This window comes from Cyprinus carpio, chromosome B14, assembly GCF_018340385.1.
Source record: "Cyprinus carpio isolate SPL01 chromosome B14, ASM1834038v1, whole genome shotgun sequence".
In the NCBI taxonomy this organism is placed as follows: Eukaryota; Metazoa; Chordata; class Actinopteri; order Cypriniformes; family Cyprinidae; genus Cyprinus; species Cyprinus carpio.
In genome coordinates this window covers 4,113,001-4,249,511 of record NC_056610.1, presented here as the reverse complement: position 1 = coordinate 4,249,511, position 136,511 = coordinate 4,113,001, and the positions used below count along the sequence as shown (strand labels likewise).

The 136,511-nt window shown below is 35.5% G+C and overlaps 7 protein-coding genes across 9 annotated transcripts in view; 4 read left to right on the top strand and 3 right to left on the bottom strand.

Moving 5' to 3' along the window:
• LOC109074642 (max dimerization protein 3) overlaps positions 1-5,641 on the top strand; it is a 5,706-nt gene extending 65 nt beyond the window's left edge. Inside the window, exons 1-6 of one of the 2 annotated variants that reach the window (XR_006156394.1) lie at positions 1-165; positions 817-919; positions 1,668-1,697; positions 2,110-2,224; positions 3,641-3,900; positions 4,208-4,349. The exon at positions 1-165 is cut by the window's left edge and continues 65 nt beyond it. Coding sequence is in view for 1 of the 2 variants with exons in the window: in XM_042737780.1 (XP_042593714.1) it covers positions 96-165; positions 817-919; positions 1,668-1,697; positions 2,110-2,224; positions 3,735-3,900; positions 4,208-4,323 (600 nt within the window). In the remaining variant the exon portion in view is untranslated. Of the gene's footprint in view, positions 166-816; positions 920-1,667; positions 1,698-2,109; positions 2,225-3,640; positions 3,901-4,207 lie in introns of both variants that reach the window. The other variant, XM_042737780.1, reaches the window with a different exon arrangement.
• A 299-nt stretch (positions 5,642-5,940) lies between these two features.
• LOC109074643 (PRELI domain-containing protein 1, mitochondrial-like) lies at positions 5,941-9,313 on the bottom strand. The gene is made up of 6 exons (XM_019090652.2): positions 9,173-9,313; positions 8,227-8,348; positions 7,825-8,050; positions 7,142-7,255; positions 6,797-6,875; positions 5,941-6,707 (listed from the first exon to the last, which is right to left on the bottom strand). Exons 2-6 carry the CDS (start codon positions 8,316-8,318, stop codon positions 6,586-6,588), a joined length of 633 nt encoding a protein of 210 aa, XP_018946197.1. The 5' UTR covers positions 8,319-8,348; positions 9,173-9,313; the 3' UTR covers positions 5,941-6,585.
• A 2,101-nt stretch (positions 9,314-11,414) lies between these two features.
• Positions 11,415-18,927, bottom strand: npy7r (neuropeptide Y receptor Y7). Its single transcript, XM_042737778.1, has 2 exons — positions 18,596-18,927; positions 11,415-15,241 (listed from the first exon to the last, which is right to left on the bottom strand). The coding sequence occupies exon 2, from the start codon at positions 15,228-15,230 to the stop codon at positions 14,100-14,102; it is 1,131 nt and encodes a 376-aa protein (XP_042593712.1). The 5' UTR covers positions 15,231-15,241; positions 18,596-18,927; the 3' UTR covers positions 11,415-14,099.
• A 21,857-nt stretch (positions 18,928-40,784) lies between these two features.
• LOC109102525 (nuclear factor 7, ovary-like) lies at positions 40,785-48,164 on the top strand. The gene is made up of 7 exons (XM_019115894.2): positions 40,785-40,908; positions 41,725-42,032; positions 44,070-44,165; positions 44,251-44,484; positions 44,795-44,814; positions 45,115-45,221; positions 46,844-48,164. The coding sequence occupies exons 2-7, from the start codon at positions 41,760-41,762 to the stop codon at positions 47,404-47,406; spliced, it is 1,293 nt and encodes a 430-aa protein (XP_018971439.2). The 5' UTR covers positions 40,785-40,908; positions 41,725-41,759; the 3' UTR covers positions 47,407-48,164.
• A 4,961-nt stretch (positions 48,165-53,125) lies between these two features.
• On the top strand, positions 53,126-99,302 carry LOC109063756 (vascular endothelial growth factor receptor 3-like). Of its 2 annotated transcripts, none has more exons than XM_042737776.1 (30): positions 53,126-53,573; positions 62,349-62,442; positions 64,052-64,326; positions 69,343-69,470; positions 70,786-70,960; positions 72,814-72,956; positions 73,811-73,982; positions 74,083-74,200; positions 74,991-75,166; positions 76,135-76,300; positions 80,111-80,237; positions 80,854-80,962; positions 82,944-83,285; positions 83,963-84,109; positions 87,960-88,091; positions 89,213-89,319; positions 89,648-89,783; positions 90,522-90,626; positions 92,313-92,426; positions 92,764-92,852; positions 92,967-93,084; positions 93,763-93,857; positions 94,165-94,287; positions 95,087-95,198; positions 95,622-95,721; positions 95,842-95,947; positions 96,078-96,190; positions 98,390-98,510; positions 98,602-98,687; positions 98,837-99,302. In XM_042737776.1, the coding sequence occupies exons 1-30, from the start codon at positions 53,516-53,518 to the stop codon at positions 99,060-99,062; spliced, it is 4,113 nt and encodes a 1,370-aa protein (XP_042593710.1). In that variant the 5' UTR covers positions 53,126-53,515; the 3' UTR covers positions 99,063-99,302. The 2 variants fall into 2 exon arrangements, with proteins under 2 accessions (XP_042593710.1, XP_042593709.1); XM_042737775.1 differs by having other exon boundaries at positions 53,127-53,573; positions 92,967-93,083; positions 93,756-93,857.
• Positions 99,303-99,600: 298 nt separating this feature from the next.
• Positions 99,601-123,408, bottom strand: LOC109110065 (endoplasmic reticulum-Golgi intermediate compartment protein 1). The gene is made up of 10 exons (XM_042737777.1): positions 123,253-123,408; positions 116,003-116,064; positions 114,198-114,270; positions 113,390-113,484; positions 110,569-110,693; positions 110,217-110,321; positions 110,071-110,131; positions 103,673-103,773; positions 101,441-101,563; positions 99,601-101,352 (listed from the first exon to the last, which is right to left on the bottom strand). The coding sequence occupies exons 1-10, from the start codon at positions 123,270-123,272 to the stop codon at positions 101,245-101,247; spliced, it is 873 nt and encodes a 290-aa protein (XP_042593711.1). The 5' UTR covers positions 123,273-123,408; the 3' UTR covers positions 99,601-101,244.
• A 3,695-nt stretch (positions 123,409-127,103) lies between these two features.
• On the top strand, positions 127,104-130,171 carry dusp1 (dual specificity phosphatase 1). Its single transcript, XM_019090654.2, has 4 exons — positions 127,104-127,661; positions 127,862-128,010; positions 128,112-128,331; positions 128,959-130,171. The coding sequence occupies exons 1-4, from the start codon at positions 127,292-127,294 to the stop codon at positions 129,300-129,302; spliced, it is 1,083 nt and encodes a 360-aa protein (XP_018946199.2). The 5' UTR covers positions 127,104-127,291; the 3' UTR covers positions 129,303-130,171.
• The last annotated feature ends 6,340 nt before the right edge of the window (positions 130,172-136,511 follow it).

Genomic DNA, 136,511 nt, shown 5'->3' with positions numbered 1-136,511 from the left:
AATGACGTGGCGAGCTGGATCAGCCGAACTCTCCTCTATACTTCAATAGATCAGTTTCGCTCTTGGCGCTTTCGAAATAACATTGTTTGTCAAAAATGGAGATAAATACATGCAACATTCAAGTGCTTCTGCAGGCAGCTGAATACTTGGAGCGAAGGGAAAGAGGTATTAGACGCGTTATTTCTTTCAAATTGTTTGTATTGAAACCGAAGCCGTTTCGGACAGTCTGCTGTTTGTTTGTGTTTTGCACACATTCATTAATGTTTGTACTGTTTATTTCCTCTTGTGGGCACTGAGTGTGTTTTCTTTTATGCAGAGGTTTGTTTGTGTATCTGTAGAGTGGTAAACTTCGCTTTTGTTGTTGATATTATTGTGTTTGGCTCGGTGACCTACATTTCAGTTCTGTGTTGTACACAAAGGCGCGAAATCGTCATAGATTTAAAAATGTAGCAGCGTTGCCCGTTATTTTGCTAGAGTTACAGCGGTTCAACAAAGACGTCACGTAATTACTGGATACATAGTAACAGTGGAAGCATCGATTTCAAAATTTGCCAAATCGTTCGATGGCGCCAAAACCAGAAAACGGTCTCGCGTACAGCTGATTTGATGAGATGCTGACATAGCAGATATTTCCTGTATCTGGTATAGTAGAACCTTAATATTTGGCTGTCTTCTCAGATTTATAATCAGGCAATATGTCTGATGTTTCTGTAGATGTCCAAAATAACTTATTTTTAGCTTGTATAAAAGGATTGTGTATATAAAAGGAAGTAGGCCGGGCTATTAATCACTCATGTTATGTATTATTCATTTCAGAGGCCGAGCACGGTTATGCCTCAGTGCTTCCATTCTACAGTAAAGGAGTTACAGATAAGAGAAAAAAGCAGAAATCAAAGAGTCATTCGCCTGGGAACAGCAGGTGAGTGTAAGGTGTTAATTTTGCTATTGTACAGCTCTGTGCATCTTCTAAAACACTGATTAGCGAGATTCTTGTTATTCAGAAAATATTAAAACTAATATATATATAAAAAAAAACGATCCTCCGCTTTTGATTTTTTTTTTATGCAAATGAATGAAAGGCATCTGCTTCCATTTAGACAACTTGAAGTGTTAGTTTTTCAGATAAAGTCAGTTCGTTCTTGATTCAGTTGTCTGTAACATTCATCAGTTATGGATTGAGTGCATTTTCTCCTATGAAGCAGCTCTGGAGAAAACAGTGATGTCATCATCCAGCTCAGTCCAGGGGCCAGTTACATAGACTGTGTCTTAAGAGCTAGTTTGAGCAACTAGCAGTTGCCAAGGGGTAATCAGTCTTACTTTTCCAACACAAATAAGACCAATCTACCTTTTCATGACTGAATTAAAAAAGTTATGACCAGTCTTGAAGGAAAAAAAATAGATGACTAACTTTTTAAGACTAGTCTGAACAGTTTATGCAACTGGCTCCAGTTCTCATCAGTAGTGTCTGTGCAGTCAAGTCAATAATATTGCTAAATATTAAGTGCTGAATTGATTATATTAAGTACTTTTTACTGTAGGACAGTCTAACTAGATGGCAATGTCTACAAAATGCTTATCCACACAGATCTTATACAAATAAAAAACGAGTGAGAATTTAATATGAACAAATGGTATGGCTAAATAAAGCTATTTGTTCTTCGTTTCAGGTCTGTTCACAATGAGTTGGAGAAACACAGGTAACTAAGTTTTATTTTGCATTCAGCAATATTGCAGTTGTTCTATATATAAGTACAGTTTTTCAGAAATTCAGTCCCATCAGTGTGGGAGTATGATATTGCTTTCTGCAATAAACAGTTGCTGTTGAGAAACTTTAATTTTTAGACAGATTTTGCCAAATTAAAAAAAGCATCAAGCTTTAAAACCCTATGCTCACATACTGTACTCGGGTCTGAAATGCATGCACATTGACAACATAGGGAAAAGTCTGAGTGCTATTGGAACTCTGTTTAGCCAATCAAATTCGAGTACTAGAACTAATGGTTGTATAATTCATTATATTACAAATTTAAGCTGGAGTGAAATGAAGTGTGTCTCTGTGGTTTTGCATGTAGTTAAATGTTATGTTGCTGCTTGTGTTTGTGATTGTAGGAGAGCTCAGTTAAAACATTGTTTGGAGCAGCTGAAGGAGCAGGTTCCTCTGTCCTCGGAATCGGCTAGAAACACAACCCTCAGTCTGCTCAGACAAGCACAGCTGCACATCAAGGTGAGCCAGATTGACCATATTACCAAAATATTAAGAGTGATGATAAAACAGAAGTAAAAAATAAATAAATAAATAAATGGAGATCAGATTATTTGTTGTGTATTAGTCTATAGAATAAAGACAACTATTTCAACTGAGTAATTATGGAAAGGACTGGAAATTATGTAAAAAAAAAAAAATGGCATGCTATCAGAATTTTGTTGCGGTCTAGAATAGGTTGTGAAACACCTGCTGACAAGGCTATGTTTAGTGTTTTAGAGTTAGTATCTGGCAGCAAATGGCATGCACATCTCAGCAACACTCTTAGTGTTTGTTACCCAACAAATGTTTAAACACATTTATTGTGTAATATGTGTATTTTGCTTTTTGCAATTCTATGCTTTTAGGCAAAAAAGGAGACCGCAAATTAATTTCCACAGAGTTTTAAGTAAGTAAATGATGATTATTAGTGAAATAAATGGTAAATATAGTTAATATAATTTAGGGACTTTTTGTGGCCATTCTGGTGGAACATCCCTGAGCAATAAGCCATTGAACGGCTGCTTTATAAAACAAAAAATAGTTCAATTAAACCGTTTTATTCAAGGCCCTTTTCCATTGTTAATGAAAAGTAAAGTTACATCTTTTGATGTTTGATTTCCACTCTGTTACTCCGTGAGTTTGGCAAAAGAAGCATTATTGCCAGATCTGAAAATTTGTGCAGTACCTCCTATGGATTTAAAGCCAATTGTTAATAACAAATGGCAAACAGAATGGGATCTATATACAGTGATACATTTTCTATTCATTTTCTGAACAGTGGGACCAGATTGTTTATACCTGCTGTAGTTTTTAATACTAGGGGAAGATCCTCCAACATGTTCTCTCTGCCGAATCCCTTTATCTTTGAAGCATGTTTTATTAGATTGTACTGGTTTTAAATCATTGATATAGCTCTTTTTTTTTTTTTTTTTTTTTATATTCAGTTAATTCTTTTGGAAAGATTTTTAAGAGTTAAGCCAAATACAGTTTGAGTTTTTAGCAAAAATGAATTCTAAAAAAATGATATAATTCAGCCATAATATTTCTCGCCACAGAAGCTGGAATGGTGTTAAACACAAACAAACTAACTCAGTGCGTTTGCTTCTGTTTCTTAATGACAAGCTTAAACCATATCAAGTATTTATGTAACACATCTCATTTGTGTATGAATGGCTGTTAGATTGAATAAAGTTTATTAAAATCAAAGCAAGTTATTCTATGAATACTGTTGATTTTCCTCATATGCAGTGTTATAATGCCATTTGGTGGATTGCTGTTACAAGTCTGATGTCCAGCTTTTAAAAGCATACATTGCAACAGGACATTTACTGTAAATGGTTTACAAATGTTTTTGTCTGCCAGCAAAGAAAGGAGCTAACCTAATTAATCAATCAGAGAGATGTGAAGCAAGTCGTTCTGATCCTGGTGATGCAGAGAGATTTGATGCACAGCAGAAGGTTTAAAGGTGGATCTTCATGTGCGCTTGCAGAAGCTGCAGGAACAGGACGAGCGTGCAGAGCTGCTGAAGGATCGTCTGCGCTGGGAGCAGAGAGAACTGCGCACACGGCTGGAGAAACTGCAGGGCGGTTCAGAGAGGATGCGTAACGACAGCCTTGGCTCAGCTGTGTCCTCGGAGAGATCCGACTCTGAGAGAGGTGATCATCAGACGGCCGAGATGTTCATATTCCTAAATAACGTTCGAGTTACTGTGAGATTAATATGAGCTTCAAATATTTCTATTCTATTATTATTATTATTATTATGATCAGTATCTAACTTGGTTAAAACAATTTATTTAAAAAAAACACTTTTTAAATGAAAGCTTTACTGAAAGCTTTTCTTTTTTTGTTTTTTAAGATTATTCTGACTATTATATGCCAGGCTTTTTTGTTCACAAGCCTTATGTAATGGGTGGTAGAGTAATCTCATGAGTTGTTGATCATATTTGCTTGAAAATTGCAGAGGATGTTGAGATCGATGTGGAGAGCATGGTGTGGACTCTGGAGTCAGATGGTCTGGGCTCATCACATGCTGGGGTGGACCACAGCTACTCTACCTCTAATCACACCTGGTTATGACCGTCCCAGATCTACAAACATCACAGAACGGTATGAAGTGGATGGGGGACTCTGAAAACGTTTGATGGGCTTTACCATCGTCATCACAGAACAGCCCTATGTTGCTGCCACTCCGAAACCATCAGCTGCAAACAACTAAGCATGACTGGAATTTATTTTGTGTAGTGTATTCTTTACACTAACGGCATTATGGTGCTCTAGTATGCTATACACTCGTGAGATTCAAGTGTAACAATTTTGGTTTTGCTTTATTTCCACAGAATGAATGTTTTTTTTTCTGGATTAGTTATGGTCACATTGTACCCGTTAGCTGTCTTCTATCCAGCTAATGAGCTTAACTTTAGGGTCAGCCTGCAGTACACATGGCTTGCACTTAAATGTTTAATATCCAGCTTATTTAATTCTGTTTTAAAAGTTGAGTTTTGATACATTGCACAAAGCATACGCATGAGCACTTGTGATGTCTCTTTAGGTGTGTTATTTCTTTCAAGTTTGCTAATATGTGAAATTGCAGATTATGTCAATGCATTTTTTTTTTTTTTTTCACTTTTAATATTGCAATTTTTTTCTAATTGGAAAAACTGGGGAGGCTAATTCAAAGGTTGTGGTGCTGCAATTCATAGGGAAAGAATGGTTTCCTTTACAGCCATGCATTTGTTATTTGCTATTGGGTAAAGGTACAGTTGGGTTTGAAATGATTGTTATTGAACTAATATTGCCGTCATTGTGACGTTTTATTTTTATGTATTTTTTACTTTGTTTTGGTCCTGTGCTTTGGTTCACTTCAGAGAATCAAAGTTGGTGCTATTAAAACACCTAACCACAAGCTATTACGTTGAGCCCCAAACAAGAAGCCTGAAAAACAGAACATAGTTAAGTGTTTTTCTTTTAAAAACAAATTGATTTGTACAGTGGATTTTCAGCAGTTTAATCCCTTTCCCCCTAAGATGTGTTAGTCTGCTCATGTGAAAATGTTTTACTTTTTTTTTTTTTTTATTCATCCCTTTAAACTGCAATTCAGTATGTTGGTAGTATTGACAAAATACATGGGCTGTATTTGCAAACTGTTCAGTATCTGCTCATATCAGTCATTTATGCAAACTATTATGAACATGCCTTTGTTTTTAATGTTTGTACAGTAATTGTGTGAATGTGCACAGCAAAATCTACATTGTATATACAGTTCTGAACACCAAATGCCTTATGAACTTATTCGTATGTCATTGGACCAGGAACACCTTTGTATTTATGTCTCCTTGTATTGAAATGTAGCATTTTATTATTTTTTACCAACATAAGCCTTTTGTACAAATAAATATTTTATGTATTTAATTTGACTTGTCACTATGATTTTTTTTATACATTTATTTGCAACTGGGGAGCTTGATTGTAATATATTAGTCTATATATCTTGACTTAACAGCCTAGTATTCAGTCATATCAGTCATAACTAGTGAGAACATGTTGGCCTATTTAAATGCCATGCTTGGTTTCATTTCTCTACAAAATATAAGTGGCATGAAATTTACTTGATCTGCTTAAAATTGTGTTATCTCCTGTTCAATAGTGATCACAGTGCAAATGAAATGAAAAAAAAGCAAAAACAAGAGAACAATGTCAGATATAAAATATTTATTGGTAATTCCTGCTGATCACGGACAATTAAGAGCTACAAAACATTACATAAGCGATCTTACCGTTTCATTAAACGAATGCATTTCTTCTTTCAGACACACAACAATGGACATTTTTTGACAACTTTTACACTTAATTGGACATTGCCGTCCATCCGCTGCAAACCTTTCTGGCATATGCTCTCACGTGCCAAAGATCAGACTCCTCTGCAGAACTCTAGATATCACGCTGGCAATGACTGCTGGAACCGTGGACCCATCAATGCAGATAGAACTTCAATTTGAAGCAACACATTGCTAAACAAAGCAGATTACAGACCTCCGTAAGTGTGAATATGACGATTCAGAGAGGCCATGTTCGAAATACATCAACAAATCGCAAAAATGCAAACATCTCATGTAAAATCAGTGGCAGGTGGAGGATGGTGCTGTATTAAATCAAGTTTACTGGAGAATTTCAGGCGAAGAGCACATTGGCTTCACTAATTGCATTCTGAGAATCCAGACAGGCATGATTTGATCTTCTCAGCTCCTGGTTTAATGCATCTCGCATCCATGGAATGACACGGCCCTTTTCAGAAGTGCTGGAGAGTCCGGACACCGCGTCACCTCCAGGCGTGTGCGCTCATCATACATACTGCTTCTTTTGGGCTTGAGAGGCTAAATCTTTCGCCTTCTCCTTGGCGGCGAGTGCAGTCTCACGTGCCTTCACAGTTGCGGTTTCTGCCAGAGTACGTGTGGGCATTTCACCTGTGCAGTAATGAGATCCAGCTTAGCCGACAAAATGAATTAAACCATTAAACTGCTACTGCATGCTTGAACTCTAGCTGGCATCTTACCTTGCATCTTGGCCAGGACATACTCAAAGCCTTTCATGGTCTTTGTAATGCTGCTCTTAAACCGGGCAAGACCAAATTCCTGAAAATGTAATAGAAAGATGTAAAGTGCTTTGAAAAACACTCCTTGCTGCCAAGTGTTGTGGAAGTTCCAGTGAGGTAATTTAACGGCAGACTAAACAGCAGTTAGCTATAAACACCCTGCACGATCTTCTGCATTGACGCAACGATCCAGGCTGCAGAATGTTATTCAAATGTTTTTAAACAGATCACACACACTACTGTAATAAAGCATTCTTTGAGCTCAACATAACCATGTGTTGTTTAGACGTCCTGTCACCCGCTGACCTGAATCGCTCTAGAGAGGCCGTACAGGTTGGAAGATATCCAGGCCTCTCTCTTGATCTCGGTCCAGCTGTTGTTGTCAGGGTTCACTCTGTACACACAACGCTCTTCAATACTCTACACACAGAAAACACATAGTTAACCTCTTATAGTTCATGTCTAGTCAGGCCAGTTGATAATTAATCACACCCAGTCCAGGAAATCATACAAAATAACTATATTATAGAAGTAAAAATAATCACAACTGTTTTTGAAACAAAAAGCATGTTGAATTGCACTAAAAACGCAATGCATTAAAATGCAAGCACTGTTAATTTGACACATTATTATTAATTTTTAATTAGTGCAATTCAGCGTCATGCTATTTTGCTTCCATGCCATATTCACGTATTTAAGTGCCAGCAGGTGAAATATTATTCATCTCTCATCTGCAATTTTCTGCATGCTGTGCTTTAGTTAAGAAAAGGAGAAATATGTTTAAAAATTAATCCCCTTTAAAGCCCCACTTTACTTAGTAAACTTAGTGCTTACTGTCAGAATACACAACATATTAATGGTCCTAAAAATAGGTTTAATTTGTTTTCTTGACAAATATAAATCCTTATTTTCTATAGATTTTGGGGTGCAATATCGCTCGGACATGTTCTTGTCAGCTCTGTGAGACAGGAGGAGGGATGGCGGCCCACCATCACACGAGCGTGGCTGATGTTCCAGGTGAGAGTGGTCATGGTCCTGCCCTGAGGATCCACTACAGAGTCCTCAATGATGTAAGCCTTCTGTGCCATGTGAGCAGGCAGAAACTTCTCCGCCCAGCGAGGAGCTCTGCTTGTTTTGGTCAGGAGACGTCTGGACATCAGACAGTTCTCCGGAGTGACTTCCCGAAATATGATGTCTTCAGTTAAAACATGATTACTGAGGAATATAAATACAGAAATTATATAAAACCAAATAGACAGTGGTTATAAAACTAAATGTATATAAAAAAAATTAATAGGAAATCTTGTCAAAGAATTAAAAAATAAATACATATGCTGTGGGAGCTGTAGAAAGGTATCTTAAAAGAAGACAAATATACATATTTGTAGTACCTGTAGGGGTTGGGGTATCTCTGCCAGAATGCCAAAAACACTTGGTCCCATGAGCTCTTCAGAAAGCCTGCACAGCTGAAATACTTCACCATTGTTCCCTCTCAACCTGACTGTGCTAAAAACTGTAGCAAAGCACAAAAACAGCACCTAGTTGATAACTAAAGAATACAAGTCAAACTAAATAATATCTTGAAGACAGGCATGAGGAAAGCCTTAATTATGATATAAGGAGTAAGACTTGAATTAAATGAGTACATGCAACTTTAGCTATGGATTGACAGATAAGAGGCATGAGCTGCATACCTACACGAGTCAGCTGACCTGTAATATGCTAGTCGTGTCCCAAATTTTTGTATACTATGATAGCCAAAAAAAAAAAAAAAAAAAAAAAAAAAATTCCTGTCTTCGCAGGCAGCCCATTTGGTTTTCAGACTATAATGTTTAAAAAAAAAAGCTGTTCAGAAACCAGATCCAGATAAGATTTTCACTTTATTGAGACCATAACGTTCAAATCAGCCATCAAGACAACAAGCTTACTATGTGCTGAAACGGTGATGGTAGGCATCTGACTGGATTTTGACGCTATGATGCCCAAAAACGCTGTTTAGGCACACAAACCACTGTTTTGACAAGATCGTGATTAAAAATCCTAGACAGCCATAGAATTAGAAGTTGTAAGTTACGGCTATATATAAAAAATGATTAGATAATTTAATTATTAATATTTTAGAAGCAGTAGTGGTCACAAGTATTACAAATGTAACACTGTATTATAAGCTACGCCTTTCACCTTTACTTCAGCTGAACCTGAACCGTTGGATGAATGTCATGCACATCTGCTGCTCTTGTTGCTAACGTTAGCTCGCGGCTAACGCGTGTCTACTCTCTTTCTGAATGAATGAATGAACGAAAACAATCATAAACATGAATGCGAATGAGGACTTACCAGCGTAACAGACTATGGGCGCCTTGCGGAGTGATTTTTCTCTACTCCTACATTTCGCGACCATCCGTGTGTCTCGTCTACGTGACTGAAAAGAGGAAGGTCATGGTCACTTACGCCACTTCCGGAAGACCATGCGCGTAACTGCACTGTACAGCTGATTTACATGTAGCGTTCCCTAACCATAATATTATTAATATTGTTATTTTTAAATTTAACGTGAATTCTAATCTAAATACATACGTTTTGAAGAGTTTGCATATAAAAAAATCAGATCTGCATAAGGAGGTGATCAGACAACTTGCGTTCTCTGGGGCCAAGTCCCGGTTTTGGTGTCCTGCCAGCAATCTGTCCATGAAAATGTGCCATTTTTTGTAGTTCAAAACAGTCCGCAAATGCACTGCAAAAACGACCATAGTAGCCTGCTGTTGCTTGCCAGAGCACTCGAGTAGTAATTGTTTTTTACCAACAGAGGGAGCTGCGCCGCAGCAGTGAAGACAGTAACCTGGACTAGAGCAGACCGCAGAGCACTTATCAAGAGACACTTCTAGTAGCTTTGTTCTACACACACATCACTATGTCTATACCAGGTGAGTGAAAGTACAATAACAATCAAATAAACAATCACACTTATATGTTTGCTATTTACAACGCTTATTAAACTAGGTTGAAATACAATTGACCAAAAATCACTCTATAATTATCAATAACAAAACAAGGAACCCACAACAATTAAACAAAAACGTTTTAGAATGTATTCTCCCTTTTTCAGTTAATAGAAAATTACAAGTAAGATTTTAATTATGTTTTGATATGTGTATCAACTAACTGTAATCTCTATAATGTGTATGTTTTTTCTTCTTCACAAAAACAAATCATATATATTGTGCAGCTGAACCACTTATTTGATAAGAACTAAAGCTGTTATTTTTCTGTCAGGCATGGAATAAATCTAATCAGTTTCTGCCCTCTGTTGGACAGAAGGTATTTTTTCAAGACTGAAGATGAAGAAATCATCTAAAGAAACTGAAACATAGGTCAAATTGCAAAATATTTTTACAAGCCAAGCAAACAAGTTTTTCTCTCTTTTATGTATTATTTACATAAATGCAATTTTCAAGCAAAATTTCTAATCTAGGAATTTAGGATTTATTGTTTTATGCATAAAATATTTCTTGTCTTACAGCATCCTTTTAGGAAAAGTAAATATAGAGAGCTCAAAACAGACTGAAGAGACATCTTTTAATGAAATGAATGTTTGTTTCAGTAAAAATAGAGAAAAGGTGTTTATATGAGTATTTTCAGACAAAACTTCTTCATTTTAGGTTTTGCAATTTTATATATTTACGACATTATCAGAAACTACTTTGTAGATTGTACCCCCAAAAATGTGCTCTTTATTTTCAGATTGCCTGTTCATTTCCTATGGCAGTCATTTCTGACCATGAAGATGGTAAGTGTGACTATTATTCTTTAAAGATCATTTTGCCTACTCATGCCCAATATTTTTAACTGTGTGTGAAATTCCCTGCATTGTGGGGACCAAATGTCCCTACAAGGATAGTAAAAAGTTTTGCACAATTTGGATAAAATAAACACTTAACAAATTCAAACTTTTCGGCCTAAAATGGTTGATGACCTCCAAAATGGTTATAGGCCTATTTAAGGTGACCAGATTTATGAAATGGAAATGGGGGCATTTAGTAAACCCCTATTTTGCACACATTTGTTCATTGCTGTTTTTAGAACAAACTTGGTCATTTAGTTTCCAATTTGCTCTCCTGGAGAAATAGCTTTTTTAAATAGCCATATTTCCAAAAAACACCCCATCATGTTAAAAATAAATAAATAAGATAAACTCCAGATAAGACAAATGAATGTTATAAACACACTAAGAACCATTGTCTGGTGTCTGTTTTATTCATTTGTGTGCAGATCTTCATCTTATGGCTTATTGAATGTAGAACAAGAGGTTTGTGCCACGGTTTATTATATTCTCTGAGGTTTCTCCTTCTTATGCTCATTGCATGAAAAACACTGAGTTGTGTAGCGGAGATGAATAATGCAGCAGCTGCAATGTGGATATATTGTTTTGTTTTCATAATCACTTCAGCCAAATGTTGGTGTGAAGCAGATCATTTCAAATCTTTTTTGTTATATGTTGTGTTGCCATGGTTTTGTCTTTCACTAAAGATTTTTAGATTTGATAAGGCACCGAACAGAAAAAAAATATGCAGATATAGTTTTATTTTCCTTTCACTCAAATCCTCCACTGCATTTTAGAAAATAAGTTCAAAGACAATTTTTTATTTCATCTCACTGCCACCACAGCATAGATATTAAATATGCCAATAAAATATACAGGAACATGATTCCATAGATTACATTAATTATTTGCATACAAAGTACATTATAACCTTCACATCATATAAATACAATGAGTAGCATAAAGCAATTTATTTACTTGATGTGTCAGCCTTATGCAAATTTACACAAAAACACACGTGCAAGACATTTCCATCTTTGACAAATCACAAAATAGATTTCATCATCAGAAGTCATACAATTTACTTGATTATTTAAACTCACAACAAAACTTTTAATATAACTAAATAACAAAGACATTCATTAGTTAAATGTTGAGATGGACAATTCATTGATCGCATATCAATGCTTGGAGTGTACAAAAACATAGTAGGTTATGTTCGAAATGCGGTTATGCTAGTCTTGCCATTTATGTAATGTATAGTATTGGTGTGTCTCAATCAGCTCCCTATAGTTCAATAGTCTGAGCACTGGTCAGGGCTGTCTCACTCGCGAAATCCTTCTAGTGCACGTGAAATTTTGCATCTTGAAAATTTATCACAAACACCAGGGAGCATCATGCTCACTATGCTCCCTTACTGGAAATGATGTGACATTTCTGAAGCACAAAACATAAAATGCACAAGTAACTCATTAAATATAATGACACTCAATATAAGATTTGAACAGACAAACCTTTTTTTTTGTCTATTTCAGCGTAAACACATATCACTAGACTTGTAGTGAACATATAGTTAACATTTATAATTTATATTCAGCTGAAATGTTTTAAGGTCATATATATATAAAATACATAAAAAAATAATATCAAAATGATATGGGTCCTGCCAGTTGTTCATTAATTCCAGCGTTGACACATTTTACATACGTGTATGGTGACATTGTACGTAGTCATGTCGTTAGAAATGGAAATTGTGTATCGCTGTCCCAATGTGCAGTGAGCCAGGGTCCTTACCAGTGCTCAGATTCAAGTGCACGATATACTGATTTACGAGCTCGGGAGCTATAGAGCTGATTGAGATGCACCCTATGCATATGCATATTATGCAAATTTCCTGTATGCTTGTAAATTAACACCCAGAACTACATCTGCCAAAATGTGCAAAATACAACAGAGCACACTATGTGGATATTGTATCCCACAATGCAATATATGAACATATTTTTAACCATGATCAACATTGGGCCAATTAACTCTGGCACCAGATTTCTACAAAGCAATGGCAATTTCACATTTGCTGTGTACCCTGACGACATAAAAAACAACATATTTCACCAATATTTCACCAGTGCAAGATTCATTTTTGAAGGGCTCTTAAAGCATGAAATGGACTTTATGTAACAGCTCAAAATAGTCACTAGTGAAGGGTATGTAATTGTGTGCGCACTTTGCCAATCAGAGTTGTCATGAGACCATTTCATATGGCCCCTGAGTGATCTGAACTGAACTGAACTGGACGATGACATCACTGAATGAAAGATGAACTGTCTTAAACTGGAAAACTGTTTTCCTGTTATAATACTGTAAAGTAGCTTTGACACACTCTGTATCGTCTAATGCACTATATAAACAAAGGTGACTTGACTTGAGTCACATGATATTTATGGCTCAGGTAATTGACTCAAAAAGTTCTGTGGCCCCATGAGCAACGATGGCAGATTTTAAATCATGTACTTCCAGTAGGTCTTGCACCAGCCATGCAAATGCCATAAAGATATATGGGAAAGCTAATGAATAGCTTTCTCCAGATCCTAGGAGTGATCAGTCACGTGCCGTTTACAGCTTAGATGATTGGCTCTAAAATGTTTCCAGAGCTGAAAAGCCTATCAGCAGCTTCCTGGCTGTCTCCTGACATTATCAATAAGAGTTTTGCACAAGGCTGATGATAAATGGACACCACCAGGTCCACAGGGCTAAAGGCACACCATAAGGAAAATCTGCTTTTCGCTACTCCCATAATGTATGATAATTCATCATTTATGGAGCAATACATTTTATGGGAAAATAAATCATGAAAGAGGTTTGTTTTGTTTAAAACAAAACAATATTTAAATTTGTTAAATAATTTTTAATAAATAATAAAAAATAATAAAGTTTTTTTTTTCTCCACACTTGGGGTAAAAGTCTCTCCAGCATGGGGCAAAAGCAACCAGTAATGAAACAAATACTTTAACTGAAGTAATATATTTTGCATTTCAAATGTTACAATTTGTTTAAAACAATCACTTCAGCTAAGCTTGCACTATTTTCTGTTTGTTTTGACAATTAAAATGTATTTTTGTTTAACAAATATAATGCTAGTTTAATATGTTCAGTTTAAAATATTTTAAAATGGGAAAGACGAGATCCTCATAATAATTTAATATGGTTTTCAGCGGTAACAGTGAATATTATATTTTATTATGTCATGGTTTAATTATAAATATGGCGATTACCCAACCACTTCATGTCATCAAAGGGAAAAGTCAGTCATCTATTTATCATCTTACCCCAATTATTATCTTATTATTTTACCCAAGTACGCCTTTAGCTCCATTGTACCCTACTGTATATACTGTGCATTAGACAGGCTCCTCTAGACAGAGGAAGACCATGTCTTCATATTTAGACAGCAGTTGTGGGCTGACCATCATTGTATCCATTCACAATCATCCCCCTCAAAGATCGAGTCCTGAAGGACCCATCAGGGTAGATGGTGTCTGGCTTGTGTTCACAGCGGAAGAACATGAGAAAGCCATTCCTGTAATTTTGGTTCATCCAGCCGTAGAGCAATGGGTTGACAAAAGTCGAGCACATCGCCACGATGTGAAACAAGGTGTAAATGAGTTTGTATTCTTTGAACTTGAGAATCAAGTCAAGATCGCTAGCCAGCTGAAACATGTGGAAGGGAAGCCAGCAAACAGCGAAGACCACGACCACCAGCGCCAGCATCTTCGTGGTCTTCTTCCGGCGGCCGATGCCATCGCTGCGGTTGGAAGGGCTGATGTGGTTCTTCAGTTTGATCCAGATGCACACGTAAGCATAGCTGATGATCGCCAGAGGGACCACATACTGCAGGAGAAGCATTGATAAACTGTAGATGACGGCGTCCCGATTGGTGCCGTTGGGCCATTTCTCGGAGCAAACCGCGATCCGCAAGTCAATGTATGGGATTTCCTCATAGCGATACTCTCGGAAAATAGCCAGCGGGCCGGCCAGTATGGCGGCGAACGCCCAGGTCAGGCCGATGATGATGAAGCTGGTGCACTTATTGAGGCGCTGGCCAAGGTGGAAGACGATACACCTGTAGCGCTCTAGAGCAATGACCGTTAGGGTGAGAATGGACACGTGGACGCTGAGAGCTTGGCCATAGGGCACCATATGACACATAACTGCTCCAAATTTCCATTCGTCCATCAACGTGTAAATCAGCGTGAAAGGCAAACATACTGTGTCCATCATCAGGTCAGCCAAGGCCAGGTTTGCAATGAAGTAGTTGGTGACCGTGCGCATGTTTCTGTACAGAATGATCATGTAAATCACCAGGATGTTACCCACAAGTCCTAGCAGGATTATGAGTGAATATGCAAAGATGAGAGATATTTGGACACTCAGGTGCTTGGTGATGTCATCCACAAACGCTGGTTTGTAAGTGTTCATGCTGTCGTTTCCCAGGCTGGTCTCTTGACTTCCATCATTGACCGTGTCCTCTGTTCCATTGGCTAGATCTGACTGGCCCATTTTAACCAAGGACATACAACATCAACCTGTCAAACAGACAAGAACATTTTTGCTTCTTACAGTACAAACAGTCGCTGCTGACATGTCAATTTTAAGTCATACATCCGATCATTTGAATGTACATCTTCTATGAAGAATTTTTTTTTTGATTTGTGAATTTAAATTGTAATAAAATCACAATACCACAAGAAACTGCACACAATTTGGGCGAGGCCATGTGAAAATAGCAGTAATATCCATGCCCTAAGTGGAAATAGTGCTAGAAGCTAACTTACTGCAAATAGTGGAAGATAACAACATATTTTTTAGTATATACTTAATAACACATCCAATGTTAAGGCATGTTAGGCATGCTATTTCCACTTTTCTAATATTTTCTATATATGATAGAAAAAGCAAGAAGAATGGGATTGGAATTTCAAACTGTGGAGTCAAAAGCCAAATCAAGTTTCCACAGCACTGTTTCTGTTGCCAAATGGTTTCTATTCTTTTGTAATTTTGTCTGGGTCAACCATGGAGTTAGTCTTAATAGCCTTTTCATTATACCCATTTCCAAGCAAACTGTGTGAAGGTGATGTTTAGTCAGTATATGAATAGTATGCTTTTTGTACCATTATATTTTATGCCATTGTATATTGGTACATATATGCCAGTTGTTATTCATTTCAGTAGTTCACATTTCATTGCACATGTTAAATTATAAATGTACGCCAGAGATCTCATTCTCAGCATGGAAGCTGAATGATGTCTTCTTTTCTTTTTGTATGCTCAGTTGGAGTAGAAGTGAGTGATGCATGCTCTGGATGCGACATGCACACCTGATGAAATATATAGCATACGCATCTACTGAAGGAGGTAAATCATAATCATTACAGCACTGCAAGGCATATAAATGAGCATTAGATAATGACATCATTAAGCTGAGAAATGGGATTGTATTTGAGATGCACACATTTTACACAAACACAGCCATCTTTGTTATTATTTTTTTCTTTTTATCATGTTCAATTAAAGCTATTATTGAAAAACGACTAATATAATATACATTTACTGCTTGGCAATCATCATGATTTTGCTACCAGAATGTTGAACCATATTTAATTACAAAAAGGTTAACGAGGCCCTCTCCTGCTCATAAGAGATGGATAGAGCTTCATTAAAATCCAATTTACAGGCTGCTCAAAGAAAGACAATGCAGAGCTTTATTTCTAAGAACGATTTGAGCTCATGAGCACATTTAGAAGTGCCTATATTGTCATTTAAGCTCATTATATGACACAAACTGTATGGACAGCTTTTTGCTCAAGGGAAAAGGAAAATTGGCAATAAAGACTTTGGCATCTTAGGTCATTTAGAAATTGAAAACAAAAACACTGCTCTAATGCGGTCTTCTCCCAACCAAAGATGGCACCGTTTTTGCAGGAAACTCAATGTTTCAGGGTGCATTGAATTAAAAAAAGCAAACCATTTTGTAACATTGTTTTTAGCTGATGGGTATACTTCTATTGTTCCTTACAAAAAGTATTGCCTCCATTTTTTACTGAGCTATCTACAAGCAGCTAAGAGCTTTGAAGGTGTGTACAAAAGGGTTTTGGCTATAAAAATAAATGTCTTTTTCTGCTTGGCTCAGTTAATATAACCAATTTGGTACCAGGCTTTAACACTTTAAAGTTAATTTAAAAAAGGCAAAACAAAGGCTAAAATATAGCTGAAACAGTTGTGTGGCTATTTTAACAAAAGCATGCGCTGTGAACATGTAATAAGAAAGCAATGTCAATTTTAATTTTGTGTTGACTTCAAGTGACAAAAGAGAACATTGTTAATTTACAGTAGGATGTGCTTTTATTTCTGTTCACGTCCTGCAGATTTTTTGAGTTTGTCCTCCAGAGGCACATGCAAGATGCTATTCATCAAAAGGTCATATCCCTTATGGCCTTTCCTTTCAATGTTCATTAATTTGGACAAGTCATCGACTATCTGCAGAATATGACAGTCCATTCACTTATTTCTAATAGATCAAGACTAGAAATAGGAATGTTGTATTCTCTCTCCAGATGAATCGACTCTTTCCAGAAGGCATTCTGTGTTTCATATTATACTAAGCGTTACGTTAATGAATATCAAGTTGGAAAACTGCATTTTGAGATAGAATCCACTGGAAAAACACTTCAGGCCAGAATTGCCACTTTTTTTTTTTTTTTTTTTTTTTTTTTGTTGTTTGTGTGTGTACGTGTAAAGAGGAATCAGCACAAATAAAAGGCTACTAGGTCTGTTGATTGTCTCCCTAAAACGTCCCCCATGATTCAGCTTTACTGTCATTATCATGTTCTGCTGGGGATGCTCTTCCTCCACACCAAGAGCTCTTGGAAGCCTCATTTATGACGTGCTAACTCATCATGAGGACTGGTCTAGTATATCAGATACTCATCCAGCTGATGTAATCAAATGCTTTATGATTTTTATCTCGGCAACTATAAAAACAACATTGGAGTAACTTTTCGTAATTTAAATAATAAAAAAATACACATAACAGTAACGCGTAAGACTATCCTAGGAATGATACTCTGGGGTTTTGTAAACTCAGTTCATGAGTTGGAGTTTGAATTGAATTGGCCACGTCCCACAGAATGTTGAATTGGGATGACAGGAAGAGAAATTTACTGAAATGCATTGCAAAGAAATTCACTATTGTCTGTTATTTCAAAATACATTAGACATGTATTTCTCTAAACTATAATGTCCAAAGTTAACACAGCTAAAATCAAAACAAATAATTATGTCATGCTGCATTGCAAAAATTGTATATATTTAATATAGGTATATTTTTATTACAATTATATCAATATATTTAATATTACGTTAACAGGCTATTAATATTTCATTAAATACGTAAAAAAACCATAATGTTTCATTAAATATGTAAAATGTATAACATTTAATAAATACAAATGTGAATTTATTTATATATACTGTATACTTATGGCTACATTTTGATCGCCTTGCGGTAAGTCTGGAAAATTAAATGTTTATAAATGTAGATATGGTAATTTCTTACACAAAAGATATATAGGCTAAACTAAGTATGTAGTACCTATTTAGGTGGCATTTCATGCCTGGATATTAATATCATAATATTGCTTGCAATATTTCATATGTCGATGGTAATTCACACTGAAAACTTAATGGAGAATTAAAAAATGCACTTAAAGCTGTTATATGAATTTCTTTGCAATCCATTGCATCTTAATTCTTAAAAGCAAATTCGAATTAATATTCTGATGTGCACAACATTGATACAGACACCTGCCACGTGCGTTATTTAATTAAAAACACACATTTCTTCATCCTATCGAATATTACAGAACGAACAATCCACTCACCTTTTATGTCAGATATCACCCCTATAATAACCGGGATGATTGCGCAGCACGCGCGGTAAAGTTCGCGCATCCCCGCTGCACGCGACAGCTTCACGCTATTGTCCCCTTCAAGATCAGCTTCATCCTCGGAAAGAACGCAGAGGCATAGCGTACTAAATGTATATCCATGTTGGGGGGGAAAGAAATGCACATTTCTTTTTCAAAGCAAACCACCAGCTGTAGGCAAGTGAACTTTAGGTGCATGAATGCATGCAGGCTGTGGGAGGAACTGCTCTAGTGGAGGGATCTGTCTATGCAATGTGACGCTCTTGTATACACTGATCAAATCAAATGAGATGTGATTGTGATGTGTCAGGATATATGCATTAAGACCAGTGGTACACTGTATGACAGTTGAATTGGGATGACATGCATAGCTCTATTTCAGTAATGAATGTCACTCAAAGAGCTTCTAATTAGATACAAAGTGTTATATCATTCTGACTCGTAAATAACTGAAACTGTCAAAGTGACAGCATAGATTGCAGTAAGTGATGGCTGTGATTTCTAGAGTTTGGAGTATCACTAAAGCATACAGTCTTTGTTTCTGAGGAGGAAATCGTGTGTAAATACACTGTTTCATTTATTGGCCGTATTTTACTGCGGTCAAGCCAGCCGCGGTTTGAAAGTACACGGTCAAGCCAGCCGCACTTTTTTTTTGTGTTGTGCGTCTAATCGTGCACTTACTGTTGTGGTGTTGTGTGGGGTCAAAATGGATGTAAAGAAGCTGTCATAACGGCGTTTCCTTTATACTTTTGCTGATATTTTCAATAGTTCACGGGTGACCCAAAAAAAAAAAAATCTGCATAAAACGTAATTTAACCCTAAAAAGAACTTAAAGGGACATCAGAATATTTATTTATTGCTATTTTATGTCATGATATAAATAATACAATTTAATTTTTTTTTTAAATTAATGTTTGTGAATACATTGTTTTTTGTACATTAACATTTGTATTGTACATTTATTAATATACATCATTTATCAATTTATATATATATATATATATATATATATATATATATATATATATATATATGTATATATATATATATATTAACATTGATAAATTATGTATTGTGTGTGTATAGCTTTCAAGTAATAGTGACCTTGACTATTAATGTATTCATTTTCCAGTTAAATGTATTATACAATATTTGTACAATTTGAAGGCAAATCACTCCAAAACTCAATGTGCATTCTCACTCTTTTCTCATAAAAAGCACTTACTCGTAAAAAAGGTTTCCTTAAAAGGTTTGTTCATTTTTCCAATTGATAACTTTTAACAGTGACCCTGAATATTACTGAATTAATTTTCAAGTCATTTTACTGTATAGTTTTGGATAAAATTAATGGCAAAATCACTCCAAAAAAGTGCATTCTAGCAGTTGCAAAATTACCCATTTTCAAACACTCATAAAAATCTTTGCTTTATAGGTTTGCTCGTTCTTTCAGTTGATTCCTGTTCATAGTGATCCTGATTATTACTGTATTAAATTTCAAATATTTTTACTGTATAGTTTTGGAGAAACTTAATGGCAAATTCACTCAAAAAAACAGTGCATTCTAGCAGTTGGACCATTTCCCATTTTCAAACAATCATAAAATTGTTTGCTTTATAGGTTTGCTCGTTCTTTCAGTTGATTCCTATTCACAGTGATCCTGCTTATTACTGTATTAAGTTTCAAATATTTTTGCTGTATAGTTTTGGAGAAAACTAAAGCCAAATTCAACCACAAGCATCTAAGTGCATAAGCACTTTTACACCATGTCCCATATTTAAACATTCATAAAGTTCTTTGCTTTATAGGTTTCCTAGTTCTTTCAGTTGATTCCTGTTCACAGTCACTCTGACCATTACTGTGTTAATTTTCAAATATTTCTACTGTATAGTTTTGGAGAAAATGAATGGCAAATTCACTCCAAAAAACAGTGCATTCTAGCAGTTGGACCATTTCCCATTTTCAAACACTCATAAAAGTCTTTCCTCTATAGGTTTGCTCGTTCTTTCATTTGATTCCTATTTACAGTGATCCTGATTATTAATGTATTATGTTTCAAAAATTTTTACTGTATAGTTTTGGAGAAAACTAAAGCCAAATTCACCCCAAGCATGTAAGTGCATAAGCACTTTTACACCATGTCCCATTTTCAAACACTCATAAAATTCTTTGCTTTTTAGGTTTGCTTGTTCTTTCAGTTGATTCCTGTTCAAAGTCCCTCTGACCATTACTGTATTAAGTTTCAAATATTTCTACTCTATAGTTTTGGGGAAAACTAAAGCCAAATTCAACCGCAAGCATCTAAGTGCATAAGCACTTTTACACCAGGTTCCATTTTCAAACACTAATAAAATTCTTTGCTTTATAGGTTTGCTTGTTCTTTCAGTTGATTCTTATTCACAGTCACTCTGACCATTACTGTGTTAATTTTCAAATATTTTTACTCTATAGTTTTGGAAAAAAATAATGGCAAAATCATGCCAAAATCAAAGTGTATTCTAGCTGTTGCACCATTACCCATTTTCAAACACTCATAAAAATCTTTGCTTTATAGGTTTGCTGGTTCTTTCAGTGGATTCCTATTCACAGTCACTCTGGCCATTACTGTTTTTAGTTTCAAATATTTTTACTGTATAGTTTTGTAGAAAAAACTAAAGCCAAATTCACCCCAAACATCTAAGTGCATAAGCACTGTTACATCATGTCCCATTTTCAAGCACTCATAAAAATCTTTCTTTGCTTTATAGGTTTGCTCGTTCTTTCAGTTGATTCCTATTCACAGTGACTCTGACCATTACTGTGCTCGTTCTTTTAATTTTCAAATATTTAATTTTACTGTATAGTTTTGGAGAAAATTAATGGCAAATTCTCTCCAAAAACTAAAGTGCATTCTAGCAGTTGGACCATTTCCCATTTTCAAAAACTCATAAAATTCTTTGCTTTATAGGTTTGCTCGTTCTTTCAGTTGATTCCTATTCACAGTCACTCTGACCATTACTGAGTTAATTTTCAAATATTTTTACTGTATAGTTTTGGAAACAATTAATGGCAAAATCATGCCAAAATCAACGTGTATTCTAGCTGTTGCACCATTACCCATTTCAAACACTCATAAAAATCTTTGCTTTATAGGTTTGCTGGTTCTTTCAGTGGATTCCTATTCACAGTCACTCTGACCATAACTGAGTTAATTTTCAAATATTTTTACTGTATAGTTTTTTGGAGAAAATTAATGGCAAAGTCATAAGCAAAACTCAAAGTGTATTCTAGCTGTTGCACCATTCACCATTTTCAAAAACTCATAAAAAGTTTTCTTTGCTTTATAGGTTTGCTCATTCTTTCAGTTTGCTTCTTTCAGTTGATTCCTATTCTTAGTGATCCTGACCATTACTGAGTTAATTTTCAAATATTTTTACTGTATAGTTTTGGAGAAAATTAATGGCAAATTCACTCCCAAAACTAAAGTGCATTCTAGCAGTTGGACCATTACCATTTTCAAACACTCATAAAAATCTTTGCTTTATAGGTTTGCTCGTTCTTTTAGTTGATTCCTATTCACAGTCAATCTGACCATTACTGAGTTAATTTTCAAATATTTTACTGTATAGTTTTTGGAAAAAAAATTAATGGCAAATTCATGCCAAAATCAAAGTGTATTCAAGCTGTTGCACCACCATACCCATTTTCAAACACTCATAAAATTCTTTGCTTTATAGGTTTGCTTGTTCTTTCAGTTGATTCCTATTCTTAGTGATCCTGACCATTACTGAGTTAATTTTCAAATATTTTTACTGTATAGTTTTGGAGAAAACTAAAGCCAAATTCACTCCAAAAACTAAAGTGCATTCTAGCAGTTGGACAATTTCCCATTTTCAAAAACTCATAAAAATCTTTGCTTTATAGGTTTGCTCGTTCTTTCAGTGGATTCCTGTTCACAGTCACTCTGACCATTACTGTGTTAATTTTCAAATATTTTTACTGTATAGTTTTGGAAAAAATTAATGGCAAAATCATGCCAAAATCAAATACTCATAAAAATCTTTGCTTCATGCACCCATTTTTGCTCATGGCAAAATCTTTTCTTTCTTTCAGTGGATTCCTATTCACAGTCACTCTGACCATTACTGTATTAAGTTTCAAATATTTTTACTGTATAGTTTTGGAGAAAGCTAAAGACAAATTCACCCCAAGCATATAAGTGCATAAGCACTTTTACACCATATCCCATATTCAAGCACTCATAAAAGTCTTTGCTTTATAGGTTTGCTCATTCTTTCAGTTGATTCCTATTCACAGTCACTCTGACCATTACTGAGTTAATTTTCAAATATTTTTACTCTATAGTTTTGGAAACAATTAATGGCAAAGTCATGCCAAAATCAAAGTGTATTCAAGCTGTTGCACCATTACACATTTTCAAACACTCATAAAAATTTTTGCTTTACAGGTTTGCTCATTCTTTCAGTTGATTCCTATTCACAGTGACTCTGACTATTACTGTGTTAATTTTCAAATATTTCTACTGTATAGTTTTGGAGCCAAAAAACTATCTAAGCCAAATTCACTCCAAAAACTAAAGTGCATTCCTAGCAGTTGGACCATTTCCCATTTTGGAGAAAAAAACTCATCCAAAAAAAAATCTTTGCTCTATATTTTTTCATGGCTCGTTCTTTCAGTGGATTTCTATTCACAGTCACTCTGACCATTACTCTATTAATTCTCAAATAGTTCTACTGTATAGTTTTGGAGAAAATTCACCACAAGCATCTAAGTGCAAAAGCACTTTTACACCATGTCCCATTTTCAAACACTCATAAAATTATTTCCTTTATAGGTTTGCTCGTTCTGTCAGTTGATTCTTGTTCACAGTCACCCTGTGTAATGAAGTGACAGAGACGTGAGACATGCAGATCCATATGTAAGCTTTTTTTCCTTGACATGGTCTAAACACAGACAGGGTCGAAACAGGAGCAAACAGGTATGGTATGGCCAAGACACAAGAATAATCCAAGGGTAAGCAAGGGTCTCCGATCAGCGAACAATATCCAAAAAAAGACTAAACTATGAAAACTATAAACTGAAACAAGACTATGAAAACTATAAACTTAAACAAGACTATGAAAACTAGAAAAAGAGACAAGACTATGAAAACAAGGAACTTAAACAAGACTAAGAAAACAAACACGGAATGGCTTGCTATCGCTAGGGGAGGGATATGTCCAGAACAATACTCGGCAGTGTGTGAGGGAAAGTTCAATGCTTATAAAGCGTGTCTGATGATTGTGCTGTGTGTGTGTGTGTGTGTGTGTGTGTGTGTGTGTGTGTGTGTGTGTGTGTGTGTGTGTGTGTGTGCGTGTGTGATTGGTCTCAGGTGCATGGTGTGATTGTTATCAGGTGAATGTGATTGGTGCAATGGAGCATGGTAAATGTAGTCCAGGGTGTATTGTGTAGTGTGAGAGTCTGTGTTGTGGATGATGACCTCTGGTGCTGAATTAACGGCAGTTCAGTGGCCAGATCATGACACCCTGACTATTACTGTGTTAAGTTTCAAATTTTTTTACTGTATAGTTTTTGTAGAAAATTAATGGCAAATTCACTCCAAAAAACAAAGTGCATTCTAGCACTGGCACAATTTCCCATTTTCAAACACTCATAAAAGTCTTTCCTCTATAGGTTTGCTTATTTTACCATTAAAGTCACTTCAAGCATCCAAGTATATTCTATCCCTTTTACATCAAGCCCCATATTCATGACCCATTCACATTTTTGTAACCATACAAACTGATTATGTTCATAATCCTTTTGAGAAATTGTTATTTGCTTAGTAGTTACTCACCATTACTGTAGTTTTATAGTTCTATGATTTTTATAGACATTTCAGTTTGGTCTTAAACTGGCAGCTGTTGTGATCTGGATTGTGCCTGCAAAGTTATTTTTGTTCCTTTTTTGTTTCTGTTTTGTTTGTTGTTTTGCTTTGCTGTGTATATGTTTACTTTAATCTTAATTCATTGTTTCTCCTCTTCCTCGACTGAGCTGTTACATTGTATAGTATTAAGATTAACTTTAAAAGTAAAAAATTATAAAAGTTTATAAAATCTTTGCTTTTTTTATTGCAGAGAACAACTATGTGGATCTTAAAGAACAATACCACTTTCGGCATGCTGTTGGACCCATGTACATCTGATCAGACTGCACAACAGTGTCATCTGTGGCTTCAGCACCTGTGGACATTTATTGAATCTCTGCTGCACGCTGATCCACTCACATAATAAAATAATGTACTTTTTTTCTTTTGTTTTTGTATTGCTTAAAAATTACATATTTGCTAGTGTATCTACTGTGAAATGTCATAACACGTTACATAACACATATCACTTCACTTTCTTGTAATTTAAAATTCTTAATTAGAAATGGGTTGTGTTGCAATATTCTGATAATTAGTCAATACTGTGTCCGTAAGGTGTCATTGAGTTTTGAAAGGTGCGTATAAAAAAAATTATAGTATTATTACCATTACATTATAGGAGTAAGCTGCAGCTGAGGCTGCGGCAGAATGACACCAAGGAGTTATGCAGATGCATGAGGACCATCTAAACATGAGCATGACCATTTTCTACTATTGACACTCAAATAATAATAATATTAGCACACTATAACAGGCTATAATAATCTTACAGTATTTTAAAAATATAGATATAATGTATATATTTGAGACTAGGGGGTATTTCATTTTTTTAATTTTCTTTTTATTATTTCATAATTACTTTTGAATGACTTTTATAACATTGCTAACACTTGTTTGAAACCTACATACTCTAATTTACAGTACAAAGGTGGAGGTGGAACGATCCAATCTGACAGATAGTCATCTTTCCAGAATAGCGATAGGCTTTCACATGCTGTGAATCACTTTTTTTTTCTGGGAGGGTGCGACCCCTTAGAGCATCGATCAATAGCACTGTTAGCGAAAAGTACTTATTATTTTATGTAAAAGACATTTATTTTAGTTGCGTTGCCGGACCGCTTTTGAATTATGTCAGTTATTTGTAAGAAGTTAGTGAAAAGTATACATATTCTGCACTAAAGGATGAGTAATCCAAGGCACAGGTAATCAGTCATTTAATTAGCCATGCATAGGGTATCATGAAGCAAGATACTGCGTCATAAACTTTTACGAAGGTTATCTGCTGTTTAATCAATATAATTTTTTTTTAAACATGACAACAATCAGTCAACTGTCTGTACATGGCTTAGTCCAGACTTAAAGATTTTTATGAGTGTTTCAAAATTGTGCATGATGTAAGTGTTAAAGTGTTAAAAAAAATTGTAATAGGAATCAATTGACAGAATGAGAAAACCTATGAAGGAACTAATTTTATGAGTGTCTGAAAATGGGACATGGTGTAAAACTTTTTATGCATTTAGATGCTTGGGGTGAATTAGGCTTTAGTTTTCTCCAAAACTATACAGTAAAAATATTTGAAAATTAACACAGTAATGGTCAGAGTGACTGTGAATAGGAACCCACTGAAAAAATGAGCAAACCTATAAAGCAAAGATTTTTATGAGTGTTTGAAAATGGGTAATGGTGCAACAGCTAGAATACAGTTTGATTTTCGCATGATTTTGCCATTAATTTTTTCCAAAACTATACAGTAGAAATATTTGAAACTTAATACAGTAATGGTCAGAATCCACTGAAAGAATGAGCAAACCTATAAAGCAAAGATTTTTTATGAGTGTTTGAAAATGGGTAATGGTGCAACAGCTAGAATGCACTTTGATTTTGGCATGATTTTGCCATTAATTTTTTCCAAAACTATACAGTAAAAATATTTGAAAATTAACACAGTAATGGTCAGAGTGACTGTGAATAGGAATCAACTGAAAGAACAAGCAAACCTATAAAGCAAATGATTTTATTAGTGTTTGAAAATGGGACATGGTGTAAAAGTGCTTATGCACTTACATGCTTGGGGTGAATTTGTCTTTAGTTTTCTCCAAAACTATACAGTAGAAATATTTGAAACTTAATACAGTAATGGTCAGACTGACTGTGAACAGGAATCAACTGAAAGATCTAGCAAACCTACAAAGCAAAGAATTTTATTAGTGTTTGAAAATGGGATATGGTGTAAAAGTGCCTTTGCACTTAGATGCTTGGGGTGAATTTGGCTTTAGTTTTCTCCAAAACTATAGAGTAAAAATATTTGAAACTTAATACAGTAATGGTCAGATTGACTGTGAATAGGAATCAACTGAAAGAACGAGCAAACCTATAAAGCAAATATTTTTTTATTTGAAAATGGGACCTGGTGTAAAAGTGTTTGAAAATGGGTTGAATGGTGCAAAAAACAGTAAAATATGCACTTAGATGCTTGGGATGACTGTGAATAGGAATCAACTGAAGAACTAGCAAACCTATAAAGCAAAAGAATTTTATTTTTTCAAAAAAAAACTATACAGTAAAATATTTGAAACTTAGTACATGTAATGGTCAGATTGACTGTGAACAGGAATCAACTGAAAGAACTAGCAAACCTATAAAGCAAAGAATTTTATTACTGTTTGAAAATGGGACCTGGTGTAAAAGTGTTTATGCACTTAGATGCTTGGTGTGAATTTGGCTTCAGTTTTCTCCAAAACAATACAGTAAAAATATTTGATACTTAATACAGTAATGGTCAGATTGACTGTGAACAGGAATCAACTGAAAGAACTAGAAAACCTATAAAGCAAAGAATTTTACTAGTGTTTGAAAATGGGATATGGTGTAAAAGTGCTTATGCACTTGCTTGGGGTGAATTTGTCTTTAGTTTTCTCCAAAACTATACAGTAAAAATATTTGAAAATTAACTCAGTAATGGTCAGTTTTACTGTTGTTTGGAATCAACTGAAAGAACTAGCAAACCTATAAAGCAAAGAATTTTATTAGTGTTTGAAAATGGGACCTGGTGTAAAAGTGCCTATGCACTTAGATGCTTGGGGTGAATTTGTCTTTAGTTTTCTCCAAAACTATACAGTAAAAATATTTGAAAATTAATACAGTAATAATCAGGATCACTAAGTACAGGAATCTACTGAAAGAACGAGCAAACATATAAAGCAAAGATTTTTATGAGTGTTTGAAAATGGGACATGGTGTAAAAGTGCTTATGCGCTTAGATTCTTGGGGTTGAATTTGGCTTTAGTTTTCTCCAAAACTATATAGTAGAAATATTTGAAAATTAATACATTAATTGTCAGAGTGATTGTGAATAGGAATCCACTGAAAGAACGAGCAAACATATAAAGCAAATATTGGATTTTTATGAGTTGAAAATGGGACATGGTGTAAAAGTGCTTATGCACTTAGATGCTTGGGGTGAATTTGTCTTTAGTTTTCTCCAAAAAATATACAGTAAAAAATATTTGAAACTTAATACAGTAATGGTCAGATTGACTGTGAACAGGAATCAACTGAAAGATCTAGCAAACCTACAAAGCAAATAATTTTATTAGTGTTTGAAAATGGGATATGGTGTAAAAGTGCCTATGCACTTAGATGCTTGGGGTGAATTTGGCTTTAGTTTTTCTCCAAAACTATACAGTAAAAATATTTGAAACTTAATACAGTAATGGTCAGATTGACTGTGAACATCTACCTAAATCAACTGAAAGAACTAGCAAACCTATAAAGGAAAGAATTTCAAATTAGTGTTTGAAAATTAAACACAGTAATGGGATATGGTGTAAAAGTGCTTATGCACTTAGATGCTTGGGGTGAATGCTTTTGAATTTGTCTAGTTTTCTCCAAAACTATACAGTAAAAATATTTGAAAATTAATACAGTAATGGCCAGAGTGACTGTGAACAGGAATCCACTGAAAGATCTAGCAAACCTACAAAGCAAATAATTTTATGAATGTTTGAAAATGGGACATGGTGTAAAAGTGCCTATGCACTTAGATGTTTGGTTTGAATTTGGCTTTAGTTTTCTCCAAAACTATACAGTAGAATTATTTGAAAATTAATACAGTAATGGTCAGAGTGACTGTGAATTGGAATCCACTGAAAGAACAAGCAAACCTATAAAGCAAAGATTTTTATGAGTATTTGAAAATGGGTAATGGTGCAACAGCTAGAATACACTTTGATTTTGGCATGATTTTGCCATTAATTTTTTTCCAAAACTATACAGTAAAAATATTTGAAAATTAACACAGTAATGGTCAGAGTGACTGTGAATAGGAATCAACTGAAAGAACGAGCAAACCTATAAAGCCAAAGAATTTTATTAGTGTTTGAAAATGGGATATGGTGTAAAAGTGCTTATGCACTTAGATGCTTGGGGTTGAATTTGGCTTTAGTTTTCTCCAAAACTATACAGTAGAATTATTTGAAAATTAACACAGTAATGGTCAGAGTGACTGTGAATAGGAATCAACTGAAAGAATGAGCAGACCTATAAAGCAAAGATTTTTATGAGTGTTTGAAAATGGGTAATGGTGCAATTGCTAGAATGCACTTTTTTGGAGTGGTTTTGCCATTAATTTTCTCCAAAATTATACAGTAAAATAACTTGAAAATTAATTCAGTAATATTCAGGGTCACTGTTAAAAGTTATCAATTGGAAAAATGAGCAAACATTTTAAGGAAAGCTTTTTATGAGTAAGTGCTTTTTATGAGAAAAAGAGTGAGAATGCACATTGAGTTTTGGAGTGATTTGCCTTTAAATTGTTCAGAAATTGTGTATTAGATTTGAGTTTTGGAGTAATACAGCAATAGTCAGGATCACTATTAGTTTAAAGGTATACACACACAAACAAACACACATATACGCAATACATAATTTACAATGTGATGATATATATATATATATATATACAAATATTATATATATATATATATATATACAAATGTTATATATTTAATATATATATATATATATATATATATATATATATATATATATATATATATATATATATATAAAACATTGATAAATTCTGGTATATTAATAAATGTACAATACAAATGTTAATGTACAAAAAACAATGTATTCACAAACATTATTTCAATGTTCAAGTCATTTAAAAAAACCTGAAATTGTATTATTTATATCATGACATAAAATAGCAATAAATAAATATTCTGATGTACCTTTAAGTTCTTTTTAAGGTTAAATTACGGTTTATGCAGATTTTTTTTTTTTTTTTTTTTTTTGGGTCACCCGTGAACTATTGAAAATATCAGCAAAAGTATAAAGGAAACGCCGTTATGACAGCTTCTTTACATCCATTTTTTGACCGCTCCCAGCACCCATACCGTAAAGTGCACGATTAGACGCACAAAGCAAAAAAAAAAGAAAGTGCGGCTGGCTTGACCGTGTACTTCAACCGCGGCTGGCTTGACCGCAGTCTTTTTTGTGGGTGGGTGGTTGAGTCAGGTGCTTGCTTCTGCAGGGGTTCTGACCTGCGTATGGAGATCTCAGTCACACCTGAGATACTGCTAAAAAAAAAAAACAAACACTGCACACCAGATGTGATACAGCTGTTACAGTGACGTGCATTTACTGATGTGAAATGACATGGAACAGCCCATAAGGTTTCAATAGCACAAGGAGAATGTGTCATTTATCTTCTCGTTCAAACCCTGAATGCTTCGTACTTTTTCAAATACATGCGAACATGTTGCCTAATCTTTTGCTAATTACCATTGGGCGCAGTGGGCTTTCATTCACATGAAAGAAAGCTGTCACACCAACCAAAAAAAAAGGGAAAAGCAACAGAAAAAAAGAGCACAAGCAAAAGAAAGAAATGTAACAACTAATGACAAAAATTGAGACACCTTGCCCTTATGAAAACTAAGTGACATACAGCCCCAAGTATGGTGACCCATACTCAGAATTCGTGCTCTGACGATTAGAACCATCCAAAGACAACACACACACACACACACACACACACACACACACACACACACACGGAACAGTGGGCAGCCGTTTTATACTGCCGGGTGCCCGGGGAGCAGTTGGGGGTTCAGTGCATCTTGCTCAATGGCACCTCAGTCATGGTACTGCCGGCCCGAGACTCAAATCCACAACCTTAGGGGTAGGAGTCAAACTCTCAACCATTAGGCCCACGACTTCCCCGTTACTACTCTAGTCCTAGAACAAAGTTCAAACTTTCAAATAAATCCGTAATTCAGTGTGCTGTGTTGTTCATCTTACAGCTATAAAAATATGGCAATATTAAAATTTACATTCACACTAATAAAATTCTTTGCTTTATAGGTTTGCTTGTTCTTTCAGTTGATTCTTATTCACAGTCACTCTGACCATTACTGTATTAAGTTTCAAATATATTTACTTTATAGTTTTGGAAAAAATTAATGGCAAAATCATGCCAAAATCAAAGTGTATTCTAGCTGTTGCACCATTACCCATTTTCAAACACTCATAAAAATCTTTGCTTTATACATAGGTTTGCTTATTCTTTCAGTGGATTCCTATTCACAGTCACTCTGGCCATTACTGTATTTAGTTTCAAATATTTTTACTGTATAGTTTTGGAGAAAACTAAAGCCAAATTCACCCCAAACATTTAAGTGCATAAGCACTTCTACATCATGTCCCATTTTCAAGCACTCATAAAATTCTTTGCTTTATAGGTTTGCTCGTTCTTTCAGTTGATTCCTATTCACAGTGACTCTGACTATTACTGTGTTAATTTTCAAATATTTCTACTGTATAGTTTTGGAGAAAATTAATGGCAAATTCTCTCCAAAAACTAAAGTGCATTCTAGCAGTTGGACCATTTCCCATTTTCAAAAACTCATAAAAATCTTTGCTTTATAGGTTTGCTCGTTCTGTCAGTGGATTCCTATTCACAGTCACCCTGACCATTACTGAGTTAATTTTCAAATATTTTTACTGTATAGTTTTTGAAAAAATTAATGGCAAATTCATGCCAAAATCAAAGTGTATTCTAGCTGTTGCACCATTACCCATTTCAAACACTCATAAAATTCTTTGCTTTATAGGTTTGCTCGTTCTTTCAGTTGATTCCTATTCACAGTGACTCTGACTATTACTGTGTTAATTTTTCAAATATTTCTACTGTATAGTTTTGGAGAAAATTAATGGCAAATTCACTCCAAAAACTAAAGTGCATTCTAGCAGTTGGACCATTTCCCATTTTCAAAAACTCATAAAAATCTTTGCTTTATAGGTTTGCTCGTTCTTTCAGTGGATTCCTGTTCACAGTCACTCTGACCATTACTGTGTTAATTTTCAAATATTTTTACTGTATAGTTTTGGAAAAAATTAATGGCAAAATCATGCCAAAATCAAATACTCATAAAAATCTTTGCTTCATAGGTTTGCTCGTTCTTTCAGTGGATTCCTATTCACAGTCACTCTGACCATTACTGTATTAAGTTTCAAATATTTTTACTGTATAGTTTTGGAGAAAGCTAAAGACAAATTCACCCCAAGCATATAAGTGCATAAGCACTTTTACACCATATCCCATATTCAAGCACTCATAAAAGTCTTTGCTTTATAGGTTTGCTCATTCTTTCAGTTGATTCCTATTCACAGTCACTCTGACCATTACTGAGTTAATTTTCAAATATTTTTACTCTATAGTTTTGGAAACAATTAATGGCAAAAGTCAACCCATAAATCAAAGTGTATTCAAGCTGTTGCACCATTACACATTTTCAAACACTCATAAAATTCTTTGCTTTATAGGTTTGCTCATTCTTTCAGTTGATTCCTATTCACAGTGACTCTGACTATTACTGTGTTAATTTTCAAATATTTATACTGTATAGTTTTGGAGAACACTAAATCCAAATTCACTCCAAAAACTAAAGTGCATTCTAGCAGTTGGACCATTTCCCATTTTCAAAAACTCATAAAAATCTTTGCTCTATAGGTTTGCTCGTTCTTTCAGTGGATTCCTATTCACAGTCACTCTGACCATTACTGTATTAATTTTCAAATAGTTCTACTGTATAGTTTTGGAGAAAATTCACCACAAGCATCTAAGCGCAAAAGCACTTTTACACCATGTCCCATTTTCAAACACTCATAAAATTATTTCCTTTATAGGTTTGCTCGTTCTGTCAGTTGATTCTTGTTCACAGTCACCCTGTGTAATGGAGTGACAGAGACGTGAGACGTGCTGATCCATATGCAAGCTTTTTTTCCTTGACATGTTCTAAACACAGACAGGGTCGAAACAGGAGCAAACAGGTATGGTATGGCCAAGACACAAGAATAATCCAAGGGCAAGCAAGGGTCTCCGATCAGCGAACAATATCCAAAAAAAGACTAAACTATGAAAACTATAAACTGAAACAAGACTATGAAAACTATAAACTTAAACAAGACTATGAAAACTAGAAAAAGAGACAAGACTATGAAAACAAGGAACTTAAACAAGACTAAGAAAACAAACACGGAATGGCTTGCTATCGCTAGGGGAAGGATATGTCCAGAACAATACTCGGCAATGTGTGAGGGAAAGTTCAATGCTTATAAAGCGTGTCTGATGATGTGTGTGTGTGTGGTGTGTGTGTGTGTGTGTGTGTGTGTGTGTGTGTGTGTGTGTGTGTGTGTGTGTGTGCGTGTGTGATTGGTCTCAGGTGCATGGTGTGATTGTTATCAGGTGAATGTGATTGGTGCAATGGAGCATGGTAAATGTAGTCCAGGGTGTACTGTGTAGTGTGAGAGTCTGTGTTGTGGATGATGACCTCTGGTGCTGAATTAACGGCAGTTCAGTGGCCGGATCATGACACCCTGACTATTACTGTGTTAAGTTTCAAATTTTTTTACTGTATAGTTTTGTAGAAAATTAATGGCAAATTCACTCCAAAAAACAAAGTGCATTCTAGCACTGGCACCATTTCCCATTTTCAAACACTCATAAAAGTCTTTCCTCTATAGGTTTGCTTTTTTTTACCATTAAAGTCACTTCAAGCATCCAAGTATATTCTATCCCTTTTACATCAAGCCCCATATTCATGACCCATTCACATTTTTGTAACCATACAAACTGATCATGTTCATAATCCTTTTGAGAAATTGTTATTTGCTTAGCAGTTACTCACCATTACTGTAGTTTCTTAGTTCTATGATTTTTATAGACATTTCAGTTTGGTCTTAAACTGGCAGCTGTTGTGTTCTGGATTGTGCCTGCAAAGTTATTTTTGTTCCTTTTTTGTTGCTGTTTTGTTTATTGTTTTGCTTTGCTGTGTATATGTTTACTTTAATCTTAATTCATTGTTTCTCCTCTTCCTCGACTGAGCTGTTACATTGTATAGTATTAAGATTAACTTTAAAAGTAAAAAATTATAAAAGTTTATAAAATCTTAGCTTTTTTATTGCAGAGAACAACTATGTGGATCTTAAAGAACAATACCACTTTCGGCATGCTGTTGGACCCATGTACATCTGATCAGACTGCACAACAGTGTCATCTGTGGCTTCAGCACCTGTGGACATTTATTGAATCTCTGCTGCACACTGATCCACTCACATAATAAAATAATGTACTTTTTTTCTTTTGTTTTTGTATTGCTTAAAAATTACATATTTGCTTGTGTATCTACTGTGAAATGTCATAACACGTTACATAACACATATCACTTCACTTTCTTGTAATTTAAAATTCTTAATTAGAAATGGGTTGTGTTGCAATATTCTGATAATTAGTCAATACTGTGTCCGTAAGGTGTCATTGAGTTTTGAAAGGTGCGTATAAAAAAAAATTATAGTATTATTACCATTACATTATAGGAGTAAGCTGCAGCTGAGGCTGCGGCAGAATGACACCAAGGAGTTATGCAGATGCATGAGGACCATCTAAACATGAGCATGACCATTTTCTACTATTGACACTCAAATAATAATAATATTAGCACACTATAACAGGCTATAATAATCTTACAGTATTTTAAAAATATAGATGTAATGTATATATTTGAGACTAGGGGGTATTTAATTTTTTTAATTTTCTTTTTATTATTTCATAATTACTTTTGAATGACTTTTATAACATTGCTTACACTTGTTTGAAACCTACATACTCTAATTTACAGTACAAAGGTGGAGGTGGAACGATCCAATCTGACAGATAGTCATCTTTCCAGAATAGCGATAGGCTTTCACATGCTGTGAATCACTTTTTTTTTCTGGGAGGGTGCGACCCCTTAGAGCATCGATCAATAGCACTGTTAGCGAAAAGTACTTATTGTTTTATGTAAAAGACATTTCTTTTAGTTGCGTTGCCGGACCGCTTTTGAATTATGTCAGTTATTTGTAAGAAGTTAGTGAAAAGGTATACATATTCTGCACTAAAGGATGAGTAATCCAAGGCACAGGTAATCAGTCATTTAATTAGCCATGCATAGGGTATCATGAAGCAAGATACTGCGTCATAAACTTTTACGAAGGTTATCTGCTGTTTAATCAATATAATTTTTTTTTAAACATGACAACAATCAGTCAACTGTCTGTACATTGCTTAGTCCAGACTTAAAGATTTTTATGAGTGTTTCAAAATTGTGCATGATGTAAGTGTTAAAGTGTTAATAAAAAACTGTAATAGGAATCAATTGACAGAATGAGAAAACCTATGAAGGAACTAATTTTATGAGTGTCTGAAAATGGGACATGGTGTAAAACTGCTTATGCATTTAGATGCTTGGGGTGAATTAGGCTTTAGTTTTCTCCAAAACTATACAGTAAAAATATTTGAAAATTAACACAGTAATGGTCAGAGTGACTGTGAATAGGAACCCACTGAAAAAAACGAGCAAACCTATAAAGCAAAGATTTTTTATGAGTGTTTGAAAAATGGGTAAGGGTGCAACAGCTAGAATACAGTTTGATTTTGGCATGATTTTGCCATTAATTTTTTCCAAAACTATAAAGTAAATATATTTGAAACTTAATACAGTAATGGTCAGAATCCACTGAAAGAATGAGCAAACATATAAAGCAATGATTTTTATGAGTGTTTGAATATGGGTAATGGTGCAACAGCTAGAATACACTTTGATTTTGGCATGATTTGGCATTAATTTTTTCCAAAACTATACAGTAAAATAACTTGAAAATTAGCACAGTAATGGTCAGAGTGCCTGTGAATAGGAATCCACTGAAAGAACAAGCAAACCTATAAAGCAAAGAATTTTATTAGTGTTTGAACATGGGACATGGTGTAAAAGTGTTTATGCACTTAGATGCTTGGGGTGAATTTGTCTTTAGTTTTCTCCAAAACCTATACAGTAGAAATATTTGAAACTTAATACAGTAATGGTCAGACTGACTGTGAACAGGAATCAACTGAAAGATCTAGCAAATCTACAAAGCAAAGAATTTTATTAGTGTTTGAAAATGGGATATGGTGTAAAAGGGCTTATGCACTTAGATGCTTGCGGTTGAATTTGGCTTTAGTTTTCTCCAAAACTATACAGTAAAAATATTTGAAACTTAATACAGTAATGGTCAGATTGACTGTGAACAGGAATCAACTGAAAGAACTAGCAAACCTATAAAGTAAAGAATTTTATAGTGTTTTGAAAATGGGATATGGTGTAAAAGTGCTTATGCACTTAGATGCTTGGGGTGAATTGTCCAAACTATACAGAGTGAATTGAAAATTAATACAGTAATGGTCAGAGTGACTGTGAAAAGGACTGAAATGCTGAAAGAACGAGCAAACCTATAAAGCAATTTGATTTTTATGAGTGTTTGAAAATGGCAAACCTATATGGTGTAAAAGTGCTAGACCTGGTGTAAAAATGCACTTAGACTTTGAATTTGGCTTTAGTTTTCTCCAAAACTATGATTTGGCTTAATACAGTAATTCAGATCACTAAGAACCAACTGAAAGAATAAAACCTATAAAGCAAAGAATTTATATTAGTGTTTGAAATAACTGGTGAAAATTATGCACAGTGAATGGGTCAGAGTGCCTGTGAATAGGAATCAGTAAAAATATTTGAAACTTAATACTGATTGACTGTGAAAGAACAAGCAAACCTATAAAGCAAAGAATTGTATTAGTGTTTGAACATGGGACATGGTGTAAAAGTGTTTATGCACTTAGATGCTTGGGGTGAATTTGTCTTTAGTTTTCTCCAAAACTATACAGTAAAAATATTTTAAACTTAATACAGTAATGGTCAGATTGACTGTGAACAGGAATCAACTGAAAGATCTAGCAAACCTACAAAGCAAAGAATTTTATTAGTGTTTGAAAATGGGATATGGTGTAAAAGTGCCTATGCACTTAGATGGTTGGGGTGAATTTGGCTTTAGTTTTCTCCAAAACTATACAGTAAAAATATTTGAAACTTAATACAGTAATGGTCAGATTGACTGTGAACAGGAATCCACTGAAAGAACTAGCAAACCTATAAAGTAAAGAATTTTATTAGTGTTTGAATATGGGACCTAGTGTAAAAGTGCTTATGCACTTAGATTCTTGCGGTTGAATTTGGTTTTAGTTTTCTCCAAAACTATACAGTAGAAATATTTGAAAATTAATACAGTAATAATCAGGATCACTAAGTACAAGAATCAACTAAAAGAACGTGCAATCCTATAAAGCAAAGATTTTTATGAGTGTTTGAAAATGGGACATGGTGTAAAAGTGCTTATGCGCTTAGATTCTTGGGGTTGAATTTGGCTTTAGTTTTCTCCAAAACTATACAGTAGAAATATATGAAAATTAATACATTAATGGTCAGAGTGACTGTGAATAGGAATCCACTGAAAGAACGAGCAAACATATAAAGCAAAGATTTTTATGAGTGTTTGAAAATGGGACATGGTGTAAAAGTGCTTATGCACTTAGATGCTTGGGTGAATTTGTCTTTAGTTTTCTCCAAAACTATAGAGTAAAAATATTTGAAACTTAATACATTAATGGTCAGATTGACTGTGAACAGGAATCTACTGAAAGATCTAGCAAACCTACAAAGCAAATAATTTTATTAGTGTTTGAAAATGGGATATGGTGTAAAAGTGCCTATGCACTTAGATGCTTGGTGTGAATTTGGCTTTAGTTTTCTCCAAAACTATACAGTAGAAATATTTGAAACTTAATACAGTAATGGTCAGATTGACTGTGAACATAAATAAACTGAAAGAACTAGCAAACCTATAAAGGAAAGAATTTCATTAGTGTTTGAAAATGGGATATGGTGTAAAAGTGCTTATGCACTTAGATGCTTGGGGTGAATTTGTCTTTAGTTTTCTCCAAAATTATAAAGTAAAAATATTTGAAAATTAATACAGTAATGGCCAGAGTGACTGTGAACAGGAATCAACTGAAAGATCGAGCAAACCTACAAAGCAAAGAATTTTATTAGTGTTTGAAAATGGGACATGGTGTAAAAGTGCTTATGCACATAGATGCTTGGGGTTGAATTTGGCTTTAGTTTTCTCCAAAACTATACAGTAGAATTATTTGAAAATTAATACAGTAATGGTCAGAGTGACTGTGAATTGGAATCCACTGAAAGAACAAGCAAACCTATAAAGCAAAGATTTTTATGAGTATTTGAAAATGGGTAATGGTGCAACAGCTAGAATACACTTTGATTTTGGCATGATTTTGCCATTAATTTTTTCCAAAACTATAAAGTAAATATATTTGAAACTTAATACAGTAATGGTCAGATTGACTGTGAATAGGAATCCACTGAAAGAACGAGCAAACCTATAAAGCAAAGAATTTTATTAGTGTTTGAAAATGGGATATGGTGTAAAAGTGCTTATGCACTTACATGCTTGGGGTTGAATTTGGCTTTAGTTTTCTCCAAAACTATACAGTAGAAATATTTGAAAATTAATACAGTTATGGTCTGAGTGACTGTGAATAGGAATCAACTGAAAGAATGAGCAAACCTATAAAGCAAAGATTTTTATGAGTGTTTGAATATGGGTAATGGTGCAATTGCTAGAATGCACTTTTTTGGAGTGATTTTGCCATTAATTTTTCTCCAAAACTATACAGTAAAACAACTTGAAAATTAATTCAGTAATATTCAGGGTCACTGTTAAAAGTTATCAATTGGAAAAATGAGCAAACCTTTTAAGGAAAGCTTTTTATGAGTAAGTGCTTTTTATGAGAAAAGAGTGAGAATGCACATTGAGTTTTGGAGTGATTTGCCTTTAAATTGTACAGAAATTGTATAATAGATTTAACTTGAAAATAAATACAGCAATAGTCAGGATCATTATTAGTTTAAAGGTATACACACACAAACAACACACATATACGCAATACATAATTTATCAATGTTGATATATATATATATATATATATATATATATATATATATATATACATATACATATATATATATATATATATATATATATATATATATATATATATATATATATATATATATATATATATATATATATATATATATATAAATTGATAAATGATGTATATTAATAAATGTACAATACAAATGTTAATGTACAAAAAACAATGTATTCACAAACATTATTTCAATGTTCAAGTCATTTAAAAAAAATGAAATTGTATTATTTATATCATGACATAAAATAGCAATAAATAAATATTCTGATGTCTCTTTAAGTTCTTTTTAGGGTTAAATTACGTTTTATGCAGATTTTTTTTTTTTTTTTTTTTTTTTTGGGTCACCCGTGAACTATTGAAAATGTCAGCAAAAGTATTATGTATATGGAGTTATGGCAGTTTTTTTAGATTCTTTTTGTCCGTTTTGAGAGCTCATAGCGTAAGTGCAGGATTAGACGCACAAAGCAAAAAAAAAAGTGCGGCTGGCTTGACCGTGTACTTTCAAACCGCGGCTGGCTTGACCGCAGTCTTATTTTGTGGGTGGGTGAGTCAGGTGCTTGCTTCTGCAGGGGTTCTGACCTGCGTATGGAGATCTCAGTCACACCTGAGATACTGCTAAAAAAAAAAAACAAACATGCACCCAGATGTGATACAGCTGTTACAGTGACGTGCATTTACTGATGTGAAATGACATGGACAGCCCATAAGGTTTCAATAGCACAAGGAGAATGTTCATTTATCTCTGTTCAAACCTGCATCTACTTTTTCAAATACATGTAACATGTTGCCTAATCTTTTGCTAATTACATTGGCGCAGTGGGCTTTCATTCACATGAAAGAAAGCTGTCACACTTTTTACTTTAGTAAAAAAAAAAAAAAAGGAAAAGAACAGAAAAAAAGAGCAAAGAAAGAAAGAAATGTAACAACTAATGACAAAAATGAGACACCTTGCCCTTATGAAAACTAAGTGACATACAGCCAAGTATGGTGACCCATACTCAGAATTCGTGCTCTGCATTTAACCCATCCAAAGACACACACACACACACACACACACACACACACACACACACACACACACACACACACACACACACGGAACAGTGGGCAGCCGTTTATACTGCGGTGCCCGGGGAGCAGTTGGGGGTTCAGTGCCTTGCTCAAGGGCACCTCAGTCATGGTACTGCCGGCCCGAGACTCAAATCCACAACCTTAGGGTTAGGAGTCAAACTCTCTAACCATTAGGCCACGACTTCCCCGTTACTACTCTAGTCCTTAGAACAAAGTTCAACTTTTCAAATAAAATCGTATTCAGTGTGCTGTGTTGTTCATCTTACAGCTATAAAAATATGGCAATATTAAAATTTTACATTGGGGGACAGAATTCAGAAACATGATTCTAGTTTAGTGTTTTAAAAAAAGATATTTGAAACCAAAAACAACTGCTGGAAAAACAAGCTTTGGTGTACTGGACTTTTGACTTTTATTATTATTGACAGATCTTGTTATAAAAAAACATCCATTTGGTCTCCATCAGTCTGTTCAATGGGAGTTTTGTGAAAATAATGTATATGTTAAGAAAAAAAAAAAAACTCTACATTTCATGTAAGGTACTAGCACCTGGGTATTATCTGTTCCAATTCATGAGAGATATTATAATAAAATATTGTTAATAAGGCTTATTAGTTGAATGCACAAAACATGCAACATTTTCCCAGCAGATGTATATACTTGTCAGTGTCTGTATGTGTTTATCATGCTTTCTGTTTATTTCTTGTTTCTGTTCCATCATGTGTTTAAAAGGAACGCAATGTGCTGAATAAGAGCCATAATAAAAGTAAACCGAAAGCACTTTTCACACACTGAAGAACTCAGTGAGGAATAGAGATTCCCAGAGTCTGGGACTCCACGGAAAACCAAACCAAAACAGAAAGGGTAAGTTATATAGTTTATTTATTAAATATCAGGACGTGTTTAACCTATGCATATTTATTTTCGGTGTTATTCGTGTTGTTGTGTTTAGCAGTGTAGCTAACTCGCAAGCTAATACACCACTGCTGTGGCTTTCTGCTACAAATGTTGACACTTTAAACGTATAAGATAGTGTTATGTTTGTGCATTTGCTTTAATAAAATAGATTTTGATATTATAAAATGAAAAAGTTTACGTTTAGTAGCTATTGTGAAAGGCGGCTAAAAATCTCGATGAATCGTCTAATAAATGCATTGTTTTGTTTCGGAAATAAATTAACTAGTAGGCTACAGAATACAAAAACAACAAGGAATCACAATAATAGCTTTATATTTTTTTCCTAAATACGGCAGTTACTACAGTAAAGCTGCTGACTGTCGTCAAACATTAACCATGGGTTATTGGACTTCGTGTGTGTCATTAATACGATGACTTGCTTTGGTACGATGCTTTATTGCCTTAGTACAATATGGCATTGTACATGAATATGACAGAACCATGGTATGTATGTGTGTATATCAGAATTCACATGCTATTTGGACTTGAACCCATCACTGTACTATTATGCAGATCCCATAAGCAAGAATAAGAAATTTGCTATGGTATTTTGACAAATTATGGTTGTTACCATTGTACATTTGTGCAGAAGGGACCAGCTTCTTAGCTATTTTATATGTAAATTGGTCTTACCTTTAGGGCATTTAAAGTTTGAAGTACTGAGTAGTGAATATGAGAACAGGTGATCACTTTTCATTTTCATCATTACATGAACTGTGCCAGAAGCGGAAGTGAAACAAACAGTAAATCTGCTCCATATGGCGACCAGCAAGAGTAAGATGAGTCTCAGAGAAGATCTGACATGTGCCATCTGCTTTGAGCTCTTCAAAGATCCTGTGATGCTGGGCTGCATGCATCACTTCTGCAGGAGATGCATCGTGTCATACTGGAAGACGGTTAGGGGTCCTGTGTCCTGTCCTCAGTGCAGACAAGAGTTTCCCAACAAATGCTTTCAGACCAACTACTTAGTAGCTGGCCTTGTGGAGAAGGTCAGGGCCAGCTCCACATCTGCATCTGTCAAGTATCTGGAGGTGAGTTGTCTTTCCACAGTCAGGAAAAGGCAAGTCTGTAGCTCAGTATCTTGTTTTGAACCAAGTGTCTTGTGACCAGTGTGACCATCTGTCTTTCAATTTTATCAACTGTTTATTTTGCCCTACATCAGGAGAAGTAAAGAAGAGAACATATGAGTCTGTTTTTCATTAAATGTTTCTTGAAAATGTCCTTCCTCATTTTTGAGGTATATGAGGTATATATATATATATAGTCTGTAAAGCCTCATGATTTTTTGTTTCAAAAATCACAAGCCTTAGTCATAATTTTGTTGCTTTATATCATTTCGTAATAAACCATTTCAGACATTTTATACTGAATGTTTTATACCACCTTAAGCAATAGGGTTTACATACAATATAAACATGAGTTCACCTGTTAGTTGATGTTTATGTTTTACAACACAGCCAGTTATGAGATTTGTGGAATTTGGTTTTCTGTCAGCATACAATCTGGTCCACCGCCCACACAAGTTTATCTTTGTGTCTACATGCCATTAAAAAAGATCTGCAAAGTTACAAATCTCAATGTCCAGTTCAAAAGGAGATATTTTATTTAGCAGAAATCACTTTTCAAAAACTACAACAACGAGTCGTTTGGACTACAACGCATATTTTCCAGGATTTGTGATAACACAAAGACCTGGTTGAGCTGCACTAGAGAAGGCAAAGAGTGTCATCACTATGTCATAGACTAGTTTTCCCAACGCAGACGAACTTAGAGTGGTTACAGTCATCTGGGTTTAAATCGTGCTCAAATTGATTTGATTTTGATGCAATATTTACACTGAAGCTCGCAGCAGGCGGCTGTGGTAAGGAGCGTGACATTTCCCGACCAGGTGCCAAATGTGGAGCCAATCACAACACACACTGGCCCAGCTAACCAATCACAGCACATTTTGTATTTCAGAAGGCGGGCTTTCATTTGATACAGGAACTGTTCGAGCTGTTCATGCCAGACTGAGGAGAGATGTGTTGTAATAATGTAAAATACGTGAACAATAATGTGTTTTTCGAACAACCTAGTATGAGAGCCTGTTCTAGTACATCCCCAGAACAAAATCAAGACTTTGTAAAAGAGCATAATAAGACACCTTTAAATGTACAGAAGTGCCTTTAAATGTACCAACGTGAACCTGCGACCCGAGATTGAGTCCCGTCTCGAGGTCCTTTGCCAATCCCTCTCTCCACCCAATACATTCCTGTCTGCTCTCTACTGTCCTATCTAATAAAAAAAGGCATAAAAAAGTACCCCCACCCAAAAAAGAAAACTTTCAAGTTTACTATATTTAAATATACTTAATTAATTAAGATTTAGATTTACTTTATTGATCCCACAAAGGAAATTGTTATATCATAGCATCTTAAATATAACCTTAAAATTACAGGTCTACTAAAATTCAATTAAAAGAAAACTACTGTTCTGCAAACAAACACTTATCATTAAATATTAAATAAACATGAATGTACAAGAAAACAAAACCTAAAGCGCTTTTTTTATGAAAAGTAAAGTTCAGTTATAGTAGGTTTACCTGCCCACATGTTTCGTTCACTTGATTTTGCTCCAACTTTATAACACATAAACAAGTCTTGGTATCAGCAGTGACCTCATAATATTATACATGAATGATATGATTAAGTACCTCACAATGAATCATAATTGAAGTTGCAACAAACAGACAGGAGAGACCCAGTGTTATTGCACAAGGATCTGAATCTATGGAATCTGTTTCAAATGGTTCACTTCACTTCACTGCACATTACAGTGCCTCTGAGCTGATCACACTAAGAAGTGATTTTAGAGTTTTTGTTTTTCAGATGACCCACTTACTTATTAATTAAACTTTAAACTGTGTTCTTCAGATAAAAATAAATATTCTAGGAAAGCACTTTCAGTCAGTCAGTCAGTAAGCACTTTTCTGTCAGTAAATAGACTGTGCTGACTGAGAGACAATCATGAAACTACTGTTTTTATTTTCTTTAATACTGTGTCTGTGTTTACCAATTGCTCTTTTTTAGAAGCAATTAAAGGACCAACTAGAATCGCAATTCTCCATGAAAGAGGTCTACGTCACTATGATCCGTGAGGACAAAGACAAGATGGAGAAAATAAAAGTGGGTCTACCTTCAAAAGAGAAAGATCACAATGTGACACTTCCAGCAAAACAGAATCACACAACTCTCCCTTTCCTATCCTCAGAAAATGGGATCTGACCTGCAGGGGCGAGTGCACAGCGACTTCCAGGCTCTGCATCACTTCCTGCGGGTGGAGGAGGAAGCCATGTTGGAGCAGTTGAAGAGTGAGCAAGAAGAAATGCTGCAGAGGCTGGAGCGACATCAGGAGGCCCTACAGGTGGCCATCAGAGACGTGGAGCTGAACATCAGCGTGCTACGACAGACTGCCAGCAGCACAGACCAATCTGTTCTTGTAGAGGTGATTACAATGACTGTTTCCATTTGTAATGCTGCTGCTGCATTTCCATTTGTCAAAGAACTAATATTTGGATTATTAATGTCATATTTACACAAGAACCTAGTGTGCTGGTTGTCAGAAAGAGTTATTAGTGAAGTGTAGCTATAGCCAGAGCCTCATATATATTTCACACAACAGCAGAACAGCAGAAAAAAATCAATTCTACAGTGATTTGAGCATGTGCTGTTAGTTTGCTTTTGCTGTGTTCTTGCTAGCTTCTGTAGTTGAGTCAGCAAAATAACCTGTTCTGTTCCATTTCCTTCCTCCACAGCTTCCAGAATTGAACACCAGGTGAGTAGCAATTAAAAAGCTATTTTTATTATTATTATTTACCACCCTGTAGATAGCTGATAATATACATGGTATGACTTTTTAATAGTCTGTACCACTAAAATTTCCCAGTTCTTGGTACCAGTTTCGGCACCATAGTACAAACTACTGGAACTATTTAACTCTTTTATTCAACTATTTGAAAAAAAAAAAAAAAAAAAAACTTAGAGTGTAAGTTATTAATGATAAAAATAAAGTTTTTTTTCTCTACAAAATTTTAATGTCTTTATTATTAAATCCTTGATGCCTCTATGACTACAGATCGCCTCTACAAGAGCTGAATATCAACCTGAATACTTTCAGAAGCAAACACATTGCTCCTCTTCAATACACTATGTGGCGAAAAATGTTTCAACATTTGAGTCCAGGTAATTTGTCAATAACACTTTGCCACTATGCTTTATCCACTAAACACTTTATGTTTAATTACTGGTCACTACATGAATATTTGTATCTGTACTATTTGTTTTTAAAAAGCAAAGCCAATATAACAGGTATTGAAGCAGAGGAATAGCTCAAGGTATTAATTTTCCTCTGTAACAGATGGTGTTATTGCCATAGTGACAGTAAAATAGCCCCCTTAGGGCAACAAAAGATTCAGTGATTTGTCGAATGGTGCAGTGGGCTCATGTTAAACCATGATTTGGATGTCAGTTTTAGCAGTCTTCACAAATTTTTGTTTACATAGAAATGTAGGATTACACCCTTATCAGGAAATGATGAAAAACTGCAGTCGTCTCTTCTACTGATTTCATTGTATTTCACTTATATGTTGCACATCAGGGTTTTAAAACTTACACATAGTATAAAACACGGATGCTGTTACATTTTATACCATCTAGCACATATCTTCATAGCACACATATCTGTATATGCCAGCTCCACTGGTTCATTTCATTAAAGTTGGATATTATTTAGGCTTTTAGTCAATATCTGTTGGCTTTAAAGACAAATCACACAAACTAAAGGTTATTGGCTATTAATAAGGCACAAGCACTTTGATATGTCCCCATATAGTATGATGCTCTAATTTCAGTAAGAAATATGTCTTCGGTTATTCCTTACATAAAACAGATGGAGCTCATCAAGTCTGACATGATAACTAATGACTTGCGGTTCAGTGAAAAAGTGAAGAACCCTTACAGCCTTTGAATGAGTGGTTAGACTGATTTAAAAAACAACAAATCAGTTCAAGACTGATTTGTGAGTTTTTTTGACCATTTTTTTTTTAAAAGATTGGGCTCCTAACACCATAGCTGCATCCAAAATGACACACTATGCACTTAGACACTATGTACGTATGCACTATGTACTCAACCATGTAGTGTATGAATTCTATTATGTTATTTTGTCATTAATAATTGGAGTCTGATAGCCCCTCCCCCTTCGCTACATACAGTGATTAAAGCTGCGACAGTTGAGTGCATTAAAGTGTTCAACATTCCACACTTAACTAAACACACATTTTTTGCTTTTTGAAATTTTTAGTGTGAACACACTACTTGCACTGTTTCTACTACAAAACATCATAGAATAGTGCATAAGTACGTGATTTGTGATGCACCTCATGTCTTAACCAGATGTGATGTGATAAGATTCCAGTGACAAGCAGTTTGCGTGTCTACAGCAGATACGACTCAATGACAAGATAAAATAGACATGAGCTGTTAGGCTGGTTAGGGCAAATACATGGAAAAGATACCTTTTATTTCAGAGTTATTGTTCATAGTTTGGATGACACAGATCATGCTGTATGTTTTGTGTTGCATTCAAGCAGTGAGGGCAACTAAATTGCTTTCATTACTCACCTGAAACATTGTTTTCTTGCACAAGCAGAGGAATGTAGGCAGTCAAGAACCAGTAACAGATCTGAATATAATGGAAAAACCCTTTCATTGATTCAAGCATTTTAAAAAAATTTTTTTACAGTTCTCAAAACCCAAGGTTTTGTAGTCGATGCCATTTATGATAGTGTGTCTTTTATTCCCAGGCCCAGCACCATTGATATTTGATGAAGACACAGCTCATCCTAGTCTACAGATTTCCAGGAACAAAACCCAAGTCATCGAGAGTGACAAAATGACCAGTTACTTGTGTGATGCCAAACGCTTCCTTCAGTGTGTCAACATTCTTGCAACAGAAGGCTTCCAGTCAGGCAGGCATTACTGGGAGGTGGATGTAAGTAACAATCCTAAATGGGACCTGGGTGTTGCTCTGGAATCGGTGAATCGTCAGGTCAGAGTCAAGCTGTGCCCTGAGAATGGGTACTGGACCCTCCGGCTGCGCAATGGCAGCCAGTACTCGGCCGGCACGCAGCCCTGGACGCCACTGACTGTGATGACCCCACCTAGCAGGATTGGGGTTTTCCTGGACTGTGAGGAAAGGAAAGTGTCTTTTTATAATGCAGATAACATGGCGCTGCTATATTCTTTCTCCAGCGGGCCGAGAGGAAAAGCATTCCCCTTTTTTAGCACGTGCCTCAGTGAACGCGGTCAGAAAGCCCAAGCCATCCGCATCCTCCACTTCCCCTTTGAGTGTCCATCAGAGATGTAAAACAAAGCCTGTAGACACTCTAGTAACCTGAACTGTGTTCATGAGTCTGTACTTGCCTGAGGTTTTCGATATTTCACATTTGGCATCACTTTTGATAAATTAAAGCCATGCAGCTCTCAAAATGCTAATCAGTCATAAACGGGTGAATTTATTTTGTTTGTTTTTTGTCAAACAGACAAAAGGTACCACACAAAATTCTTAATTGATTTTTGTACCAGATGTCTGTTGATCGCACAGATCAGATTTTAAAAGGATAACTGATGTTAAATTGAAGACAGTAACAACATTGCCACGTTACCCTCAGCTAAACCTTTATTTTATTTTAAAATCTGTTTTAGAATCAAATTCTAGAGTCTTTATTATATATTTATGCAATGTAAAGTTTCACAAATATGGACAAAAATTTTTAGCCTTTCATCTAGGGGTCTTTTCTCTTTTTTTATTTAATTACAAATACTGAAGAAATGGTAAATAAATACTATATGGTTTAAATCAGTCCAGGTTTTTAATGTGATTCTGAAAAATTACAACAGCACTCTTTGACATGGAAATTGCACAATACTCTTTTCATAATTTCCTTTATAGATATGCAAAGTAATTTTAGATATTACTTGGAAATTAATTTAAATACTTTGTTCTGTTCAGTGGGTTTTCCAGTTGTTTTCACTTTCATCATTAAAAAATTTAGCATGTTTCCAATTCCAATTCAGTAGTCAGTGTTTGTTTTGTCTGTAGTCAATAAATGTGAGCATGCGTTAGTTCGCTCTGTCAATCATTGTGTCAAGGCTCAGTGGCAGGGCAGGAAGATGCTTAGTTTTGATTTATGTGTAGCTCTTCCTTCCTGTCAAATGGACAAAAACAAGCACCCTGTTCTGTTATATAGGCACAGTAAGTTTGATATTTTATTTTTGATGATTGCATATAACTTTCTTAGCATGTAAAAAATGTGTATACCACAATGCAATATCTGCTCAATTACATTTCATATTTAAATTTATAGGATAAACAAAACAGTTCGTTTATAAAGTCTGACTTTCCAGTGGGGGAGAGCTCCTGGGGTGGCATCCCGGATGCAGAAAACAGCAAGGATGGGGCTGCCATTATCTGTCGGAGCAGGCAAGTGCATCAACATCCTCTTTCCTCCTGCCTCCTGCAAGGGGTCACACAAACAGAATAAGAGTCCGAGTGCCCTCAGACTACATTACTGCCGCCTTGGGACTGGGGTTTGGGAGTGTTTTGGCTGCTGGAAATAAGAGTCAATGCTCAGCCCTCCTCCACAGGGCCATCTTGCCTTTAAACACACAGAACAGCCATGATTTAAACAGCCTATTAACATTCCAGCCTCTCGACTTTGTCCAGTGTGTTTGACACAGAGCTGCCGCTTCAGCCTTCGATGCCTTAAGACCTAAAGTTGGACATGTTTGTGCTAATGTTTTCATCTAGATACATGCTGGACATATATGAGTGTATAATAAAGATAGCAAGTTAAATCTTGGAAAAATTTTGCAAGATTTAACATGGAATTTAACATTCTAGTGGCTTAGGCTCAAATACAGCCTCTCACTTCACAACATTACCATGGGTTACTTAAAGTTTAATTTTCATTGGTCCACAAATGGTGTCCCACAATAGTGGAAAAGTGCAAGGAAAGCATTTGGCATTAAAATAATTAGTTTGAACTGAAGCTCTACAGTTCATCTGAATGATTTTCCTAAACACTACATTTGAACACCGAGCTCACAACTATTGTAATGTTTGCAAATGTATGCAAGCCATTCAGTTTGTTGTATCTAGTTCTTGGCAGTGTTGTTAATTCCTGGTGGTGAGTGACATGGTCTCATTTCCTTCTGATGAGTAGGAGAGCGGAGTAATGTGTTTCCTGACCCCAGGATGTGGAAGAAGAAATCATGGCACTTCAAGGTTTAGTCCTTGAGCTGGACTCTAGAGGACACGACAAGAGGAAGTGCTGTGCCTTTCATGCTGCGTACCGGAAAAGGTCAATAATAATAATAATAATAATAATAATAAATGTCAGTACATTTTATAGCTCTCTTTGGTAGGTTAATCTACTACTACTACTAGTATACAATAATAGTGTTGATATTAGTTATTGCACAGCTACTGATGCAGTCATACACACACACACACACACACACATATATATATATATATATATATATATATATATATATATACATATATACATATACATATACATATATATATATACATATACATATATATATATACACTGTATGTTTCTTTGATTACAGTCAGAGGGTCACATACTTTCAAATGACCAATAATAATAAGCAGCAAATTAAGAGTTTATTTAGGCAAAAATTGTAGTTAGTTAATAGTGAGAACTGGTCCCCCCCAAGTGTGACCAGATTTTCATTGGACCTCAAGTGCCAATTCAACACTACCAAACCCATAACCTATATTTTATTTGGTCTGGATCATCATATTACTTCACATTTTGTTCACGGTTTTTAAGCAGTCTATTCATCACATTGGCATTTGTCTAGCTTCTACCAAGTGACAGATGGATTCATGCCAAAATAATGTAGAGTTTGACTGGACACAGACTTTAATGTCAGTGACAGAAAGTTGAAAAGCATGTTGATTTTGCTATCCAACCTCTTCCCTGCTGCCAGTGAGACAATCATAACAGACCTGCCATCTATTTTTGGATTGCTACCCGCCAGCTAACAACCGCTGTTAAAAGCAATGAGTCATAACTACTAATTGCAACCTGTTCCAGTACACACAATCTGCACTCAAAGAGAAATCAAGTCTTATTTATTTGCTATTTAGCATATTTCCCCATGCAAAGCATTTTACAACACGTAAACTGCAAGAACAGTCCCTCTGGAGTGATGCAGAGTTGAGTGTTCTGCTGAAGGGATTACTTGCAATAATGGAATACAATAGTTATAATGTGACTTTTTTCATATATGTATAATTATTAGCATTAAACTTGACTGATAAAGCTAACCCAGACACCCAGTTGTGAGTTATAAATGCTTTCATTTCATTATTATTTTATTTATTTATTTTTTGGCAGTTAAAAAGTTCATTAGCACTTGGCGTAGTGTTTGTACATGTGCCAGGTAACATTATAACTTGAGAATCCCCTGCCCCTTCATAACATTCATTCTAATGAATGTTTCAAGAGCCAAATCAAACATGAAGCATGCCTGGGAAAACACATGCACACTATGGCAAGCCATTTTAACATTTAATCCTTAGAACATACTGGTTCCTATTTTCATGCATCTAGAACTTTTTTTAGATACTAGTATCTGTTCCATTTGGTACTTGTACTATTCATTAGCTGAATACTAGTGCTTCTTCTATAGGTAGTCCCTTTTTAAAAAGTGCTAGTGCTTATTCATTAGATGGGAGTTCTTGTTTTTTTTAGATATATCAATATCTAATGAATAAGCACTAGCACTTGTATACAAAAACTCATTCATTAGATACTAGTACCTATTAAGTAGACACTACTTATCTCAGTAGTGGTGATTACCTATTCTATTGTTAGTAACACATTTTACATTTTGGCCATCTGTCATTCAGATATCAACTATTTAATTTGGACAATTATGTATTCCAATTGTGACAAGTGTATATTTTTATATACTAGTAGTTAATCACTAGGTACTTGTACTTATTTTTAGATATTAGTACCTATTTGATACCTATACCTTAAATAGATACAAGTATTTATTCATTAATTACTAATTATTATTATTATTAGATACTAGTACTTATTCATTAGACACTACTACTTATTAATTAGCTACTAGTTCTAACCTAATAAACACTAGTACACCTTTATTACTAGTGCTTATTCCAAATGTTAGTAGTAAGATTTCTTTTTTTATTATGAAGATTTTTTAATTGAATTCTACCATTCTGACTAGGCATAAATTGAGTAAAAAGCAGTTAAAATAGGAATTGTTACTAGTAACAATTACAAAAAACACTAGTGTTATAAGTTCGGTCACACTTAAGTTTGAGGATCAATTCTGACTATTAACTAATTATTAACTACAACTTTGTCCTCAATAAACTCATAATTTGCTGCTTATAGTTAGTTAAGTATATATTTATATATAATATATAAATATATATTATAGTAGTTAAGTTTATGTATTGGGTAGGATTAAGGGATCTAAAATATGATCATGCAGAATGAGGCATTAATATGTGTTTTATAAGTGCTAATAAACAGCCAATATGCTAATAAAATGAAAAGTAGTAGTATTTAATAAATAAGTACATAGTAAATAGTGAATACTTACTTGTAATATCTTTTAAAAAGATAGTCAGTATTAGAATAATTACTAGTACAAAATTAATAGACAATATCAAAAACAGAATAACTACTACCTATTCGTTTGGAGATATCTTCAACCTTATAAGGAATTAGTGGCAATGTATTTGGAGACATTTTCATTTAAACAGATCATTACATAAACATGAGAACCTTTCAACTGTTCAATCAGAGTTCACATGGTACAATATATTAACATATTGAATGAAACTGATTGTTTGTTACTGGCTTTGTATGTTAGCTTATCTTGCTAATTGGATAGCATAAAAACACAAGGAAAGATATACTATTTATTAGTTTTTTTGTACTTGAACCTTTTGATTATTGGCAGACAAGTAGATGCAGAATCCAGTTCATGCACACCAGCCAGACAACCACAATACCCAGGACATCCACCACATGAGCTTGCATTTTTTGAAGAGTATTTATAATTCCTTAAAAATAAAAAAGTAATGAATATTAATCTACACCTGAGAATGCAATATCTAATAAGAGTCCCTCTCTCCGTAAAATCGGCTTACTTAAAATCTCTTTCAGCTAATATTCAATCTGTCATTAGCATACTGAGCTGAAATGTAAATCTAAAAAGTACTATTACTTATTAAGTTCAGGATATCTTCAGTCTAAAAAGTAGCAAGTACCAATATTTTTCTAGTAATATAAGTTCTAGTAAGCACTAATAACAAATGAAAAAGTACTCATACCAAATGGAATAGATACTAGTATCTGAAAAAAATAAGCGCTTGTAGCATGAAAAAAAATACATTTTAAGAATTAAATGTTAAAAAGGTTTGCCATATGCACACAAAAAAATACTGACTGCATTTCTCACTTTCTGGAATTTTAGTCCATGCTGTAGGTCTGATTGCTGCCCGTCCCTGGTTATGCTTACCACATGCCTGCTGCTTCATTTAGTTATTGATTCAGATGGTGCCTTACATTTCAAAAATGCTGTTCATTTAAAAACGTAATTTAAAACAATCTAGGCAATGCATTATGACACTGTGTAATACTCTCATGGATTATGTTTGAAACCTTGAAGTGGAAATGATCTGAGTATGTTTTTTAAATAGTCAGATGGGATGTGAAGTTCTGTTGGATAATGTCCCATTTATCATGACCTTGACAGCTTTATCATCTGTCTATTCATGGTCTGGATGTCTGACAAAGTACTTAATATAACACCTGGACCTAGGGGCAATTCACATTTGAGATGTTACCTATTCAGATCACTACAAGTATAATCATGAGACCAACCATTTTTATTTAGACACCCTCAATCAACTGGTGTCACAAAAATTCCAGGATTTTAAAACTTAAGTCATTGGCATTTGCTGTCAGAGATATTAAAACAAAACATATGTCCGCTATAGTGGACACAAATGAAGTGCTGGTGCTTGGAAGGATATATGTGCTGTGTGCAAATGTATTGTCAGTTTAAACTTTAAAGCACAGGGGCCAGACTCATTATGTGACACTTCAGACTGGGGGAGTAATATTATCACTGAGGAGGACACGGGCGTTTATGAACGAAAAGCGGCAGATGAGTGAGTCAGAGGAAAAGGAAATGATTGTAAATCCATTCAGAACGTCAGGATTCTCATTTCAACAGGAAAAAGAGCGTTTTATTCCCGTCGTCCTGTGGCAGAGACGCTTCTTTGGGTTTCACCTGAATCTGAGGTGCTTCTGCTCGCTTTATTAAAGTACATCAGAAAACACGCGGGTTTGCTAGAATATCTAAAACCCCGGTGGACTGGAAACCTGGAAATGAAGAGAGATTTTACGTTTTTCTGTCGGATTTGGATTGGGATTCCCTTCTTCTCAGGTGAGAACGCATTTTAGTAAACACTTCGAAATCTGTCGTTATAATAGAACGCGGAAAATTTGAAAGTTTGAGTTTATAAAAAACGCAGGAAAAGTGGAACGGTCACATTATGATTAACGAAGTTGTCAAAACTGAGAGCGCGCGAAACCCGTTTAAAATTTGTCGCGTTCTAATCATTGTAACCTGTCTGACACTTTTCATGCAAGTTCGTCCAAGTGCTTCTTGTCAATGCTGTTAAATATTAGTTCAGTTCTATATTATTCATGCAAAAGTTTTCTTACGTGTATCGGTTCTTTCCTGATTATTGTTCATCATGAACCTTACATTCATTTTGTACAAAACTCTTATTAATGCCAATTAAATCCACAAATACACATTTACACAACAAATTTACAGAAATCATGACGATTCATTCAATCCATTTAATTAAATATGATTTTTTTTTTATGGTAATGACATTTTCGTTGCTTTAGTTCAATCATATTCATTCTTTTTTAATTGACCATAACTAGTAATTAGTTAGGCTATACATAATTCATTACAATTTGAATACATTGCTTCTCGTATTCACAATCATTGCAGTGTCTGCAGTTTTGATTAAAATTTTCTTTGTCAAAAGTGTATGATATATCACTAGAGGGAGCCTGGTCTTTATTCTTGCCTGTTCAATGGATGTTGTTAATTGGTCATGATGAGATCCAGTTCCAATTCCAGTTTAATGCTACACAGACTGCAGTGTTGGTAGAAGACAGCTTTAAAGGAACTTTGAATGAGCCATCAGATATGTTTTTTAAACTGTTATTTTTGAGCAATGATGATTGAGCAATGATTGCTTTCTCTCTTTTGTGCCTTCTTACAGATACAAGATCATGTTTTTATTCTTACTTTAATCTTCATGGCATTTCCTGGTTATCAATATCCTGCATATTATTATTATTATTATTATTTTTTTTTTTTGCTGTGGTATTTCTTATGTACACAGTTTTATTCCAACAGAACACCTCTGAAACCATACCCTCAGTCAGGGGGTAAGATATCATCCAATCATAATAGTGAGCAGTTTGAGGCAACAAAAACTCGCTATTCTCTGCACAGGTCTCAAAACTCTGTGTTTCATGGTAGTGGTAGAAAGAAAGATTCACTTTGCTGTGAATCCCCCAATAAAGAGATCAAGAGCCTTAGTGAGTGCAGGTGTCATGAGATCGGGAAGGGCGGACAACTCATTCCTGTTGGCTGGTTACACATCAAATAGCAGCACCTCGGGTGAAGACTTTGGCAGAAGGATGACATTTCTCTAAATTCTTGGAATCTACAGCTATAAGAGCCCCACTTATAGATGACTGCATTAAAACATTGCACAAATGAAAACCATATGGCAGCTTGGTGACCCTGTGTTTGACTGCTTTGTCATAATAAGTGCTGTGTCTGTGCTAAAGTCCAAACTGCTAAAATCCTTTTAAGCAGCGTAGCTTTCCATGTAACCTGCATTTTATATTTTGTTGACTTAAAGAGCAAAACTGATATAGAGACACGGTCATAATCTGAAAACCACGCACCCCGGTGGGGGGGACAATCCAACACTCTCCATTGACTTTCTATTGCAGGAAGCTGTCTCTTTGTCATTTCTGACTTACAACAAAAAACAGAGCAATGCCTAAAAGCTGCTATGTGACAAGGTGTACAGTAAACAAGCTAAAAAACCACCTTTTTTTAACTGTTGACCCAAAAAAAATTGCGTTTAGGACAAAAAAGTAGAGCGCAACGTGTTATATTACTATGAGAACTGCGCCCACTAATTGGCAACAAGACCAAAAAAAACAAAAAAAAAACAGCATCCCTTTCACTATTATTTATTATTATTAATAATAAAAATAATAATTATGTTTAAGAGCTGCAGAGATTATTTTCTCCTTTTCATTATTTTTTTCATGTTATCACTTCTGTTAAATCACTTACTATACAAGGAGAATTCTTTGATAGACTTTCAGTCTGTTTCTTGGTTTGTGTTTAAAGGGCTTGTCATCAGGTTATATACTGTGTTTTCACTTTAAATTGAGACCCTTCTTGAGGGGCCTCAGTGAAGGAAAATCTGAAGCTTATTGGTTTAAGTGCAGAGTCACCATAATTGGTGTGAGCTCCATAGCCTATGACAATATTTTATGGTGCACTATGAGGTGTAACAAGTATTAGGTTTCTCTGGTCAGTGATATGGCATGGTCTGCCATTGGAGGTCAGTGAGGGTTCATGGGAAAGTGGACTGCCAGTGTTTCCTTGGCCACTTCTGACAGATTCCATATTTGTATGCTTAATCTCATGATACCCATTTCTGTGTCTGCATCATTGCATTAGCAGATTTATAATAGCTGCAATTAGCTAATGACACCGGCTCACATGGAATCTGTGACAACCCTAAAGATCTTGGCTAATTTGATTGTACTTTCAGCTGAGCTGAATACTGATTCAAACCAAGGATCCTACTGTTTTACTTCCCAAGAGATCTAAATGGGGAATATCTTTTCTGAATGACAGTGATGACAGAAAATGTGGCGATGCAGTGGAAAGAGGACAGCGTCCTGTTGGCAGCCTCCACAGGTACAGGAAATACTAGTAAGGGATGAGAAAGCGACATGTAGGAAACCCACCCCAAATCCCAGCCAGGAAATAGGAAGGCCACAAGTAGGCAGATAGAGATGCATGAAAGGACATACAGTTGCATTTTTGGATCTCATCCTCTCCCAACGGGTGACAGCAGAATCAAAGTGTGTCCCTGGCCTTGGCTCTAGAGGACAGAGGAAATGCATCCAGCTTTTTCTCCTTCACTCATGTTTTATTGTGCATGCACATCCCCTCCCGGGGCTTGACCGACGTCCTCCACGGGGAGCAGCGGGATGCTGACTCCTCAGTCCAGGGAGGAGGTCTGTTCTGTGGCCTAGCTGCCCTCCAGTTGTAGGCCGGACATACGGCTATTTCAGACCCTGTGCCTTACTGTCTGACTGGGATGATGTGATCTGACCCCATTGATAATAGACAGACAGACAGACAGACAGATAGATAGATAGGTAGATAGACAGATAGATAGATAGGTAGATAGATAGATAGATAGATAGATAGAACAAATGTAACATTTCATTGTTATGTTTCACTAAAGGAAATTGTGAAATGAAAAGCCAAGCAGGAAAACAGGAAATTTACTGGATAAGACTAAAAATGCATTTGCCTATCAAAGGCTCCATGTTTCCGTCCTCAGAGCAAAAGGGAAAAGACTTTTGCCACATGACTACCTTTGAAGGCTTTATTTCTCAATGTTATATCTCCCATAGTGAATAACAATCCAGCATGCATGCTCCAAAGTGCCAAATTGACTGCTCTTTGCTCCTGAGTGCACGATTTATCTGTTTTCCACAGGCATACTACTTCCCAAAATACCCAGCAGCTCACATTCAACTGTCACTAATGGATACACTAAGGTCTCACTTTACTCAGGAAACAGACTATTCTGCAAACCACATATCTAGGCTATATCTAGGGTACAATTGTGCTTTTCAGTTGACAGCAGTGAGAGACCTATGTAATCTAGCATGCGACTCCACTAGATTTGCTGTGCTCAGATCTACCCAGATTTAACAGCACTATTGACATTTTTTCTTTTGACTTTGTCATTCCAGTTAATCTGAAGCCTGCTATATTACTGTAAAGTTTTCTTTTATTAAAGGACTAAATAATTATGACAGAATATAAATTTTTTGGATGAACTTAAATCTAATTATTGAGTTTAATCACTGCCCAAAGAAAGATGCTCTGGTAGTTCATCTGAAACTCAGTTTCAAGGAATGTGCGAAACTACATATTTTAATTAATCAGTCATTCATATAGGCCTAACCAACTAGTCAGTTTTAAGGAAGTCCTGTGCAATCACAACAGGGGTTCATTAGAAAAACAATAAAATACAACTTTTATTCCTTTTCACATGAAGTATGATTACATGGGCAGATTACTGATTAATAAACTTATTTTTTGCTTGGTTCTTAGTGCAAATGCTATCAAAAACTTTTTATTATAGTGCATGATTTGGAAATTAATATATTTTGATGATCACATAACCAGCTCTATATCTATATGTCTTTTCTGACACACTGTAGTAAACGTGCTCAGTAGCCCACCTGGTACAGCATTGCACTTGCAATATAAAAAACGAAATAGTCACGAGTCACAATACATGATAAAGAGCTTAAAGACTTGCAGGAGAAAGCTAAAATGGCATTGTTGCTTTTTTCTCATGCTTTTTTTTTTTTTTTACATTATTTTTAATTTTACTGCTGGGTTTAGTGTAGGTGGTACATTGTTTTCAAACAGTGCATTAACTCATTAGCCACAATACGTACAACAAAACAACATAATAAATCTTTGCCAGATCCTATATGTTCTATAGATAAACTGAATCTTGCTTTTTGCACCACTCACTGGACATTTCAGTTTGAAAGTCTTACAAAACGTGCAATACGCAACATATAAATATTGCCACTGGCTTGTTCAGCCTGGGTTTCAAATTACCTTGATGAAAAAAACTGCATAACCTGGTTTAATGTGTTTTAGTTGGTTGGCTTAAAATATAACCAGCTTGGTCTAGACAAGCTATACTCTTTTAGCTGGTTTTACACAGTTTTTCAGTAATTAAGCAAATAAGTATTATTTAATAAATACATAAAAAATACATAATCAACATTAATCAATTAGTCATTTGTTTTATGATCAGTTGACTACCTTGCCTTTTCCAGTCATTCCCAGTAGCTCAGGGAATACCACAACTCATACTATGCTCACATCCAACTAGCTCTGAACAGCAGAACTATCACATTCTAAATTCCATGGTCTGAAATTCAATCTTGGTTGACATGACCAGGCCACTGTGAAGAATTTAATGCAGGAATTTATTTTGCCTCCAGTTGTGTATTATACCAAACTAAAAAAAAGAAGAAGAAGAAAAAAAAAACACTTTAAGTAGGTATCTAAACACTGCACACATCCAGTATCTGTTGCAGTGTGCTTTGAATTACAAACAAGTGATACAGTATGTGCCATCATCTGTCTCTGCCTAGGGGTTAACCCCTGCTAACATATTACTCTAGTCATATATCACACTGACAGGTTAACAGTCAGCGCCCCAGACGACTGCTACACACAGCATCCTTGTGAAAGAAATGTATACCCATATGGAAGAGATCTGGCACACAGAACGCCCATCACCATGTTATGCCAATTTAGCATTGAATCATCAGTTTACTCTGGTTGATTTCTAATATCTCTAAGCTCCATGTAAGTCTGCTATTAGATACCTTCCAAGTGTCTCTGATTTGGCTCATTCCTTGGTGCCATCCAGCTGTGTCCACGGGCTGTGTTTTGGCAGAAAATACGCTTGCATGAGTCAAACATCCTTACAAATGTTTTTGCTGTGTGCAGTGGAGAGTTAAACCCAGGTCCACTGAGCACAGTACTGCTAGTTTGGATCTTTTTTTTCGTGTCATCATCACATCTGGGGAGAGTAAATGAGAAACGCTGTGGATGAGGAGTGACCGCTCACACTGTGAGCTGCTTAATGTTTGTCATAAATCTTTTCAAGTCAGCATGTAGGCAACTCAATCTTTCTAGTTCAAAGTGAGTAAACCATGTGGCGATAGATCATATATAAACCACAAGTAAGACAGAACTTGACGTGTTTAGAAAAATGCTTACTTTTTCTGCATCATTTCCCTTTGATTTTGCATCAGTAAGGTTTATTAGGCACATGCTAGCGAATATAATATCGGCCTTGGTCCATATTCATTCAAACAAAAATAAATTCAAATGTATATTTGGCTTTGTGTCAGGAGATCAAGACTTTATTCTGATATTATATTTTCTCTGTCATGCTATAAAGCTATCATGCAGATAGCACAAAAGTAACGAAGGACTTTTGTTTATATCTCTTCCTAATTTTCCTATATGCAGTTTCCATTAGAAGTTTTTTTCTATCCTGGGCTTGTAATGTAAATCTCTCAGTTTGAATTATTCATCAGAAGTCAGTCTCATTTTTTACAAAGACTTTCTTTAGTAAATAATTTAGTTGTTAAATATGCATATCTAAATATATGAATATATATTTCATATATTTTAAATATATATTCGCAGTATGCAGGCGGTGTACGCTCTTCTGTGCCACAAGGATTGGTTTGAAAGACAACAGTGCATCAGCACAGCGCGGCTGACACAGAAGAGCATACGCCATCTGCGTACTGCTCAGAATTGCCAAAATGGCGCTAAGCTGACTTGGAGAGACACAGAGGAGAGTAATTGTTGAATAAAGTCATTATTTTGGTTTTTTTCATGTACAAAAAGTATTCTCGTCGCTTCATAACGTTATGGTTGAATCACTGATGACAGATGGAGTATTCTGACGATGCTTTCCATACTTTTCTGGACCATGACAGTGTTACTTACTTGGCAGTCTATGGGACAGTCTCAAGCCTACCAGTTTTTATCCAAAATATCTTAAATTGTGTTCCAAAGACGAACAAAGCTTTTATGGGTTTGGAATGACATGGGGGTAAGTGAATTATGACAAAATTTTGGGATGGAGTATCCCTTTAATTCATACTGTATCTGCTATTGGATGTGATTTACTTTATTTTTAAGCCTAAATCATTGGCTTAACCACTGCTCAAATTCTTCAAAACAAAAATCACCTTATTAAAGCTCACAAAATGTTAATTTTTTTTCCTTCCTATTGGGTTGGGAATCAGCTAGAATATATTGCACTCAAACTGATAGCTAAGACCAAATCAGATGTAATGCACAAAAGATTTTAGAAAAAAAAAACAATAATAAATGTGAGCCCTTATATTTCACATTATCCATTGACTGGTGATATCCCACAATAAATCTTCAGAGCTGAAAATACTGCTGTAGAAAAGCCACCAGGATGTTCATGTTCAACTGTAAACAGGTTATTGACTCGCCATCAAATATTTACAAAATTCTTTTGTTGGCTTTTGAGGCCGGATGAGTCTAAAACAGATGGATTGTGCACATGAAATCCAGAAATATTCCTTGTGATTGACGTGTGCTTATGGGGTATATGGAGTCACAGGGACAGGCATGAAAAGCATTTTGCTCTGCTAGTCTAAAGAAAAAGAGCAGATGCCACTTGAACTGTGCCTCACTCTCCCTGTCTTTTACTATATGCAAATCTCTGCCATAGCTGTGATAGCTGTGTCGATCCGACTAGACTAGATATGCTAGACTAAATAAAGCAAAGATACCAAGATAATTGTTTAAAGGTTTAAAGGTACTTTAAGAAAATGTCATAGGCAACATTCTATAAATTAGGTTTGGCTATAGATAAGGAGGTTATGATTAATAAAGCTTTTCATGGGATGCTTTAGCTTATTTTCAGAACATCATAAATTATTTGGCTAAAAAGTATATTTGATTCATTATTTAACTCAAAAATTGCCCCCATATATTATATAGACAACATTAAATAATGTGCAAAAACAAATAAAGAAATTAATTAATACACGTCATATATCAATATCTTGTTACAGTATTGTTTTAGAGAAAAGTGGTAATTCAGCCTTTCTAAAACCTTGTCAAAAATTTTAAAATATCCTGCTTACTCAGAAATATATCACATTAGGAAAATAAATTAGAAACAGAAGTTTCAGACTCTATATTCAGTTGCATAAATGGTTGTATTTTTTTCTGACAGAATATTGTGAATTAATTTTCACTGAAATCTCCTTCTGTAAACGTGTCATATAAAGTAACACTTGTTGATGTGATTTGTGTAGTGATTTGGAGGCTCGTTTTAATGCTCAGTGTATCATCATTTGGTGTTTATTAGATCCAGGTGCGTCTCATAACTCCTCTTGGCATGTTCATACGCCCGTGTGCTCTGAGAGCAACAGAAGACATTTAAACCATCAGCACTCCTAGACCAATTAACGTGTGCACAATGACCTTTTGACCTTTCTGTCCCACTGTAAGTGAAACACAAACCAGATTAGGGGCCTTTTAATGTGCTCAAGGAACTTATAGTTAAAAAGTCCTGTAATAAATGATAAAGCACATCTGTTGACGGTTGTCTGGGTAATCTAATGAAACACCTAATGATGGGAAAGTCAGTCCCAGGTAAATGATGATTCAAGGTGCATTTTGTCCAGGGAGGCAATGCATCCTTAAAAATATTCAGATGGGAAAATATGTGACAGTACAAAAACAGTAAAACAAATATTCAAAAACATGAAACCCAGTCATTTCAATAGCAGTCTACACAATTAGGAATTCTGCGTAAAGGTGAAAGACATTTCACCCATTTCAAATTGGTCATGTGAATTCATCGCACTGAGAAAGATTTAGATGTTTGGTAGATTCACCACATTTGTGTGATTTGTGACTATTAGATACTGAAAATGGACCCTCTCTGCCCACAAAATTTTGTAAATTTTTTCTTTAAACTCAGCTGTCACTGAGCTCATGAAGTGTGGAATGAAGTGTAGCATTTATTCCATATGCTTTTAATACAGAAATTGTGTAGACTTTAAATAAAACTGCAATATAATATATATTTGACTAAAAACCCAAAGGAAACCCATTTGACTTGACCTCATGTCAGAGGTCCACCGCTTGGTGAAACCACATCCAAGCATCTGTCTGGTGTGATTATTAGTTCCTGGAACATAAAGGGAATTTGACTGTTTCTTAGATTTTGCTCATGATGATGCTCTTCTCTTCCTGTAGGTCTGGTGACTGGGACTGGGAGTCCACCCACCCTCGACAACACCAAAGACCAGCTCGTGATTAACGCTAACGACACATTGACCATTACATGCAGGTACAATCAAATGATCTATTAATGGGTACTTGACCTTAAAGGCACAATATGTAAGATTTTTTTAATTAAAATATCCCAAAACCACTAGAACAGTGTTATTTATTTTGCTGACTTGTGTACTTACATTATCTGAAATGTTTTAACTAGTGACACGGACCGTGTCTATAGTGTCATTGTGTTTCCTGCCATGACGTCATAACCCCTCGATTTCTGGTTTGTTTTGTAGAAAATATATGGAAACGCTTTAATATGTTGTGTGTTTTAATAGACCGGTGACGACCGCACAGAGTAATGTAGCATTATAACAGACCTTTCAAACGTATCTAGTATGATAAAACAGCGCTGCTTTTTTCCACCAAGTCCTGTCGGATTGCAACGGCTGTGGGGAAGAAGACCACAACCCATGATTCCACACTCACAGCTTCATCAAACTACGTCACCTGGTCTTTGTTTATTTTGAATACGTGCCCTTTAGTAGCGAAAGAGTACATATTTTCCTTTAAATACTAAACTCTTTCTTAAACATTTTACCATTTTCTGTCATAACTTTAAACTATTTTTTTATAATTATTATGCATGCAGCTCATATTAAATATGAAAGATTTTTACTTTTAAAAATTAATTAGTCACACCACAGGGTTTTTTTTTTTCATATACGTTATCTCTGAAAATATTGGTGTTGATTTAAAAAAGTCCATATACACATGTAACACTGACTACCCTACTGCATCTAGGTTAAACTACTTGTTCGTGCCAAATGGGATAAAATGTCTAGTTAAATAAACAATAAAGATGCAGATTTGGTCATTTTTGATTGAATAATCAGATAAGCCTGTGAATTATTACAAAAACAAGGGAAATTTGAAGTTGGAAGTGATTGGATAGTTAAATTTAGAAATAAATATGGTATGAACATGCAGGGAGGCGATCCAACATATTTAGCTCTAATCACTTCAAAATTTCCGGACATTTCTCGCCAAGAATTCCCAGAATAAATTGTTTTTTCAACAGTTCCAAACATATACCTTTGAGAGGAAAGCATTTTTTGGGCCATCATACAATGTGATCGATGAACAGGATAACGCAAACTCATTTTTTTCCATTATCTGATTGAGGAACACATCAGTTTAAATGTCATTGCCTTTTCCTTTGCCAGCTAAAAAAAGACATGCATATTATGTTTCTCAAGTGAAAACCCAAACTTTTTTTAAGGCAAACATTACTATTATTATTTCTCAAACCCTGGAATTGAGGATTTGAACAACCTCTCTCCTCTAACCCTAAGTATTACATTATGGCGTGCAAGCCATCCTTCTCTGTTTGTACTACAAACCTTAATGTCATATTGAGAAAGGTGTGCAGTTACGTTTCTAAATATTTAGACTTATGAAAAATCTGCACAGATTTACACTAAAGGAGGGGCCTAGAAGAGGAGACTCAAACTTTATCTAATCAGAGATAGTCAATCTGGTCTATAAGGTGAACTTTTGGAGTATAAACACCCTCAAGCACTCAAATACCATGTGGTTGTGTATTATGGGGCAATGTTTTTGGTAAAACATTTGGAATGGCACTGACTTTAATGTGATTATCTGACCCATTCCACCAGGGGACAGCGGATTCTGGACTGGAGCTGGCCTGAAGTGTCTCTAAGTAAAGTGGAGTTAACTGATCGCCAGGATCAGCAGTCATCCGTTGACACCCCGGGCCACAGAGCAGTCAGGGTGAAGGAGTGTCAAGGGGAGCCTGGGAAACCTTACTGCAAGACTTTAATACTTACCAACACCCAGGCCAATGACTCAGGATACTACCGCTGCTTCTACCAGGATATCAAAGATATCATCGATGGGACCATGACAGCCAGCATTTTTGTCTTTGTGCGAGGTGAGAACTGTAAACAGACTAACTTCTTACTAGAATTAAAACTGGTTAGTCTTATTAGAATAAATATTGGTTGTATTATTCAGTTTTCGTGAGCTGTGATATATATATACAGGTTGTATCATATAAGTGGTGCGCAGGTGCACATGTGTGACCAAAATAACTTGTGCAACCCAAAAATGTATGTACATCCCTGCAGTGTTAGGTGTAACCATTTACTAAGTAAGTAGTTACTGTAATATCATTACTTTTTCCTTGAAAATTATTAAAATTATTTCTTCTGTAATTTAATTACAGTTATTTCTTATGTAATTGAACTTAATACTGTGTATAGCCTGTAGAACATTTATACACAATCCAATAGTGGATTTAACATAAAAATTTAAAGTCTAACCTTAAAATGTATGCTTTTTATGTACCCTTCTCACTTTAAATACTTTGGTGAGTTAATGAGAATATTGGTAACACTTTAGAGTCCAATTCTCACTATTAATTTGTTATTATTGTTATTAACGTGAATATTACTGGGATATTGGCTGTTTATTATTACTTAAAAAGCACATATTAATGTCTTATTCTGCAAGGCATTATTCTAAATCCTAAATCAATTCTTAAACTTAACAATTACTTTACTAAGTATTAATAAGCAGTAAATAGAAGTAGTCATAGTTAATAATTAGTTAATAATGAGAACTGGACCCTAAATCCAAAGTGTGACCAGGATAATACATGTAGTTACTTAAAAGAATTAAAAGAACCGTTTCATGTCTATACTTGTATCATTAACTTTGTATCAATGCTGATACATTTCTGAATAGGTTACACTTTATTTTGATACTCCACTTTAGATATTCTACTGACTACATGTAACTTTATGCAACTACATGTCAACTAACACTCATTAGACTATTAGTAGACTTACATAAGGTTATGTTTAGGGTTAGTAGAATAAGCTGATATGTCCTTCTAAAGTTACTAGACATAAACATAATGAAATACTGATAAATATAGTGTGATCAAAACATTGTAGTATCACTTCTGTATGCACTGTATGATATAATTAAAGTTATTTATAAAGGGAGGAAATGTTGTGGAAGTGTAAGGACAAATGTAGGTTATTATAAAATCATACTACCTTTTCAGCACATGCATTACACTGAGAACAGCACACTCATTAAAGTAAGGTAAATTATGTACTGTAAGTGATTAATACCAGTAGGAAGCTATGAGGACTCAGATGGTGCTTAAATGTTGTTGTTAGAATGAGGCTGCAGTTAATGTTAAAGTCTGGAACAAATGGATTGCAATTCTTTTTTTGTTCTTATTTGTGTAAATATATACTTAACCTTTGAAAGTAGTTTAATTTAGTTTAATATCAGTGTCTGGTCCATTTTGTGGCATTTTCCTGAGGCAAACCAAATCACAAATCCTATTTTATTTGACTCCCTTCAAAGAATGCTTGGCCACAGGCTATCTTTGTCTAAAGTTTCTATTTTCTTTGGGTAACAGACAAAGACATCATAAACATCTCATTCAAAACATCAGCCCTCTTCAGAAGATCAGAGAAGATTATACATGAACATGCTTAGTACATATTTGGTTTACCCTGAGACGGCAAGGGATTAGTAAAGATAAGAATGTAATAAAGAAATTTACACAATGCTAAATATATCACCATTACAGAGAAAGTACATTCACTGTTACCCTGACAGTGTCTTCCTTATCATTTATAAGGAAGAATATAGCTTTAGTTTAATATACTGGTGTCAAGCTTGATTCCATAAATGGATTGGCCTTATCAGCAAAAATATTTTATTCAACACTCAGTCATGTCACTTGTACGTTTTTTCTGGGTTTTGAGTCCAGGCCTACTAACTTTAAGATACTGCCCATGTTTTTAATCTAAACACTCCAGCAGACAATACTGAAGCCTGTATTATAGAAATAGTTCAACCACATAAGCACGAAAGCAGCAGGTTAAAACTAAAAAAAAAAAAACTAAGGACAAAGGGTAAATGTACTGGAAGAGCATGTGGTTGCTTTGTTTTGGATTAGTTGGGCATCATTAATGCCAAAACAGCATTGGTTGTTCCATGAGTATCATTGAAGAACACCTTATATTTTGGACTGTGCATCACACAAAACTAGTGTATGGCTTCAATAGACAGGCTTTGGCCATTTTGGAGCTTGACAGCCATTGTCACTTGATACTTTTACATGTTATCTTAAAACTATTTATTTAGGCTTGCCATTTTTAATGCTTGTATTATTAAAGTTGTTTTTGATTTAAAGCACTTTGAGAAGTTTCTTTGATATTAACTAACTATTAACTATGACTTTTTCCTCAATAAACTCCTGCTTATTAATAGTTAGTAAGGAAGTTGGTAAGTTTAGGTATGGGGTAGGATTAAAGGGATGTAGAATATGGTACTGCAGTATAAGACATTAATATGTGCTTTATAAGTACTAATAAACTACCAATATACTAGCAATATGCCTGCTAATAAGCAACTAGTTAATAGTGAGAATTGGTCCCCACACTAAAGTGTAACAGTTTCTTTTAAAGGTACATAAATTATTAAAAATATATATATATTGTTGGTAACACTTTATTTTAGGGTCTCTTAACTAGTTGCTTATTAGCATGCATATTACTAGAATATTAGCCATTTATTAGTACTAATTAAGCACATATCAATGCCTTATTCTACATGACCTTATTCTACATCCCTAATCCTACCCAATAACTAAACTTAACAACTACCTTACTAACTATTAATAAGCAGTAAATTAGAAAAAGTCATATTAATAGTGAATAAGTCACTTTTCATGTCACCTTTATTTATATAGTGCTTTTAACAATACAGATTGTGTCAAAGCACTTTACAGTATTAAATAGAAAAATAGTGTGTCAATAACGCAAAATACAATAGTAAACACTCAATTTTCGGTTAAAGGCAGTTCATCATTGAATTCAGTGATGTCATCATCCAGTTTAGTTCAGCTTAAATACTATCTGTGCAATCAAGTCAACGATATCGCTGGATATTAAGTGTCCCCAACCAAGCAAGCCAGAGGTGACAGCAGCAAGGAACCTAAACTCCATCAGTGATAGAATGGAGAAAAAACCTTGGGAGAAACCAGGCTCAGTCGGGGGGCCAGTTCTCCTCTGACCAGATGAAACCAGCAGTTCAGTTCCAGGCTACAGCAAAGACACATTGTGCAGAGGACTCAACTGGTTCCTGTGGTCTTGTCTGTGGGGTGCATCTAGTATATAATAATAATAAGTGTTACCTATTCTAAAGTGTTACCATATTTTTTTCTCTACTAAAGAAAATACCAATAGAGTGCAGGTTTGGAATGATGTATGTTAGTAAATAATGAGAGAATTTATGGTTGAAGTCTTTCTTTAACAATTCACAGGTGGATTGTTTATCTTCGTGACACAATCCAGCTCTGTATTTGTAAGCAATTGGTTTTCGACCAGTTGATCAAAGAGTCAGCTGAGTCACTCACTCGTGTGAAATGCTGGGTGATTTCTCCTGACAAGATGCCGAAACAGTTTCCACAGATCTTACCAGGGGGTTGATCAGAGCCAGCTGAAATCACAGCTATAAATTAGCAGCGAGCGTAAAGCAGAATGGCACTTCGCGGCATGTGGCTTCAGTTAACCGCTTATTGGTCCCGCTGCCGCTCGGAGTTGTCGGCATTATAGCTACATGTCATGCCCTCCAGTGCCTCCCAGTCTCTTCACTCTCAAAAAAGCAATTCACCTCCTGAAGGTGATTTATGGTGACACACCATAACTGTGAGGAGTTTTTCCTATTATGTCTGTACATGCAGACCACCGCGGGGCAGAAACATTAACATCAAGATGCAATCCTTTTGTTTGGACACCGACAGCTTGGAGTGATTGCTTTAAGCTACATGAGGAAAAATCACACTCGTTAGAATAATGGTGGCTTTAGAGATGCAGTCATCACCAGGTGATATACAAAGAAAGGCTTAGAAACGGTGCTGCGACCTCCCGCTGAAAGTGAAAGCCTTTAGAGGTTTGTTTAGCGTCCCACACATATGCATGCGGACCAAGACAAAAGGCTGCTATTAAGTGGTTTAAAGAACGTTCTAGAGACTGTTGATGGAGCGCAGTCATAAAAATTTGCACTCTTAGATATTTCGGATCATCCACAGTCTAAAAACTGTGTATATTCAGTCAAAGAACTTGAGATGGAATGTTAATTCTTGAATATACAGTATTCTGAGTTAAATACTTTAATGCTTTATCAACAAGGTCTGTGATATGCAGTTGATTGGCACTGAAAATCATTTTGAAAAATGTGTGTTCAGTCACACATACAATTGCATTAGGAGGCAAGTGTAATTCAGTTTAATTGAAGTATTACCATCTACTCTATGCAAGTCTGTGAATACAAACGCCTCTAGCTTCACAAACTCAGCTGGTGTCAGAGCACAATTCATAACGCATTGCAGGTGCTAGCTGCATTCTCAGCATTACAGCAAGGGGATCTATAGCAAGCATTAGCATAAACAGTTTCTTTCTACTGTCCTTTTTCTATTTCATGTCAAATGCTATAATGATGGAGCAACAATCTGAAGACAATCTTGCTCAACCAGTTAAAGTCAATATCTTTTCTCTATCACTCTCTATCACCCCTTGAGTATGGAAGTTTTTCACCAGAGCAATGTTGCCTGAGACTGCTTTCTTGCATTTGCATATTTGTGTATGTATGATTCTGTCCTTAAAAGTTGCATGTTAGAAAGTGGAACGCCCTTTCCCCCTGAAAGAATTCAAGTAAATGCATTTGAAAAATAGAAGCTTCAAATTTCTACTTTTAAAACTTGTGGCAAATCTATTGGAAGTTTTTTCTGTTTTATGTAGGTTTAATTTCATTGTATCATCTGAAGGGCCCTAGAAGTTGTACTGTATCTCCTGGGGCAGGTTTTACTTAAGAAAAATATAGACAACTGAACTAATTTTACTTTTCTTCAAACAAACAGACCCACAGCATCCATTCATCAAGAGAAATGAGAACAACATGGAGGCCATCTTCATAACGGATTCTCAAACTCACATTGAAGTGCCATGCCTGGTTTCAGATCCTGACCTGAAAGTCTCTCTCTTCTCGGTAGGTCTTCCGACAGCAGCTCACCTGATCTCTCTGTTTCAGCAAAATTGATTAGGGGACTTGTTTGTTTTTGTATTATTTTAGAGAGTTAACCCAGGATAAGTACAGTTACTGTATATGCAATGTAACTTCAGCCCTTAGCTGACGCAGGTGACATAGCTTTCCAAACCAAAGGAAATTAAAAGTAATTTAAATAAATGTTGTTTTTTTCTCCAGAATTTTAGCAACTTGGTTGTTATCCAGGTAATCATACTTCATGGGCTGGGTTTACTGGGCAAAGTCTGTAGTGTTGAAATGGGGCAGAAAGATACGGGTCTGTTTATACTTTGTTAAAATAAACTTCTTTAGACATCTTTAAATGTGCTGTAACTGATTTCAGCCTTCTGCTAACTTCCACCATTTTGTTAGCATCAACCATACACCCTCTCTGCATATCAGGCAAACCAATGTCAGCATTTGCAGATATGGTTCTTTTTCTGATTGGCTAAAAAGTTCTTATCCTAATCCCTCAACTCTTTCTTTTGTAAACAGAGCCTGAGGCTGTCACATAGAGAGGTGTGATATCTTACAACACTATAATATTTCTATTAAATCAAATTATATTTCAGTATTCCATAATTACAATAATAATAATAATTTCAAATCTTCAGAATTGTTTTCAATGTCAGATTATGACTAGACTTTATCTAATTGCAGCAGAATTTGACAGCCATGATAACCATGAATTTTATTGCATGGACAGGAGCAACTTTGACATTTGGTTCAATGGGGAGTTTTGAGTGACATGAGGTGAATTGTGCCTCATTCAGTCTCCAGATTTCTGCCTCATTTTCCTGCCTTAGACTAAAGTAGTTAGTTAGTTTGTGTAGTTGCATTTGCTCTGCAAAATTTCATGGGCAATATCCAGTCACTTCAATAGGAATCCATGTGATTGCAAGTTTCACATGAGGTTAATTTTTTTTTTAATGCAGTGTTTGCTAATTTTTAAATTGGTCAAGTGAATTCATTGCACTGACCACCAGAAAGCTACTTGGTCAGAAAGTGACTTCTTTGTGAGCTCTCCTTCATACATGAAGACAGTGGATATTTTTTGTGTGCAAAATTTCTCTGTTGTGACCACACCTTTTTTAAAAACCATGCAATTGCTTATTTTTCAAAGATATAAAGAATTATTTTTGGTTCACAATCATCTGCCTAAATATATGGGATTTTGTTCATACTTAAAATTGTAATATTGGTCTGAGATCGTAACATTGGCTTTATTTAAAAACTTTCAGATGATGTTTGTGCTAAATGTTTGTTGTTGTTTGTACAGGTAGAGCAGGCTCCATTGCTTCTAGAAGGCAATGAAATCACCTGGAATAATAAAAGGGGCTGGTTGGTTCCCAGCCACATCTTTAAGAATAGTTCCACTTTTATGGGCTTCTTCTGCACCACCTCAGTCCACAACAACGAGCACAGATCATCTATTTTTATTGTGCAGGCAATGGGTAAGTATTAAATATTCAATAGCATAGCTGCCCTTTATATCAAAACTGTTTATATTTTTTTATATACTGTATATTCCTGTTCTTCAGAATCTTTCTTCAAGAAGCAAAATCTTGCCTGAAGGCTGTGCAGGCTGTTGGTTAATGTTGCCAAGTAGACACATACTGTTTTAAGTAGTTGTAGGTAATAAAGCCTTTATAAAATCTTGCCAGTAGTTAACACAGTAATTTAATAGTTCACATTAATAACGGTTATAGCTATAGGAACAAATAATAGATCAAGATGCTATTGAGTAAACCGAATACTCTGTTTTACAAAATGGTGATATTGCCAAGAAGGATCATTTATGTTTTAGATTTAAACCATTTGGCAGATATAGCAGAAAGACATGAATAACAAACATTCATCCATCAAACAATCAGTGTCAACAATCACGTTCCAGTTTCCATCTTTTGATTTTAAGGATTTTAAGGCTGTGACTGGTTAACAGGAATGTTGTTCCAGAACCAACAGAGGTTTTTGATCTAGAAACATGTTTTCCTTGATTGAACGTCATGTAGATTGCTGTGCAAGTTGTTAAATTAATTGAAGTATAATATGATGATTTAATAAGTGGAATTATCTATTATGTAGACTTTACATTTTATATCACATCGAAAACAGGATTTGTTCAGATAGTTAAGTAGATTTTCTTTCCATACGCTGGTTCTGGAGTTGGCTGTGATCTTCTCCCATCCTGCTGAGGGACCTCTCAGAAATGCTTTATCATTACACTGCTAAATGAGGTCATCGTCCTTCTTTTTTCAATCTAAAGTGCGGGTCATACAAAACACTGGCCAAAATCAATAGCCTTTTTACTCAAGAGGGACAAATGAAAACTTTGCTTCAATTACGTGGTGCTGTAGAGTCAGCAGAACATACTAGCTGACCTCCTGAATAAATATTACATTAGCATATCTAATAAAATGCACCTAATGGCTTTGTTTGCTTCACTTGCTTTATTTGGGCCATTAAAACTTACAAATTACCAGCAACTCACAAAGTAACAGTTGAGTTTATTTAGATTAATGAGGTTATTACTAATCACACTGATCACACACACAGAAAGGACCACAGTAAAGAAGACCTTGCAATATATATTTCACAATATTTCCAGTGTTTGCTAATAAAGACACTTGTAAACAATGTGGCTCAGGTCATTTTTTAAAATTTGTAATCATATTTTGGTAACTTTATTTTAAGGTGTCCTTGTTACAGTGTAATTATACATTTAAGTACTGAGTAATATTAATTAACTACATGTATTTGCTATATGGTTAGGGTTAGGATTAGGGTTTGGCTTAGGGTTATTTGCATGTAATTATGCATAATTTATTAATTACATATAACGTGTAACAATGACACCTTAAAATATTGTAAATATTTAAATAGATGCTATCTTCACATAGAGGATGATAACATCTTGCCAAAAAAATCAGTAACACTTTATTTTAGTGTCCTTGTTACTACACTAATAACAGTAAAGTACAATGCATAATTACAAGCAACTAACCCTAAACCAAACCTTAACACTAACCTTATAGTAAGTACATATTGTTAATTAATATTACTTAGTACATATATGTGTAATTACACTTTAAAAAGGACACCTTAAAACAAAGTCTATCCCAAAAATCACACTTACAGTAAGCAGCTCTGTACAGTGGTACTTTAAAAACTGCCCAGAGCATCTAGCAACCACATAGCAACCTAACACCCTAATATCATGGTGAAGACAGCAATGATACAAACACTTCGTCCATTGCTCCAAGAACTTGAAAATTGCTGACAAGCCCATGTTTGCAACACCGAACAGGACTGAAGTTTTACAAGCTCAAGCTGTTTCCCGAGGACTCGCCCGTGGAGCTCATGCAGGGGGAGGGTCTGGAGCTCAACTGCACGGCGCTGGTCGAGTTCAACACCGGTGTGGAATTCCACTGGGACTACCCAGGCCAAAAGGTAATTACCAGGCCACACTGCATATTACTGTTATCACTATTCTCTTATCACTATACTCAGCTACAAGAAAGAACATGACCTGTCCAATTCAGAATAAATGACCTTTATCTAATTAATTTGCAATGGTATTGGGCTGTGAACAAAAATGCAGCGGCTTTGGTGTGATTGCGTTCTATAGTAATAAATCTCGGCTAACATATGCAAACCACCTTATTCATCATTCTCCCACACTCATGTGCTTATCTGTGGCCACTTATTCAGTACATCTATACAGTTATTATTTCCACTGTCTCAATAGTCCAGGATTTCATTTCTACATCAGCCTTAGTGAGTTTCCTGCATCTCTTGTGTCTCCTGCATCTCTGGAGTCATGCAATTAATGTTCAGGTCACATTTTGCCTATTAAGTATTTTATGCTTAATGAAGCCTAATTTTATTACTGTGTTTTTTTTGTTTGTTTTTTTAAACATAGTGTGTACTTCTTTAGAATTGAAATAATGTATCATGCATTTTTATGCATAAAAAATAAAATGCTTAACTGGCATAAATATTGGCACAATGCAAAAAAAAAAAAAAAAAAATAAAAAAACTCAGTGTTAGCACTTTCTTAGAATTTTACATATAACTTATATTACTTATTTTTCTAATATACTTGTATTTCGCATAGACCTCACTGTGCCAACATAACTCACAATGATATATGACTGTAGTATATTTCCCTTTCAAAATGAAGGAAAAGCTAGTTATGTGGTAGTATGTAGTATTTTAATTGGTAACGTTGCAAATAGCAAGTATACACAACAAGAACACAAAAGTCAAACCACTAATCAGATTTCTTTGCACCGTGTGGACAGGAGAACAAGCTGGCAAGTTTTCAATCTGTGCGTAACATCCTGGACAGAGCCACGGAAGTCTCTAGTATCCTCACAATCAGAAGCGTTAATGTGGATGATAGCGGTTACTACACCTGCTCTGCCATTAGTGTGGAGGGGAAACAAAAACAACATACTGTAGTCTTAGTTCATGGTATGTAAAAATAACTATGCCTGTACTATTATACATATATAGTTAAACACAAACAGCACGTTACTGCTAATGTAACAGCTCTTCTTCCATAATTCCACAGAGAAACCTTTCATCAGCTTGGACTACAGAAATGGATCAGTTATAGAGGCAAAGGAAGGACAAAAAACTGCCCGGCTTCCTGTGAAAGTGTCAGCATACCCCTTACCAGAAACACAATGGTAAAAAGTCAAGCTTTAGCAAACATGCATGAGCAGCTTGTGAATCCTGTGCTTGCCATATAATCTGAGAGTATTTTTATATCAAGTAATCTGTCATCAAAATAAATTACCATGCTCTGCATCAGAAACAGCTTTGCCTGCCCTCAGATAGAGACATTTCAGTCACATGGGGAAGTCGTGGCCTAGTGATTAGAGAGATTGACTCCTAACCCTAAGGTTGTGGGTTCGAGTCTCGGGCTGGCAATACCACAACTGAGGTGCCCTTGAGCAAGGCACTGAACCCCCAACTCTTCCCCGGGCGCCGCAGCATAAATGGCTGCCCACTGCTCCGGGTGTGTGTTCACGGTGTGTGTGTGTTCACTGCTGTGTGTGTGCACTTTGGATGGGTTACATGCAGAGCACAAATTCTGAGTATGGGTCACCATACTTGGCTGTATGTATGTAACGTCACTTTATTTTAGTTGTTAAGTTTAGGTTTTGTGTAGGATTGGGGATGTAGAATATGGTCATGCAGAATATGTGCGTTATACTAATAAACAGCTAAGTTAATAACAGGCATGTTAATAAGCAATTAGTTAATAGTGAGAATTGCTCCTTTGTTATCGACATTTTTCCAATTCAATAAATCATTCATGGGTAAAATCAAGTGCCATTCTATATTTTTCTTCATGCTGAATTTCCTGATTTGGAAACAAAATGTCATGGACACATTTTATCTTAAAAAATAGTCATGAATGTGCATATATTTAATGAGACAGTATTATGTTGAAAATGATCTGTATGTGTGCAGGTATAAGAATGGCAAACTGATCACCAGACGGCCAGAGTTCAGTCGGTTTAGGGTCCAGCAGCATGCTCTGGAGATCAGAGACGTGTGTAAGCAGGATGCTGGAGAATACACACTGATCCTGAAAAACACACGTGCAGCCCTGGAGAAAAGACTAAACTTTACTCTCATAGTCAATGGTAATGCTCTCAATGTGTAATAGATGTTTATATTAAATATCTGCAATCCTGTATTATGTTGAACCATTATTTAAAAATAATGATTTTTAACTTGGTGGTTAAAAATCTGAGCTGGAAACAGAAAGATTGTAGAGGTGCAGTACAAATGCTAGATGGGATAATTTATCAAATAAATGGAAATGAAAAATAATGCATGAAAATCATCTTGTATGTGCAGCTTTGTTCTACTGCACTATCATAAGGATGGCAGGTGAAAGCTAAAAAACATGGACTTAAAGTTTAAGACAGAATCATGGCAGTGGTCCCTTAATAGATACAGTACACTACTGGTCAAAATTTTGGAATTAGGAAGTATAAACATAATTCCATGATTCTGCAGGCTTTAGAAACAAAAAGTCTTGTTGATATAAATACAGTATAAACTGATATTGTGAAATATTACAATTTAAAAGAACTGTTTAGATCTAGTAGTTAGTTGTGAGTTCATGTTAGCTCAGGTCCATTACATAATATTCACGATTACACCTTTTGGTCACACTTTATGTTAAGGTCCAATCGTTATTATTATATTATATCTTTTGCCTCAATAAACTCCTAATAAAACTGCTTTTTATAATATAGTTTTTTTTATTTCATTTTTTTTTTTAGAATATTTGCTTTAGAATATAGTTCAGAACTTTTTAGAATATACTGTATGCTTTTAGAGGTACTAATAAACAGCCAATATGCTAGTAATATGCATGCTAATAAGCAACTAGTTAATAGTGACAATTGGTCCCTACACTAAAGTGTTACCCAAATTTTGATTTTAATAATGTATTAGTAAATTAATAATGTGTAGTAAGTGTTGAAATTAACATTAACTATGATTAATAAATGCTTAATTAATAACTGTTGTAGTTCATGTTAACTAATGTAATTCACTTATGTTAAAAAAGGGAAACTTATTTCTGCCATTGCATGTGCAGTTTCTCCTCAGATTCATGAGAAGGAGGCAGCAACATCTACTAACCCCTACAGGAGGAGCAGTCGACAGACGCTCACCTGCACCGCCATCGGAACCCCTCCTGCCACCATCACCTGGCAGTGGAGACCATGGAGCCCCTGCGGTCTCAACAGCACCCGTAGAACCTTGTAAGAAACCAGAGGATCAATTCAATTCAATTCAATTCAATTCAATTCAATTCAATTCAAGTTTATTTGTATAGCGCTTTTTACGATACAAATCATTGCAAAGCAACTTTACAGAAAATTAAGTTTCTACAATATTTAGTAGTAGCTTATCAGTGGTGACTGTCAGTTTATGTGCATACGGCAGAAATGTTAAGAAAAATCAATAAAAGACGTAAACAAACAAAGACGATTAACACTATTAACAGCAATTATGCAATCAAACTTATAGCAAAATGTGGTATGATGCATCCCGTGGCAAAACAGAGAAACAAATAGAGACATAATTAGCATAGCTGCTGTTCCAGCCTAGTAAAATTAATGTTTAACCCAAGCTAAAGAATAATAATGCACATTTGATCAGATATAACTGCAGTCCAAAATTATGAGATGCATTATTTGAATGCTTGGCCAAAGAGGTGTGTTTTTAATCTAGATTTAAACAGAGAAAGTGTATTTGAACCCCGAACATTATCAGGAAGGCTATTCCAGAGTTTGGGAGTCAAATGTGAAAAAGCTCTACCTCCTTTAGTGGACTTTGCTATCCTAGGTACTATCAAAAGTCCAGCATTTTGTGACCTTAGGGAGCGTGATGGATTGTAGCGTGGTAGAAGACTAGTTAGGTACGCAGGAGCTAAACCATTAAGGGCCTTATACTGTAAGTAAGTAATAATATTTTGTAACTGATACGGAACTTAATAGGTAGCCAGTGCAGAGACTGTAAAATTGGGGTAATATGATCATATTTTCTTGACCTGGTAAGGACTCTAGCCACTGCATTTTGGACTACCTGTAGCTTGTTTATTGAGGATGCAGGACAACCAGCTAGCAGTGCATTACAATAGTCCAGTCTAGAGGTCATGAATGCATGAACTAGCTTTTCTGCATCAGAAACAGGTAACATGTTTCGTAGCTTGGCAGTGTTTCTTAGATGGATCGACTCGTCACATCTGACATGCTTTCTGAATCGTGTTGAAAAACCTCTGCCGGTCAAGAATTAATGTTGTTGGGCTGAGAATTTACATTTGAATTTATGCATTTAGCAGGCTCTTTCACCCAAAGAGATTGTTGCAAGGTTAGGAGGTTCTCCAAACATCTCAAGTCTCTGAAGAGATTGCGCTCCCAGTGTCAGCACTGGATCAATTGGAGTATTAGTTGATCTGGCGAAGCTGTCAAAATCACCATTGAATGTTAAACGCCAGTGCTTGTGGTTCATGTTGAGTTCAAAGCGGATAGTCTTTGTCCCTTTTGGCGATGTGCCCATAGTCTCTTACTGGTCAGAGATGCTCTTTCCCGTGTTTTCAGAAGCTTTGTGTATTTTTTCTGCAGTAAAGGCTGAGCGGGCGGTGCGGTGGCAGATTTTCTTCCTTGTTGACTGGAGATAAGGCAGCTGGGGAAGGTGGGGAGGTTAGGAGGGCGTTTGGGATATTTATAGTATTTGGCTTGGAGAGAGCACAGTGTGAAGGACAGAGCCCTGTCGTCTAAACAACATGAAGCACAGAGACAGAGGCATTTAAGCATCCTCTGGCCCTGAAAGAGGACTGCTTGGATCTTCTCTGTGGTTTGAGTTGCTTCTAGAGTCCAGGTTAGAGGCAATGAGCTACAGGCGGCAGCTGAATCATTCAGACAGGTCCAGAGAGAGCCGGAGGTGAACCACAATTCCCATCTGCTTCCACATCACTTCTACACTCTCACAACTGAGGCCTAGAGTCCCTAATCACACTCGAACCAGCACTCAGAGTGCATTATATATTTATCAGCAGTTATTATTTCTTGTTATCAGGATGTGAGTTCCACTCTAAGGGTGTAGATATTAGCACCATTCCAAAACCAAGTGAGCCGCCTACCTAGACAGTGATATGCATTATATGGGTAATTCACCGCTGCCATGACGGGCTTTTAATACAGGTTGACTATGCAATCTATGCCAAAGGCAGTTTTTTTAATCTGTGCTACATGGCTCGTGCTGACTTTGCGTGAGTGGAAAGTTATCATGCTTGGTGCTAAAGGGTAGGTTCAGGAATTTATGTTTAAATATCCATTCTAATTCTATGAGAATAGCAAAGTCCACACCACAGCTATAACCTTAATGACACAGAGGAACGATATCACTGGAATCACTTGCAGAATGATTTTCAAACATTGAAAGCCAGTCAGAAACTACTCTTTTAAGAGCTTGAACCTTTAAGGCAGAAGATGATAAAACTGCAGTGCGCACTTATAATGAACAGAAAGGTATCATCTGTTGGTGTGAACATAATAATATATCTTTTATCAAGAATATAGTTAGCCATGTAAAAATCTTTAATGAAAAATACAGTCACACTTTATTTTAAGATCCAATTCTTGCTATTAACAAACCATTAACAATGACTTTGGCCTCAAACTCCTAATTTGCTGCTTATTATTAGTTAGTAAGGTAGTAATTAAGTTTAGGTATTGGGTAGGATTAGGGATGTAGAATATTGTGATGTACAGTATGTGCTTTATAAGCACTAATAAACGGCCAGTATGTTAATAATAGGCATGCTAATAAGCAACTAGTTCATAGTGAGAATTGGTCTTATACTAAAGTGTTACCAAAAATACTATCCCATAATGTGTTGCTACAAGGTGAATAAATAAAATCATAAAAGATAGTGAAGAGGTCAGGAGATATTATAAATATACTGTTTTTAAAGATACATTTTTAAGACAGCACTGCAAATATCCCTGGCAGAGAATACAATCCCAGAATGCACTGCAACAAGCTCAGTGAATAAAATTATCCAAGATAGGAAGACAAGTCTAAAGATTTTTTTTTTTTTGTATGTAAACAGGCCATACATTTATTTGATAAAGTTCTAATTTATATACCTTGGATACATATGTTTGACTAATTTCAGTACAGTGCATTCTAGAATTTCCTTCTTTTTAAAGGAGCAGTGTTTTGTAGGATTGCCTTGTTTGTAAAGGACAGATACAATGCTACCATATATCATGTGTACAGTTGAAGAGAGAGGGAAGGTTGGGGTGATTCAAAGGGCTCTGGTCAAATCAGGGGTCCCTTGGAATGTGATTAGATTTAATAACCAAGCCTTGTGTCACAATGCGCTGTATTATGCCTTAAAATGCTTTCTAGGTAGAGAGCTTACTAGATTTTGCAACATACCCAATGTGTTAATTCTTTTAAATGAATCAAAGGCTAATGCTCAATTGTGGCCTTTGTTTGTCGTCCCTTGCTTAGCTCTCATCACACACAGGAAGGCAGATGAATCTAAAAGCTCTTCCTGGTGTGGGAACTGTCAATGTGCGCATCCTGCATCTGATATTCCCGCTCTCCTCTCCCTCTTTCTCTTTCTCTTTCCCACACACTGTCACGATCTGCTGCTACAGTGAAGGAGTTTTTTTTTTAGGTGATGTATTGTGTTTTGATCTGCTCCTACTGTGAAGGAGCGAGGAGACAGGGGAATTGGTGGGGATGGAAAGTACTTTGATCATAGACAAATACATTCAACACTGGTCAAAGACAGACTGCACAAACTGGAACTTAAATGCATGGAGTAATCGACAAGACACACCTGGGAGCAATGAACAATCAAACACACGGGAATACTAGGTCATGGGGAGCACTTGGGGATGTAAAACACAACAAAACAGGACCATAACCCTGACACACATGTTAGAGAGTAATATTCTGAGAGTTTATAAATGCAATGAGACTGATGTTTTGTCCTCAGACATTTTGTTAATATCTGTCCTATGGTATTCATAGTTGTGTTTTCACTTTCACAGGGGTCGAAGGGGTCAACGAGATAAGATTCCCATCTGTCAAAACTGGATAGGTTTGGATCCTGAACACGCTGTCAATCCTATCGAGAGTATTGAAACTTTGACTGAGATGGTGGATGGGAAAGAAAAGGTTCACTTCCTGTTTAAATAATTCTTATTTCCTGAAAATTTCCCATAAATGTCTGAACCAAATTTATGTGCCCGCAACCTGAACCCTGAGTGTTTTATGTGACACCGGATATCCGAAACTTGACATCTAGGTTGAGGGAGGTGGTGGGGTAAATGTGTTACAATTTCCACTTTTCTAAATATTTAAACCCATCTTCCAGTTCTTGCTTCCTGGATGGAGAGGGAATAAACACACATTAACACAGCACACTCTTCCTGTTTTCTGTCACACCTGTGAGGTCATTTCCTGTGTGTGACCCTGGAAATAGGAGTGGCAGGGGAAAGTGGGACTAATACAGTATACAGCTTAAATATTCACCAAAAAGTAAAAATCATAATTTATTTACTCTTACTGTATTTAATTCTGAACATCGTTCTTCTAATGAGCACAAAAAGCGATTGAATCTTGACTGAATGACTTGAAATGGTTTGAAACAACAACACAAGTAAATAATGAAGAGGTTTCATTTTTGGGTGAACTATCACTTTAACAATGGTTTTTATTTTATTTTATTTTATTGCATGTGATCAAAATAAAAACAAGTCAGTCTTTGAAATTGCTTCTGTTGTTTCCACAGACTGTCAGCCGTTTGATTATTCAGAGAGCCAATGTGTCAGCTATGTACAAGTGCTCAGCAGAGAACAAAGTGGGAAGAGATGAACGATTGATTTATTTCTACGTGACCAGTGAGTTTCAGCAACACTTTTGTGTGAAACAAAACTGTATGGATTTTCAATGACATCACAATAGCTCATGCTTAAATCACCATGAAATTAAAATTGACAGTTCAAAACTCTTATTTTAAATGATGTGTTTGTGCATATCTTTTTTTTTTGCCCTACATTTTTTTCTTGTTCAAGGATCCATTTCACTTGGATCTGTTTCACAATAGGGAAAAAAGATGATCACTTCTATTTCATAAAAACTTTAACCCTGAGTATTAATCATACACTGTAAAAAGTTGGCGTAATTTACAGTAAAAATAAAAGAAAAGCAGATGTGGTTGGCAGAACTTTACCGTAAAAAACTATAGAAGCAAAAAAAAAAAAAAAAATTATGACCTGAAATAATGGTAATATACAAAATTACTAGAATCTGTTTAAAATCTGTTACCCTTGTAATATATTGGCAACCACCTTTAAAACAGGTGTTAAAAAGAAAGACATATGAATCAAAGTTCATCCACAAGCTGAGGTAAAAACTAATACAGTCGTGTTCTGAATTATTGACACCCTTTGTAAATATAAACACAGAAGCCTGTGAAAATGAAACTAGGTTGTTAATCTTCTTGTTCTTTTATTCAAAACATTCACAAAACTCCATCATTTTAATAGAATTAAAACAATTGAAAAATAAAATATAAATGCTTTTTCTAATACAAATTGGCCACAATTAATGGCACCCCAATGTAATAGCTCTGAGTCTCTCCTATAATGCCTGCTGAGTTATAGGAGAACACCTGACAAGAGACCAGAGACCATTCCTCCATACAGAATCACCTCTTAAGTTTTTCTATTGGATTCAGGTCAGGGGACTGGAAAAGCCATTGAGGAGTTTAATTTAATTTTTTAAAGATCCATCCATTGCCCACTTTAAGATTTTTAACATTGGCAGTCAGGTTTTATTTATTTATCTGTTACAATCTTCTGTAATTATCTAGTTGGGATCCTTGGAGAGCCTTTGGCCATTCAAACTATCCTCCTTTCCTTGCTTTAAAACAATACAGACACACATTCTCTTCCAAGCACATTTGTAACATTTCCTGATGAGGAAGGCATCTTCCGAATATAGTCTAGTCTAGGTTCAAAGTCCATCTCAGGGACAAAGTCTATGCAGGAAGAGGCAACTGAAAGGGCTTGCAAATCTCTTACTCTCTTAAGCAATTTTAAGGCCAGTAACAGAACCATTTTTAGAGTCCGGACCAACACATGGCAGCCATTCAAGTCTGGAAGAAAGTACTTTATACCTAGAAGTACAGCACTCATCTCCAGGCAATTTATTGTAACATACATTTCGGTAAATGCATTATTTAACGATAAATTCAAGGAAAAACATAGGTTAAGGGAGAAAAAGTTTTCAACTTTAGTTTTCTTCTTCTTTTTTCACATTGTGGTTCCAGGCTTCCATACTTTCACTGGGTATGCAATCTAATTTATCAGAGATGACAAATGAGAAACACCATGCCAGGAGTTCATTCAGAAATAGAGATGTTGCCACACACACACACATACACACTCTCTCTCTCTCTCTCTCTCTCTCTCTCTCTCTCACACACACACACACACATTTACGCACACACACACATACATCAATTTTACACTTTTATGCATTCATTTTATATTAAATTCAATAATACAATGTGGTAATCAAGATCTGGCAGCAAAACTGACTGCTTTTCTTCCACATGAAATCATCCACATGCCAACAAACAAATGAGAATGCTAAACAATAATCACAATACATAGCGCCAAAGCTGTTGTGCATCCACTTAACAGGTTTTTAGTGTAGCATTTTTTAGTTATTTATCATTAAAATTATTTAAAAATGATTAAAAATTGTAATTTTTACAGTGTACAGAAAGAGACTTGAGTATGCTAAGTTGTGTGGTTTATCCAGGAGATGCGTGCCATTATTTTTCTTATTATTCACATCAATTTTTCTATTCAGCTATCCCAGATGGATTTGAGATAGAGATGGAGCCCTCGGAGGATCCGCTTGAGCAGGACCTGGTACAGCTGAAGTGTAATGCAGATAATTATACCTATGAGAACCTGCGATGGTACCGTCTGGACCCGCAGGCTGTTCCTCCAGAGCTGGACTGCAAAAGTCTGCACCAATACGCCGAGTCTCTGGGGGGAAAGCTTTCGTTCCAGACCACCAGCAACAGCTGGGTACTGGAGCTCACCATTACCAACATCCAACTGCAGGACGAGGGAAACTACGTGTGTGAGGTGCAGAACCGGCGCAGTGGAGAGAAACATTGCCACCGCAAGTACATCCCAGTAAAAGGTGAAGGTCAATCAATGATCAATTTAATTTTTTATAAGTCCAGGGACGTTCCTGCTGTCAGCTTGCTGTTTGCTACTTACATACAAAGCTGACTTTAAAGGTTGCATCCCAAAGTGACTTGAATGCTTTGAGTAGTTACTCAAATGTATCACAGATACTTGTACTTGTGTAAATCACAGAGACTATAACTCTTACATACTATTCCAATGGAGTTCGGCATTAGTGTTGCTAAGCTAATTACTGAATATTCTACTAAAAACAAAAATATGACACACAAATACTAAAATAGGTCCAAATAGTTCAATTTTAACAAATGGAACATTGTTTTATAAATACTTATTATTATTGAATGAAATAAGTATATTTAGAATTTATGAAACAAGATATATTTGGGATTCCTAAAAATATACCTGTATATTGTTCCACTAGGTTTTGGAACAGAGGTTGAATCTATATTTTGTAAATTTGACTTTGCATTGTCCACTGTCCAGGCTGTCTGTACATTTTGAAACTGATACACCTCTTTTATTTATGGGGGAACTGTTATTGCCCAATATCAAAAATGTCCAATGTGTGTATAATGTGTCTATATGTCACTGTCACTACAAATGCTTTATCAGTGAAGATCTAACCAAAACTAAAGGCATATTCTCTCTTTTTTTCTATGTCCGTTCCAGCACTGGAGGCACCTCGATACCGTAACAACCCCACCAATCAGACAGTGAATGTGAGTGAGTCGCTGCAAATGGAGTGCGATGTCGAGGGCACACCCTCTCCCCAGCTGTCCTGGTTAAAAGATAACCAACCCCTTCATCAGATATCAGGTTAGTAATCCATGGCTGTCCTTCAGAATACTTATTAGGGGAGTTATATGTGTCTTTAACTACTATGTCCTAACATTTAAATGAATCATTTTAAACAGTGTACTTACTGTGTACATACATGTTTTTACTTAAAAAAAAAATACATGCATGTACATCTGTAATTAATATATGTAATTACATCTATAATTATACTGTTACCCTACTCCATAACCAACCATAAACCTAACCATACCATGAAACCTGTCTCTAACGTTAACTGCCTCCCACCTCAACAGCAGCAAAAGTGTTTTGCAATACAACATGAACAAAATAAACACATTGTACCAAACAATATATATATATAGTTTGCATTAATTTAAATTATATATATATATTTTTTCTGTAATTACACAGTAGTTAAATACATCTAATATAAAGTGGGATCAGGGTGTTTGCTAAAGCAAGCTTATACTATACTATATTATACTATACATAGCAGTGGTCATCCATAGCAATAAAATGAATTCCCTGAGACTTTAAAGTCATTTGTAAAGACCTGAATATCATAGAGATGACTGTGTTTTTAATGTCATTTTTAGGTAATTGGCAGCCACCCAGAAAAAAAAAAAAATTAAACCTGAAAATGGTCACAAACCAGTCCATATTAACTGGTTTAATTAAAGTTTCAAAAATAGAATTTATCACTGAATCACACTAAATAAATACCACACTAAATATATACCAACAAAACTTATTTTATGAGTTAATTCAGGTAGAAATAGGTTTTTAAAGTAACGATTACTGGTTACCACATTTTACAGTGTAGAAAACATTTAGCATTCACCCATAAAACCCTAGTAATCATATAACAACAGGACCCAAAACCACCTGGCAACCACACAGAAAAATCTAGCAACCATCTAGAACATTCTGGCAACTGCCATGTGCCAAAAAAATTACCATACTAAAATACTTCCTGTAATTAAGCAGCCACATAGCAATGCCCTTGCAATCCCCTGGCATCACCCTTGCTACCAACCCAAACATTACAGCTGCATAGCGATGCACTAAACATACAGAATACCCAATCAATTACATATCAATGACCTGGCAACCACCCAGGACACCACTGCAGCAGTGAGTTTAGATAGTGGCAAAATCTCAGAGAAAATATGAAAATCCAGTTTCATTTGAGTAAACTCCTACCGAGGTTCAATAGTAATATTGTGCAGATTGTGAGTTTGAGTAATAGGTGTAGATTTAAGGTATTGCATTATATAGATATACCATTGTCTGCTTTAAATTTACACTATATTCTTCAGTTTGATTTCCTCTCCGTTTCTCGGCATGTTGTTCAGCCCCCTTCAAATTAACACAAATGTGCTATTCTAAAACATTCCCATTACAGATAACATTATATTCACCACATAAATCCCCTCTAGCTGAGCACATTTGAATAGGAACACACTTATTCATGAGCACATACTAACACACGCAAAATTGAATTCTGGTGCTGGAAAAAGCACTCAAGTCATGCTAATGTACTGGAGATCTTTTGGATTGGAAGCTGAATGAAACTCTGGTACTCTGCGGTATAATAGCATAAAAAAAATTATTAAAAAAAAAACCCGCTGGGAATATATATGTGGGTTGCTTGTGGGCTCTAAGTGAATTCACATGCAGTGCAGTTCGCTGATAGGTGTTATGGGGAGGATATTATATCGGGGACAAACTGAGTTCAAGAGCTATTAGCAGAAGGTCACTGTGTGACTGGAATATGAGTTAAACCTTTTTTGCTCAGCTAATTCAATTCATAGCAAAGCCACAGATGTTTTTCTAGATAGATTTTATAGATCCAATACAGATCTGATCAAAATTTCAACACTGTACCTATAGCAAGTATCTGATTATTATGGGTTGGTGGGTTGCATTTTCCTGCTACAAAGTGCAGTAAGTGTGTCATAGAATGGAAAACAGCAAGAATCAAAAATACCATTTCCTATAAAACCTTGATTTAGGCCATACAAGAGATTCCATACATTTCAGTTTTCAAAGCCCTTTTGATGGCACACATCACCCCCAGACACCCATGACAAAAAGTTATCCAAATAATTTTTCCAAATCAAGTTTCCATTAGTTTCAGTGATAAATGAATGCTTAGAACCAGTGTGTTTGTAGAATTATGGCACAGTGGTGATAGAGTTTTATATACTTGAAATGCATAAAATGCTCATAGATCATTCAGTGTTCCTATAACTAATATATACCAATCTTTCTGTACATTTAAAAATGAAGAAACACTTTTATATGTCTCTTTTAAGATAATATATCATCTAATAAAGTAAATAATAAAGACACAATTATTTAGTACTGTGGTATGAACAACATTCTCATGAGCACATTCTTTTGTAAACTAGCTTGCAGCATCTGCAGCCCTAGAACTATTCTGTTTATTAAATTTTTCTAATGTGTTGTTTTCAGTAATATGACAATTTGTTCTTTAGTATTTTTTTAATCACAGTATTACTACATTATAATTTGTACAAATGTAAGATTAAAATCCTTTTTGCAAGCTAAAATAACATGCAAGCATAGTGCACCAGTCTTGTTAACCTCTATGACACGCAATTGTGTAATTTAATACACCACAAATTGCCTGATTACATATCTTTTGACAAGAAAAATTAAAGGGGTCATATGATGATGCTAAAAAAAACATTATTTTGTGTATTTAGTGTAATGCATTGTGTTTACGTGGTTTAAGGTCCAAAAAACACATTATGTTCCACATACCTTACATTGTTGCTCTTCTCCGCCCCGCCTTTCTTAAACGTGTTGATTTTTACAAAGCTCATCGTTCTGAAAAGCACCGTGTGCTCTGATTGGCCAGTTATCCAGTGCATTGTGATTGGCCGAATACTTCAAGTGTTGGATGGAAATGTTACACCCCTTACCATATTTGGAAACACATGGTGTCTCCACGACATCGAGGCGGTGGCAACAATACTACAGCGAGAATTCTTTGCGTGAATATTTGGGTGGTGTTGTGCAAAGCTTCCAACACAGTGACGTAGACATGAAGGGGTGTGTTTAAACGAGGCGTTTTAGGACAGTGTGGACTTTTAAAAAGAATTTCTCTTTGGGTTTGAGACTTTAGTCTTTGCAACTTCACGGGTCATATCTATGCACAAACAGCTTGTAACACACCAAAGACAAAGAAAAATCACATCATGTGACCCCTTTAATTTCAGAGGGTTATACTTCTCTGTCAGTCTAACAGTAAGAGGGAGTGATTTCCTTTGGAAGTCTGTTGACCCTTTAGACACCAGTGTGTGACTGTAATCTGTTTCGTCAAACTATCAGTGAAAATATAAGATGGACTTTGCGTTTAAAAACACATAAGATAAATTTGACTCCACATGAGTTTAAGAATTATAAACTTTTGGTAGCACTCTAAGAATAGGAACCACATATTCATTATTAACTAAGGGTTTTCCCTGAACACATTTCTTTATTAGATTTAGGGATCTAAAATATGGTCATGCAGAATAAGTCATTAAAGTGTGCTCTATAAGTAGTAATAAACAGCCAATATGCTAGTAATATGTGTAAATATTGTGAGAATTGGTCCTTAAATTTTTTTTGTGGCATCAACGCAAAATAAATAAATAAATCCCATTCTTTTTTATTTTCTGAAAGTATTGATAAATAAAGAATATCACAGGCTATGTATCATTATGTATTCCTTTTCTTACAGTTCAGAAAATAGAAAAACATAAGGCAAGAAAGCCATAACAAAAGAGGATGCTGTGACTTAAAACCATGACTGGCTGGCAGATTGTGTGTTTGACAGTTTTGTGGATGTGTTCAGGGATCGTCCTGCAGGACTCCAATCGGACTCTCAGTATTCAGCGAGTGCGAGAGGAAGACGCCGGTCTGTACACCTGCACGGCCTGCAACCAGAGGGGCTGCGTTCAGTCTTCCGCCACTGTGTCAGTCATCGGTGAGAGCCTCTTATTTGCATTAGGTGGCGCTGTAGTATACAGTTTACTCTCCTTACTTCAGGATTGTGCTTTGCCCTTCAATTTACATTATTTAGTGGAACATATACAATAGCTTCAAGTTTATATACAGTACACAGATGAGCACACACCATACACATTAATACACATTTGTTTGTATACCATAGTGAGGGCTTCACACACTGATGTCTGTTCTTAAATATTCTCAAGCTAATTTTAATTACTACACCCTTACTCTACCCTAACTAAAACTACATTTTTTGATTAAACTTATCTAGTGCCTTTATGAAGATGTGTTTGCTGTGAGGACCCCAAACCCTTACCCTAACAGACATAGTTCCTTTCTAACCTTCATTCATCTTGCCTCTACCATCGTATACATAATGAAATGTGTTATATGACAGCTAATAAGTAATATGTGACCCTGGAGCACAAAAGCAGTCTTAAGTCGCTGGGGTATATTTGCAGCACTAGCCAAAAAAACATTGTATGGGGCAAAATTATTGATTTTTTTTTATGCCAAAAATCATTAGGATATTAAGTAAAAATCATGTTCCATAAAATTATTTTGTAAATTTTCTACTGTAAATATATCAAAGCTTTATTTTTGTTTAGTAATATGCATTGCTAAGAATTCATTTGGACAACTTTAAAGGCGATTTTCTCAGTATTTTGATTTTATTGCACCATCAGATTCCAGATTTTCAAATAGTTGTACCTCGGTGAAATATTGTCCAATCCTAATAAACCATACATCAATGGGAAGCTTATATATTCAGCTTTCAGATGATGTATAAATCTCAATTTTGAAAAATTGGCACTTAAGACTGGTTTTGTGGTCCAGGGTCACATATTAGTATTTGTAATATAATATAATTATTTGTTAAATATATAATTTTATAGCCTTGAGAAAAAACAAGCAACAAATTGTCAAACATAAAAATAAAAATCATATTTGTCATGCAATAAAATTTTGATATTTGCAAAACAAACTTATAGAATCTACAACATGTATTAAATTAAAATCATTTTAGAAGATGTGAACTTTCATATTCAGTTATAATGATATTCAGGTATAATGATAACATGTTTTGTCTGCCAGGCTCTGATGACAAGACCAATGTAGAAATAGTGATTCTTATCGGAACGGGAGTCATCGCCATCTTTTTCTGGGTCCTTCTCCTTGTTATCTTCTGCAACGTCAAGCGAGTCAGTACAATGTGTTTCATTTTACATACAATCATAACACTTCAATACATCTCTATTAATGAACATAGTTACACAAGGAACATTATTTAAATCTAACCATGATGTCAGTGAGACTTTTTTTTAGTAACAATATGCACTTACATCAACATGCCTTGCCTTCACTACAACGTAAGAGCAAACCATATCAGCACCTCAGCGCTGAACATGAGTAGCGGAGTCAGCAATTCTGTGAGATGATGTGGAGCACAGCCGCCTCAGGCTCGCTGTTTCTGTATTCTTATAGGCTGCGGTATCATCCATCAGTAATTGCTATGATGTTGTCCTGCAGGTGAACCCAGCAGATATCAAGACGGGCTATCTGTCAATCATCATGGACCCGGGGGAAGTGCCGCTTGAGGAGCAGTGTGAATACCTGCCCTACGACTCCAGCCAGTGGGAGATATCCCGAGACAGACTGCACCTCGGTACTTTCACAGAGAGTGCATTTTAAAAACTCTTGATACAGGCTTTAAATTGGTCCAAATGAAGAACATTCATGGCTTGGATCCCAGAAGTAAAGCATATTTATGGTCTAGACATTTTCTTGACTGTACTCAGGAATCCTTGTGTCATGTGATAAAGGGTGGTTCATGAGGATTTGTATTAAAAAAAAAAATGTAACGTTAAAATATAGAACTGGGCCTGGTCAGGTATTCAAAATAAAACTGAAACAGTGATATCAAATCAGGCTGTTGTTTAAGTAAAGAAGTATATAGTCTGTGTCATTGTGCTCATTTACATGTGTACAGCTGATGTTAACGTTTTCAAAGTGGCTCAGTTCACAGTAAATGCTGCTTCTCACAAAACTCCATCTCTGCAGTGCTGTGAGTTTAACATGGATTTGGGAATGTAAAGTGTGCTAGGTTCCCTTTTTTACATTTACAATTGCATGAAGTTAACAGCATTTTGCCTAAATAAAAGCTCAAGAATTTGAATGTTTGAAAGTGAAGAATTTAAGACATAAATATTTGTATTATAATTTGTAATGTCTGTTGGTTCTTGTGAAGACTGAACCTAAATGTGAGCATGCTTTTTCCATTAGCAGCAAAGTCTTTGTCCTTTGTGTCTCAGTCTTTCAGCATGAGGAATATGTGAAAATCAGTGTACTGTTTTGGGACGCATTCTAATCTTGCATGCTATGTTTTTATTCTTTGTTCATGCAGGGAAGGTCCTTGGGCATGGAGCTTTTGGGAAAGTGATCGAAGCTTCAATCTTTGGGCATGACAAGAAAACCTGTTCAAACACAGTGGCAGTGAAGATGCTGAAAGGTTCAATTTTACAGAAAAACTATCGTTTATACAAAAATGTCCATTCACTTTCATATACCTATATGATATATATATATATAGGTCCTTCTCAAAAAATTAGCATATTGTGAAAAAGTGCATTATTTTCCATAATGTAATGATAAAAATTAAACTTTCATATATTTTTAGATTCATTGCACACCAACTGAAATATTTCAGGTCTTTTATTGTTTTAATACTGATGATTTTGGCATACAACTCATGAAAACCCAAATTCCTATCTCAAAAAATTAGCATATTTCATCCGACCAATAAAAGAAAAGTGTTTTTAATACACAAAAAGTCAACCTTCAAATAATTATGTTCAGTTATGCACTCAATACTTGGTCGGGAATCCTTTTGCAGAAATGACTGCTTCAATGCGGCATGGCATGGAGGCAATCAGCCTGTGGCACTGCTGAGGTGTTATGGAGGCCCAGGATGCTTCGATAGCGGCCTTAAGCTCATCCAGAGTGTTGGGTCTTGCGTCTCTCAACTTTCTCTTCACAATATCCCACAGATTCTCTATGGGGTTCAGGTCAGGAGAGTTGGCAGGGCAATTGAGCACAGTAATACCATGGTCAGTAAACCATTTACCAGTGGTTTTGGCACTGTGAGCAGGTGCCAGGTCGTGCTGAAAAACGAAATCTTCATCTCCATAAAGCTTTTCAGCAGATGGAAGCATGAAGTGCTCCAAAATCTCCTGATAGCTAGCTGCATTGACCCTGCCCTTGATAAAACACAGTGGACCAACACCAGCAGCTGACATGGCACCCCAGACCATCACTGACTGTGGGTACTTGACACTGGACTTCAGGCATTTTGGCATTTCCTTCTCCCCAGTCTTCCTCCAGACTCTGGCACCTTGATTTCCGAATGGCATGCAAAATTTGCTTTCATCAGAAAAAAGTACTTTGGACCACTGAGCAACAGTCCAGTGCTGCTTCTCTGTAGCCCAGGTCAGGCGCTTCTGCCGCTGTTTCTGGTTCAAAAGCACACGCCTGTGCACGGTGGCTCTGGATGTTTTTCTACTCCAGACTCAGTCCACTGCTTCCGCAGGTCCCCCAAGGTCTGGAATCGGTCCTTCTCCACAATCTTCCTCAGGGTCCGGTCACCTCTTCTCGTTGTGCAGCGTTTTTTGCCACACTTTTTCCTTCCCACAGACTTCCCACTGAGGTGCCTTGATACAGCACTCTGGGAACAGCCTATTCGTTTAGAAATTTCTTTCTGTGTCTTACCCTCTCGCTTGAGGGTGTCAATGATGGCCTTCTGGACAGCAGTCAGGTCGGCAGTCTTACCCATGATTGCGGTTTTGAGTAATGAACCAGGCTGGGAGTTTTTTAAAAGCCTCAGTAATCTTTTGCAGGTGTTTAGAGTTAATTAGTTGATTCAGATGATTAGGTTAATAGCTCGTTTAGAGAACCTTTTCATGATATGCTAATTTTTTGAGATAGGAATTTTGGGTTTTCATGAGTTGTATGCCAAAATCATCAGTATTAAAACAATAAAAGACCTGAAATATTTCAGTTGGTGTGCAATGAATCTAAAATATATGAAAGTTTAATTTTTATCATTACATTATGGAAAATAATGAACTTTTTCACAATATGCTAATTTTTTGAGAAGGACCTGTATATATATACTTAACGGCATGTGTGTGTATCACAGAGGGAGCCACAGCCAGTGAACACAAAGCTCTGATGTCAGAACTTAAGATCCTCATTCATATTGGAAACCATCTCAATGTTGTCAACCTTCTTGGAGCATGTACTAAAACCAACGGTATGAACGTACCATTTTAAAATAGATACCTTTTGGTCTTGGATGCTGATTGCTCAATACAGTGATTCAGTTTGATAAAATACTAAATATAGAAATATTACATCCTCAGCTACTGTGTATATCACTGCAGGATGTAAAGTTTACATGTCAGGGACCATCTTCTGGCAGAATGATACCACTTACTTTTTTGTGTTGACTTGGCCAATATGGCAGTATTTTATGGAAAAAAAACATTGTTTGATTGTATCTTTGTAACAATATTGACATAAATCTGTTTGTCTGCAGCATCCTTCTTACTTCTTTCTAAACATCTCTGGTTAACATCTCTGATTGTCAGGTCCTCTCATGGTTATAGTGGAATATTGTAAATATGGAAATCTCTCCAATTTCCTGCGTGCCAAAAGAGAGTTCTTCTTACCGTACAGGGTGAGAGAAATAAATAACATGATGATATAGTACATATATCTACCATCTCACAACAGCACTAAAATCAATAACAACTGCTATGTGTTCTGGTGTAACATGTGCTTGTGTTTGCAGGATCGTTCTCCTAAAACCCAGAGTCAGGTGCGACAAATGATAGAAGCGGGTCAGGTCAGCCAGCATGACCGTCAGCCGTCCACCACTTCCAGCATCAACCCTCCGATGCAGTCTCGTGGTAAGAGCACTCAGAAGACGAAGAGCAGAATGTCTAAAGATTTATTAAGATTATATATTAAATATGTACAGATGTTTACCCGCTGGATAATAAAGCTGCCTTCATGTGCTATCAAAATTACTGTGAATACAACTTCAGGGGACTATGGTAAAGGGGAAAGGATCATTTTGATACCTGAGTTTCTGAGCTGAAAGAAAATAGAAAAGAGTAAACTGTAGTATTTATTCTTTTATCAAAACAACTTCTTAATTAATTTTGGTTATGTTTTTGAATTGGAAATGTGCTGCAATAAACCTTTTGTTTCTAACAACATAGCACTTGAATGGCGAAATAAAGCTTTAAATCAAATGAGCTACTTGTTTGGCAAAATTATTCTGTTTCGAAGCATTCAAAATGCCACAAACTGGTGACACCTGCTGGTGCATAGAGAACTCAGCACAAACATGCATACAATACTGCAAATGTTCTGTTGAAAATTTAATTCATGAAATGTTGTTAACAAATCATCAAATACCAATTAAATATGAAGTGTCTGTATAATAGCATAGCAACATGCTCAGAAGCACTTAAAACACCTTAAGGATTTCATAGCAACACCCAAGCAATCACCCAGTTTTCTGATTGATATTCTTATATGCTTTTTCGGATATTCTCTTTTGTTTTTCTTTACCGTTGCAGTGGATGATCTTTGGAAGACTCCACTCACGATAGAGGATTTGATTTGCTACAGCTTTCAGGTTGCTCGAGGGATGGAGTTTCTGGTGTCTCGTAAGGTACATTTCAAACATGTATTCAAGCTCAACCTCTCTGATGAATCCAAAGTCACATTTAGCAGGTTGTAGATTATTAATAGGTGAACTTTAGATCTCTTCTAGAGCTGTCCATGCTCATCAAACGAAAGTTATGCTGGATACAGATTTTTACAAATGGGGACAAATATCTAGATCCTACGAAAAAATAAAATCTTATAATAAAATTTGTTGATGAGAAAGTTGCAGATATTTTATATATGTTCATCTATCTGTAAAATAAGATATAGATATAGATATAGATATAGTAATCTTGATTTTGTTCTGACAGTGCATTCATCGTGACCTGGCGGCCCGCAACATCCTCCTGTCTGAGAACAACGTGGTGAAGATCTGTGACTTTGGTTTAGCACGGGACATATACAAAGACCCTGACTACGTGCGCAAAGGCAATGTAAGAGAAACCCTTTAAATAAAAGCATGATTCAGAAAGTTCTCTACTGTAGTATTGTAGTATGAATCTCATTAAAACTGCAAAGACAAAGTCCAGGTCACATTTCACTCAAAAATAAAAAAGGACATTTTATTTGATGCAAATTTTTACTCAGTTTTCAATACTGTAATGCAGAAAGCAAAAAAAGTAATTTAAAATAATAATTTTTATTTAAATATAATGAAAGTATTTGTAGTTCAGCATTTAATGTTTAAAAGAACAAACGATAATTTGGGGGAAGTTGCTTAATTGACATGAAAATAACATCCTTAAAAAACAATTTTTTACTAAAAAGGTATTCAAGATGTGTTTGTTTACTTATTGATTTATTTATATTTCATTTTATTTTTATGTAAAATATGACCTGGAGTTGTGAAATGTGACCCCACATGAGATTCAGTATGAATGCATTTCAGTAAAGGCCAGTGGTTAAAAATGACTTGTCTGGCCTTTGCGTCATGATATAAAGATATCAGCAATCCACTGAAAATTGTCAGAAATGTAGAGGCATCATTGAATACGTAATAAATATTATTTGGAAAAATAAAATACCAAAGCAAAAGATGAACATAAAACAATACTAGTAGTATTACTGCATGACACAAACATAATGAAGCAGAAAGGGTAAGTTTATGAGATTACCCTTGAGAGGCATTGATGAATGGTTGACCTACTGCAAATCATATCAGCTCCAGGATCATGATAAGAGTGTATTCTCCCACAGGCACTATTATAGGTGAAATGCTATCTGTCTTTGCAGGCTAGACTGCCGCTGAAGTGGATGGCTCCAGAGAGCATCTTTGATAAGGTTTACACCAGTCAGAGTGATGTATGGTCATTTGGAGTACTGCTCTGGGAGATTTTCTCACTAGGTAAGAGTCTAACCTGATACCTGAGCATTAGCAATTCCTCAAACCCAACCTTGTCTGTTCTTTCCTGCTCATATTTATGGTATAATGATTTTTTTATTGTTTTTGATGGTCATTTATGCTTACCAAGGCTGAATTTATTTGATAAAAAACATATAACTGATTTCTATTTTATACATTTTAAAATATAATTTCATCTTTTGGTGGACCCCCCAAGTGCCCGTGAATTTTCTGCAGATGTTAATTAATTCTTCAGTGTCACCTGATTCTAATAAGCTGATATGCTACTCAAGAAACATTGTTTTTTTTTTTTTTTCTTAAAATAAAGTGTCACCCTACAAATGGATTCTGTTCTGTTCGGTTTAAATAATCTTAAACTTGTATAAAGTCTTTGATCACAGACTTGATTGTATTACGTCCCATTAGGAGCGTCTCCATACCCGGGCATCCAGATCGATGAAGACTTCTGCAAGCGACTGAAAGACGGTACCAGGATGAGGGCACCAGACAACGCGTCCCCTAAAATGTGAGCATTGGCCTGATGACTCTGTCTGTGTGTTTGATCTACTCCAAGCTGCTAGTCAGACTGATGACATCATACAGAGATGAAACTGAGCACTCTGACGTGTGATGTGTGTTCTGCTAGATATGGCATCATGCTGGCCTGCTGGCAGGGCGAACCCAGGGAGAGACCCACATTTCCAGCTCTGGTGGAGATACTTGGAGATCTACTTCAGGAAAACAGTCTACCTGTGAGAAAAAAATCTCTGTACATTCAGAAATAATATCTGAGCATTACACACTATTTCAACTCAGCTGGTTATAGAATGGCTATCGGTGTATATTTTAGTGATTATGTGAAACAGGTTTTTTTTATTTTAGGAAATCCCGTTCAATGTGTCTCAGAGCTCAGAGGATGATGGCTTCTCACAAGCTTCCTCGAGACCACCATCACAAGAGGAGATCAGACTCACCTGCAACACAATGTCTACTCGGTACTTACACATTTTATATCAGTGTTGGGGGTAGGGTTGCCAACCGTTCCATATAATACGGAATCACCCCGTATTTAAGGCATTAAAGAAGCGTTCCGTATGGAAGCTATACAGAACACAGTTTGTCCCGTATTTAATTGACACTTTTCTCACGCTCTCACGCCACACATTCATTTTCTCACACAGTCAAAAGCACCCTCAGTTAAAACTATAATAATAGGATATTGGCGAAAATTTTTTTGGTAAAGGCTCCAGTGCGTATTTGTGTTTGCGCTCTGGAAAATGTCAAGATTCTTTACAACATGTTTTCGTAGCGCTGAGCAATGTAGCCAATCACAGACATATATCTGTTGGTTTCTTGGACATTGCGTTCACTCGCCTCTTCAGATTTTTTCCCTGCACGCTGACTCCTCTCACTGTAACATGATGTAAATAAGAGATTCAATAATTATAAAGTGACACATTTTTAGTGATTTTAAAGGAATGGCTATTTGCGCACATTCTAATCCGTTCAGAATTTGAATAAGTTTTGTTTTTCGCGCTGCTAACGGCCAAAAACAGCGGGTAAAATAAGTATTGAACACATAACTTTTTTTTTCAGTGAATGTCGGTAACAACCCAAGTAATCCATACATATAAAGAAAACAATACAAATAAGTGCAGTTGCAATTATTTATAAAAGAAATGACAAGTAAATCTTGGAATCCTTTGTACATTGCTATTGTTATTGTGGTAAAAGGTTAATAGTTTTGCAGTTGCACTGCAACAGTTATTTTCCATAATTTAATATAAAAACAGGGGAAAGGGGGGTAAGATGAGCCATTTATATATATATATATATATATATATATATATATATACACATACACATGTATATATATATATATATATATATATATATATATATATATATATATATTATATATATATATATATATATATATATATACAGTATATATGTGTGTTTGTGTGTGTGTGTCTGACGTGTGTGTGTTTGTCCCTTATTCTGTCCCTTATTTTTCTATGAAAAACCACGATTGTCCCTTATTGTCATATTGTATGATAGGGAGAATATGGAGCTCATACTCAATGATGATAAAACAGCTGAATTTTATTCACCCAAAAAATAAAAAGATCTTTAAAGCTCTATAGCAGACTCCTTACAGATATTATTACTCTTACAGCATGGTATTATTATTATTACTCTTACAGCATGGTATTACTCATGCATAAAAATACCACGGTACATGCATAATACTGAGCTAACAACAAGTTGTCACTCTATATACCAGTTACCAAAACTGACTCGTCCAAAACTTCAGAAGTGTACGCTGGAGGATTTTTGTGTTCGTGTATTTATAGTGAGTGAGTTTTCTAAAAGTGTACTTTGGATATTTTTTTATTACAGAATATTCCAGAATGTTATAGAAACTTCTAGAATGTTCCCATCCTTGTGAAACCAAATTATCTTTAAAAAAATGTTTTTTCATTATTAACGATAGAAGTTCTAAAATTTACCTGACCTAAATATTTAATAAAATATTGATTATATAGTGCAATAGTACAATAATAATTAGCACCGCAGAATTACAGAAGAACCAGAAAAAAATTTAAGTGAAACTTATTGTTTTAAGTTCAGACCAGTAAGTGTTCTTCTTAAAATAGTACTAACGATATAAAAAAACAGTTATTCCCTTTACTTTATAAAATCAGTAAAGATTTTACAGCAAGACGTGTACATGCCAAGTTTACTTGCCAAGTATAAACTATCAACAACAGAAGTCATATGATAGATTGTGTACAATGTTAAGAATGTTAAGAATTTAAAGGTCTTCATGTACATCAAATATGAATGAGTGTAGGTTTAATAGGGTTAAAGTAATATTAGTACTGTATTCTAGTATGCTGGATTAGGAATTTGAATAAGCTTATAGCCCTTAGTTTGAAAAACATTTTATGTCTATGATAAATGTGTCTTATGAAGGAGAGATGTTCTATTGTCTTTCTAATCAGTCAGACTTAGATTTTTACATGACAGACAATGAAACGAAAAAAAAATCTCATATATTTATATTTAAGAATATCTTGTTCTCTCAAGACCATGATATTATAAACACAGCCACCTAACAGGGTTGTGTAGACTTTCCACTTTTCTTATGCCCCTTTTTTGATTATATATATATGCTTCTCTCTGACTAGATATTACAACTGTGTGCCTTTCGCTGGCTGCATCATGGTCGGACCCTCCAGCACGTGTCATTCACGAGTAAAGACCTTTGAGGAACTTCCTCTGGAAATGACATCACACAAGACACATCATGTACGACTAAGACCTCTAGTATATGTATAGTCTTTGTAAGCTAAAGGATGTTAACATGTATATTGTTTCATGCATTTTTGTGCCCCTATAGGACAGCCAGACAGACAGTGGGATGGTTTTGGCATCAGATGAGCTCGAGAGGTTTGAACACAAGCACAGAGGGGCCACATTGAAAAAGTAGGTGATACTGAAAATTATGCACACCATTTATCATAAAAAAAATTACTAGGGCTATGGCTTACTAGATTTATAATCGATCAGTCTTCATACTCTGGAGTTACATTAAGCATTTTGTCATTGTGTGAACTCTCACATTGGCTCTGTAGTCCATCGGCGGGCCACAGCACAGAACGCCTCATCAGTTCTTCGTCCATGAGCAGCAGCGGCAGCGGCAGCACACTACACCCACCCTTCTTCAGCCAACTCTCAGGCCAAACCTTCTACAACAATGAGTATGGCCAGCTGTCAGAGGAGGAGGGCGTCAGCGACTTCTTCTCCTCGTCGGATCAGGCCATATACCAGAGTGCTTGCCTGGCAACCTCCAACCTGTAACAGCACCGATTGGCCAGTCGTAACCAGGCCCCACCCCTCACAACTAACTGAACTGAAGTCTAGCTTTGTAAAGTTCTCTTAGCAGCCACTGGGTGGCACCATTATGTCAATTTCATACCAAAAAAGTATTTTATCGCCTTACATATATCTTTATATAGAGTAAACTTCTTTTTATTTGTACAAAAAAAAGAGAGAAAAGAACCAGAATGGAGAAAAAAAATAAATAAAATGAATATATCATCTTCTGACTTTTTGTTTGTTTGTTTAAGTGATATCTGATGTTAAATATATTTTTTAATTTACATAAATTTTACAATACTGCATAAAACTATTACATGGTTATACTTTAATAATAATTTGTATTATATCTTTTTTAATCAGGAGAAATTATTATTAAAGACAATAAACTCAATGTACTCATATAATAACCTAATTAAACCATGTTTGTTTTGATTCCTTTTCAACATTATGGTACACCTTTAAAAAAAAAAAAAAAACTAACCTGAATTTTGAAAAGACAAACACAACACATACAAACAACAATGAAACAGCTGTTGCTGTGGTTTATTCTCACCATGGTAAACAAAGACAGAATAGAGTGGTGGAGCCCAGATGATGACGTCCATTTGATTAAGTAGGGCTAAACTATATGTGCTGAAACAAGCATGGAAACTTAATCAAACTCATGGTTTTCTTTGATTAAATGTTTGACAAAAAAAAATAATAACTTTAAAGGTTCTAAAAGATCATGATGTATCAAAGTAATTTGAGCCACAAAGCTGAAAAGTAGGTTGTGGTTCTCATTAAATGTAGTGAAAATACACTTCTGTTGTCATGTCAACTTGTGGCAACGACCCATCACACGTTTGACACGTAGCTTGCTTTCATGTGGAACAGTCCTGTGTAACCAGTGCAACCAGATTTTAGAACATGGTCAAAACACTGACAGGGAATTATTCAGCCTCTTTACAGCAGTGTTGAGAGGGAACACTTGACAAGACGTAAACAACACGTTTCCAGCCTAATCTTCCAAACAATAAAAGGTTAACCATTAAACATTATGGACTGAGGAAATAAAAGTACCCACAAAGGTTAAGGCACAAAGTACCTTTAGAGACACGGAAATAAACAAAAACCATTCCTTCAACAGTCTTTTAGTTAAGAAAGAAGACATTCATGATTTCCATTCAATCAAACAATCAAAATAAAATACAGGTCTTCACCCAGAATGACATCAGAGTGCAAGATAACCAAAATGTAACAGAAAGACAATCTGGAAATACGCATTACTTAATTAAACCCAAATAAGACCAGCATCCACTTCTTTAAAAACATACAGGTTCATCTCATGAAATACGTACAGCTCACAGTCCACCCCCAAATCAAAACAAATATGAAAATCAATCTGATTTTAGAAACATTAAAATTGTTTGGATTGTGACATTGTGATTTCGTCATAATTAAACACATTTAACCCCAAACTCTCATTACCATAATGCATCTGGACATAATTCTCAATGATAATTCCCATTAGTGTAATACAATACTGTAAAAATACAGTAAAATTTAAATCTGCACATATTAAATAAATCACAATGCAAAAACGTTTTTACAATGTCATTTCATTTTGAGGCACAATATGACCCCAAAAATCGAAGAAGACATTCTCTTTGACAGTTTCATGAGGTTAACCCCATCATATCAAGCAGGACTTGGTTAAATCTCAGTTCCTATGAAGGTACATATTGAATCAATTCAGTGACTATTTCTCTTTAAGGGGAATTCTATTAAAACTCTTTCACTATAACCAATCAAAGTGACACTATGCCTTGTATGTAACTTACACTTACACATCTCAGTCATGTGTATTTGAACAAGGAAACCCTGGCGTCCTTCCAATGAGCGAGACAGGTTCTTTCCACATCAGTTCTATGAAAGTTATGAGTGAATTAATATGACAGCGAAGTAAGGAAACCACCTAAATGCCCCAAATGAAATCCCTGTAATTCATTGTATTAAATGTTTAGAGATGAAAACCAGTCTATCCAAATGAGCACACAGAGAATTGAACTGGCACGACAATGTTTTCCAGTTAGTGTGGGACATAAAAACAGGGTGTAATGACTGGTGTGCAAAGGTTTGGCTGGCATAAATAAAAGGCATGGTACGTAGATATGAGTACTCATGACATTTTCCCAATCTGGATTTTCTTCCAGGCTTCAGAGGCCGTGAATATGCAGGAGTCAATGATGCCGGCCACTGTGAACGTCCCGCCGATGATAGCACAAATCTGACAGAGACAGAGTCAATATATATATCATTAGGGAGAGAGAGACAGAGAGAGAAAGGGAAAGCTATACACATAGAGGCTGACTCACAGTAGTGATAAAGCGGTAGAACGGCTGTCTCCTCTCTGTGTATTTCACTGTGATTGGACTCAGGTCATAGCGAAACCATATCGCCGGGATGATGCGTCCCGTATGGCTATATGCCACATACTCCTAGAAAACAACCCAACAAAAAATATTTTGGTCACACTTTAGTTTGGGGACCTATTCAAACTGTGAATAAACTCCTAATTTGCTGCTTATTAATAGTAAAGTAGTTGTTTAGTGTAGGTATGGGATAGGCTTAACTGATCTAAAATATGTCATGCAGAAGAAGACATTAATATGTGCTTTGTAAAAGCGAATATGCTAGTAATATGCATGCCAATAAGAAACTAGTTAATAGCGAGTATTGGCCCCTGAACTTGCTTTTTCCATTCTCATGTGTAATAAGAGCATTGCTTTAACAAGCGCAAGGTTGGGGGTTCGATTCCCCGGGAACACATGATAGGTAAAAATTGATAGCCTGAATGCACTGTAAGTCGCTTTGGATAAAAGCGTCTGCTAAATGCATAAATTTAATTTAATTTAATTTAATATCATTATTAGTAAATAATCATACAGTAATGCTCAACTAATGTTCATTAGTGTACTATACTCCAGTACTGTTTAAACTGAATACATGTGTTCTTCAAGAGGTGGAAATTCATTTTCTTTATAGGGGAACAGATTTTTAACAATGGAATTCCTGGTGAAAAACTACATTACCCATGATTCTGCAGAGAAATCTACACCAATCAGAGACCTGAAATGATCAAACCCACTCCCATGAAGCACTGTAAATTATGTCCCCCTATGCTAGCAAAGTACTTAAATATTTGTCTATTTTGCAATAGACATAAAATATATTGATTTAAGATATTCAGATTTTCTTTTGTAGGCCTATTGTATAAGATTTCAGAAATCAATTTCACAACCTTAAAGGACAAATTATGTATTATAACGTAAAAATGAACTAATTCAATACATTTTAACTTAGCAAGACAGGGTTTTGCTTGTATAACATAAATGCATACAGGTTTGTGTTGTTTTTCCTCATAATACTTATTATAAATAATATATAATTTTATGTGAAATAAAAAAAATACATATTACACAGCATGAATGCATCAGTAGAGATGTGTTTGATTTTGGACAGCATTGACAATTACTCTATAAATAACTATACGCATATGAATATCAAATCAGTTGCTGCTGAACACTTTCAGACTTTCTATCTCGTACCAGGTGTCTACTAGAGTCAGAACAAAGGTTTGACACTACACTCATACTTTGAGTACTTTTTACACCCTCTGAATAAGAACAACCTGACTACATATTAACTCACAGCACATGGCTCTCTGGTCACATGCACACATAATGCCACCAGCTGTCACTGGAAACGTCTTTAGAGGTGATAAATGGTTGATGGTACAATGGACGAGGGCTGTTTCCTATGAGAGTAGCTTACAATGCCGGTGTCTGTTTCTATAAAGTGGGGCAATTCCAACTTTGCAAGGACAGTCTGGGGCTTCTGACACACAGTCTGTAAGTTCATTTTCATATGTAAAGTATTTTGCCACTGATGATTCAAACGCGAGTTTTGAGCAGTGTAGAGTAGTGCTTGTTGTTTGTCGTTTCTCCGATCACAAATGCAGACATGGTTTTATGTTAACGCAGCGGGATATGCAATGCAATGCGTAAAAACACAGTACAAGTCATTATAATCAGTAATTATGTCCCCACTGGATGCAACAAATGCCTAGTTTGTAATGGGTTTTATTGGTTTTGTCTCATTGCGCCGGGACACACAGCATCACAGTGTTAAGGGGCGTAACATTTCCGTCACACGCTTGAGGCATTCAGCCAATCACAACACACTGGATAGCTGGCCAATCAGTGTACACCTCACTTTTTCAGAACGATGAGCTTTGTAAAAATCGACGCGTTTCAGAAAGGCGGGGCATAGAGGAGAAACAATAATGTACAGTATGTGGAAAATAATGTGTTTTTTGAACCTTAAACCACATTAACACATTGCATTACACCAAATACACAAAATAATGCGTGTAACATTTTTAGCAACATCATACGACCCCTTTAATAATAGAGAGACATAATTCGTTCAGCATCTGTGGTAATTACAGGCTGATTTAGGAGCCATCAGCAAAGCGCATTCATATATTTAGACTCGCAACTTCATGCATGCTTCTCAGTAATGTGGCTGTGTGTGTCTCAGATTACCTTGTTTGCCACGGTGTACTGGTAGGAAAATCTCTGCTTCCCTCCCAGGTCCTCATAAACTGTAGGGACGATCTTGAGAATGTAATCGTGAGATGCTAAAGCTGAAGAAAAAGAAACACATCGCTTAATTTCTGTAGAAATAATAAACAGATACAGATAAACAAACAGGATGGTGGCTTATTTCATTTGAGTGACGTAGTTCTTTCTCCTGTTACTATGATCTATTTATGTGCTGTTTTGTAATACAGTCTGTGTGACTTGTGTTCGGTTTAACTTTTTATAAGCACTGAGTCCATAAATGAACAAGCTTAAGCAGTAATATAGCAATAACAGTCCTGCTCATAGTTAGAGGTCTGAAAAAACTTCTACAGTAACTCAAAGTATTACATTTTGGCATGTTACTTCCCCCCCTACTAAGGACATGTATGATACTCAAAAAACATGGCTTGAGGATTCTTAAGACTATTTGGGGCAAAAATTTTATAAATGTTTTGGTACTACAGTTAAGGTCTGTTCACACCAAGGATGATAACTTTAACTATACGGTAATAATTATCATTCTACTTCTATGAGAATAGCAAAGTCCACACTACAGCACAGGGGATCAATATCGTTGGAATCACTTTCAGAACAATTTTTTTTTTCAGCTGATGAATCAAAAACATCGGTAGCCAATTAGAATCCACTCAACCTTAGAGAGATTGAGCATTCAGACTGTCTCTCTAATCCTGCCTTGTCAGATAGAAGATTTATTGCCATTTATAAACAGTCACAAATGTTTGCAGGGGTCCTCTATTTGATATCATTTCGCTTTTTATGTTTTTTTTTTCCCAGCATATTGACTGCACCTCATGACTTTTTTGGTTGCACCACATGACTTTTATTTGGCAGACAAAAGTTTTTCAAATATGACCAAGCAGTGAAGCAGTATTTTTTATAAACAATAATAATACTAGTATAGTAACACTTTACAATAAGGTTTTATTTGTTAACATCAGTTACAAACCCGATTCCAAAAAAGCTGGGACACTGTCCAAATTGTGAGTAAAAAAGGATAATTTACAAATCTCATAAACTTATATTTTATTCACAATAGAATATAGATAACAGCAGAGTCGGAGCAGAACTCCTGTCAGACAACATCTCCAGGACTCTACGCTCCATTTGACTAGTAAGCCAATTCTCAAATAACTGCTATGATGGCTTTTGTTCTACCCGCTTAAATGTTAGAAGTACTTGCGCTGTCCAATCTATTAAGACTGTGTCTGTTCCCCGAATAGTGAGGTCAAAATATAAATTTAATGTAGGATCTAGAAAAAAATCTTGATTAAACCAGAAAAACGTAAAATAAATGAACAAAAACAAATTTTAAAGTTTGGGCTCATAAACATTAGATCACTCACACCCAAAGCAGTTATTGTAAATGAAATGATCACAGATAATAGTTTTGATGTACTCTGCTTGACTGAAACCTGGCTAAAAAAAAAGAACAATAATGGTATAAATGATTGTGATCCAAGAAATTAATGTTATGTATGTGGGGCCATTGAGGTTGGTCGTGGGGGAGGTGTTGCAACAATATATAGTGATATTCTCAGTGTTACCCAGAAAACAGGATACAGGTTTAAATCATTTGAAACACTTATGCTTAATGTTACACTGTCAGATATGCAAAAGAAATCTATTGTATCTCTTTCTCTGGCTACTGTGTATAGACCACCAGGGCCATATACAGAATTCCTAAAAGAATTTGGAGATTTCCTCTCAGACCTGTTGGTTACCGCTGATAAAGCGCTAATTTTCGGAGATTTTAACATTCATATTGATAATACAAATGATACAAAATCATCGTTTTAATCATACGCTAGATTTAATTATATCGCATGGAATCGATCTTACTGACATAGATATCGTACCTCAAAGTGATGATGTTACTGACCATTTCCTTATATCGTGCATTTTGCGTATTGATGATAATAACTATATGGCTTCGCGTTATCGTCCGGGCAGAACTATTGTTCCAGCCACCAAAGACAGATTCGCAAATAACCTGCCTGATTTATCTCAACTGCTCTGTGTACCCATAAATACACATGAACTAGACGAAATGACTGGGAACATGGGCACTATCTTCTCTAATATATTAGAAGCTGTTGCCCCCATCAAATTGAAAAAGGTTAGAGAAAGACGTACTGTGCCATGGTACAACAGTAATACCCACTCTCTCAAGAAAGAAACTCGTAGTCTTGAGCACAAATGGAGAAAAACTAACTTGGAAGTTTTTAGAATTGCGTGGAAAAATAGTATGTCCAGCTATAGACAGGCTCTAAAAACTGCCAGGGCCGAGCATATCCACAAACTCATAGTAAACAACCAAAACAATCCAAGGTTTTTATTTAGCACAGTGGCTAGATTAACAAATAACCAGACGCCACCCGATCTAAATATTCCCTCACAGTTAAATAGTAATGACTTTATGAATTTCTTCACTGATAAAATAGATAACATCAGAAATACAATAACAAATGTAGATTCTACAGCGTCTAATACTTTAGTTTTAACTATCGCCCCCAAAGATAAACTGCAATGCTTTACAACTATAGGACAGGAAGAGCTAAATAAACTTATCACTGCATCTAAACCAACAACAAGATCCTGTACCCACTAAATTACTGAAAGAGTTGTTACCTGTAGCAGAAAAAACGATTCTCAATATTATTAACTCGTCGTTATCTTTAGGTCACGTCCCAAAACCATTCAAGCTGGCGGTTATTAAGCCTCTTATTAAGAAACCACAACTAGATCCTAGTGAACTGGCGAATTACAGACCCATTTCAAATCTTCCATTTATGTCTAAAATTTTAGAAAAAGTTGTGTCTGCTCAATTGTGCTCCTACCTGCAAAAAAAATGATCTCTATGAAGAATTTCAGTCGGGTTTCAGGCCCCATCATAGCACAGAAACTGCACTTGTTAAAATTACAAATGACTTGCTTCTTGCTTCAGATCAAGGCTCCATCTTATTGCTAGTCTTACTTGATCTTAGTGCTGCGTTCGACACCATAGATCACGACATACTCATAGATAGATTACAAAACTATACAGGTATCCAAGGGCAGGCTTTAAGATGGCTTAGATCCTACCTGTCCGATCGCTACCACTTTGTTTATCTAAATGGGGAGTCATCTCATTTATCACCAGTAAAATATGGAGTGCCACAAGGATCTGTCCTAGGTCCTCTGCTATTTTCAATATACATATTGCCCCTTGGTAATATCATTAAAAAATACGGGATTAGTTTCCACTGTTATTCTGATGATACTCAACTATATATCTCGACAAGACCAGGTGAAACTTCAAAATTATCTAAGCTAACAGAGTGTTTTAAAAATGTAAAAGATTGGATGACTAATAATTTTCTCCTATTAAATTCAGATAAGACAGAGATATTACTTATTGGACCAGAAAACATTACACAGAATCTCGTAGATTACAATTTGCAATTAGACGAATGTACTGTTACTTCCTCTACTGTCAAAAATCTGGGTGTTATATTAGACAGTAACTTGTCTTTTGAAAATCATATTTCCCATGTTACAAAAACAGCATTCTTCCATCTTAGAAACATTGCCAAGCTACGAAACGTTACCTGTTCCTGATGCAGAAAAGCTAGTTCATGCATTCATGACCTCCAGGCTGGACTATTGTAATCCACTGCTAGGTGGTTGTCCTGCATCCTCAATAAACAAGCTACAGGTAGTCCAAAATGCAGCGGCTAGAGTCCTTACCAGGTCAAGAAAATATGATCATTTTACCCCAATACTACAGTCTCTGCACTGGCTACCTATTAAGTTTCGTATCAGTTACAAAATATTATTACTTTCTTATAAGGCCCTTAATGGCTTAGCTCCTGCGTACCTAACTAGTCTCCTACCACGCTACAACCCATCACGCTCCCTAAGGTCACAAAACGCTGGACTTTTGATAGTACCTAGGATAGCAAAGTCCACTAAAGGAGGTAGAGCTTTTTCGCATTTGGCTCCCAAACTCTGGAATAGCCTTCCTGATAATGTTCGGGGTTCAGACACACTTCCTCTGTTTAAATCTAGATTAAAAACCAACCTCTTTGTCCAAGCATTCAAATAATGCATCTCATAAATTTTGGACTGCAGTTATATCTGATCAAATGTGCATTATTATTCTTTAGCTTGGGTTAAACTAATTAATTTTACTTGGCTGGAACAGCAGCTACGCTAATTATGTTTCCATTTGTTTCTCTGCTTTGCCACGGGATTTAAATCCCGTGGTAACTAGGATTTACACAAGCTCCAGTCTGGATCCAGAACACCTGAGAAGAGATGATGCCAACCCCTCAGAGGACCTCAGATGATGCTAACCCAGAGACAACATACAGAACTACCACATTTTGCTATAAGTTTGATTGCATAATTGCTGTTAATAGTGTTAATCGTCTGTTTGTTTACGTCTTTTATTGATTTTTCTGAACATTTCTGCCATATGCACATGAACTGACAGTCACCACTGATAAGCTACTACTAAATATTGTAGAAACTTAATTTTCTGTAAAGTTGCTTTGTAATGATTTGTATCGTAAAAAGCGCTATACAAATAAACTTGAACTGAATTGAATTGAATAACATATCAAATGTTGAAAGTGAGACATTTTGAAATGTCATGCCAAATATTGGCTCATTTTGAATTTCATGAGAGCTACATATTCCAAAAAAGTTGGGACAGGTAGCAACTTTCAATGTTAAATGTACATATAAGGAACAGCTGGAGGACCATTTTGCAACTTATTAGGTCAATTGGCAACATGATTGGGTAAAAAAGAACCTCTCAGAGTGGCAGTGTCTCTCAGAAGTCAAGATGGGCAGAGGATCATCAATTCCCCCAATGCTGCGGTGAAAAATAGTGGAGCAATATCAGAAAGGAGTTTCTCAGAGAAAAATTGCAAAGAGTTTGAAGTTATCATAATCTACAGTGCATAATATCATCCAAAGATTCAGAGAATCTGGAACAATCTCTGTGTGTAAGGGTCAAGGCCAGAAAACCATACTGGATGCCTGTGATCTTCGGGTCCTTAGACGGCACTGCATCACATACAGGAATGCTACTGTTATGGAAATCACAACATGGGCTCAGGAATACTTCCAGAAAACATTGTCGGTGAACACAATCCACCGTGCCATTCGCTGTTGCCGGCAAAAAATCTCTAGGTCAAAAAAGAAGCCATATCTAAACATGATCCAGAAGTGGAGGCGTTTTCTTTGGGCCAAGGCTCATTTAAAATGGACTGTGGCAAAGTGGAAAACTGTTCTGTGGTCAGATGAATCAAAATTTGAAGTTTCATTTTGGAAAACTGGGACGCCATGTCATCCGGACCAAAGAGGACCAGGACAACCCAAGTTGTTATCAGCGCTCAGTTCAGAAGCCTGCATCTCTGATGGTATGGGGTTGCATGAGTGCGTGTGGCATGGGCAGCTTACACATCTGGAAAGGCACCATCAATGCTAAAAGGTATATCCAAGTTCTAGAACAACATATGCTCCCATCCAGACGTTTTCTCTTTCAGGGACGACCTTGCGTTTTCCAACATGACAGTGCCAGACCACATACTGCATCAATTACAACATCATGGCTGCGTAGAAGGAGGATCCGGGTACTGAAATGGCCAGCCTGCAGTCCAGATCTTTCACCCATAGAAAACATTTGGTGCATCATAAAGAAGAAGATGCGACAAAGAAGACCTAAAACAGTTGAGCAACTAGAAGCCTGTATTAGACAAGAATGAGACAACATTCCTATTCCTAAACTTGAGCAAATTGTCTCCTCAGTCCCCAGACATTTGCAGACTGTTATAAAAAGAAGAGGGGATGCCACACAGTGGTAAACATGGCCTTGTCCCAACTTTTTTAAGATGTGTTGATGCCATGAAATTTAAAATCAACTTATTTTCCCTTAAAAATGATACATTTTCTCAGTTTAAACATTTGATATGTCATCGATGTTGTATTCTGAATAAAATATTGAAATTTGAAACTTCCACATCATTGCATTCTGTTTTTATTCACAATTTGTACAGTGTCCCAACTTTTTTGGAATTGGGTTTGTACATTACATTAGATAACAAACTAATAACTAAAAATTCTTCTAATGCAATTAATAATATTAGTAAATGTTAATCTCAACCTTTACAATACATTATTAAAACTGTATCTGTTAATATTAAGGCCTAACATGAAATAACAATGAACAGTTGTTATTTTTTTATTTTTATATGAAACACTATTTTATGTATATGTATATGTAGCTATAGAGCTTATAGATGCTATAGAGTAAGCGGCTACAAATGAAGAAAGCTCACAAAAAGACAAACCATTGGACTGAAGTCTGTTGGCTCCACCCAATGCATTAAAAGCCCCCTGGACATGCTGCACCTGCAATTACATGGTATGACAATGAATTCTACTCAATGTTTATTTCACATTTATATTTCTTATTGACTGCATGTGGACTACTGACCTGAAGCTTCTCCCCAAAGGCGAGTTTGTGGATGATGTGGGTCATATCAGGGCTCTGAGGCTGAGCAGTCGCACTGTGTGTTGACACATGAAAGTTTCCTGGAACCTACAGAAAACAGACGAAGTCAACACCATTATCATACAGGCAAAGACATCAGATAGTACAATCTCCTTTCACTTGAGAGAAGGCTTTTCATTTGAAGACAAAAATGTTTTTTCCTTCAGTCAGCATGTGAATCTACAAGGACACTAATGACACTCCTGATAGCTTCCAGCCTTGTGATGAGAGCCACAAGAAACATTCAACTCCCAACAAGCAGAAAAGAATGCAACTGACGTCAAGCATCTCTTACTTTATTAATACTGAACTCCCCTTCAAAGCGGCACCCGTGACCATTGTTCAGAGGCACTTTCATTGAATTCTCTATGTGGCCCACTTCATGTCGCCCCATCTCATCCTGGATGTCCAAACCCACCACTATGTGTAAACAAATATATAGACACAAAAGAAAATAGAAAAATTCAGAAAAATGGTGAGGACACAGAGATTGAAACACTTTCATTTACATTGTATAAAAGTACACTTTTCAAGAACAATAAAAAAAAAACATACATAAATAATCCTTTTCTCAACTGTCCTTTGTTTTTTTGGAGCTGTTTTTTTGTTTTTCTACCTGGCAAAGTAATTTTTTTGGTGAACTATCCCAAATCTTCATACGTATGCAACATGTTCATGAGTTCAGTAGAATCGTTATACACAGCTGTTTATTTGACTTTTCACAGCTAAGGAATAAAAAAACTCAGTAGTGTGACGCAGCAGATCTTTTGACACTGTGGTGTATGCTAAAAGCATGTTGTCACTTTGCCTAATGCTATTTTAAGACTGGCTTCCTAAATGGGCGAGAAAGCAACACTGACTCTTTACCCTTGTGAAGACAGGTATAATTACTATTCATGATCTCAAAAGTACAAAAAAATAAAGGCCAGCCAGAAAATGAAAGGAGGAATGATTCCATTAAACGCTTTCCAGTGTTTGACTATTTCCACTGAGCTAAACTACTGACGTTGCTCTGGTAACTTATTAGTTTGGACAGTTAAAGCCTTAAACCACAACATCTTTTTTTTTCTTCCTTAAACTTCAAACACTATCTCCACTCATTATAGAGCAAATGTGTGAATGGAAACATTTAATTGCCTTTTTAAGCACAATCTGAACACAAAAGTCTTGCAACGTTTTCTTAGGACATGAAGGAAAAAGTATCCTCATTTTCCACACAAGCACACAAGTGTCAAAAGTCACGTTGCTAGTACTTCAAGGGAACAATGTGTATGCCTCTAGTAATAATTAATTTAGCACAGTAAGAGCAACAGCATGGAAAGACCACATGTACTTTTGTTAAAAAAAAAAAAGTTTTGTTAAAATTCCTTTCCAAGGATAACATGATGTGGCATGTTATATGTCATGTATTAATTATCAGTTGTTATGGAACAAATTTTTATGTAAAATGACTACTGATTCATTCGCAACATGTATTATTATTGCTGTTATTATTCTATCCAATTAGACATTTCTTCTGGTCTCTCTGAAAAATAAAGGTGCTTAAAAGGTTCTTCACAGCGATAGAAGAACCATTTTTGGTTCCACAAAGAACCATTCAGTCAAAGGTTCTTTATAGAACCATCTCTTTCTTACCTTTTTATAACCTAAAGAAGCTTCTTTAACCACAAAAAACCTTTTGTGAAACAATAAGGTTCTTTAGATGTTAAAGGACCTTTATGGAACCATTTAGACAAAAAGGTTCTTCTATGGGATCGTAAAGCACCTTTATTTTTGAGAGTATAGATAATGAAATGAGAATGAACTAAAAAGCCTATTGACTTGCACTGAAGTAATAACTCCAGTCCTATTTAGAGGCCAGAATTTCAGAGAGACTTACATCTGACTTCAGAAGGCCAGCATTAACCACCTAGCAACCAACCACAACACCTTAGAAACCTCTCAAGAATACAATACATGCTTATCAATCCCCTAAGAACCACCGTTAGCATCATGGAGGCAACTTTTTTCAAGGGAAATAGCCACCCGCCTTCTTCAGAAAAGGTAAAACTTGACATCGACTGGTACTTCTTATAGTTGTTTGAAAACGGTACATTAAATGAGGTCATTACTGAGATCACAGTGAGGCTTGTCTCCATGACTCATAACAAAATCCGAAAAATTTGGGTTTCAGTCAGAAGTGCCTCATTTAAAAGAAAATGTGTCTTCCATAATAGGCATAACCTCTGGTTTCTCACCAATGAGAAATGCCCAAGATGTTGTTCTGAACATAGTTTGTGCTCTGTGTAATGTGTGTGAAACAGCCAGTTGCAAATGTCTTTGAAAACATTTGAGGATCTGCCCGAAAATGACATCAGAGGTGACCACAATTCCTATGAGGGTACTGAAATTTATAAACACAACCTTTAAGTCATTTTCCAAATGAATTTCAACATGTCTCATCACTGGACCTATTTACATATTGAATGCATCTAAACTACAGAAACAATCTGCATATAATCAATTACCACAGTTTTCACTAAATAAACATAAGGAAGATTTTTTCACCATTTTAACTTAAATGTTTCCTCAATTTATCTCAATAGCAAAGTCATTTCATACACTGCCCAGCCTTAATCTAAATAACTAGTGATCAACTATTGTCATAATATTCAAATGGTGACTCAATAGTTGATCACTAGTTAAATAAGGCATGTGACTGAATCATTTACGCAAACATGACATATCAGGTATTATTTGGCAAATACGTATGCACAGCACAAACTGCATTTCCTCATATGCTTGCTCATGTATGACCAATCATTTTCCTGGTGAGTTTCAAAAGATTGGGTTTGGCTGATGGATAGGTCTATCCTAATCCGTCTGTGAGAAAGCACACACAATATGTCTCAAGCTGAGACTTTCAGTGATGGTAAACTGTGTGGGAGGTCACCATTGTGCATCGTTTCCTATCATAATGTACGTCAGGAGCTCTGCTAAATGAATTAAGATCCCATACTAACAGTAATATCACTGCTAACACTCATAACATGTCAACAAAGGATGGTGTAATACACATGTGGATGGAATAAAACATCATTCAGAACAGTGTTTATGTATTTTATGTTTATACTCACAATCACAGTGTAAGTTTGGCAAACTGATGTTTAAACTCACATCTATCTTCCCCCCACTGTCCTTATCGGGGTCATCCACATACAGTTCGTTTACTCTGTAAACACACACACACACACACACACACACGAAAACGCAAACGCAAACTTTAAATACTGACGAGCATTAGACATCAGTAAAGGTCATCTTCTAAAAATTATGCAAGCCTGACAGTAAAATGACAAAACTGCAGAGAGTGCAATTTTTGTTTCCTCACTTCCCCTGGTGAACACAAACAGGCACCAATGACTACGTCCTGTGTAAAACTGATCTGTCACTAAAGTGTGACTGCATTCATATCTTACATCTTGATTTCTGATTAAAAAAAAAAAAAAAAAAAAAAAAAAAAAAATAAACACCCCAAAATACCATTTTAAACAAAACTGGACATTTTTTAATAATTATAAAAATGTCATATGGTCTAACCATTGCACTAAAATCAATGTACACTAATATAATTTTGGATTCAAAAATATTCTGACCTGTTTTTGAGGTGGTATTTATGATACCATCATCAGATTTTAAACTAGACTTTATTCCTATCATTACGATCTTTGGACTGTTGGACCACTTGGACATTTTTGATTATAAACCAATTAACTGACAATTAATTTTAATTCAGAAATAAAAGACATTCAACATAACATGCTTCTATATTATTGTAAGTCATTGTCGGTGTACGTTGAATTTAATATATTTTTTATTTTATTTCTATTTTTATTTAATACTATGTTGGACTGATGTCGTCATGAGAACAACATTCATACGTACATTTCTGTAGCGATGAATCCCGTCAGTTCTGAGAGAAAGAGGAACAACATGAAGACACAGCAGCATATCGAAACTGAGGGGACAAGAAAAGGTCAAGAAAACATTAGTGAGCTGTGTATAACTAAACTGGAGTTATATTGTGTGAAGATATTTTCAAAGTAACATTTTAAATCAGTGTTTGCTGAAAGTAACTCATTTTCAGAAATGTTCCTTGTTGTTAGCAGTGATTTCATTTCTTTAAATTATGTCTGACTATGCTAAAATGATTACAACATGTCAAGCATATATTAAAAGTCAAAGGGCCATTACATAAGGGTGTTCAACAGGCAAATAAATGTGATCAAAAGTACGTAATCGTTACCAACACGTGACCAAATGAGTCAAACTGAGAGGCTGTCTGCAGAAGCTAGTGCATATTTACATAGAGACAGTCTCTAGTGACAATGTGGTCACGTGACTTTGTGGCTGACATGTCATACTCTGAGTCTGGTTTGTTCCAGTTTACTTAGCTAATGTTTAGCTATAACACAAACAATGAGGCGTGTCGCTATGACACATAGATCACGGATTCAGGTTCAATATGGGTTATATCACTTGTTCCACTTTAATGAAGATAATACCGGGAAAGAATTATTAACACTTTGATGATATTATTATTAAGTGTAAATGATTGCTTATTCTTTTGGTTAACTGTACTGATATATTTATAACTACACTGAAAAGCTCTAAAAAGAGTTGATTAAATCAGATGACGTTATCTTCTTTAAAAACAGGATGGATTAAATCATACAAATGATGCTATCTTCACTGAATACTATTTTTAGCTTATATCTTTTTGTCAACTCAACACAAAGGCAGAAATGTTGATTAAATGAAATAGATGCTGTTATCTTTGTAGATTATTGATTTTTGTTTTGCTCATTGTTTTCATACAGAAAAACTTTAAAAACAGAATGCAGTTATCTTCATATATTTTTGATTTTTTTTCCTGTTGACTATAAGGAACTATTTTGTTAACTATAAGGAAAAACTTTAAAAGTCCATAAAATCGAACGGATGATGTTCCCTTAGTAGACGTTCATTCTGAAAACATCTTAAAGGGACAGCTCACTATTTACTAACTCTCAAACCTGTATGAATTTCTTTCTTCTGCTGAACACAATAGAAGATATTTAATAGTATTTTTTTCAATATCTTTGGTTAACCATTCTTTCAAATCTCTTCTTTAATGTTCAATAGAAGAAATAAACTTATACAGGACAGTTTGGAACAACTGAGTAAATGATGACAATTTTCATTTCTGGGTGAACTATCCCTTTAATACAACCACCCAACTTACAAACCATAGATATTTACCCTGGGTATGTGAGAACTTCATCACAGAACCGGTTTAGAAACAAAATATTTAGGTTGAGTTAGGGTTGGTCTATACAGGTTTCTGCAAACATGATTAAATGTCAAGTAATTCACTCGAGGCCAAAACAACAATGGAAAGAGACACAGGAACGAGTGTAGAATGACATAGTTCTACATGAGTCAAACTGTAACACCTAGCATTACAAACATCCATCCTTCTGAGTCATGAGGGAAAGATGAGCCATACAGAGTTAGCAAACTGGTTTGGAAAAATACAATTGTGGATCAAAGGAGGAATGCTGATGTGAGCACACAAAAAAAGGAAGCACACAAATAAAGCATCAAAGTTGCAAAAAGCTGTAAAAGTCAGTGCATGATGAAGCAAGCTATTGGTTGAGGAGTGGATGAGGGTCTATGAGGGCAAATTAACTATAAACTTTGGCACTCACTGAAAGCTCCAGTATACGTGGGCTGGGTAAGATCTTTGGGCACTTTCCTGTAGACATCAAACCTGGAAGGAAAAGAAAGAGAAGAATAAGGGGGAAAAAAGGTAAATATTGCAAACCCCTGGGAAGAGTTCATGTGAAAGCACATTGTGTTTCCAGGTTAGTTTAAGCCATTACAGAGGAGTTTAGGAATGTGAACTATGGGCCTCTGTCCATGAAACACCGGCCCAGACGCAACAGTCAAGAGTGACCCCCGCTTCTTGAGTTACACCTCTTCCTCTGCATTCCTACTTTACAATCACAACCTTCCACAACAACAAATTTCTTCATTCAACAGTGTGGCTGAGGTCAGAGCAAAGGCTGTCAGTACTGACTAAATACACATCAATCACAGAGACCAAAGGGAAGGCAAACAAAGAACAATTCAAAACTACACACCTTAAAACTATTGCTTAAAAAGAGTCCTTCAGGCTACACTAAATATCAAAATAGTTAGACATCTTTAAAATTAGATACATTTACTTGCTGTTTTGGTTTTCACTGCATTCCTGTCACTTGATTTTTTTCCCCTTTAACTTAAATTTATTGAGGTTTAGCCTGAAACAAGTGAAAAATACCTACAAACTAAACAAGACAAAATAAATACAAAACATCTTATTCATAATATATTTTGCTACTCCAAAGAATGTATATTGTTTTAATTATGTTTGCATATTTTGTTCAGAAAAACAAGACAAAGATGATAGTGAGTCTCACTAAGAAACAATCAAGGTGATATTTCAATTGAACAATACAATATTTTGAATAAATAAAATGAAGTCAATTTTTCAATTGAAGTCGATTGAGATTTGGGCCAGAAATAGTTCTTCTTTTTTTTTCTAAAGTTTTCTAATATATATATATATATATATATATATATATATATATATATATATATATATATATAAGCATTTTTTGTTAGATGTATTTTAAGAATCACACACACACTGTATATATATTGTGACATTATTTTCATGATAATTATGCCCCTTCACCAGAAAATATTTCACACTCCATAATTTTCTGTGCTGAGGACTGATATTTGTTATTGATACGAATACACTGATGATAAAAAAAAAATAACAAAGTTAACTGTATAGTAAAGTTTGAAGACAAACTTTAAATTGCCTTGAAAAAAGCCTAGCTAGAAAGTTTGAAATAGTTTTAAAAGGGTTTTCAGTTTTAACTAATTTGAAGTAGTTTTAATGTTTTGAAGACAATACAATCTATCAGAAAAAAAGATAAATAGACAGATAGATAGATAAGAAATAGTAAACTAGCATGTTGCTAGCATGATTAGCAAGTTACTAGCATGTCACTAGCGTGTTTCCAACATGATTACCATGTCGCTAGCATGTTGCTAGCATGATTAGCAAGTTACAAGCATGTCATTAGCATGTTCCTTTTATGTTGTTAACATGATTAGCAAGTTGCTAGAATGTTGCTATCATGATTAGCGAGTTACTAGCATGTCGTTAGCATGTTGCTAGCATGTGTGTTCACAGTGTGTGTGTTCACTGCTGTGTATGTGCACTTTGGATGGGTTAAATGCAGAGCACGGATTCCGAGTATGGGTCACCATACTTGGCTGCATGTCACTTTCACTTTCATGATTAGTTGCTAGAATGTTGCTAGCATGATTAGCAAGTGACAAGCATGTTGCTAGCATTACTAACAAGTGACTAGCATATCGTTAGCATGATAAGCAAGTTACTAGCATGTCGTTAGCATGTTTCTAGCATTTTGCTCTTATGATTAGCAAGTTACTAGAATTTTGCTAGCATGACTAGCAAGTGACTAGCATGTCGCTAGCAGGTTGTTAGCATGATTAGCAAGTGACTACCACTTTAAAACCAGCTTGAGAGACCAGTCAATGCAGTCAATCAGCTTAGGCTGGTTTTAGCTGTTTTTTCAGTAGGGAGTTGTTAAGCTTTGCTATAGCAATAGACAGCTTAAAGACACTGTAAGTCTTACAAGCCAACTTAACAAATATAACAAAACCTCTTTATAGTCTTGAAGAATACTTTTCTTTTTCTTTTTTAAATTTGAGAGAAATATGACAAGAAAATACAGATTTATGATTTGCTTAAACACATTTTTTGCAGCGTACTTATCATTTGATAAGCTTAATTCTTCAGGTAATATGCAATTTCCCCTGTACCGCACTGAAAAACATCTGCATCTGTCACCAAAAGTACACCATGCTCTTAGAATGCCTTAAAAACTAATGGCCCTTCTTTGAATAAAATACAGTATAGAGAACAATGAAACAATACATGATATTTGCAATTCTATTAAATAAGGAAGACAGCTACTATACAACAAATTCTCAAAACTATTTTTATTTACAGAAAAGAAACGACAATCCTCTGTTCGTTTGAGATGACACCAAGAAAAAAGTAAACTCTCCACGAGTCCATGGGTAATATTACACCCTTTAGGAATGCGTCCAATCCCTGACTTTTTAAGGAGCTCTCAGACTGTGTTAGCTGTGTCAGAGTCTTGTGCCCTTTTTCGGCTTTGAAACCTTCACAACTACATCAGCACACTGGTCCAACCCTTTACGCCGCCTGCCCTCAAAAACACTTACATCTGTGAAAATTTGTTGCAGTGAAATGACCCAAGCTGACGCAATGCTGGAGGGGGGAGTGGGGCTGACTTCCTATTAAACCAAACGCCCTGTGTTTCTCTGCTTTACCCCTCCTCCCACGACAGGAACCATATAGTTCACTGTGTTCTCACAGAAGAGCTCAGAGGATGTAAAAGGTAACCCCATTGTGTGAAACTCAGAAGAAGGACACACTGTTCCTAAACCACTGACATCTCTAGTTGATGTCTTCATACTGTGTAAGACCCGATTTGGTAAGCAAGACTGATGAATATACCAAAGTAGGCCCCAAAGTAGATTTGACATTTTGTGTCTAATGAAATAAATAAATATTATATTATATATATATATATATATATATATATATATATATATATCTATATATATATATATATATATATATACACACACAGTACAGGTCAAAAGTTTGGAAACATTACTATTTTTAATGTTTTTGAAAGAAGTCTCTTCTGCTCATCAAGCCTGCATTTATTAGATCAAAAATACAGAAAAAAACAGTAATATTGTGAAATATTATTACAACTTAAAATAATAGTTTTCTATTTGAATATACTTAAAAAAAAAAAAATTATTCCTGTGATGCAAAGCTGAATTTTCAGCATCATTACTCACAGCCTTCAGTGTCACATGTAACATCCAGTCTATCACATGATCATTTAGAAATAATTCTAATATTCTGATTTATTATGAGTGTTGGAAACAGTTCTGCTGTCTAATATATTTGATGAATAAAAGGTTAAAAAAACTGCATTTATTCAAAATAAAAAAAAATCGAATAATATATATTCTAATAATATATTTTCTTTACTATCACTTTTTATCAATTTAACACATCCTTGCTGAATAGAAGTATTGATTTTATTTAAAAAAAAAAAAAAAAAGAAAAAAAATTACTGACCCCAAATTACTGACCAGTAGTGTATATTGTTATTACAAAATATTTATATTTTAAAAACATAGCTTCTTATATATATATATATATATATATATATTTATACTTTTTATTCATCAAAGTATCCTAAAAAAGTATCACAATGTTCTGAAAAATATTAAGCAGCAGAACTGTTTCCAACTTTGATAATGAATCATTATATTAGAATGATTTCTAAAGGATCATGTGATAATGATCCTAAAAATTCAGCTTTGCACCACAGAAATAAATGATAATTTAAAGTATAATAAATTTAAAAACAATTATTTTAACTAAAATAAAATAAGTAATAATAACAATTTGTAATAAATTGTTTTTTCTGTATTTTTGATCAAATAAATGCAGGCTTGATGAGCAGAAGAAACTTCTTTCAAAAACATTAAAAATAGTAATGTTTCCAAACTTTTGACCTGTACTATATATATATATATATATATATATATATATCATATATATATATATATATATATATATATATATATATATATATAAAGACAATATTCTCTGTACAGCTACAGTGATATACATACACACACATATACATATACATATTACATATATATATACATATACATTATATATATATATACATATACATATATATATATATATATATATATATATATATATATATATATATATATATATAAGGAAAGATGCAACAACACGCAAAAGTGTTTTCAGTACACACAAAAATGTGGATTAGGCAGAACAGACACAATGTTCAACGCGTTGCATAACAGGCGTCACATTTACACGTTCCCCGAGGCTGTTGCAGAGTTCACTGCTTGGATCTGTCAGATATTTATTATTTCCTGAATTACAACAGCAACAAACACCCACAGCTTCTCTGAGAGTCAAAACGTCAGCATACGCCAAAGGGCTCATACGTGCCAATATTAACAGGCACACGACTGTACCACAGCAACAAAGGAACATCTTTATCAAATAATACTGTGCAATTTTTAGTTACTTAAGAACAGAATATTTACACTGTATTCTAAATGGATAGTGTAAATATGTTAACAGTCAAAAATTTGAAAACACATGGCTGAATTTACCATTTCATTGTCTTTAGGCTTCTACTAAAAGCGTTTCGCAGACAAATATACATTGTGCCAACACATAAATAAAAACTAAAATTAGGAAGAATTCCTAAAAGGAAAGTTAAAATTGCAGCAACACATTTCCAGCATACATGTGAACTCTTACAATAAATATAAAATAAACTAAATTTGAATCTAACCCACACATTAAATTGTAATGATGTCCTCCATAATATCAGACACAGTATTATGATTCATTTTGCAATATCACAATCACGTACACAATGTGGTGAGGTTTTTACATTATTTTTGCTCTGTCTATTGTCAAACCAAACATCCATGAACTATTGTTGTTAATTGATTATTATAGATTTTATTGATTAGTTTTTACAGGTGTACAAGCCAGTTGTATAATAGTAAAATCAGTTGACTGGAATGAACTGTGGTATAATGGTGTGTTCCACAGCAGGAGGTTTATGAGTCTATTCTCCGGCAAACAGCTCATTCTCTGTGTGTTTTTAAAGAGGAAGTGATGTCTGCTATATAAAGAGCTAATGGTTTTATTTCAGGCCTCTTTGTCGCTTTCATTGGTTGCATCAGATTAGTCTACAGATGAGCTAAAATGAAGCATGATTGTAAACAAGAAAATAAGTTTGTGTTGACGGCGCCTTAGCACCTAAGTATTATTATGTAATAGCACAACACCCACAGCCCTAAATATGCACATTCTGTGTGTCTGTCACTGTTTTACAACATTAATGCAAGCCAAAGACCAAAATGATGGATGTTAAACATCTAAATAGATGGGGGTGGGAAATGTTTAAATGTTACCCTGACCAAAACAGCCTCAAAACTTTCAGTGCAAACAAAGACAGGAAATATGCTGGCGCCTGCTACCACCAATATTTACAATTAATTTCATTCACAATCTGTCTACAGTCATCTGACACATTAGAGTCTCAAGACAAACAAGATCTTCATACTGATGTACTACTATTTTTATAACTACTTTTGTTACTTTATTTGGGGAACATATAATAATAAATTTCACATCTAATTACACATTAATAACTCAAAATTAGCATCGATACCTTCGTGTCTTTAAGTTGGATTACATTACAGCTTCTGGCAAAAACACTATTAAACTAGTAAATTAGCTTACACTTCAAATTTAACACACACCCATTCAAAGGTTTGGAGTCAGTAAGGATTTTTTTGTATACAAATGAAAACTTTTATTCTGCAAGGATGCGTGTAATCGATAAAAAGTTACATTAACTTAAAATGTCACAAAACATTTCTGTTTTAAATAAATGCTGTTCTTTTGAACTTTCAATTCATCAAAGAAACCTGAAAAATGCATCACGACTGATTATAGCAACACATATAATAATAAGAAGTGTTTTTTGAGCAGCAAATCAGCATGTTAGAATGATTTTTGAAGGATCGTGTGACACTGAAGACTGGGGTAATGATGCTGAAAATTCAGTTATCACAGCAATAAATTACAGTTTAAACATAAAATAGATCTTTTTTTTTTTACTGTTTTTGAGCATAAGAAATTATTTTTTAAAAATGTACACACCACAAACTTTTGAATGGTACAAAATTTCCAGAAATCAGTCTTCAACAAAGTAATCAATCATTGTTTGTCTTGATTTGTCCTCCATAATCTGCTATGCAAGCCACATAGCACAACACAAACTTTTTGTCATGGATAACAATTACATTAAAAATACAAGTACATTGTGTGTATTCCGATCTACAAACATGTTTTATTGATTCAGTGTGGATTATACCAGACAATGCCTAATGTGGCTCTGCAAATGTACAACCATATTAAAGTTACACAGCCACCAATCTATTCAGTTACAGATTCAATGTGAATATGTTCTTTCATAGAAAATTCTTTGGTTTCCAGATAGCAGCAGAACTCATGATGTGATATATGAATGTAATTTTTACATGTTGTGGGTCGTGTTTTGTATTTGCATAACCATGCAGTGTAACCAGTATGAGCAGGAATTTAGCATGCTTAAAAAAACCACAAAGCAACCATTCAAACAAGTGGATGACTATGCAACAGCAATATTAAATGTTATGTATTATGCACAACTGACCTAATTCTTGCTTAGAACACAACTTTTTATGTGTATTTCAGGATGCTACTAAAAATAATCTAATTTTAAACAAATTTTCATCTGCAGCTAAATGAAATGCTCCATGCAGTGTTGCCAAGAGCTGTTGACAGCATCCTGCTCAGTTTTTCATTAATATTGATCAAGAACGGAATGTTACAGAACATTCTGACAAAAAAAATAAAATAAATAAATAAATAAATAAATAAATTGGTTGTAAGTGTTTTCACAAAAGAAGCTGGGCACTCTGTTGTAGTTTAAGGGAATTGCTGGCTGTCTTAAAACCTAGTGAGGTTTAGTGCATGACAGACGCGTTCCGAACGTTCAATAATAATAATAATAATAATAAATACTAGGTAGGTAGCTCACTAGGTTTTGAAACACTTCCATTGTGTCTATGGTGGACGTGTTTGATTCATCCACTAAAGAAAAAAAAGCCCACGACCAACTTGCTTCAAACTTCTACTCACCTCCGCACATCGAAAGTCATTGTGTCTGCACGAATAAACTCAAGTCAAAAGTGTTTAAAAATAAACGACACAAGTAAGGGGATACTCCAAATTCTTCCTTCAATCCTGCCGGCTGTTCAGACCGGATGTGACATGCGCTTAGGACGCTTTGCACAATCCTATTGGTCGGAGGGGAGCGAGCAGCGTGATTCTCTTTCCGGTTGCGGCATGCAAACTTGTTGCCTATGGTGGGTGATTCAGTTAAACTTTTGCTTCCGTTTATGTGGTCCAACAATCTAAAACTATTTCTGCTATTTCTTCTATCTGGTTCTATCGTGTTCTTCCAGTATCTGTGTCAGTGTAATCTGAGAATAAAGCCGTGTCGTAATGAGAACGTATTGGAATTCTGCTTAACTTGTCTGAAAACTGATATTTATTTAATAATAATAGGCTTAGATAATTAGAAGGTTTAAATTGTCATGTCTACATAAAACCAGTTATTTTTGCAGTTGATGTCAAAAGTGTATGAACTTACAGCCTTCTTCTGTTTCAACATACTGTCTGAGCTGAAACGCAAGTTTCATACAATATAACAGTGAGTCTAGACACATGGGTGAATCAACAGCAATGGCTCAATAAGAAGAAATTGCATATTTCAGAATGGGAACAGAGTCCTGACCACAATCAGTATCAGGTAATGCAGGGTTAGGGTTATCCCAAAATTACACACGGAAATGTTTCATTATTCGTTATTGGAAATAAACTCCAGTGTTCCAGTGATACTGCACTGTATCTTACCCAGACTTCAATCACATATAGGGTCCTTCACAGAGTTTTCACATAATGAATAATTTTTCTTTGTATTTACTAGAGCTGTATTTTATAAATATGTTATAGAAATTGTACATACAAAGTGTATGTATGAAATACAAAAAATACAAAATGAAATACAATGAAAAAATAAACACACATATGATATATTACAAGATCCATAGATATAACAGTTACTAATTAAATCTTACAGTTTTTATACAGTATATATTGTACATATTTACCCAACTACAGTATGTAGTAGTTGCAGCTGAATGATGTGGTGCATCATGCAGTGTTTCACTATGTCATTTCTGGGTGCATTCTAGAAATTTCGGTTGTCAGATATTAATACAGCATCTGCAAAAATTGCTATAAATGATTTATGGAAAAGAGGCAAAAGTACATTCAGAGTATTTTCCCAGGCCTAACAACTGTTGCCCAGAGGGACCTCTGTCGGTAAATGGTCTGTGATGACATTGGTATATTCTGTTTGCTACACCAAGGAAATGCCTCATTTGTCACACTATTTCACTTCCCTTTCTAACAATCTAAAGTGTGAGTAATCCCTGAAAGATTTGTTTTAAATTATTTTACATACCTCACGTTCCTGTTCTTAAGATTTGATTCACAGAGTTTAAAGTGCTTTATTTGTATTTTTGATGAACTGAGTGTCATTCTTTTTTGTGTGTCTAGCAGGCTAATTGTCACACTTGTGTTGGAGTAAGGAGAACGCAGGAGAGTTACCATCAACAGTCTTTAATAATCCAAAATAGCAGGGAACATAGGACAGGCAGGAGACACAAAATGACGTTTACCACTGGATGCTAGACACTGGAAAACACTGGGCTTAAGTAACTGGAACTAAATGAGGATAATCAAAGAAACGCAGCTAAATAAACTAAACACAATCAACACGGGGAGAAACTGGGTCAGGGGGAGCACATGGGGAGCAAAACACAACAACACAGGGCTGGCACTAATATTAAATGTTAATGTAATTTTTTTTAATGTACTTTTATGATTTTCAGATTTTAGATATAAATAATAATTGTTTATGTAAAGCATATATCAGAGAACATTTTCAAAGTTAAATGTTAGTATGAACAATGCTGTGCCATTCTCATGTATGCAAACTAGTTTGTAAAACTGCTACTTGCTTTTTCTGTATGACAACCCCAGAAATGATTTGGACAGAAATCCTCCACAAGTTCTGACTCAAGTTCAGAAATGCAGTGCTGACGTCATGACCTACATATGTCATTTTTGCTTCTAGTAAAGTATTGTGGCTGACACATTGAAATAAAATATTATCAAATTAAAGTTTTAGAAGTGAATATGACATGATAAAATATATAGGATTAGAGGGCATCAGTGGTCATTTTATTTCCCTGCTATGAGAAGTTTAGTAATTGTAAGACCAGAAAAGAAAAACCTTATGTAATCTACAAGTACTGTTGTTGTTGTTTTTTCATTATTATTATCATGTAACATAGCAGTGATTAACAAATTATTACACTTTTAATTAAAGCATTCACTGATATAGCTACAAGCAATTGATTTGCATATTTTTGATTAAAAATGTCTAAACCGACCCACTGAACAAACACAGCACCCCAATTCCATAGCAACACATTTTTCCTCACTGCTGTGAAAAATGTGGTATGGTAGTAGGTTAACCAGCCAAACAAAACATCTAATTACAGGATTTTTTATTTTTATTTTTTGACAATTACTTGTAATGGATGTACCTTGTAAAATATTCGAACTCTGACAAACTAGTTACCAAATACACTGACTTTTTGATTGAAACACGTTGATTATCTTGAAAATATAGGTCTCCTACACCATGGCCTCATATAGGCCTACCTGAGCTTGGTTTGTGTTTCAAGCTGATGGAAATTTACTAGACCTCAAGTTTCTATACAGTGATTAACTTTTATGGTTTCCCTTTGCTCTCGTGGCATTGCACACTATGTACTCCTGTACAATAAAAACAAAGTATAAACTTTTATGAGTACAATGATAGGTTCACTAATTATCTTGTTATTTATCTGATGAGAAATGTTTTTACAAAATCACATAAAACAATAATATCATGGAAATATTATATCTTAAACATTGTTTCATTTTTGACAGTTATTATTGTATTGTTATTGAATTTCATACATGATGAAGCGTTAGGCTACTAACCTCACATAAATAAATAAATAATTGAGATTTTCAATCAATATCTTGATTGTTTCCCTAAAGTCAACAACGAAATGAAATAAAGAGATTAGAACGTTACTTTAGTCTCATGCGTCTCAGATTTTTCTTCTGAGAAAAACTCCCCACTAATCTGAGATCTCAATATGATCTCACACATTTTGAGTAAATTCTGTTTGTCGAATACTGGTAAAGTGGGACATTTAAGCTTATTCTTTATTATGCAAGCATATTCTTCCTCTGTATTTTAAAATTCCATACTTTTAAACTTACATATGTCTAGCATATATCCTAACCATTTGGAACATATTTTAAAACAAGTTTATGTAGACCCTTGCATAAAATAGCCTACCCTGTTTGGAACTGACATGAGAGGGAAATACTAAATGTGTTAATCTGCCAAGACATTGGCCAATGCTGATAATCTCAAAAACGCCAAACATCGACCTGACTGACAAAATACTTACATTTCACTTCCATATAACCATGTATGTGACAAATAAAAATCTTGAATCTTGAAAATGGGTCTGAGATCAAAGATCATCCTCTGAGGAAACTATTTTGTCACTCAAAGCCCCTGAACCATCATCCCAACAAGTACAACAACAGTAGTCAACACCATCAATACTAACACGCAAATTTAGTGACACCACTCGGAAACTGGACTAGATTACCAGCCTCTTGGTCTAGAGGTCGACTGGCTTTAACAGGATCTGATAATGTGGGCTTGACTAGCCAAGCTCAATCACACTGACGTACGTGCGAATTCACGCGGGCCACGGGCCAAGAAAGGCGGAGCATTTGACGTCATGCTTCTCAGTGCAAGCAGGGAGGTCTATATAAGCGCCGCTTAGCGCCTTTCCGATCAGAACAAGAACGACAAGAAACTAAGTAGCGAGTTTTACTTGAAAACAAAAGATTTAAAATTTCAGCGCGCTCAACGGACTATTATTGGGTAAGACTCTCGAACAAAGGACTTTAGAGAGAACTTTTCAAGCTCGCCGCCTCGTCTCGTGTCGTTTATCTCGCTACATTGTCTACTATGGTCATCATGGAAGTGCCCACCATCGACTCGGCCTCGCTTCGTGATCTGTTGGAGGGAGATGATCCGGACTGTCTGGTTCTGGACTGTCGCTCGTTTTTCTCCTTCAGCTCGTCCCATATATCGGGCTCCAGTAATGTGCGTTTCAGTACTATTGTACGCCGGAGGGCCAGAGGGGGGCTGGGGCTGGAGCACATTGTACCCAACGAGGACACCAGAAACAGGCTTCTGTCCGGGGAATACCAGAGTGTTGTGTTCTTGGATGACCGCAGTCTGGAAATGGGAGAAGTGAAGAAAGACGGGACTTTAATGCTCGCCGTGAACGCTCTGTGTCGCAATCCATTTGGAGCAAGTGTATTCCTTCTTAAAGGTACGAATTATTCTTGAACTATAATTTGGGCTATTTTATTGTAATACCATTCCAAGTATAAGGTGTAACTCGTGTAGCTACTGTGAATGGTTGTGTATTTAAAATTGCGACCAAATGTTTTCTTCAGCTGTTGTCAACTGCTAGACACTTGTAAATTCCACTTTTGTTAAAAATAATGGTTTCTATTTGACTGTTTTTAGGTGGATTCGAGACATTTTCCTCTGAGTTTCCTGAAATGTGTACAAAACCAGTTCCCCCACAAGGCTTGAGTTTACCTCTGAGCTCTAGCTGCCATTCAGACCCTGCGGATTCCTCCTGTAACTCATGTACAACCCCTTTGTATGATCAGGTAAATACATTATTCTTTTAATAAGCAACTGTGCTGTAAATAAGAGTGATTTTGACTCACTGCAAGTGAACTTGTCCACTAATTTTCTGTTTTTTCTTTAGGGTGGCCCTGTTGAAATCTTGCCATTCCTGTATTTAGGCAGTGCTTATCATGCCTCCAGAAAAGACATGCTGGACATGTTGGGAATCACAGCCCTTATTAACGTCTCTTCCAACTGCCCCAACCACTTTGAAGACCACTATCAGTACAAGAGTATTCCTGTTGAGGACAACCACAAAGCCAACATCAGTTCCTGGTTCAATGAAGCTATCGAATTTATCGGTGAGTATCATTTTACCCTGGTATTATTCAAACCTCTGTTACGAAATAGGGAACAGATGTCATCATATGAGAAGCTTTGGCAGGCAGGCAGACTCACAGCCCAACCCCCATTTAGCTGAAGTCTGAATTGAATTTTTCAAAAGTTCCCTCCATTTCAACCAGCTGTACGGCCCAGGCCTGACAGCCACTAAGGCTTACATCATCCTCTCATCCTGTTTAAAGAGGTGCCCCCTTTTCAAATAACACCAGACTGTGACCTGATCTTTTCATGGGGCAACTGGCTCCGTCTGAATGCTTTGCATCCTTTGTTTAGCCTGAACAAAAGGTAGTGTCTCTGGGTCTCTTTTGCCCTCCTATCAGATCAGTGCACTTCGCAGGGATGTCACAACCCCCCATCGTGTATTCAGGCCTGTTTGGGGGGGAGGGGGTGTTTCCCCTCTTAATCGAACCCCTGCCTGGTTTAACTTCCAGTTTCTTTAATGAGGTGGCTTCCTTGAATAGCAAACCTACAGAGTAGAATTTGCAAATGAATGTGTGTTTAGAGAAGTTGTTGAAACCGCTTTTGGGTTCCTAATAGGAGCTGGTTTAATTAAGTTTTAACCAAATTACTTTTTTCATTTTCCACAGATTCTGTACGGAATAAAGGTGGACGCGTCTTCGTTCACTGTCAGGCGGGTATTTCGCGCTCGGCTACCATCTGTTTGGCTTATCTGATGCGCACCAACCGTGTCAAGCTTGAAGAGGCCTTTGAGTTTGTCAAACAGCGGCGCAGCATCATCTCACCCAACTTCAGCTTCATGGGGCAGCTTCTGCAATTCGAATCCCAAGTGCTCGCCTCCTCTACGTGTTCCTCGGAGGCAGGAAGCCCCGCCATTAGCAAAAACAGCACAGTGTTCAATTTCCCCATCCACACAGCGGCCAGCCCTCTTTCCTTCCTGCAGAGTCCCATCACTACCTCGCCCTCCTTCTGAGACAGACAGTGGTCCGATTGGTTTTCTCACCGCTTGATAGGGGATAGTTTTATTTATATGATGAGTGTATGATCCCTGAGGTGATCTTTCCAGTATTAAGGCTCAGGAACTTTTAGTTTCTGTGTTGCCACCAATATTCCACGATTGCTTATAATTGTGTGTTGAAGACTATGGCTGATGAAGCCTAGCTCCCCCAGACTGTTTTAGCATTTTAACACTGTGGTGCATACTTGACTTAAAACCTTTGAAAATTTGATGCGACACAAACCAATTTGAAACACTCTGTTTCACCTCCATGAGATTCTCTCCTTTTTATTTTATTTTTTAATTTGTTGATGAGTCTCTGACTATTGATAATCAGGATTTTGGATTACTCTTTGCATCGAAAGAAGCCCCATGTCTTACAGGTTGCTCAGGGATTGTTTTCCTTTATGTTGACGACGTTACTATCATTATTGTTTTTTACTAGTCTTTTTTTTTAATAGTCTTGGGAGATGGGAAGTTGTTAGACGTCAAGGTGCTAATGTGTACTGCAAATTTTTCTTTGTTTTTGAACAGTGAATGTAGTTCCGTGTAGGCTGTGCCTTAAGACAATGGAAGTTGAAACAATGAGCCTGTCATGCCTTTTTAGAATGCAATCCATTTCATCCAAAATGTTCGTTTGTCCATAAACACAGAATACCTCATGTGTCTGTACTGTTGTCAGTCCGTTAAGAGTCCTCCCATAAGCACTACTAACAGGAGTGACTCCATGCGAGGCTGTTTTGATATGTGTGACTATTTATTGACGAAATTAATATATTTCTTATGCTATATTTTTTTCATATATTTGTGATACTTGTTGCTGACAATAAACATTTTTTTTCATACATGCAGTCTTATGTGCAGTAATTCCATGAAAGTATATATACTGAAGTTGCAAATTTAAGTTGCATTACATAGATGTTAAATTTGCAGTTATAGTCAGGGCAGTAACACTTTACAATAATGCGTCCAAGTGGGGTTGTCTGCAGCACATCAGTATTTGATAGCAATACCAGTGACATTTAAGAATTACAATACCACAGCAAACATACTCCTTTATTTCAAAAGTAAATTATTAATTACAAATTTATTATTATTATTATTTTAACAGTGATGTTTAATACATTATTGAAAATCAAATGTTTACATTTGGAAGGTATTAAAACACATGGAGCTTATCCTTATTGTTGTCAAGTGAAGACACATGATAGGGAAAATACTACACAAATGTAGACTGTACAAGCAAGCACAACAGCAAAATCTACTATAAAACACAGAGAAAATAAAGAACATTCTCCTGGGGCACGTATGTTTTGGGTCATTTCAGTTTATGAAATAATATCCTGAAGTGACAAAATTAAAAACCCTTTTTTTATCGTAATGGTTAAAATGACAAGGTTGTCATTGATATTTTAGCATAGATCTGACTGAGAAAGAATTAGACTTGAAGATAAGATTTTGGTTTTGCAAAGAAGTGCATTTAAGTTCAAATGGATAATACAAACCATAATCTACAGATGTAGTTTGTGATCCAATGCAGTGTCATCCTTAAGTGACTAAAGTTTGGAGCCACTGCATGTTTCAGTATCCAGACAGATGAGCACCTTCTGTTCTTAAAGAGGGGTCACAAGACAAACAAATGCAGCTGACTTTATTGTTTGAACTGGAATCCAGGCCCGTGTGAACATTTCAAAATTTGCTGGGAAAATTTCTGAACAATCCCCTTTTCACCCTGACCATGACATGTTGGGGCATTCTGACCTGTGTTCGCGTGTGCATTGGAATCCTGCTCTGGGAATGCCTTGTGGTCACACTGCATAGAATCAGTGTTTACAATTGTTCCAGCACGGGGGTCTCAATGAGCTCATTTAAGGGTTGTCAGACAGCAGGAGGGGTGGTCAGAGGAGCATGGGCTCTGCTCAAGCCCTTCGGAGACCACAATAGGAGCAGCTGCAAGGCGTTTGGGAAAAGTGTGACAACTAAAGTGCACTCAGTGTTCTGCCAAGCACAGGGTGTGCTGTGCCTCATCCTTTGTGTCATGTAAGATGGCAGCATGGAGTGTTTTCACAAGCCTCAATTATGGTGGCTTTGTAATTAGCACAACACTGGCAGTGATACGGGCCTTGAATAAAAGGCAGTTTGGATTATAATGTACCAGTGAATTTGGGTAGCTGGGAAATAACATGGGTATGAACTTTTCTCATGAAAGATTTTAAATGAAAATGTGTAAATGCATAAGGCAAAGTGTATGTTTTAGGTCCTAAAAGTGGTTCTTTTGTTTTTCACCATTTTTCATTGCTTTTAACCACTTTAAAGTTCAATAGCTCTGTGGGGTGACAATTTTTTTTTTTTTTTTTTTTTTTATGTACAAATATTTGTAATGGAAGTGTGTAGTTAATTGTAAAGTGTAGTATTCAATGTGTCTGTTTCATATATACAGTACACACACACACGCACACACGTTTGTTTCTGTGAATTGTTGGGACTTTTCATAGGCTTCTATTATACTGACCAATCAATATTTTTTATCCCCTAACCCAACCCTAACCCTAAACCTTCCCCTTACAGAAAACCTGTTTGCATTGTTACACTTTCAGATAAACATCATTTACAATTTTTTTCCTTCATAGTGTCTGCAGTCCAGTCCCCACAATGTCAAAAATGCAGGTTTTACTATCCTTGTGAATCCTTGTAATTTTGGGTTTAACTAACATAAACGAGTACATTTGGTCACAGGGGTGTTGGATAAACCTGCACAAACACACAAATACACACACACGTAATTGGGCATGCAACACCCCCCCCCCCCCCCCCCCCCCCCCCCCCCTCCGAAAATATCCAGGTAAAATAAAATATATTCCAGACTTTTCAAGGGCCCTCTCTTCCTTTAGCGCCCTGGTAATCAGTACTGGTTTTACCCCCAGTCCGACGCTCCTGCACACACATATTTGTCACACTTTAAAGATTCAGATAATCAAACAATACACTATAATGCAAGTAAATACAAAATGCAGTTTTTAAATGATGATTTCATTTATTAAGGGAAAAAATCTTTCCAAACCTATACCTGCCCCTACGAGAAAAAATGAATTGCCCCCTCCTGTTAAATCATGAATGGGCTGTGATTAACCACATTATTTTAGAAAGCTGAGTTAAATTTCACTAGCCACACCCAGGCTTGATTACTGCCAGACCTGTTGAATCAAGAAATCACTTAAATAAAGCTTGTCTGGCAAAGTGAAGCATGCCTAAAGAGCAACTCATTATGCTGCAATCTAAAGAAATTCAAGAAAAGATGAGAATCAAAATAGTTAACATATATCAGTCTGGAAAGGGTTCTAAAGCAATTTCTAAGGCTTTGGGACTCCAGCAAAACATGGTCAGAGCCATTATCCACAAATAACTTGGAGAAAACTTGGAACAGTGGTGAACCTTCACAGGAGTGGCCGGTCAACCAAAATTACTCCAAGAGCTCAACGATCTCATCCAGGGGGCCATAAAAGAACCCGGAACAACATCTAAAGAACTGCAGGCCTCACTTGCCTCAATTAAGGTCAGTGTTTATGATTTAACAATTAGAGAGACTGGGCAAAAATGGCATCCATGGGAGAGTTCCAAGGCAAAAGCCATTGCTGACCAAAAAGGACACAAAGACTCGCCTCACATTTGCCAAAAAATATCTTAATTATCCCCGAGACTTTTGGGCAAATTTTCTGTGGACTAATGACACAAAAGGTGAACTTTTTGGAAGGTGTTTGTCCCATTACATTTGGCGTAAAACCAACACAGCATTTCGTAAAAAGAACATAAAACCAAAAGTCAAACATGGTGGTGGTAGTGTGATGGTCTGGGGCTGCTTTGCAGCTTTAGGACCTCGATGACTTGCCATAATTGATGGAAGCATGAATTCTGCACTCCATCAGAAAATCCTGAAGGAGAATGTCTGGCCGTCAGTTTGTGACCTCAAGCTCAAGGGCACTTGGGTTATGCAGCAGGACAATGATCGCAAACACACCAGCAAGTCCACCTCTGAATGGCTCAAGAAAAACAAAATTAAGGTTTTGGAGCGGCCAAGTCAAAGTCCAGACTTAAATCTGATTGATTCTGTGGCATGACCTTAAACAGTCCATTCATGCTCTCAAACCCTCGAATGTGGATGAATTAAAACAATTCTTTAAAGAAGAGAGGACCAAAATTCCTCCACAGCGATGCGATGTGAAACACTCATTGCAAGTTATCACAAACGCTTGATTGGAGTTGTTGCTGCCCCCCCCCCAGCTTTGTGTAATATTAAAATTAGTTTGATGAACAAAATTATGCAGCTCATCACTGATTCAGTGATGTCATCATCCAGCTCAGTTCTCATCCAATAGTGTGTGTGCAATCATGTCAAATATTAAGTGTCCCAAACTAAGCAAGCCAAAAGATGACAATGGCAAAGAACCCAAACTCCATCGGTGACAGAAAGGGAATAAAAAAACCTTGGGAGAAACCAGAAACCAGTCGGGGGATTGGCCAGACGAACCAGCATGGTGTGGTTTAATTCCAGGCTGCATCACAAGACTGTGGATTCTGGTATTATTGAGAATATTCAGCAAGTACCTTCTCCTTGATGATCAGGACACATCATACCAGTGTTTGGTGGGTCTGAAACAACTCAACTATAATTATACTACAAAACTATAATATTTAGGCATCTTCATGTCTGAGTCAAATATATAAATGCTATAAATATAATATTAAACCATTACACACAGCCAAATTTAGCTTTTAGGTGACCAAATTTCTGTAAAATCAGTTTAAAAAATGTTTGGGATAAAAACACATGCAGCATAAAGATGCTAAAAAACTAATGATATGGTCATGTAGGGGACTGTGGTTAAATGTTGTTTACCAGTTAAATCCTGCTGATTTCAGTGGCATATGCTCTCTTCAGTGCCCAGACTGATCTTTTATGCCTGTGAAGAAAGGGAGGCCTGCTTGTTGTTGTTCATTAGCCTTTGGGGGAAGGGGTAGAGAAAGTCACCTTCAACCCACCCATCACTGACAAGAGGTCAAAATAAATCTCCTCTCATCAGCACAAACAAACAAACAAACAAACAAACAAACAAACAAACAAACAAACAGAAAGCACTTTCTGTTTGCTAATTACTCTTGCTCATGGTTATTTATGGCTAGTGATACGAACAATTCTTTAACCCTTAAACTTTATAGTGTAACTCATCCTGTACGGTTTGTCTTCGAATTGTGCATTAGGTTGAGTAGAGATGTGTTATTATTTTTCTGAGCAATCGGACAGTTAATTAAACAAGCAAATAAATAAATAAACAAACAAACTAACAGAGTTACATGAAAGGAGGGAAGCCAAGCAATATCTAGGGATCAGAATATCAGAGAGACTTGAGAGTGGGCTCTTTTGACTTGGGCCAGTAAACAACTAGCCAAAACACCCTAGTAGCAACGATACAAAATGTCCTAGAAACCACAAAGCATTGCCTGACATCCACCCTAGCAGTTTGGTACACTTAATATTTCCTTAAAAAAAAAAAAAAAAAAAAAAAATTATTTGTAGACATACATGCAGCAATACATGCAGATGAATGTCTGAATATAAATAAACTCACATAATTAAATAGTATCTGTCTTTGCATAAATGTGTATTATTTCCTTAAACAAGCACAGTGTCAAAGAGAGGGGTTTGTTGTCAAAGTGGGTGTGAAACACCGAGTGGAATTGAGCAAAGGTCACTTATTGCAAAATGTTTTGCATCTGTTCCTTAAAGGATGAGTATAAATCACAGATGGTTTAAATTATGTGTTGTTTTCATTTTGTTTGTAGGTGATCTTTATCCAGCTCTGTCTAATGCTGCTGTTAATCTGTCTGTGTGTGTCATAATAAAGAAGCTTGAGGAGCTGCTCTGATGTCACATCATGGCTCACAGGAAATGTGAGAATTCACTTTGGTATGGTAATAATCAGTCTAAAATGAGTATAGAGTGCGCAAGATCTTAAAACTGATCCTATGAAAAAGACTTTAAAGCTTGAAAACAATATTTGATATTTAAATTCTAATAGTAAATATAACAACATATAAAACTCTACAAAAGGTCAGAGTTTATAGCCCTTGGAAACTGCTCACCTGGTTACATGTAGCTTCTGTGTTTGTAAGAAGACACGGAAGAGTAAAAATATGTGTGCTGGAAAAGGCCAGTTTAGAGTCTATTGTTCGGAATGAAATATTCTGACACTTGTGTACTATATTCTCAATGTCTATAGAATGTATGGGTCTTGCTTTGTTTATGTCTCTTATTGATTTACAAACATATTGCTGTAATGTATGTACATTTAGCAGATGCTTCTTACAATGCATTCAGGTTATACCTTTTTTTATTTATGTATATTTTTTTTTTTTTTACCAGTTTGTGTGTTCCCTAGGAATTGAACCCACGACTTTTTGCGCTGCTAACGCAATGCTCTGCCATGAGCCACAGGAAGACTTATATAAAAAAATTGAACCATTATTTTACTTACAAGTTTTTCAAAAAAATCTGTAAGACACAGTTCTGGCTAAGGTCTATACACAGTCAAAATCCAGACAGGGCATTACTATTAATGATGGCACTTTAAGATAAAAAAATTAAAAAAAAAAAAAAACACTAAAGATCCAAAGGCGATTAAAGAGCGCCCTCTGGCGTTGTTAAGTAAAATTTATCTTGCTGTTTATCTGGAATTTTGGATTAGACTAAAGTAAGCACTATAAACTATATTTCTATTCAGTATTTAACATAACTTATAATCTATTTTTCCATATACATTCCCCTTAAGACATCAAATGTTTTTGTTAGGGTATCTGACAATTCATTAAAGATTTAATTTTTTTTTACATAACTGTCAACTATTGTTGAATAATGTATAGTATCTTATTTTAAGTTCCAGGATTTTGTTTATAACTTGTCCCTAAAAACACAGTATGATTTAATGACAATACGTGGAGAAAGTTTTAAACCAAAATTAATATAACTAGAGTGTGTTAGATTTTTGCTGATGTCACGTGTATTATTTTACCATTGTAAAGTGTAGCACTGCTTCAAAATGACTTTTTAAATCTGCTCAACAGATACATTTTATTCACATGCTACATATACTGATCACAGTTCTTTATTTCATCAAAGCTTAATGCAGAAAG

Excerpts from the sequence above, each read along its gene's own strand:
- npy7r (XM_042737778.1), bottom strand. The coding sequence starts at position 15,230 with ATGTCCTTGGTTAAAATGGGCCAGTCAGATCTAGCCAATGGAACAGAG.
- dusp1 (XM_019090654.2), top strand. The coding sequence starts at position 127,292 with ATGGTCATCATGGAAGTGCCCACCATCGACTCGGCCTCGCTTCGTGAT. Across the intron at positions 127,662-127,861 it reads AAGTGTATTCCTTCTTAAAG|GTGGATTCGAGACATTTTCC; the intron begins GTACGAATTATT and ends GACTGTTTTTAG. Across the intron at positions 128,011-128,111 it reads CAACCCCTTTGTATGATCAG|GGTGGCCCTGTTGAAATCTT; the intron begins GTAAATACATTA and ends TTTTTTCTTTAG.
- LOC109074643 (XM_019090652.2), bottom strand. The coding sequence starts at position 8,318 with ATGGTGAAGTATTTCAGCTGTGCAGGCTTTCTGAAGAGCTCATGGGAC. Across the intron at positions 8,051-8,226 it reads AGATACCCCAACCCCTACAG|TAATCATGTTTTAACTGAAG; the intron begins GTACTACAAATA and ends TATATTCCTCAG. Across the intron at positions 7,256-7,824 it reads TCAGCCACGCTCGTGTGATG|AGTATTGAAGAGCGTTGTGT; the intron begins GTGGGCCGCCAT and ends TTCTGTGTGTAG.
- LOC109063756 (XM_042737775.1), top strand. The coding sequence starts at position 53,516 with ATGAAGAGAGATTTTACGTTTTTCTGTCGGATTTGGATTGGGATTCCC. Across the intron at positions 70,961-72,813 it reads TTTTATTGTGCAGGCAATGG|GACTGAAGTTTTACAAGCTC; the intron begins GTAAGTATTAAA and ends AACACCGAACAG. Across the intron at positions 93,858-94,164 it reads AGTTTCTGGTGTCTCGTAAG|TGCATTCATCGTGACCTGGC; the intron begins GTACATTTCAAA and ends TTGTTCTGACAG.
- LOC109102525 (XM_019115894.2), top strand. The coding sequence starts at position 41,760 with ATGGCGACCAGCAAGAGTAAGATGAGTCTCAGAGAAGATCTGACATGT. Across the intron at positions 42,033-44,069 it reads CATCTGTCAAGTATCTGGAG|AAGCAATTAAAGGACCAACT; the intron begins GTGAGTTGTCTT and ends GCTCTTTTTTAG. Across the intron at positions 44,166-44,250 it reads ACAAGATGGAGAAAATAAAA|AAAATGGGATCTGACCTGCA; the intron begins GTGGGTCTACCT and ends TCCTATCCTCAG.
- LOC109110065 (XM_042737777.1), bottom strand. The coding sequence starts at position 123,272 with ATGACTTTCGATGTGCGGAG. Across the intron at positions 114,271-116,002 it reads CACGTATACTGGAGCTTTCA|TTTCGATATGCTGCTGTGTC; the intron begins GTGAGTGCCAAA and ends TTGTCCCCTCAG. Across the intron at positions 103,774-110,070 it reads CAACAGACTTCAGTCCAATG|CTTTAGCATCTCACGATTAC; the intron begins GTTTGTCTTTTT and ends CTTTTTCTTCAG.